General features: G+C 48.9%; 4 protein-coding genes across 4 annotated transcripts; all 4 read right to left on the reverse strand.

Moving 5' to 3' along the window:
• Positions 1 to 36406: 36406 nt before the first annotated feature.
• LOC140394740 (zona pellucida sperm-binding protein 4-like) lies at positions 36407 to 65256 on the reverse strand. Its single transcript, XM_072481958.1, has 9 exons — positions 65031 to 65256; positions 62273 to 62451; positions 62102 to 62199; positions 61887 to 62020; positions 61612 to 61801; positions 60635 to 60782; positions 60484 to 60556; positions 36638 to 36748; positions 36407 to 36551 (listed from the first exon to the last, which is right to left on the reverse strand). Exons 1-9 carry the CDS (start codon positions 65254 to 65256, stop codon positions 36409 to 36411), a joined length of 1302 nt encoding a protein of 433 aa, XP_072338059.1. The 3' UTR covers positions 36407 to 36408.
• Positions 37275 to 41319, reverse strand: LOC140395753 (zona pellucida sperm-binding protein 4-like). The gene is made up of 6 exons (XM_072483908.1): positions 41094 to 41319; positions 39477 to 39655; positions 39305 to 39402; positions 39090 to 39223; positions 38815 to 39004; positions 37275 to 37449 (listed from the first exon to the last, which is right to left on the reverse strand). The coding sequence occupies exons 1-6, from the start codon at positions 41317 to 41319 to the stop codon at positions 37275 to 37277; spliced, it is 1002 nt and encodes a 333-aa protein (XP_072340009.1).
• Positions 65257 to 69380: 4124 nt separating the features above from the next.
• On the reverse strand, positions 69381 to 97456 carry LOC140394741 (zona pellucida sperm-binding protein 1-like). Its single transcript, XM_072481959.1, has 5 exons — positions 97353 to 97456; positions 97138 to 97271; positions 96863 to 97052; positions 84247 to 84538; positions 69381 to 69401 (listed from the first exon to the last, which is right to left on the reverse strand). Exons 1-5 carry the CDS (start codon positions 97454 to 97456, stop codon positions 69381 to 69383), a joined length of 741 nt encoding a protein of 246 aa, XP_072338060.1.
• Positions 97457 to 133509: 36053 nt separating this feature from the next.
• On the reverse strand, positions 133510 to 142665 carry LOC140394821 (zona pellucida sperm-binding protein 4-like). Its single transcript, XM_072482002.1, has 9 exons — positions 142440 to 142665; positions 139730 to 139908; positions 139558 to 139655; positions 139343 to 139476; positions 139068 to 139257; positions 137977 to 138124; positions 134177 to 134249; positions 133763 to 133870; positions 133510 to 133679 (listed from the first exon to the last, which is right to left on the reverse strand). Exons 1-9 carry the CDS (start codon positions 142663 to 142665, stop codon positions 133537 to 133539), a joined length of 1299 nt encoding a protein of 432 aa, XP_072338103.1. The 3' UTR covers positions 133510 to 133536.
• Positions 142666 to 144179: the final 1514 nt, after the last annotated feature.

Consider the following 144179-nt stretch of genomic DNA (forward strand, 5'->3'; position numbering starts at 1 on the left):
AGGATCGTGGGGTTGCCTGAGGAAGTGAAGTGTCTGAGGCCAATTAGATACTTCAAGTTGATGTTTATAAAGTTGATGGGGGAGGAGGATCAGGTCCCCCCCATCGAGCTGGGTTGGGCCCATTGCTCGCTCCGGGTGAAACCATGGGCGAATGAGTCACCTCGAGCAGTGATAGTCTGTTTTCACAGCTATTGGATGAGGAAAGGGTCCTGAAGAGGGCCAAGGAGAATCGGGAGGTGAGAAAGCAGCAAAATTTGGATATACCAGGATACCAAAATTGCCTTCAACAGGGCAAAGTCAGCGCTTTTCAAGAGTGGCGTGCGTTTTAGGTAATAGCTAGAGTAAATGTTGACCCTTTCCCTTCACTAGGGGGAAGGTATTGTAGAAAATAATGGGACTTAAGGCAGATAAGTCTCTGGGACCTGATGGACTGCACCCTAAGGTACAGGCAGCAGAGATAGTGGATGCATTGGTTATGATATTTCAAAATATTCCCTATTTAAAAAGGGAGAGGGGCAAATAGTATGAAACTATAGACCGGTTAGCTTGACCTCTGTGGTGGGGAAGTTGCTGGAATCAATCATTAAGGAGGAGATGACTGGACATTTGGAAAGACAAAACTCAATCCACCATTGTCAGCATATTTTTATGGCGGGTAAGTCATGCTTGACAAACTTTCTTGACTTCTTTGAGGATGTAAACAGCAAGGTGGATAATGGAGAACCTGTGGAGGTGGTATATCTAGATTTTCAGAAGGTGTTTTGACAAGGTGCCGCATAAAAGATTGATCCAAAAGGTGAGATCGCAGGGGGTTGCGGGTAGAATATTAGATTGGACTGAGGATTGGCTGACTGACAGAAGCAGAGGATCGGGTTAAATGGGTCCTTCTCTGGCTGACGAACTAGAACTAGTGGGGTCCGTAGGGTTCAGTCCTTGGATCTCAACCGTTTACAATCTATATAAATGATCTGCAAGCAGAGACAGACTGTAACATAGCAAAATTTGTGGATGATACTAAATAAGGTGGGAAAGCAGGCAGTGAAGGGGAGATACTGATTTTACAGACAGATATAGATAGGCTAGGAGATTGGGTCAAAATTTGGCAGATGGAGTTTAATGTGGATAAGTGAGGTTATCCATTATAGCCGAAAAAATAGTGAGGCAGATTATTATCGAAATGGAAAGCAGATTTAAAGTACGTCTGGGCAGAGGGATCTGGGTGTCTTTGTTCATGAATCGCAGAACGTCTGTCTGCAGGTACAAAATGTAATAAGAAAGGCAAATGGAATATTAGCGTTTATTGCAAAAGGACTGGAGTATAATAGTAGAGAAGTATTGTTGCAATTGTATAGGGTGTTGGTGAGACCACATCTGGAGTATTGTGTCCAGTTTTGGTCTCCGTTTTTCAGGAAGGATGTGATGAAATTGGAGGCAGTTCAGAGGAGATTGATTCCGGGGATGAAGGGGTTGGCGTATGAGGAGAGATTAGACAGTTTGGGCATATACTCGCTGGAATTTAGAAGGATGAGAGGGGATCTGATCGAGTTATTTCTTCGAGATGGCAGAGGAAGCAGAGGCCTTCATTAAAGATCAAGGACTTGGACTGGACTGAGGAGTTTGAATGGGAGTTTGCTGGTGGTTGGGACGGGTTTGCATGGGGACGTTGGTGTAATATTGTGTTTTTCCTTATGTTTGTCTTTTTCCCATCCCCCATTTCTTTTCATTTTTCAGAGTTATGGTTAATTAAAATTTGTGTATTTTGTTGGGAGGGTTTTTTCTTTTTTGTGTTTTCTCTTTTTGGTGGGTGTTTTTGGTTTGGAGTTAGTATTGGGCTTGTGGGAGGGGGAGAGGAGCTGGGTAGTTTCAAGGTTGAAAGTGTCATGTGAGAGTACCTTTAAGAAGTGGATGTGTAAGCAATGTACCTTTAAGAAAACAGTGATATCAGAGAGTAGGTGGAGCTGAGCTCAGTTCAGCCATTTTGTAGTTTCAGTTTTGAAGAAAAGAGCTTGGTGTGTGTCTGTGTTTGCAGTGAGCTGGATCTGCTGTCATCTCTGCCATGAAAGACTATCTCTGGATCATTTGGGTGATTTAAACTCATAAAAGTAATGCCTTTAACCTGATGTGTTTCTGTTTAAAGGTGTTAAGTCTCTGGGACGTTGAAAGGAATAACTGAAGGAGTATTTAGTGTTGTGTTATTTTCGGGGTTATCTTTGAAGTAAGGGGTGTTAATTGATCCAATGTTTATTTAAAAGGTTAAGTTGAGTTCATAGAATAAACGTTTTGTGTTTAAAAACCCACGTGTCCATAATGGTAATCCCACTCCTAGGGAACAAGCCGTGTGCTCGGAAAAGCAACAAATACATTAAAGGGGGAGGTTGGTTGAACTCCATGATACATTTTGGGGTTCTGAAAAGCCTCGCCCATAACAATTGGAGGCTCGAGGGGGATAATAGTCTATCTATTGGATTGGCTTTGTGAACCTAAAGACAGTGAAGGATTGTTGCTTTTCCGGTGTGGTATTTTAGTTTAAGTGGGGAGTGTGTTGTGGACAATGGCTCTTTCAGAGGCTCAGACATTTTTGGGGTGGAGAATGTCATACGTAGTACCTTACGGACAGAGACGAAAAGCAGACTGTTAGATTTGGCAAAAACATTGCAGTTAACATTACCTGACAAAATGCGAAAAGATGAGGTAATTATGGTAGTGGTTAAGCATTTAACGTTGCCTGAGATAGAGTTTGACGCGTGGGAAATGGCAAAAATTCAGTTGCAAATTTAACAAATTGAACATGAGAAAGAATAAAGCGGCTTGAATACGAAAGAGAGAGAGCGGAAAAAGAAAGAGAAAGAGAGAGAGAGGAAAAAGAAAAGGAGAGAGAAGAAAGGAGAAAATAAATAATAGCCCTAGCAGAACAGAAAGAAAAAGAAAGGGAGATACAGATCAGGGAAAAAGATAAAAGAGGGAATTTGAACTTCAGAAAATGGCCAAGAAACATGAAAGTCAGTTGAAATTGGCAGACGTAAAGGGAAATGTACAGTTGGAGGATAGTGATGAGGATAGTGAGAAAGAGCGTCATAGTCGAAGGCTTGGTGGTAATCTATTTAAATATGTCCAAGCATTGCCAAGGTTCGACGAGAAGGAGGTAGAAGCCTTTTTCATTTCATTTGAGAAGGTAGCTAATCAAATGAAATGGCCACAGGACATGTGGGTATTACTGATTCAAACAAAGCTGGTTGGTAGAGCTAGTGAAGTGTTTGCACCACTACCGGAGAAGGTGTCTGGAACATATGAGGAGGTGAAGAAATGCATCTTAAGTGCATATGAGCTAGTGCCTGAAGCTTACCGACAAAGGTTTCGAAATTTACGGAAAGAATTTGGTCAAACATACATGGAGTTTGAAAGGCTCAAACAGAGTAATTTTGATAGGTGGATAAGGGCTTTGAAAATAGACCAAACGTATGAAGCTCTCAGAGAAATTATACTTTTGGAGGAGTTTAAAAATTCAATTCCTGATGTAGCGAGAACTCATGTGGAAGAACAGAGGGTTAAAACTGCGAGATTAGCAGCAGAAATGGCAGATGATTATGAATTAGTTCATAAATCAAAGATTGGTTTCCAACATCAGTTTCAGCCAGTGAGGGATAGAAACTGGGAACATGAGAAATACTCAAGTGGTAAAGGTAAAGGTGATCTGATGGGAGATAATAAAGAGAGTGTACATCAGATTTAAAAAGAAATCCAGGAGGGTGGAAAAGAGATGAAAAGTTTCAAATGTTTTCACTGGAATAAACTAGGCCATGTAAAGTCACAGTGTTGGTGCTTGAAGAAAAGCACTGGGAAGGCTGATGTGGTAAAACAGGATAAGACAGTGGGATTTGTTAGAGTGGTAAAGGAAAGCCCAAGCAAAGCGAGGGAGGGGCAAACAATTGTACAGCCTTTTCAAGAAGTAATTGTTAAGAAGGTGCCAGATGTCTTTAAAGAATTTACTTGTGTGGGTAAAGTTTACTCATGTGTATCAGGAGGAGCAGGTAAAGAAGTCACAATTTTAAGAGATACAGGGGCTAGTCAATCTTTAATGGTAAGAGATGAGGAAATATGTAGTTTGGGAAGAATGTTGCCAGAAAAGGTGGTGATATGTGGAATTCAGTGTGAGAAGAGTAGCGTTCCATTATATAAGGTAAGGATGGAAAGTCCAGTGAAGAGTGGTGAAGTGTGTGGTGAACCACTGAATTAGGGGATGTAAGGTAGGACCTGCACTACAGGTTCGCCGGTAGCCCCTGCCGGCTGGCTCCGCCCACTAAGATCTGTATAAATATGCATGACCTCCATTGCCCTGCCATTTCGCCAGTTTCAGCAGGAGGCCACGCATCTGACTGCAACAAGCCAGAGTTGGACCCAATCTGAGGCTACCTTCTCAATTGCGCATCAATTTATTGCAGTCAGATGTTTCCACAGAATGGATATCAGAATCAAACCCGATCGCCTGCAGCTGGATCCGCACTTGCCCGAAGTCAGAAAAGACTTTACTCACGGGCTAGCATGTTTTGAGGCCTACATCAACTCTGCGGACCCCGCGCCAACGGAGGCTCAGAAGATAAACGTCCTGTACTCCAGACTGAGCTCCAGCGTGTTCCCGTTGATCCAAGACGCCACGAGTTACGCAAAAGCAATGGAACTCCTTAAAGAACACTATGCTCATAAGGTGAACAAGCTCTTCGCCAGGGATGTACTCGCCACCCGCTCGCAACTACCTGGTGAATCCATCGAAGACTTCTGGCGTGCCCTAATTCCACTCATCTGGGACTGTGACTGTCAGGCCGTTATGGCCGCTGAACATGCAAACCTCCTCATGCACGATGCTTTCGTGACGGGGATTGCGCCGGACCGCATCCGAGAACGATTACCGCCATGCTCGAACTGGCGGAGATGAAAACCTTGGCGCTCTCCATGATGGTCGCATCCCGTAATGTACAATCTTACCCCTCCCGCCGCGCTGCCCACCCTTCTACCCCTTCCTACCCCTCCTGGACCCCGCCAATGACCTCCTCAGCTGGGGCCCTGCCTTCCCAATACGCCTGCGCTGCACGCCGATCCCTGCACCCCAGGGGTCCCCGCTGCTACTTCTGCATTCAGCAGAAGCACCCCCACCAACACTGCCCAACCCGCACTGCCATTTGTAAATCCTGCAGTAAGAAGGGCCACTTTGCGGCTGTGTGCCAGGTCCGCGCAGTCGCTGCGATCGCGCCCGCTATCGCCTCCTCCCCCATGCCAAACGCACAATGGGAGCCGCCATCTTCTCCTCCCGGGGCCATGTGCGACCAATGGGCGCTGCCATCTTGTTCCTCTTTGGCCACGTGCGCTCCATGGGCGCCGCCATCTAGTGCTGACACCGCAATGTGTGCACCATGGGCGCCGCCATCTTGGCCCGACCCTGCAATCTGCGCACCATTGGCGCCTCCATCTTGTCCCCCACAGGGTGTCCGGACATCGCGAGATCGGAACCGCACACGCTCGCCACCCAAAGCATCCTCCAACTACCCGCAGCTTGCTTCGATGATGCTGGACCAATCTCGCCCGCACAACCTGCCCACCGCGTCGACGACGGTGAAAATCAACGGCCACGCGATCTCGTGCCTGTTGGACTCTGGGAGCACCGAAAGCTTTGTACACCCAGATACGGTAAGGCGCTACTCCCTCACGGTCCATCCTGCCAATCAAAGGATCTCCCTAGCCTCCGGTTCCCACTCCGTCCTGATCCGAGGCTTCTGTACAGTCACCCTCACTGTCCAGGGCGTAGAATTTAGTAACCTCCGCCTCTATGTCCTTCCTAATCTCTGTGCTGCACTCCTGTTGGGCCTTGACTTCCAGTGCAATCTCCAGAGCCTCACCCTCAAATTCGGCATTCCCTTACACCCACTTACCGTTTGCGGCCTCGTGACCCTCAAGGTCGATCCCCCCTCCCTTTTTGCCAATCTAACTGCGGATTGCAAGCCCGTTGCCACTAGAAGCAGACGGTACAGCACCCAGGACAAGACATTCATCAGGTCCGAAGTCCAGCGGCTGCTTAAGGAGGGTATTATCGAGGCCAGCAACAGCCCCTGGAGAGCCCAAGTGGTAGTGGTTAAATCTGGGGAGAAACACAGGATGGTCGTGGACTACAGCCAGACCATCAACCGGTACACGCAGCTCGACGTGTACCCCCTCCCATGCATATCTGACATGGTCAATCAGATTGCGCAGTACCGGGTCTTCTCAACAATTGACCTGAAATCCGCCTACCACCATCTCCCCGTCCGGAAGTCGGACCGTCCATACACGGCCTTCGAGGCGGACCGTCACCCCTACCCCTTCCTTAGGGTCCCTTTCGGCGTCACAAATGGGGTCTTGGTCTGCCAAAGAGAGATGGACCGAATGGTCGACCAGTACGGTTTGCGGGCCACCTTTCCGTACTTAGATAATGTCACCATCTGCGGCCATGACCAGCAGGACCACGATGCCAACCTCAATAAATTCCTCCGCACTGCCACTCTTCTCAACCTGACCTACAACAAAGAGAAGTGTGTGTTCAACACAACCCGGTTAGCCATTCTCGGCTATGTAGTCCAAAAAAGATTTCTCAGGCCCGACCCCGGCCGCATGCGCCCCCTCATGGAGCTTTCCCTCCCCCACTGCCCCAAGGCCCTCAAACGCTGCCTGGGGTTCTTTTCCTACTACGCCCAGTGGGTCCCAAACTATGCGAACAAGGCCCGCCCACTCATTCAGTCCACCCAATTCCCTCTCGCGGTCGAGGCACAACACGCTTTCGCCCGTATCAGAGCAGACATCGCCAAGGCCGGGATGCGCGCAGTGGACGAGTCACTGCCTTTTCAAGTAGAAAGCAACGCTTCAGACGTCGAACTTGCTGCCACTCTAAACCAGGCAGGCAGACCTGTGGCATTCTTTTCCCGCACCCTTCATGCCTCTGAAATTCAACACTCATCCATCGAAAAGGAGGCCCAAGCTATCGTTGAAGCTGTGCGGCATTAGAGGCATTACCTGGCCGGTAAGAGATTCACTCTCCTCACTGACCAACGGTCGGTAGCCTTCATGTTCAATAACACACAGCGGGGCAAGATCAAAAATGATAAAATCTTGTGGTGGAGAATCGAGCTCTCCACCTATAATTACGAGATTTTGTATCGCCCCAGATGCCCTCTCCCGAGGTACACGTGCCAGCGCACAAGTGGACCAACTCCGGGCCCTACACGACAGCCTTTGTCAACCGGGGGTCACTCGATTGTACCATCTGGTCAACGCTCACAATCTGCCCTACTCCGTCGAGGAGGTAAGGACAGTCACCAGGGACTGCCAGGTCTGTGCGGAGTGCAAGCCGCACTTCTACCGGCCAGACCGTGCGCGCCAGGTGAAGGCTTCCCGCCCCTTTGAACGCCTCAGCATGGATTTCAAAGGGCCCCTCCCCTCCACCAACCGTAACATGTACATTCTCAGTGTGGTCGATGAATACTCCAGATTCCCCTTCGCCATCCCATGCCCCGATATGATGTTTGCCACCGTCATCAAGGCCCTCAGCACCACCTTCGCTCTGTTCGGTTTCCCCGCTTACATCCACAGTGACAGGGGATCCTCATTCATGAGCGATGAGCTGCGTCAGTTCCTGCTCAGCAGGGGTATAGCCTCCAGCAGGACGACCAGCTACAACCCCCGGGGAAATGGGCAAGTAGAACGGGAGACTGGGACGGTTTGGAGGGCCGTCCAGCTGGCTCTACGGTCTAGGAACCTCATTGCCTCTCGCTGGCAGGAGGTCTTCCCTGACCCTCTACACTCCATTCGGTCACTATTGTGCACCGCCACTATTAACACACCCCATGAACGTGTTTTTACCTTCCCCAGGAAGTCCACATCCGTGGTGTCGCTCTCGACTTGGCTCGCTGCTCCAGGACTGGTCCTTCTCTGTAGGCACGTCCGACTCCACAAGGCGGACCCTTTGGTGGATAAGGTTCACCTGCTCCACGCCAACCCTCAATATGCCTACGTTGAGTTCCTCGATGGCCACCAAGATACTGTCTCACTCAGGGACCTGGCACCGTCCGGCTCCACCCCTACACACTCCCCCACCAATGCTCCCCCCCTCCCACCATGCCGCCAACACTGACCCCACCAGACCACACCCCCACCCCCCCTTTCCGCACAAGAGGATGAAGAGGACTTTGTCACGCTCCCGGAGTTCCCCGATGACTGGCCAGCATCAGCAGCACCACCACCGCCATCGATGTCACCTCCACCACCGCCAGCACCAATTTTGTCGCCACCGTTACGCCGCTCCCAATGAAGCACCAAAGCACTGGACCGGCTGAACCTTTGACGGACTCCGGACCGTCAGCATGGACTTTTTTCTTTTTTTCTTCTTAATACTGTACATAATTGCACTATTTGTATATCGTTTCACATCACCCCCGCCGGACTCATTTTTAACAGGGGGTGAATGTGGTGAACTACTGTATTATGGGATGTAAGGTAGGACCTGCACTACAGGTTCGCCGGTAGCCCCTGCCGGCTGGCTCCGCCCACTAAGAACTGTATAAATATGCATGGCCTCCATTGCCCTGCCATTTCACCAGCTGCATCAGGAGGCCACGCATCTGACTGCAATAAAGCCACAGTTGTACCCAATTTGCGTCATTGTGCAATTGATTGCGCATTAAAGTGGTAGTAGGAGTAATAGAGAAACTATCTTGTCCAGGAATACAGTTTATCTTGGGTAATGATATAGCTGGATCACAGGTGGGAGAGATGCCCACTGTGGTTGATAAGCCAGTGGAAAATCAGACAACTGAAGTGTTGAAGGATGAATATCCTGTGGTTTTTCCGGATTGTGTAGTAACAAAGTCGCAAAGTCACAGGTTAAGACAAGAGGAGAAATCAAAGAGTGAAGATGAACTTGAAGTGCAATTATCAGAAACGATTTTTGATCAGATGGTTGAAAAAGAACAAGGACAGGTGGAGGATGAGGCAGATATTTATAGTTCAGGAAAATTGGCGGAGTTACAACAGAAAGATGTAGAAATAAAACGGATGTATCAGAAAGCATATACGGAAGAGGAATCTGAGAGTATACCAGAGTGTTATTACCGTAAGAGTGATTCTTGATGAGAAAATGGAGACCTGTACACATGCAGGCGGATGAAAAGTGGGCAGAAGTTCATCAAGTAGTATTGCCGGTAGGGTATAGAAAGGAGGTGTTGCGGGTTGCACATGAGGTACCAGTGGGAGGTCATTTGGGAATAAGGAAAACTCAAGCTAAAATCCAGAAACATTTTTATTGGCCTGGACTACATAAAGATGTAGTAAAATTTTGTCAATCATGTCACACATGTCAAGTGATAGGGAAATCTCAAGCAGTGATAAAACCAGCGCCTTTAATACCCATTCCAGCATTTGAGGAACCTTTTACAAGGGTCTTAATCGATTGTGTAGGACCGCTTCCTAAAACAAAAAGTGGGAATCAATATCTTTTGACTATAAAGGATTTGTCTACTAAGTTTCCAGAGGCCATTCCAGTATGTAATATTACAGCTAAAAGGATTGTGGAGGAGTTACTTAAATTCTTTACTAGATATGGACTACCCACAGAAATTCAATCGGATCAAGGATCGAATTTTACTTCAAAATTATTCAAAAAAGTTATGGATAGCTTAGGAATAAAACAATTTAAATCAACTGCGTACCATCCAGAATCGCAGGGAGCATTAGAAAAGTGGCATCAGACATTAAAGACAATGTTGAGGGCGTATTGTCAAGATTATCCAGAGGATTGGGATAAAGGAATCCCATTCTTATTGTTTGCAATTAGGGATGCACCTTATGAGTCTACCAAATTTAGTCCTTTTGAACTAATTTTTGGTCATGAGGTAAGAGGACCACTTAAATTGATTAAAGAAAAATTGGTGGGTGAGAAATCGGAGATTACACTATTGGATTACGTGTCAAATTTTAGGGAACGATTAAATAGAGCAGGTGAATTGGCTAGACAACATTTGAAAGTTGCACAACATGTGATGAAACGGACAAGAAATCCAAAGTTCGTAGTTTTGCCAGTGGGGATAAAGTTTTAGTGTTGTTACCAATGGTAGGGGAGCATTTAAAAGCTAGGTTTTGTGGACCGTATCAGATTGAAAGGAAATTGAGTGAGGTGAATTATGTGGTAAAAACACCAGATAGAAGGAAGACTCACCGAGTGTGTCATGTGAATATGCTTAAAAGGTACTTTGAAAGGGAAGAGAGAAAAAGGAGGTTTTAATGATTCTAACTCAAAGTGACGAACCAAATCCAGATGACTGTGAATTTAACATACCTCAAATTAAATTGGAAAATGAGGATGTTCTTAAAATTGGGATGAATTGTTAAGTTACCTTCCAAGGGAAAAACGAACTGACCTGAAAGAGTTATTGATATCACATGGGCAAGTTTGTAGAGATAAATTGGGAATACTAAAATGGCTATACATGATGTAGATGTGTGAAATGCTGTTCCAATCAAACAACATCCATATAGACTTAACCCTTTAAAATTGGCACAGGTTAACAGCGGGATTGAGAGTATGCTTAAAAATGGCATGATTGAAGTGGGTTGCAGCCAATGGAGCTCACCCATAGTGATGGTACCAAAACCAGATGATACCCAACGGTGTGTGTGGACTACCAAAAGGTTACAAGAACGGACTCTTATCCTATCCCGCGTTTGAAGGATTAAATTGAGAAATTGGGACAATCTGCTTTTATTTTCAACTTCCAGACATGGAAAGAACATTTACAACATCATATGGAGTTCTTCGATCGACTTCAGGCGGCGGGTTTGGTGATGAACCTAGCCAAAAGTGAATTTGGAGAAGCCCGAATCACTTTCCTTGCGGAGTTTCCGATACCCTCAAGATGAAGGGAAATAATGCGATTTCTTAGCATGAGTGGATTTGATCGAACAGTTGTGCAAAAGTATTGTGGCGTGATTACTCCACTGATGGAATTGCTGAAGAAACGTAAAAAAATTCAATGGACAGCGGACTTTCAACAGGCATTTGACTGCCTGAAAGCTGTGATCACCAATGCTCCTGTATTGGAGAATTGCAAGAGACTCTGTGAGGGGGCTGAGGGGAGACCTGATAGAGGTCTACAAAATTATGAGAGGCATAGACAGGATCGATAGTCAGAGGCTTTTTCCAAGGGTGGAAGTTTCAATTACAAGAGGGCGCAGGTTCAATGTGACAGTGGGAAAGTTTAATGGAGATGTGCGGGGTAAGTTTTTCACGGAGAGTGGTGGGTGCCTGGAATGTGCTGCCAGAAGATGTGGTGGAAGCAGGCACAGTAGCAACATTTAAGAGGCATCTTGATGGCTTCATGAATAGGGAGGAAATAGAGGGATTCGGACCGAGTAAGGGCAGAGGTTCATTTTTAGATAGGGCATCGCGATCGGTACAGGCTTGGAGGACCGAAGGGCCTGTTCCTGTGATGTAGAATTCATAGAATTTACAGTGCAGAAGGAGACCATTCGGCCCATCGAGTCTGCACCGGCTCTTGGAAAGAGCATCCTACCCAAGATCAACACCTCCACCCTATCCCCATAACCCAGTAACCCCACCCAACACTAAGGGCAATTTTGGACACTAAGGGCAATTTATCATGGCCAATCCACCTAACCTGCACATCTTTGGACTGTGGGAGGAAACCGGAGCACCCGGAGGAAACCTACGCACACACGGGGAGGATGTGCAGACTCCGCACAGACAGTGACCCAAGCCGGAATCGAACCTGGGACCCTGGGGCTGTGAAGCAATTGTGCTATCCACAATGCTACCGTGCTGCCCATTAAAATTCATAAATTTTCTTTGTTTCTTGTTCATTGTCTGGAAGCGGAAGAAATGGTTTAAAGGTACGGGAGATCGAAGACGCAGGAAAAAAACCCTGGGAACAACCATCGCAGAAGATGACCCTGAGTCAGGTAGTCAGAGACCAGTGAGGTACTCCTGAAGAAGAGCCTGGCCAGCTGTTCTGCTAGGGTGATATTGGAGTTCAGTTCACAAATTGATCAACATTTATTAATATAGTGAGTTAAAGGGTATATGTGATATTTATGGAGTTTAAGGTCTGTGTGACATTATTACAAATAAATTAGTACTATTAGGCTTGTGTAGTTTGTGTGATGTGTCAGTTTTGAATACTCAAGGAGAAGTGGGGGGCAACAAGCCTGTTCCCACTTCCCCCCTTATCTTTGATCCCATTAGCCGCAAGAGCTATATCTAACTCCTTCTTGAAAACGTACACTGTTTTTGTCTCAACTGCCCTGTGGTAGAGAACTCCACAGGCTCACCACTCTCTGGGTGAAGAAATGTCTCCACATCTCATCCTAAATGGTCTACTCCATATGCTCAGATTGTAATCCTTGGTTCTGGATTCCCTACCATTAGGAACATCCTTCATACATTTACCCTGCCTAGCCCTGTTAAAATTTTATAGGTTTATATAATATTCCCTCTCATTCTTCTAACTCCAGCAAACATAATCATACTGATTCATCTCTCCTCATACATCAATCCTGTCATCCCAAGAATCTATCTGGTAAACCGTCACTGCACTGCCTCCATAGCAAGAACATTCTTCCTCAGATAAGGAGACTAAGGAGGCACAATATTCCAGATGTTGTCTCACTAAGACCCTGTATAACTGCAGCAAGACATCCCTGCCCCTGTACTCGAATCCTCTCGCTATGAAGGCTAACCTACCACTTTCCTCATCGCCATCGGCAACACCTTTATGATTACCTTCAGCGACACCCAGCTCTTGATGCATGCTCTCTTCTCTCAATCTATGATGTGGAGATGCCGGCGTTGGACTGGGGTGAGCACAGTACGAAGTCTTACAACACCAGGTTAAAGTCCAACAGGTTTGTTTCGATGCCACTAGCTTTCGGAGCGCTGCTCCTTCCTCAGGCGAATGAAGAGGTATGTTCCAGAAACATATATATAGACAGATTCAAAGATGCTAGACAATGCTTGGCTGCTTTCTTGCATCTTTGTAGAAACTTAATGCCAGCATTGTCTGGCATCTTTGAATCTGTCTATATATATGTTTCTGGAACATACCTCTTCATTCACCTGAGGAAGGAGCAGCGCTCCGAAAGCTAGTGACATCGAAACAAACCTGTTGGACTTTAACCTGGTGTTGTAAGACTTCTTACTGTGCTCAATCTATAGCCATTCAGATAATAATCTGCCTTCCTGTTTTTGCCAACAACGTGGATAATATGAGGGTCCTTGCTGTTTATTCCCTTATTTCCCCTTTCTTTTATTTTGCCATGGATATTTTTGATCCATGGAGGATAAATGGAAATGTATCTTTAAGTCAAGCAGCAGAATTTGGTAGTTAAAGAGGGAACACTCAGACTTCCGGTAGCGGCCATGTCCGAATAGGTCGCATACACACAGCAGATCGGGGTTTCGGGTCTTTAAACGGGTTGGCAACGGCACTTGGAAGGTGAATACCGGCGTGGGAAAGCACGCTGGAGAGGTTCCCCCCCCTGCTGTACGGAGGGAACCAGGAGTGGGGCCATTAAACGAGCGATTGCGGGGAAGAGAGCGGAGCGGGTCCGGGAGGACAAAATGGCGGCCGGTGCGGACCAAGACGTGTGGGCCCAGTGGTCGAGAGAGCAGCAAGACTTTCTGAGGAGCAGCTTCGCAGAGCTGAAGACAGAGATGCTGGCCCCTATGAAGGCCTCCATGGAAAAGATGGTGGAGGTTCAGAAGGTACAGGAGAAGGCGATCAAAGAGGTGGAGAGGAGGTTTCTGAGAATGAGGACGAGATCCTGGGCCTGGCGGTCAGGGTGGAGGCGCACGAGGCCCTACACAAGAGATGACAGGAGAGGCTGGATGACCTCGAATATAGGTCTCCCTGAAGGTGCGGAGGGGGCGGACGCAAGCACGTATGTGACTACAATGCTGGGGACGCCGATGGGTGCGGGGGCCTTGGATCTGGACGGGACGCATAGAGTCCTTGTGAGAAAGCCGAGGGTGAACGAACCACCGAGGGCGATGGTGATAAGGTTCCACTGCTTTACAGACAGGGAGCGTGTCCTGCGTTGGGCAAAGAAGGAGCGGAGCAGTAAGTGGGAGAACGGCGAGATTCGCATATATCAGGACTTGGGAGCTGAACTGAAATGAAATGAAAATCGCTTATTATCACAAGTAGGCTTCAAATGAAGTTACTGTGAAAAGCCCCTAGTCGCCACATTCCGGCGCCTGTTCAGGGAGGCTGTTACGGGAATTGAACCGTGCTGCTGGCCTGCCTTGGTCTGCTTTCAAAGCCAGCGATTTAGCCGTGTGCTAAACAGCCCCTGGCAAGCAGGCGTGCAGGTTTCAACCGGGCTAAGGCGGTCCTCCACAGCAAAGGGGTGAAGTTCGGGCTCCTGCATCCGGCGAGACTTTGGGGAACGTACCAGGACAGGCACCATTATTTTGATACGCCGGATGAGGCGTGGACATTCATTAAGCACGAAAAGCTGGACTTGAACTAAGGGGCAGCTGCGCGTGGGTGAAACGCGCTGGCGGAGATGTGTAACCGGGTGTCGGCTGGTGTAAGAGTGTTAGTAGAATTTAAGTTTGTTTGCTTTTCTTTTCGTGTTTTTGTTTCGGGGGCAGGTTAACGCCCGGGTTGCGTTGTCCGGTGCTCGGGAAGGATCCGGATGGCACTTGCCCTCTTACCCTGTGGGGGAGGGGGGGGGTTGGGGGCCCGAAGGAGGAGACAATAGTAAGTTTGGAGATAGAGGTGGGGGTCAGCATGGGTCAGCTGACTTACGGAAGCGCAATGGGGGGGAATTCAGTGCTAAGCGGTGCTTGGCATGGGGGGTTGGGATTGGGGGGGCTGGGGGATGGGGTGCTGCTCTGCTGACTGAAGGGGAGCCAACTGTTGGGGATAGATGGAGAGTCGGGTTGGGGGGCCTCTGGCGGGAGGGCTGGAGCGAGCGGGGGACGCGGGCACGTGGCTGGGCAAAAAAGGGAGATGGCTAGTCGGCAGGGAGGGTGGGCGGGGGTCAACACCCCCGTCCAGGCTGGTCACGTGGAATGTGAGGGGCCTGAACGGGCCGGTCAAGAGATCCCGCGTGTTCTCGCATTTAAAGGGGCTGAAGGCGGACGTGGGCATGCTGCAGGAGACGCACTTAAAACTCGCTGACTGTGGTAATACCAGGTATTGCGGTACCTGAGAGGTGGATGACCATTGGCTAGACCCAGGAGTCTACCATTGGCCGATGTACATAGCTCCGCCCTGAGAGGCGGAGTTTAAGAACCGATGCCGTCCCAGCAGCCTTCACTTTCTGTATCGAAGCTGCTGGGGAAGAGTTCTAGCAGATTAAAGCCTATTAGTTATGACTCACCTTGTCTCGAGAGTAATTGATTGCGCATCAATTAAATCTGCTACAACTTCAATTGAAAGGATGGATCTCCGTATCAAACCGGAGTGCCTTCAGCTCAGCCCCCACGTGGACAACTCTGCTGCTATCTTCAAACATTGGCTGGTGTGCTTTAAGGGCTACCTCGACACGGCCGCCGACACCCCCACGGAAAGACAAAAGATGCACCTTCTACGCTCGCGGGTCAGCCCTGGGATCTACCCTCTGATCGAGGAGGCGGAGAATTATGCTGCAGCGATCGAGCTGCTAGAAGGACATTATATCCGCCCTGTGAACCAGGTCTATGCTCGTCACCTGCTGGCGACTAGGAGGCGAAGCCCCGAAGAAACGCTGGAAGACTTCTACCGGGCGCTGCTGTTGCTGGGCCGAAACTGTGGCTTGCCCGCAGCGGGGCAAGATTAAGAACGACAAGATCTTGCAGTGGAGGATCAAACTCTCCACCTACAATTACGAGATCTTGTACCGTCCGGGGAAGCTGAACGAGCCTCCCGATGCCCTGTCCCACGGCACTTGTGCCACCGCACAAGTGGACCTCTGCCACCCGGGGGTCACTCGTTTCTTTCATTTTATCAAGACCCGCAACCTGCCCTACTCCATCGAGGAGGTCAGGACAGTCACCAGGGACTGTCAAATCTGCGCGGAGTGCAAACCGCACTTCTACCGGACAGAGAGGGCGCACCTGATAAAGGCTTCCCGTACCTTTGAATGCCTCAGCATGGATTTCAAAGGCCCCTCCCCTCCACCGACCGCAACACGTACTTCCTGAACGTGATTGACGAGTACTCCCGGTTCCCATTCGCCATCCCCTGCCCAGACATGACCACAACCACCGTCATCAAGGCCCTCCAGGGTATCTTTACACTGTTCGGTTTCCCCGCATACATTCACAGTGATAGGGGGTCCTCCTTTATGAGTGACGAACTGCGTCAATTCCTGCTCAGCAAGGGCATCGCCTCGAGCAGGACGACCAGTTACAACCCCCGGGGAAACGGGCAGGTTGAGAGGGAGAACGGCACGGTCTGGAAGACCGTCCTGCTGGCCCTACAGTCCAAGAATCTCCCAGTCTCTCGCTGGCAGGAAGTCCTCCCGGTGGCCCTTCACTCCATCTGGTCGCTGATCTGTACTACCACAAATCAGACACCTCATGAAAGTCTCCTTGTTTTCCCCAGGAAGTCCTCCTCCGGGACCTCGCTCCCAACCTGGCTAGCGACACCCGGACCCATCCTGCTTCGGAGACATGTCGGCACAAGTCGGACCCGTTGGTCGAGAGGGTCCACCTGTGCACGTCAACCCCCAGTACGCCTATGTAGCGTTCCCTGACGGCCGCCAAGACACAGTCTCCCTTCGGGACCTGGCGCCCGCCGGAGCCCCACGCGCACCCGCACCAGTGCCCCACCCCCACCCTCCCCGCAGCACCTGACCGGAGGGTCAGTACTCTCACCGGCCCTGCCTAGGCCCGAACAAGCACCAACGCCCCCTACAGGCGCCCCTGCCCATTTTTTGCCCCAAAAGCACCGCCTAGGGGTGAAGAAGCTGCCTGGGAGGACGACACCACGCTCCCGGAGTCGCAACCGCCGGGACCCCCATCAGGATCACCGCCGAAGCCCAGGTGCTCCAGAAGGACGACCAGGCCACCCGATCGACTGATTGCTGCACCATGAACACTTTGCTATTACCCTCGACATCACGCACCTCCATACCTGGTCCTACCATGCGAAAGGCGACAGTAACGCTGGCCATCACCCCGCCAGCTCTTTTTTAACAGGGGATGAATGTGGTAATACCAGGTATTGCGGTACCTGAGAGGTGGATGACCATTGGCTACACCCAGGAGTCTACCATTGGCCGATGTACATAACTCCGCCCTGAGAGGCGGAGTATAAGAACCGATGCCGTCCCAGCAGCCTTCACTTTCTGTATCGAAGCTGCTGGGGAACAGTTCTAGCAGATTAAGGCCTATTAGTTATGACTCACCTTGTCTCGAGAGTAATTGATTGCGCATCACTGACCAAACGAGGTTAAGGAGGGGATGGGTGGGCCAGGTGTTCCACTCGGGGCTAGACTCAAAGACCAGAGGGGTGGCGTTTGAGGCAGGGAGCATCGTGGCGGATAAGGGGGGCAGGTACATAATGGTGAGTGGCAAGCTACAGGGGGCCCGGGTGGTGTTGGTGAACGTGTATGCCCCAAACTGGGATGATGCGGAATTCATGAGGTGCATGTTGGGTAAAATCCCGGACTTGGAGTCAAGTAACTTGATCATGGGGGGGGGACTTTAATACGGTCTTGGATCCGGGAAGAGTGCAGACTGTGAAGATGACGGTTCTTCCCAGATTCCTGTTCGATTTTCAGTGCCTCCCCATTTTCATCCCCAAATCCTTCTTCAAGTGGGTGAACAAGATTATCACGGGATTTGTGCCGGGAAACAAGACCCCGCAAGTCAAAAGACTGTTCTTGGAGCGTAGCCAGGCCCGGGGGAGGGGGGGGGGGTGGCACTGCCGAACTTCTGAAGCTACTATTGGGTGGCTAATGTGGCCATGATTAGGAAATGGGTAATGGAGGAGGGGTCGGCATGGAGGCGACTAGAGGCGGCGTCATGCAAAGGCACCTGCCTAGGGGCACTAGTAATTGCACCGCTGCCGTTCTCGCCGGCACGATATACCACAAGCCCGGTGGTGACGGCGGCACTGAGGGTCTGGGGTCAGTGGAGGAGGCACAGGAAGGAGGAGGGGGCGTCAGTTTGGATCCCAATATGGAACAACCATAGATTTGCTCTGGGCAAGATAGATGGAGGGTTTCAAGGCTGGTATAGGACAGGCATTAGAAGGATGGGAGACCTGTTTATAGAGGGGACTTTCCCTAACTTGAAGGCACTGGAGGAGACATTCGGCCTGCCCCTGGGAAATGCTTTCAGATACCTCCAGGTCCGGGACTTTCTCAAAAAAACAGGTGGGGACATTTCCGCTGCTACCCCCTCAAAGGGTACAGGACAGGGTTGTGTCTGGCATCTGGGTACGAGAGGAAAGGTGTCGGACATATATCAGGAGCTGCAGGAGGTAGAGGAAGCCTCAGTGGAGGAGCTGAAGGGCAAGTGGGAGGAGGAGCTAGGTGAGGTGCTAGATGAGGGCCTGTGGACTGATGCCCTGGGCAGGGTGACTTCGTCTGCATCATGTGCCAGGCTCAGTTTAATTCAGTTTAAGGTGGTGCACCGGGCTCACATGACGACGGTGAGAATGAGTAAGTTCTTTGGGGTGGAGGACAGGTGTGTGAGGTATTCAGGGAGCCCAGCAAACCATGCCCATATGTTCTGGGCATGCACGGCGCTTAAAGAATTCTGGCAGGGCTTTGCGAGCGCTATGTCCAGGATTTTGGACACTCGGGTGAAGCCGAGTCCAACAATAGCGATATTTGGCGTATCGGAGGATCCGGGTGTGCAGGAAGCGAAAGAGACCGAGATGTTGGCCTTTGCCTCCCTGGTAGCCCGGAGGCGGATCTTGTTAATGTGCAGGGACTCAAAACCCCCGAGACCTGGGTTAGTGATATGGCGGGGTTCCTCAGCCTGGAGCGAATAAAGTTCGCCTTGAGAGGGTCCTTGCTGGGGTTCTCCAGGCAGTGGATACCTTTCCTTGACTTTCTAGGGGAGCGGTAAAACGTCAGCAGCAGCAACGGGGGGGGGGGGCGGTTGGGGGGGAGGGGGGCTCAGGTGGGGGGAATTGTCTATTTAATGTATATTTGTGTTTTGTATAATGATAACAGCCACCTAGTTTTGTTAAATATTTTTCGTTTATTTTTCTGTTATGTACAAATTCTGGTTGAAAAAATAATTTAAAATAATGAAGAGGGAACACTCTGCTTGTCTCTGCTGGTTCGATAGCAAGAGCTTCAAACTTGTCTACACCAGAGAGAGAGGGGCGGAGTGGGACGTGGTTTGACTGATTGGCTGGTGGTTAATGAATTTGCCAAAAAGGCCGTACTCTGTCCAGGTGATTGGATCCTATCTAATGGAATGATTTTCAGAGTCCCAAGGAGTTTGCTTGTCTCCTGAAACCACAGGAAGAAAGTTTCTCCTCTCCTCTGTGTTTTCTCCAGAAAGCCTGTATTCCTGGGGTTGCAGAGAATCTGAATGAATGAATGAATCTAGAGGAAAACTATTACAGGCTGCAAACAAAGACATAAACCTTCTCTCTCTCCAAAAAGGCCTGTGAGTGCTGTATTGCTGAAACTACGGAGACCTGAGTGAACATATAGTAAAACCAAGAACTGAAAGCAAAGTTTGAAGAGGGGTAAGGGGCTGGACACAGCCATCTGAAACAGGCTCTTTTTTTCCTTTCACCTATGTTTTTTTTAACCTCTTTCTTCCTCTCTGCGTTTCTTTGACATATGTGTGTATGCGTGTAGAGTGGAGAGGGGGCAAGTCAAAGTGGGGAATTAGGATCATGGTTAACCAGTTGTATTTTCTGCAGATTTCATTATAGTTCTTGCTGTTAAAAACAATAATTGTGTTTACATTTACAAACCAGGTTACTGTAATTATTAGGCGGCCAAAGGCCAAGACTTTGGGTACTTTTCTGAGAATTATTGGTTAATTCACTTGTGTTGTGATTCTGGGTCAAGTACGTCTGGAATTAACCGCGTAGCATCATTTGGGGGCTCGACCGGGATCTTTGGAATGGTAGGTGGCAAAGTTTGGGCTACAGTATCAATTAAACAGAGACACAAAGAAGTTGTAGTTATATAACAGGATGGCTCTGGAAGCTGCTAAGGATTTTCTTCAGGTGGATGAATTGCCTCTGGTTTATTTAAAAGAGTTTCAAAAGGACAAATGAGTCGAATTGACAAGGGAATTAGAAATAAAGGTCCCAGCTAGAGCGAAGAAGGTGGAGATAACTGACATGATTGCTCAACACTTACATTTGAAAGATATGCTAGAAACACAGGAAAGCCCATGAAGTAATGTGGCATCAAGGACATTTTCTGGTGGGGAATTGAGCTGGAGAGAATGGGGTTGCACTTCGAGCATGAGAGGGAATTAAAAAGAATAAAAAAATAAATGGAGATGCAGCAAAATGGAAAAGAAATGGAGATTGAAATGAGGAGGTTGGAATTAGAGAGAGAGGAAAACACATTAGAGAGAGAGGAAAAAGCAAAAGAGTGTTCCAGCTTAACGCATTGGGAATTAGAGGGGATCTGCGAGAAATTAGATGGGAACGCAATCTTCGAACAGAATCCAATGGTGATATTTAAATTTCTATAGATCCTCCCAAAATTCGAAGATAAGGAGGTAGAAAGGTTTTTTTTCAGGGGTTTTGAGAAAATAGCAACGCAAATGGAATGGCCAAGAGCAAAGTGGACATTACCCATGAGAGTAAACTGACAGGGCGGGCACAGGGGGATGCAGCGTAAACTGACAGGGCGGGCACAGGGAGATGCAGAGTAAACTGGCAGGGCGGGCACAGGGGGATGCAGAGTAAACTGACAGGGCGGGCACAGGGGGATACAGAGTAAACTGACAGGGCGGGCACAGGGGGATGCAGCGTAAACTGGCAGGGCGGGCACAGGGAGATGCAGAGTAAACTGACAGGGTGGGCACAGGGGGACGCAGCGTAAACTGGCAGGGCGGGCACAGGGGGATGCAGAGTAAACTGACAGGGCGGGCACAGGGGGATACAGAGTAAACTGACAGGGCGGGCACAGGGGGATGCAGCGTAAACTGACAGGGCGGGCACAGGGAGATGCAGAGTAAACTGACAGGGTGGGCACAGGGAGATGCAGAGTAAACTGACAGGGCGGGCACAGGGGGATGCAGAGTAAACTGACAGGACGGGCACAGGGAGATGCAGAGTAAACTGACAGGGTGGGCACAGGGGGACGCAGAGTAAACTGACAGGGCGGGCACAGGGAGATGCAGAGTAAACTGACAGGGTGGGCACAGGGGGACGCAGAGTAAACTGACAGGGCGGGCACAGGGGGATGCAGAGTAAACTGACAGGGTGGGCACAGGGGGACGCAGAGTAAACTGACAGGGTGGGCACAGGGGGATGCAGAGTAAACTGACAGGGCGGGCACAGGGGGATGCAGAGTAAACTGACAGGGCGGGCACAGGGGGACGCAGAGTAAATTGACAGGGCGGGCACAGGGGGATACAGAGTAAACTGACAGGGCGGGCACGGGGGATGCAGCGTAAACTGACAGGGTGGGCACAGGGGGATACAGAGTAAACTGGCAGGGCGGGCACAGGGGGATGCAGAGTAAACTGACAGGGTGGGCACAGGGAGATGCAGAGTAAACTGACAGGGCGGGCACAGGGGGATGCAGCGTAAACTGACAGGGCGGGCACAGGGGGATGCAGAGTAAACTGACAGGGCGGGCACAGGGGGATGCAGAGTAAACTGACAGGGCGGGCACAGGGGGACGCAGAGTAAACTGACAGGGCGGGCACAGGGAGATGCAGAGTAAACTGACAGGGTGGGCACAGGGAGATGCAGAGTAAACTGACAGGGCGGGCACAGGGAGATGCAGAGTAAACTGACAGGGCGGGCACAGGGGGATGCAGAGTAAACTGACAGGGCGGGCACAGGGGGATGCAGAGTAAACTGACAGGACGGGCACAGGGGGATGCAGAGTAAACTGACAGGGCGGGCACAGGGGGATGCAGAGTAAACTGACAGGATGGGCACAGGGGGATGCAGAGTAAACTGACAGGGTGGGCACAGGGGGACGCAGAGTAAACTGACAGGGTGGGCACAGGGGGATGCAGAGTAAACTGACAGGGCGGGCACAGGGGGATGCAGAGTAAACTGACAGGGCGGGCACAGGGGGATACAGAGTAAACTGACAGGGCGGGCACGGGGGATGCAGCGTAAACTGACAGGGTGGGCACAGGGGGATACAGAGTAAACTGGCAGGGCGGGCACAGGGGGATGCAGAGTAAACTGACAGGGTGGGCACAGGGAGATGCAGAGTAAACTGACAGGGCGGGCACAGGGGGATGCAGCGTAAACTGACAGGGCGGGCACAGGGGGATGCAGAGTAAACTGACAGGGCGGGCACAGGGGGATGCAGAGTAAACTGACAGGGCGGGCACAGGGGGACGCAGAGTAAACTGACAGGGCGGGCACAGGGAGATGCAGAGTAAACTGACAGGGTGGGCACAGGGAGATGCAGAGTAAACTGACAGGGCGGGCACAGGGAGATGCAGAGTAAACTGACAGGGCGGGCACGGGGGACGCAGAGTAAACTGACAGGACGGGCACAGGGAGATGCAGAGTAAACTGACAGGGTGGGCACAGGGGGATGCAGAGTAAACTGACAGGGCGGGCACAGGGGGATGCAGAGTAAACTGGCAGGGCGGGCACAGGGAGATGCAGAGTAAACTGACAGGGCGGGCACAGGGGGATGCAGAGTAAACTGACAGGGCGGGCACAGGGGGATACAGAGTAAACTGACAGGACGGGCACAGGGAGATGCAGAGTAAACTGACAGGGCGGGCACAGGGGGACGCAGAGTAAACTGACAGGGCGGGCACAGGGGGATGCAGAGTAAACTGACAGGGCGGGCACAGGGGGATGCAGAGTAAACTGACAGGGCGGGCACAGGGGGATACAGAGTAAACTGACAGGACGGGCACAGGGAGATGCAGAGTAAACTGACAGGGCGGGCACAGGGGGACGCAGAGTAAACTGACAGGGCGGGCACAGGGAGATGCAGAGTAAACTGACAGGGCGGGCACAGGGGGATGCAGAGTAAACTGGCAGGGCGGGCACAGGGGGATGCAGAGTAAACTGACAGGGCGGGCACAGGGGGACGCAGAGTAAACTGACAGGGCGGGCACAGGGGGATGCAGAGTAAACTGGCAGGGCGGGCACAGGGGGATGCAGAGTAAACTGACAGGGCGGGCACAGGGAGATGCAGAGTAAACTGACAGGGTGGGCACAGGGAGATGCAGAGTAAACTGACAGGGCGGGCACAGGGGGACGCAGAGTAAACTGACAGGGCGGGCACAGGGGGATGCAGAGTAAACTGACAGGGCGGGCACAGGGGGACGCAGAGTAAACTGACAGGGTGGGCACAGGGAGATGCAGAGTAAACTGACAGGGCGGGCACAGGGGGACGCAGAGTAAACTGACAGGGCGGGCACAGGGAGATGCAGAGTAAACTGACAGGGCGGGCACAGGGGGATGCAGCGTAAACTGACAGGGCGGGCACAGGGGGACGCAGAGTAAACTGACAGGGCGGGCACGGGGAGATGCAGAGTAAACTGACAGGGCGGGCACAGGGAGATGCAGAGTAAACTGACAGGGCGGGCACAGGGGGATGCAGAGTAAACTGACAGGGCGGGCACAGGGATGCAGAGTAAACTGACAGGGCGGGCACAGGGGGATGCAGAGTAAACTGACAGGGCGGGCACGGGGAGATGCAGAGTAAACTGACAGGGCGGGCACAGGGGGATGCAGAGTAAACTGACAGGGCGGGCACAGGGGGACGCAGAGTAAACTGACAGGGCGGGCACAGGGGGATGCAGAGTAAACTGACAGGGCGGGCACAGGGGGATACAGAGTAAACTGACAGGGCGGGCACAGGGGGTTAATGCTTCCCTGTCAGAACGGGAGTCTAAAAATTATGACAAGGTAAATGAGGCCATTCTGGCTGCATATGAAACATAGACAGAAGTTTCAAAATTTAAGGAGACTGCTGGGATGGACTTATGCCAAATTTGAAAGGATTAAGCAGAACAATTTTGATAGATTGGTACAGGCATTGGGAGTTGAAACTACCTATGAGACTCTGAGAGAGGTCATTGTTTTAGAAGAATTAAAGAAATCCCAGCTTCTATGATAAGGACCAATGTTGAAGACCAGAGGGTGAATACTGCTGGGCAAGCAGCAATTATGGCTGATGGTTATGAACTAATCCATAAATATAAACCCTTGTTCCATCGTCACCATAATATTGACAGGTTGCCATGGTAAAGAATAGATCGCTGGGAATGTTGCTAATTTTCCTTCTCAGACCAGGAAGGAAGGTACTGATATTGGAGGGGAGACCCGGAAGCCCAACCTTTACCATTGTAATAAGACAGCACACGTTCATTCAACGTGTTGGAAGTTGTAAAGAAAGCCCATGGGACAGATGGGGATTCATAAGGAGAGTCTCAAAAGGGAACAAAAATGGAGAATACGACAGGGCAGACTGTAGCTTTAACTGGACTGAGAAGACCTGAGGTAAATACTGCTGTGGGAGCAGGTGTGAGGAGTGAGGTAGAGGAGAGATATTCAGGGCTTTTGTCAAACGGGAAGATCACCCCATTTTACTCAACTGATGTAGCCAAACCCATAACTGTCTTAAGGGACACAGGGGCTATACTCAAACTCTCATACTGAAGAAGGATTTGGTTTATCCTCCAGAGAGCTCAATGAAAGCTAAAGTATAAGTGAATGGGATAGGTGGAGGTTATATCCCAGTTCCATTGTATAAAGTACAATTGGAGTGTGATTTATTGTCGGGTCCTGAAGCTGTCTGGATGGTTAAGAAATTCCCAATGTACGGACTAGAATTACTTTTGGGGAATGGTTTGGTAGGAGTGAAGATGGTTGCTTCAACCATAATTACAGAGTGTCCGAGGGAAGTACTTAGATAGCATGAGATAGCAACGGTAGTACATGTGGGAATTAGGAAAACTCATTGGGCATTAAATGACTCAAAGAAAGAAATATTGAAAGACATTGATCACATATGAAATGACAATGGTCGTGAATTTGATTCTGATGGTGTTGATGAAATTATCTTCACGAGAATGATTCTTCACAGAGATTTGTCAAAGATAAAATCTACTGAAGAACCAGATTGTGAGAATTCCAAGACTGAAGGTGTCCATAAGAAAGAGGAGTCTGAATTTAATAGCGTTAAGAGTCAGACGAGAATTCTGAATCCGTTTTCGGTTCAAGTAATGATAAACAACTGCGACTCAGTAGACCCGTCACTACCTCATCTTGACAAATGAAAAGTAATTCTTCTAAAGCTCGGAGAAAAGACAGCAAATCACAATAAGAAAGTGAATGTGACTTTTCTAAAAGTAATTTGTTGCAGACTCTTTCAATGAACCCATTGCCATCCACTTCAAGTGCAAATATTTCCCAGAGTATGCCTATTTTGACGGAAAGTCTACATGATAGCATGACATCAGTTGTTCAGAAGGAGGCAGCAATGGCTGTGAAGAGACACCAAGTGAACAGCTGATTAGCCCACATCCTTTCAAAGGCCCACAGTGCCTCTTCAAGGTAAAGGAAGCAAATAGCAAAGGAGATGAAATAATCAGGATCAATTCCTTTTGAAAATTAAGAGGAAGGTGGATGGAGAACCATGTAGTGATTCTGCCACTGTATCTGTTCACAAAAACCAGAAAGTTCATGGAGCCAATAATGTGTCGACTTGTGATCTGAAAGTAAAGAACAGTTCAAATCTGGAAGGTTTCAGTCCGTATGACCAAATGGTCTGTATGGCCAGGGCTGTGATTATGAAGACTCTGAAGAGCAGGAAGAATGATGAAAATACAGCCAACCAAATCTGTGAGGATTGAACCCTTAGTTTTACTTGTCGGTGAAAGTAACCATGTGCAGGAAAAGAGAGAATGTAAAGCTGGAGGGGCTGAAGAGTGTTTATTGTTTAGAAATTAACCAAATATTTCCCTCAGCAATGACAATATTGCTTGTTGTTTAGCTGCAGGAGATCCTCAAAATTTGGATAAACATTCATTGGACAATGAGAAAAGACTGGCTGCATTGCACTAAAGAGACAGAAATGCCGAATAAAGTCAGAGGGCCCTCTCTAATTTGAACAATCAGGAACCTGACAAAGGGAAAAATACTGGGCGGTATTCTTCCCCCCCTCCGCCGGGTGGGAGAATCGCCGGGGGGCCACGCGAATCGCGCCACGCCGCCCGACCCCCGCACGCGATTTTCCCACTTCCCCGAAACCAGCGCCGCGTGAATCACGCTGGGCCGCTCGGAGAATCGCTGCAAACGCCGGGCGCCGATTCTCCGGCCCCGATGGGCCGAGCGGCCGGGAAAAAAGTGACAGTCCCGCTGGCGCCTTTCTAACCTGCTCTCAGGCCGGCGGGACCTGGGGCTTCAAGGGCCGGGAGCGGGGGCGGAGGGGGGCGGGAGGGGCGTTCCAACACCAGGGAGGCCCTCCGGAGTGGCCTGGCCTGCGGTCGGGACCCACCGATCGGCGGGCTGGCCTCTCTGTCGGCCGGCCTCCTTTCTTCCGCAGACAAACCTGTATCGATGGGCCATTTTTGTGCGAGGTGGCCTGGGGGAGGACGACTACCGCGCATGCGCTTGTTGGCGCCAGGCCAACTGCGCATGCGCGGGACACAAGGCGCCGGGCGGTCTCCGAAGCCGCGCCGACGCCCCGCCCACATAAATTGCGCGATGCCCCTGCTAGCCCCACGGAGGGTGGAGAGTAGGGATCTGGGAACAGGCGCCGACACCGGAGTAAAACACTCCGGTTTTTACGACGGCATCGGCACTTAGACTCCCGTTGGGAGAATCCCGCCCACCGTGTTTGATTTTGTCGATGAGATTGTAAACAAGGCATGGTTTGAAGATATCAGAGGGAATTCTAAAACCAAAGATGCAAACCTATCAACAGAAGAAGAGCAGAGAGAAGATATAATAAAGATACTGAAAGAGTACAGTCAGAGTTGTAGGGAAACACCAGGGGCACTCCATTAACTAATCATAGAAATATAGAAAATAGGAGAAGGAGGAGGCCATTCGGCCCTTTGAGCCTGCTCCACATTCATTATGTTCATGGCTGATCATCCAACTCAAGAGCCTAATCCTGCTTTCCCCCCATATCGTTTGATCCCCTTCACCCCAAGTGCAATATCCAACTTCTTCTTGAAAACATACAATGTTTTGGCCTCATCTATTTCCTGTGGTAACAAATTCCACAGGTTCACCACTCACTGGGTGAAGAAAGTTCTACTCATCTCTGTCCTAAATGGTCTACCCTTTATCCTCAAACTGGACACACCCACCATCGGGAACATCCTTCCTCCATCTGCTCGGTGTGGTTCTGTTAGACCTTTATAGGTTTCCATGAGACCCCCGCTCATTCTTCTGAACTCCAGCGAAGCTAATCCTAAGCGATTCAATCTCTCCTCATACGTCAGTACTGCTGTCACAAGAATCAGCTGGTAAACCTTTGCTGCACTCCCTCTGGAGCAAGAACATCCTTCCTCAGATAAGGAGACCAATACTGCACACAGTATTCTAGGTGTGGCCTCACCAAGGCCCTGTAGAAGAGCAAGAAGATATCCCTATCCCTGTACTCGAATCCTCTCGCAATGAAGGCCAACATACCTTCTTTACCAGCTGCTTGTCCATACTGCTTACCTTCAGTGGCTGGTGTACAAAGACCCCCAGGTCTCATTGCACATTTTCCTCTCCTAATTTATGGCCATTCAGATAATAGTCTGCCTTTTCTTTTGCTACCAGTGTGGATGACCTCACATGTATCAAAATCATACTGCATCTTGTAGCCATGTAAAATGGCTGACTCCCGATTAGAATGGCCAAACCCCGATTTAAAATGGCGAACGGAAGAGGCTGATGGGAAAATCAGCCAACAGGACTCAAACAGACAGCTGCAGGTAAAACAGTGTATTCGCCTCTGGAGAAGCCAGACTAAACCGATACCTGCAGCCATCAACATGACAACACCCCAGCCATCTGCATATTAATCAGCAACCCCCGGGAACAATTGATACAGAATAGACACACAAAGCCAGCCCAGACCTTTCGGCGCCAGCAGGGGCTGACACAAAGAAAGGTAAATGACCACCCCCCCGATCAAGGAATCGCTCCAGCATTGGAGACAATCGAACCAAGTGATTGGGACCAAGTCCAATCACTTGGAACCAGGTACAAGGTCCGCGCCGAGAGGCGGGAAGCCCCTGGGGACTGTAAGAATAGGGGCCAAGTTCAAATCGACCCTTCTTCTCCTCTCCGCACCCTTCGAGACCCTTGCTGAAAGAGAACGTAAGTTTTACTCCAACGATCGCTATGAGATAGGCACTCCTGACTATCGACCTGTACCAGCTTTTGAATCCCGCAGGCTCAGAACCCATTCGAAAGACCATTCGTTTCCCTGACCTGGTGGGCCATTTCCAAAGTTAAGTATTGGCCTGTTAGTGGTAGGTAGTAGTTTAGAAGTAGAATTAATGTCTAAGTATTAATTGCTGTATATAATAAATGAGCGTTGATTTAACTCTTACTGAGCGGTGTGTTGGATTATTGATCATTACTCGGACTTGAACCACGTGGCGGTATCAGAAAGATACCTGGCGACTCAAGAGCAAAGGTGACAGAATTAGAGCAAATAAACTAAGGCTAAAACGAGCAACAATCTGCCATTCATTTGCCCACTCACTCAACTTGTTCAAATCACACAGAAGGATCTCTGCCTCCTCCTCACAGCTCACCCTCCCACCCAACTTGGTGTCATCTGCAAATTTAGAATGATTACGTTTTGTTCCCTCATCGAACTCAATTTATATTGTGAATAGCTGGGGTCCTCGTACCTCCCTGTGGTACCCCACTCGTCACTACCTGCCAATTTGAAAAAGACCCGTTAATTCCTACTCTTTGTTCGCTGTCTGCCAACCAGTTTCCATCCAACTCAATACATTACCCCTGATGCTCGATCAATAACTTCTGAGACGGGATTGGAGACAATTGAAGGCTTTATTGCACTAGATGTTTCCCGCAGCAGCGCAGGTACAGAATGCAGCTGCTGGGGAGACTCAGGCTCTTATACTCCGCCTTACTGGGCAGAACCAGCAGGCAGGCTTCACCAATGAAATAGCAGTCTCAGGTACCTCCCACACCAATGGTCTTACTGCATTATTCAGGGTACCGTAATACCCCTAATACCGACTACCACATTCACTCCCTGTTAAAAAAAAAAGAGCCCAGCGAGGGTGGTGGTCTTGCGTTATACAGTGGTAATGGTGTAGGTTATGGTGGTACCCGGTATACATTAGCACAGTGTTTTGCCTCATTACATGTCGCAACTATTTACAATAATTATTTACAGTGAGAGCGAAGCAATTAGTCGATCGGGGGCCCTGGTCGTCCTCTGAGATCATCGTAGCTTCGGTGGTGATGCAGGCGCCGGCTCAGGCATCCGTGGCTCCGGGAGCGTGGCTTCGGCTTCTTCGGCAGCTTCATCACCCCTAGATGGGACCGGTGGGAGGACCGATCCACCTGGGAAGGGGGTGGCTGTGGGGTGCGCCGGTGGGAGGGAGGGTGGGGTCGGTAGTGGAGGTGTGGGTGGGGATCCAGCGGGCGCCAGGTCCCGTAGGGAGACCATATCCTGTCAGCCGTCGGGGTATGCCACGTAGGCGTATTGAGGGTTAGCGTGCAGGAGGTGTACCCTCTCGACCAATGGGTCTCACTTGTGCGCCCGCACATGTTTGCGGAGCAGGATGGGTCCAGGAGCTGCCAGCCAGGTTGGGAGCGAGGTTCCGGAGGAGGACTTCCTAAGGAGGACAAGGAGATGTTTGTGAGGGGTTTGGTTGATCGTGGTACACAGTAGTGATCGGATGGAGTGGAGAGCATCCGGGAGGACTTCCTGCCAGCGGGAGACTGGGAGATTCCTGGACCGTAGGACCAGTAGGATGGTCTTCCAGATCGTTCCGTTCTCCCTCTCCACCTACCCGTTTCCCCGGGGGTTGTAACTGGTCGTCCTGCTCGAGGCAATGCCCTTGCTGTGCAGGAATTGACACAGTTCGTCGCTCATGAAGGAGGACCCCCTATCGTTGTGTATGTAGGCGGGGAAACCGAACAGCGTAAAAATACTGTGGAGGGCTTTTATGACGGTGGCTGCGGTCATGTTGGGGCAGGGGATGGCGAATGGGAACCGGGAGTACTCGTCAATCACGTTCAGAAAGTACGTGTTGCGGTCGGTGGAGGGGAGGGGCCCTTTGAAGTTCATACGGAGACGTTCAAAGGGACGGGAAGCCTTTATCAGGTGCGCTTTTTCTGGCCTGTAGAAGTGCGGCTTGCACTCAGCGCAGATTTGGCAATTCCTGGTGGCGGTCCTGACCTCCTCGATGGAGTAGGGCAGGTTTCGGGTCTTAATGAAATGGAAGAATCGAGTGACCCCCAGGTGGCAGAGGTCCTCGTGGAGGGCCCGGAGGTGGTCCACTTGTGCGTTGGCACATGCGCCGCGGGATACAAGATCTCATAACTATAGGTGGAGAGCTCGATTCTCCACTGTAAGATCTTATCGTTCTTTATCTTGCCCCGCTGTGCATTATCGAACATGAAAGCAACCGACCGTTGGTCAGTGAGGAGAGTGAATCTCCTGCCGGCCAGGTAATGCCTCCAGTGCCGCACAGCTTCTATTATGGCCTGGGCCTCCTTTTCAACTGAGGAATGGCGGATTTCTGAAGCGTGGAGGGTGCGCGAGAAGAAGGCCACGGGTCTGCCCGCTTTTTTGAGGGTAGCCGCCAGAGCTACGTCGGACGCGTCACTCTCGACTTCGAAGGGGAGGGATTTGTCGATTGCGTGCATCGTGTCCTTTGCGATGTCCGCTTTGATGCGGCTGAAGGCCTGACGCGCCTCGCCGACAGGGGGAAAACTGTGGATTGGATTAGTGGGCGGGCCTTGCCTGCATAGTTGAGACCCACTGGGCATAATATGAAAAAAATCCCAGGCAGCGTTTCAGGGCCTTGGAGCAGTGGGGGCGGGGGAACTCCATGAGGGGGCGCATGCGTTCGGGATCTGGGCTTATAACTCCATCATGTACTACGTAGCCGAGGATGGCTAGACGGTCGGTGCTGAACACGCATTTGTCCTTGTTATACGTCAGGTTAAGGATTTTTGCGGTATGGAGGAATTTTCGGAGGTTGGTGTCATGGTCCTGCTGGTCGTGGCCGCAGATGGTGACATTGGGGTACGGAAACGTGGCCCGCAAACCGTACCGGTCAACCATTCGGTCCATCGCCTGTTGGAAACCGAGACTAGATTTGTGAGACCGAAGGGAACCCTTAGGAAGTGGTAGAGCCACCCATCTGCTTCGAATGCAGTGTATTTGCGGTCGTTAGGGCGGAGGGGAGCTGGTGGTAGGCGGATTTTAGATCCACCGTGGAAAAGACCTTGTATTGTGCAATCTGATTGACCAGATCAGATATGCGGGGGAGAGGGTACGCATTGAGCTGCGTATACCTGCTGATGGTCTGACTATAATCGATGACCATCCTATGCTTCTCCCCGGTCATTACAGCCACTACTTGAGCTCTCCAGGGATTGTTGCTAGCCTCAATAACCGCTGGACCTCCGACCTAATGAAGGTCCGGTCCTGGGCACTGTACCGTCTGCTCCTGGTGACGACGGGTTTGCAATCCGGGGTGAGGTTCGCAAACAGGGAAGGAGGATCGACTTTGAGGGTTGCGAGGCTGCTGACAGTGAGGGGGGTTATCGGGCCGCCTAATTTAAAAGTTAAGCTCTGGAGGTTACATTGAAAGTCTAACCCTAGGAGCATAGCAACACAGAGGTGAGGAAGGATGTAGAGCCAGTAATTTTTAAACTCCCTTCCCTGGACCGTGAGGTTCGCTACGCAGAACCCTTTGATCTCTACCGAGTGAGACCCAGAGGCCAGGGAGAATTTTTGTTTGACTGGGTGGATGGGAAGGGAACAGCGCCTTACCGTATTGGGGTGTATGAAGCTCTCTGTGCTCCCGGAGTCGATCAGGCAGCATGTTTTATGCCCGTTGATGAGCACGGTCGTCGTCGCAGTCGTGTTCGGGGCCGAGACTAGTCCAGGGTCACCGAGGCAAGTCGTGGCAAAATTTGGATGTTTTCCTCGGGCGGTGTTTGGTCATCCGAGTCGGGGTCCTGAGAGTCCAGCCAAGATGGCGATGCCCACTGGTCGTACATGGCTAGAGGTGTACAAGATGGCGGCGCACATGGTCCCCGGGGGACAAGATGGCGGTGCCCAGAGGCCGCACATGGCCTTGGAGAAGGAAGATGGCGGCGCCCGCTGGCCGCAAGCAGCTCGTGGAGAGTTGTGGTGGCGGTCCCGGTACCGCGGCGACCGCCCGGGCCTGGCATACTGCCACGAAATGGCCCTTTTTGCCGCACCCTTTGCAGATGGATGATTGGGCCGGGCAGCGCTGCTAGGGGTGCTTGGCTTGCCCGCAGAAATAGCAGCGGGGCCCAACGGGGTTGCCTGGCAGTCTCGCAGTGCAAGCCTGTGGGGGGATGGGGGGGGGGTGTGCATAGGAATCGGCCGCGGGGGGGTTCCACGCTGCCCAAGTGGCCGCCGCACGGTCAGGGACGTAAGCGCGGGCGTTTCGGGAGGCCACATCCAGGGAGCTAGCAAGGGCCTGTGCCTCCTTTGTCTCTTTCTCCAGCAATCGCTGGGGGATTTGGGAGGACAGCATATCTGCAACGAAAGTATCCCGGATCAAAAGTTGTGTGTGGTCGCTGGCCGAAACCTGCGGGCAGTCACAGTTCCTCCATAACACCAGGAGCGCACGGTAGAGCTCCTCCAGCGATTCCCCGGGATTTGTCGCCTCGTCGCTAGCAGATGTGGGGCGTAGACCTGGTTTACAGGGCGAATATAGTGTCCTTTCAGCAGGGTCATTGCGGCCATGATGAGGGTGTAGATTTCTGGGCTCACCCTCGAGTGGAGAACTTGCATCTTCTGGTCATCCGTAGGTTCCGTTGTGGCCGTCCTGTGGTACCCTTTGAAGCACGCCAGCCAGTGTTTGAAGGTTGCCGCTGAGTTTGCCGCGTGGGGCTGTGTTGCAGACACTCCGGCTTGATTCGGAGCTCCATTCTTTAAAATCTAGTGTAATAAATTGATGCTCGATCAATAACTCCCGAGACAAGATTGGAGACAATTGAAGGCTTTATTGCACTAGATGTTTCCCCCAGCAGCGCAGGTACAGAATGCAGCTGCTGGGGAGACACGGTTCTTATACTCCGCCTTACTGGGCAGAACCAGCAGGCAGGCTTCACCAATGAAAATAGCAGTCTCAGGTACCTCCCACACCAATGGTCTTACTGCATTATTCAGGGTACCGTAATATTGACTATCACAACCCCCTAATCCCATGCACTTCAGTTTCACACGCTAACCTCTTACCTGGGACTTTGTCAAAAGCCTTCTGAAAGTCCAAATATACCACATCCACTGGTTCCCCCTCATCAACTCTACTAACTACATCCTCAAAGAATTCCAGTAGATTTGTCAAGCATGATTTCCTTCATAAATCCATGCTGACTCTGTCCGATCCTACAAATGTTTTCTCAGTGCTCAGCTATGAAATCCTTGATAATGGATTCTAGAATTACCGAAGTCAGGCGAGCGGCTGCGGCGGGCTGATGGTATCCATGGCGCAGGATGGCGGATCTCTGAAGAGGTGCAGGTTAGTCTCACAGTCGCTGGTGAGTTTCCACGCCTGGTATCATGTCGTGTTGGGTGTTCTGATACACAAACGAACCAACACGGTTGTAGATGGTACAACTGTGTTTTATTATTCTGTACACTAACAACTGTTAACTTCTGGCTGTGGTTCGTACTTCACCAGTTAACCTGTGGACCCAGCCCTAGCACTATCTTAGAGAGGCACTCAGCACATGGTGTATGTCTGAGTGGCACGCTGTGAGCTCTGTGCTCTGAGCTATCTCCTGGTAGAATGAGCGGGAACTGTGGTGTTCCCTGTTTTATAGTGCATGTGCTCTCACTGGTGATTGGCTGTGATGTGTGTGTGTGTGTGTGTGTGTGTTGATTGGTCCATCTACCTGTCCATCAGTGTGTGTGAGAGATTGCACCATGATACGTTAATATGGATATCATGACAAGGCTTATTGGTCTATAATTCTCTGTTTTTTCCCCACCTCCTTTTTTAATCTACATCATTAATTTAATAATCTTTATTGTCACAAGTAGGCTTGCTTTCACTGCAATTAAGTTTGTGAAAAGTTAGAGACTGAAATGCAGTGCATACTGGACATGTTGCAGGAACAAGCAAAAGTGCTGTGGTCCACAAAACGGCAAGCAGAGTTTGAGAAATTGAAGACCATGTTAATAACCAAGCTGGTGCTAGCCACCCCAGACTTTTCCAGACCATTGAAGACAGCCACAGATGCCAGTGACCTGGGGTGGGACAGTGCTCCTATATGATGCAGGGATAGACAGGCCAATGGGATAGCTTTTGAAAAATTTAATCTGTGCCATAGAAAGTATTCCAGTGTTGAAAAGGAAGCATTAGCCTTGCTACTAGTCCTTCAGCACTTTGAAGTATACATCTGACATGACAATCATCGAAGCTTAGATTATACAGACCATAACCCTATAGAAAAGTTTCTAACACTGATTTATGTCTTGAATAACTCTAAAAGATATAAAGAGGGAGGTATGCAAGAGTTCTTCCAATTTTCCAGTTACTATTTTTGATCCATGGATGGTTAATGGGAATGCACCTTTAAGTCAAGCAACATAAGTGAGAAGTTACAGGAGGGAACACTCTGCTCATCAGGCTGGTCACCACCAGGGAGAGATGGTGTGGGTCTCTGTTTTACTGGTCCAAAAGGCCGTACTCGGCCGGGTTGCAGAGAACCGGAATGAATCTACAAGAAAACCATTACAGGCTGCAAACAAAGACATGAACCTGGTCTCTCCAGAAAGGCCTGTGAGTGCGGTATTGCTGAAACTGCAGAGACCCGAGTGAACCTACAATAAAACCATGAACTGATGAACTGAAAGCAAAGCTTGAAAAGTAGCAAGGTGCTAGAAACGAACACCTTAACAAAGGCAAGTCTAGGACTTTTTTAAACCTCCGTCAGCCAGTGTGGGTCGGTCTTGTGTACACACACCTTATAAATCCTGGTCAACTGTCTGACCCTACCACAGTTTAAGTGTTCTGTCTTTAATACCTTTATAGATATGGGGGGGGGGGGGGGGGAGGAGGAAAGAGTCGGGGGAGTAAATTAAATAGAATATAGTTAAGTGTTTAATTTACAAACCTGGTGCTGTAACTATTGGTCAGCCAAGGGCTAAAGATGTCCCTAACAATTAGAAATACACTCAGTGTTGTGCCTCTGGGGCAGGAAGTAACTACACACTAGCCAGGGTGTCAAGACTGTGTCTGCCCCTTTCACGCACTTGTCTAAATCATACAAACATCTCTGCATCCTCCTCCACTCACCCCCCTGTGTCATACTTGTTGACATGTACATTATAGTATCTCACTAGTCACTGGCTGGGATTTCAAAAGTCCAAGCAAATCACATCCTTGTTCCTGCCTGTTTCTCCAAATGCTCTGTCATTAATTTATTATAATGGAGGAAACAGTGATGTTGGGGAGTCAAGTGGACATAAAGAGAAAATGGAAGTGTGGTCAAGTACAAGAAACTAACAAATTTTTTAAAAAGTGTATTTAAGGCAGTCAGATTGCTGTGCAGTAATATTTACAGCTCAATTCTTTTAGTAAATAGCAAGGGAGTTGCTGACTTCTTGTCCACTACCTACTGCAGTAGGTAGTAAGTGGTACTAATTTGATAGTCCTTTCAAATAGCTGCCATCAGCAAGTGAATGGCCTTGTGCTACAGCCCCTGATATTCTGCACTGTTTGCAGCCAAGGCCGGTTCAACCACTTGCTGATAGCTCCAAGATCCAGGTATCACCTGGATTGTGATGCTGTCAAAACTCACATACAGGATGACCACATGTCATCCCACATCATTACTTGATAACCAGGATGCAGAAGCAGCATCTCAGATTCCCAATTCTTATCCCACTCGCTGCAGAGAATGTTCCTTGTGCATATTGAAGCACCATTGTGCTCCCACTCCCCTCAAGTGCAAGAGGGCTTGACTTTTGCCATTTCATGGTCACAGCAAAACACAAAGCAAGTGTCTCTGGTTGGTTGATTTTTATTGTTTACAGTTCAATTTCATTACATTGAGAAGCAGCAGCTCTTGGTCTCTTCATGAACACTGCAGCCACCACCAGCAGGGACAGGGACAGCATCATTAAGCCAATGGATACTCCTTGCAGAACCCAAGAAGGAGATTCAGCAGCACCTAGTGAGAGATTAGAAGGCATGATATTTGAGAACATGATATTTGAGAAGAGTTGACAGGTGACCTGTTGAAAAGTCTCTACTTACCATTTGCTTCATGCAGTTTCTTTGATTGGCGACTCTCATCTTCCAGGAAAATGGGACCAGGAGCACTCACTAATGTTCCCTCGTAGTCATTGATACTCCTGCGTCGTCTCTCTATTGGGAAGAGATGCTTACAGTTCTGACCCAATTCAAACTAATCTCCCAAGAGGGAGAACTAGCACCACATGTGATCCTCAAGTGAGGATAGCAGAAGATACAGGTGTAATAGCTGAGCAATCTTACCCCAACAATGTTACATTTCAGCTTCTACTTTAATATTGATGATACTCGAACACAAAACATGACATGCAGGGAATAAATTCAGCAAGAAGGATGAAGGCAGGCCTAAAGAAAGGCTAATTTCATTGATAAAAGACTGTTCAGAGGGAGAAACCTGGTTTAGCACAGTGGGCTAAACAGCTGGCTTGGAAGACAGAACAAGGCCAGCAGCGTGGGTTCAATTCCTGTACCGGCATGTGTCAAGAATTCTGACTCCGTAGAGATTGAGAACTCACTTGGGCCACATTTGGGTGAACAGTCATCCCGACCAGAGGGCGAACAGACTTCAGCATTGCAGTGAAGGTAAACCTGAAAAAGGGAAAAAGGGTATTTTAAGGCAAGCTCCATTTAGCTAGATGAACTAAGCAGTTAAAACAGTCTTTGTTACCTTTCTAGAAAGAGGTTGCTCCAACTTTCCATCCAAGAAAACAAATGTCTTCACTTCAAACCGCTGGTGATGTGTTGGGAACTCCAGGCCAGAAAACACACCCACTGGGTGTAGAAGAGTCAGATAATCATCACCCTCATAGGGACACCTGTTACCAACAGAGGGAGGTGAGCCCTTCTTTTCAAAGTATTTTCCAATTAGTTCACTCCATTGTTCTTGGCTGCCACTCAAATTCATGTGGAATAATACTGAAGGACAAGATTGTTCATACCCAACGGAGACAAGGAGGAACTACTTCTCCCAGAGGGTGTTGAATTTGTGGAACTCACTGCCTCAAGTGTGGTGTATTTGGAGTCATTAAATGGCTTCAAGAAAACAGACATATTTATCATTTTAAAATCAGGTTAAAAGGGAAATGGGGAACAGGAAGAGATCTGCCGTGATCTATCAAAGGTCAATTCCCATGTTAGCTGGAGTCAAAAAAAAGTGTTGAATTGTATGAGACTATCACAAAATGGGGTGCTTGAATTTAGCAACCTTTTTGCTGCACTCAATCCTGAGGTGTAGAAGGAGGCCATTCAACAAAGGCTTCTTTGGATATTGGTATACGAGTGAATAGAAGGATACAGACCCTGGAAGTGGAGAAGATTTGCATTTAGATGTACATCAACACCACCTCATGAAGGGCCTGTTCCTGTGCTGCACTGTCGGCCCACTTCCCTGTAATCCCATAACACCGACCTAACATTCTCAACACTAGCATGGCCAATCCACCTAACCAACATGTTGTGCAGACAGACAGTTACTAAAGGTTGATATGGAACCCACGTCCCAAACAGAGGCAGTGCTGACCACTTCCACTGTGCTGCCCTTATTGACCAAAGAGTCATCATTCCTGAAGAACGTTGCCATGGGTGATCATGGACCACATGTTTCCATCTTGCCCAATAGCAGAGCTTCTGGAAGACATTGTTGGCTTGTGCAATGCTGTGAACTCAGACAGTTGTATTGGTTCCTGAAGGGAAACGATGGTCAAAAGAAACAGAATAGTGTGGCTCATGTGACTGAAAGGCTGAACTGGATTCAGTTGCCAGAGACCCTAATATGTCTAGAGTTAGAGTTCATGGCCACTGATGCAACAGGAAGAGATCAGAATCAAGTCTCATTATATTGTTCTTTGAAGTGGGCAGCATGGTAGCACAGAGGCTTCACAGCTCCAGGGTACCAGGTTCGATTCCCACCTGGGTCAGTGTGCAGAGTCTGCACGTTCTCCCAGTGTCTGCGTGGGTTTCCTCCAGGTGCTCCGCTTTCCTCCCACAAGTCCCAAAAGACGTGCCGCTAGGTAATTTGGACATTCGGAATTCTCCCAAGGTGCACAAGAACAGGTGCCGGAATGTGGCGACTAGGGGCTTTTCACAGTAACTTCATTGCAGTGTAAATGCAAGCCTACTGGTGACAAGATAATCATCATCATCAATGGTCTAAAACTGGTAGCCTTCCCATTCATACTCACCCATCCACCAGGAGACTCCATTGCACCTCATGGTCAGGGGCAGGTACAGGAGTTGCCCAGCAGTCATGCAACCTCAGGACAATCATTGAGTCAGTGCGATCCAGGACACGAACCTCCACAAACACTGGTTCCTGAAGGATTCTCTGAATGGGGTAGTCACTATCCACATACCAGGATCTGTAGTCACCATCTGAGGGTCAGACACAAGAACCAGTCACTCCCCGTATGGATACATCCCCACTGCTTCCATAAACCATTACCCAGGCCAGCTCTACCTTTTGCTATTCGCAATTCCAGTTCCAGAATCCCATCTTCAGAAGCAGGAGGTGGAGGAGATACAGTGTAAACTGTGACATTGATCTGTAAGCCAGTCTCTTGACTCCCCGTGTACTTGCACTGGACATGCAGGCTGCAGAGAGACAGAAGTAGGTGGAGCTTCATTCAGTAACACATCCCCTCCCAATACAAACATCTCCCACCATCCCCCTACCTGAAGGTGCTGTCCCGGGTTATTGAACCCAGCTTCCCAGTCTGAATCATCCTCTTCCCCAAGACATCTGTTTCATATACCAAGGATCCATCTTCCTCCTGCAATGAGGAGGCTGTTTTAATAAGAAGCCGATTCCTTTACTGGGAAAATGCTTTGACCCTTCAATACTCACCCGCTTGCTGGAGCCACAAGAGGTAATTGGAAAGTGGAAAGTCACAAATTGGGCAGTGGTTAGTTTAGGCTTGCACTCAGCCTCTTGTCCATCCTTCACATACAGAGATGACAGGTTGAGGGCAGGACGGGTCAGGTTGTTGGAGATCACGATGAGGAACTGACCATCAGCTGTGCACACTGCAAAGAGAGAAAATCATTTCCATTGCTCCTGTTGGTGGTCAGGGACCTCAGATCATTGACAAAAGAGATCTTAGAAAGCTACAAACAGCTTTGATTGTAGGAGCACACACAGGACTGTCAGGCATTAAGAGTTGATTTATTGTCACATGTACCAAAGTACAGTGAAAAGTACTTTTCTGCAGCCAAGGGAATGTACACAGTAGACAAAAGAATAATCAGAGAACATTGACAAAAGGTACATTGACTAACAGTGATTGGTTACAGTGCAGAACAAGAGGCCAAAACAAATACATGAGCAAGAGGGCAGAGAAATAAACACCTTGCCCCAATTAGTGAATTAGAAGAGATCAAAACCTATATTCTGAAACTATCCATTCTAATGATGCAGTAACTCAACTGAACCATCAACAGTGCGGTGATGTATCACGGACCAATCATGTACACCTGAAAATCGCCTCCTTCCCCAGCTTCTCACTCAACCCCAATCTTTGGAAGCCAAAGATGCCATAAGCTTTGCCCAATTGCACATGCACTCCTCCACCAAACAGAGAGAGTTCCTGTAATCTTTAGAATCTAATTCTGCCACCCACCCAAAAACTAAAAAATGCACCACCTCACTTATCGTAAATGTAATTTCCCGTCTAGTTTGTTACAGGGCTGTTCTGTTTCCCATTATCCAGCACAGTCTACATAGATCGCATCCACCACATTCCCTTCAACAACCAGCTGTCTAACAGTCCAGCACATTTGCTTTCAAAAAAATAAACCACTCTCCTTAACACCAGCCAAAGCTTGATGCAGGATTTCAAAAATCTTTACCTCCCACTTAACACCAGTCAACCCGCCATGTCACGAGTACTGTTAAACCCTGAAGGGGGTTATATTCTAAGCTGCCACCTCCATAACTAGGGATGGAAGGATAATGTCCAAGCCCTTTCACCATCTGCATCCCTACTTCCAACCTGGGCTGCAAGCTATCAACACCAGGTAACCTATCCATCCCAAGCAGAACCAACATTTCGATTATTCATCCATTGCATCAGATTCCTCTCAATGAGACGATTCGAGCCTAACCCTGCATCTTGTCCCCCAAAAGACCCAGCACATTCTGGTCAAGCCAAGAACATTCTGGTCAAGAAAGTTCTCCCGCACACAGTTCAGAAAACCCTCCCCCTCCTTACATTCAATTCACTCCCCACTTCTAATTTGCTTATCTCAACTAGAGATTCTCGAACAGCAGTAACTCAGCCTCAGCCGCCTTCAAACCCATCCCCACAACCCAGTTAGTTCACTCACTCCAGCTGAGGGATTCCCCCCATTCCTATTCTTCATTACACAGTGAGACAGCAACAAATCCCGGGATTAGTTCCTGATTTGCCAAGTTGGATGTCCTCTTCACTCGTCTGCCCCCTAGACTGGGGAGAGGGTTTGTTACCTGGGCTTTTTCTCAGATTGTAGAAACAGGGATGGGGACTGGAGCTCTGCGGGTCAAAGCAGCAACCCTGGCGGCTGCACTCGGTACTGCTGACCCCGGAGTGACCGCACTCAAATCTCCAGCCTGGCTCTGGGACACAAACATCATTCCCGAGGAGTGGCGGCTGGGCTGAGAGTAACGAGCCGGCCAGGAGGCAGAGCGAACAAAAACCCAACCAACGTCCCATCCTGGCTACTGAATCAGGATAATAACTCCCCCAAACACCAGCCCGCTTTATAGCCGGGAAACCGCCTCCAATCCCATTCCCACAGGTTACTCGGGAATGTATTCAGCATCTTTAATGAGCTCTAACTGTCAGCCTGTCTCCATTCCTGCTCCAAATGACACTTTCACAAACTTGCACACTCAAGTCTGTTCCAGGAGAGAAAGTTTACCTGGATTGGAAAGTAAGATATCGGTAATTATATACTGCCATCACCATCTCCCTGTGGTACAGGGTAGGGTTCCCAACCCCCAGGATTGGCCTGGAATCTCCAGGAATTCAGCATTAATCTCCAGGGCAATGAGGTTGGCAACCCTGGAGGAAAATCATTGGGATATTGTTTATTTTGCCATTTCCTTTAAACATTTTGCTTACAAATGTTATTGATGTACAAAATATTGAAAAATAGACTGGGGTGGGGGGGGCGGGACCGGGGCGGGGAAGCGAGGACTGTTTCCCACGCTGAGAACGGAGGGGGAGAGCCTGTGAATGGGGAGCGGGAGAGGAGGGTGTGCCACACAATGGGAGGAGTCGAAGGGGAGTCGGGAGTGGGCGGGGTCAGCAGGAGTCCGCTGACTTGCGGAAGTGCAATGGGGGGAGTAAACCAGCTAGGATGGGTCCTAGCCAGGGGGCGGGGGGGGAATCGAGTTGCTGCTGCTAAGATCAAGGAGGAGCTGGAGCGAGTGGAGTGGGTCGAGACGGGGTTATGCCGCTGTGGGGAACGGGCCGGGTGTGGGATGCGGGCGCGTGGCTGGCCGAGGAGGGGTCATGGCTAGTCGGCGGGGGAGGGGGGGCGGGTAGCCCCCTGATCCGGCTGATAACCTGGAATGTAAGGGGACTGAATGGGCCGGTTAAGCGGGCCCACGTGTTCGCGCACCTGAAGGGGCTCAAGGCGAATGTGGTTATGCTCCAGGAGACACACCTGAAGCTGGCAGACCAGGTAAGACTGAGGAAAGGGTGGGTAGGTCAGGTGTTTCACTCGGGGCTAGATGCCAAAAACCGAGGGGTGGCGATCTTGGTGGGAAAGAAGGTGTTATTCGAGGCGTCGAGCATTGTGGCAGATAATGGCGGTAGGTACATTATGGTAAATGGTAAGTTGCAGGGAGAGAGGGTGGTACTGGTCAATGTGTATGCTCCGAACTGGGATGATGCGGGTTTTATGTGGCGTATGTTGGGTCGGATCCCAGACTTGGAAGTGGGGGGCCTGATAATGGGGGGAGACTTTAACACGGTGTTGGATCTTGCACTGGATCGCTCCAGGTCTAGGATGGGTAGGAAGCCGGCGGCGGCTAGAGTGTTGAGGGGATTTATGGACCAAATGGGAGGGGTGGACCCTTGGAGATTTGCAAGGCCGGGGCTAGAGAATTTTCATTCTTCTCACATGTCCATAAGGCTTATTCTCGAATCGACTTTTTCATTTTGAGTAGGGCGCTGATAGCGAGAGTAGAGGATACCAAGTATTCGGCAATAGGCATTTCGGACCACGCCCCGCATTGGGTGGACTTGGAGATGGGGGAGGAGAGGGACCAGCGCCCGCTGTGGCGCTTGGAGGTGGGGCTGTTGGCGGACGAGGAGGTGAGCGAGCGGGTCCGAGGAAGTATAGAGAGGTACCTGGAGACCAACGACAACGGGGAGGTCCGAGTGGGGATGGTATGGGAGGCACTGAAGGCGGTGGTGAGGGGAGAGCTGATCTCCATCAGGGCCCACAAGGAGCGGAGAGAGCGGGGGGGGAGAGGGAGAGGCTGGTGGTGGAGATGGTAAGGGTAGACAGGAGGTATGCGGAAGAACCTGAGGAAGGATTGTTGAGGAAGAGGCGCAGCCTCCAGGCCGAATTCGACCTGGTGACCACCAGGAAGGCGGAGGTGCAGTGGAGGAAGGCCCAGGGGGCGGTCTATGAGTATGGGGAAAAGGCAAGCCGGATGCTGGCGCATCAGGTTCGGAAGCGGGACGCAGCTAGGGAGATCGGGGGAGTTAAGGACAGGGGAGGGAGCGTGGTGCGGAGTGGGATTGGCATCAATGGGGTCTTCAGGGACTTCTATGAGGAATTGTACCGATCCAAGCCCCCACGGGAGGAGGGAGCGATGGGCCGTTTCCTGGACCAATTGAGGTTTCCAAAGGTGGAAGAGGGACTGGTGGCGGGACTGGGGGCCCCGATTGGGCTGGAGGAGCTGGTCAAAGGGATAGGAAGCATGCAGGCGGGGACGGCACTGGGGCCGGATGGTTTCCCGGTCGAATTCTATCGAAAATATCTGGACCTGTTGGGCTCGCTGTTAGTTAGGACCTTCAATGAGGCAAGGAGGAGGGGGCTTTACCCCCGACGATGTCCCGGGCACTGATCTCCTTGATCCTGAAGCGGGACAAGGATCCCCTGCAGTGTGGGTCTTACAGACCGATTTTGTTGCTAAATGTAGATGCCAAGGTGCTGGCGAAGGTCTTAGCCACGAGGATTGAGGATTGTGTGCCGCAGATCATCCATGAAGACCAGACGGGGTTTGTGAAGGGGAGACAGTTGAACGCGAATGTGCGGAGGCTTTTGAACGTTATCATGATGCCGGCGAGGGAGGGGGAGGCGGAGATAGTGGTGGCGATGGATGCTGAGAAAGCCTTCGATAGGGTAGAGTGGGGGTACCTGTGGGAGGTGTTGAAGAGGTTCGGGTTTGGGGAGGGGTTTGTCAGGTGGGTTAGGCTGTTGTATGAGGTCCCGATGGCGAGTGTGGCCACAAATAGGAGGAGGTCCGAGTACTTTCGGTTGCACCGAGGGACGAGACAGGGGTGTCCCCTGTCCCCACTGCTCTTCGCACTTGCGATTGAACCCCTGGCTATGGCACTGAGAGAGTCGAGGAACTGGAGGGGGTTGGTGCGGGGTGGGGAGGAGCATAGGGTGTCGCTTTATGCGGACGACCTGCTGCTGTATGTGGCGGACACGGTGGGAGGAATGCCAGAGGTAATGAGGATCCTTAGGGAATTCGGGGACTTTTCGGGGTACAAGCTCAATATGGGGAAGAGCGAGCTGTTCGTAGTTCAGCTAGGGGACCAGGAGAGGGGGATTGGCGAGCTCCCACTAAAAAGGGCAGAGAGGAGTTTCAGATATTTGGGGGTCCAGGTGGCCAGGAGCTGGGGGCCCCTGCATAGGCTTAACTTTACAAGGCTGGTGGAGCAAATGGAGGAGGAGTTCAAGAGGTGGGACGCGTTGCCGCTGTCCCTGGCGGGTAGGGTGCAGTCAATCAAAATGACGGTGCTGCCAAGGTTTTTGTTCCTGTTCCAGTGCCTCCCCGTGTTTACCCCGAAGGCTTTTTTTAGGCGGGTTAACAGGAGTATAATGGGGTTTGTGTGGGCGCGAGGGACTCCGAGGGTGAGAAGGGTGTTCCTGGAGCGGAGTAGAGATAGGGGGGGGCTGGCGCTGCCCAACCTCTGTGGGTACTACTGGGCCGCCAATGCAACAATGGTGCGCAAGTGGGTGATGGAGGGGGAGGGGGCTGCATGGAAGAGGCTGGAGACGGTGTCCTGTGTGGGTACAAGTCTGGGGGCGCTGGCAACGGCGCCGCTGCCACTCCCTCAAAGGAGGTATACCACGAGCCCGGTGGTGGTGGTGGCCCTCAAATTTGGGGGCAGTGGAGGCGGCATAGGGGGGATGTTAGGGCCTCGGCGTGGACCCCATTACGGAGGAACCACCGGTTCATCCCAGGAAGAACAGGTGGAGGGTTTTCGGGGTGGCACAGGGCAGGCATACGAAAGTTGGGGGACCTGTTTGTGGACGGGAAGTTCGCGAGCTTGGGTGAGCTGGAGGAGAACTACGGGCTCCCCCCGGGGATCACTTCAGGTACTTACAGGTAAGGGCGTTTGCCAGACGGCAGGTGGTGGAATTCCCACGGCTACTGCCACACACAGTACAGGACAGGGTGCCCTCGGGGGGGTGGGTGGGAGTGGGGAAGATCTCGGAAACTTACCAGGTGATGCAGGAGGAGGAGGTGGCCTCGGTGGTGGAGTTGAAAGGTAAGTGGGAGGAGGAGTTGGGAGAGGAGATCGAAGAGGGGACGTGGGCAGATGCCCTAGGGAGGGTGAATTCTTCCTCTTCATGCGCGAGGCTCAGCCTCATACAGTTTAAGGTGCTGCACAGGGCACACATGTCCGGGACAAGGATGAGCCGGTTCTTTGGGGGTGAGGACAGGTGTGTTAGGTGCTCAGGGAGCCCAGCAAATCACACCCATATGTTCTGGACATGCCCAGCGCTGGAGAAATTTTGGAAGGGCGTAGCAAGGACGGTGTCGAGGGTGGTAGGATCCAAGGTCAAACCGGGCTGGGGGCTCGCAATATTTGGGGTGGCAGAGGAGCCGGGAGTGCAGGAGGCGAAAGAGGCCGGAATTCTGGCCTTTGCGTCCCTGGTAGCCCGGCGAAGGATTCTCCTTCAGTGGAAAGATACGAGGCCCCCAAGCGTGGAATCCTGGATCAGCGATATGGCAGGGTTCATTAAATTGGAGAGGGTGAAATTCGCCTTGAGAGGGTCGGTACAAGGGTTCTTCAGGCGGTGGCAACCGTTCTTAGACTTTCTGGCAGAACGACAGACATTGGTCAATGGCAGCAGTAGCTCGGAGGGTGGGGGTGGGGGGGGTGCTGAGGTTTACTTTATTTTTGTTTATGTTATTTACACTGGAAGGGTCTGAGGGGGTGTATACACCTGTTGTCTCAAGTCGGGGTGTTAATGTTAATTTATTATTTAGGTACGGGGGGGAGGGGTTTGGGGGGTTGCTTTTTTAGATTGTGATTTGTACTTAACCCTGTTGGGTTCTTTTTTCTTGCTCATTTTGTTATTGATATTTTATGAAAACCTTTAATAAAAATTATTTAATTAAAAAAAAATATTGAAAAATATTTTGGGGGGTTGGGGGGAGTGGCTGTTTGGCTGATCGTCACAATGGTGTAATGAATCTTTCTGTTTTCCAATTGGTGTAGGAAGGCCGTAGGTCACAAGGATGGATATGTTGGCTAATGAGCAGCTGGAGCCTGGGGGAATGTCATGTAGCAACTCCAGGAATATATTTAAGCACAGTTGGCAACACTGTAAGTGAATCAAAGAATTTCTACAGTGCAGAAAGACACCATTCGGCCCATCAAGTCCGCATTGACACCCTGAAAGAGCACCCAACTTATGCCCAACTCCCGCCCTATACCTGTATCCTAACATGTCCATCCCTGGACACTAACGGGAAATTTAATATGGCCAATCTGCCTAGCCTGCACATCTTTTGACTGTGGGAAGAAACCGGAGCACCCTGAGGAAACCCACGCAAACACAGGGAGAACTTGCAAACTCCACACAGATTGATTAAATTTCTTCTCAGCCTTCTTTTTTCCAAAGAAAACAGTTCCAAACTTTCAGATCTATCCTCATAGCTACAGTTTTTTTATCCCTGGAATCATTCAGGTATGGCACCCAGAACTGGATGGGGAACTCCAGATGGGGCCTAACTAGTGTCTTATACAAGTTCAACATGACCTCTTTACTCTTAGACTCAATGTCCGATTAATAAAGCCTCAAATGCTACATGCTTCATGAACTGCTGTCTCAACCTGCCCTGCATCTTCAATGCCTTATGTACATATACACCGAGGGTCCTCTGTTCTTGCATTGTGAGTGACTTATGGGGCTGGGAATATTATTTTAAGATCCCAGAAGCAACAAATGTCTTTATTAAAGAGCACAAACTGGGGGAGAAGTGAACTTTACTGGGAGACGGAGGTGCTGGCACTTCAGAGTAACAGGTAGAGTGGGGGTTTCAGGGTAAGACGGGGTTTTCTGTTCCTCCCAGGTGGAGGGTTTTTCTTTTCTTGTTGGGTCAACAATGGATGAAAAGTTTGTCATCGTCCCCCTCCCCCTCTGCTGCCTGTTGCTGCGTTTTTCTATTTTCTTGATGTTTGTCTTTGGAGGAGATGACCTATGGTTTGGAATGTGTCTTCATTGGGTGTGGCAGGGTGAAGGTGGGGGAGGAGTGGGGGGTCAGTAGGAGGAGCCTTTGGGCAGGAGTTGCCACGCTGGCAGGTAATGGTGGTGAATGGAAGTGAGGCGGGGGAGAAGGCCGGGGAGGGGCGGGGGAGTAATACGACAAGCCAGGGCTGGAGGAAAAGCCTGGTCTGGGCTAGAGTAGGAGGCCTTCTTGGATGGGCCGGTACAAGGCCAAATTAGAGGGGGTAGAGCCGAGAAGAGAGGATGGTAGAGCGGAATGGAGGCGTAAGCCCCCGTTAGGCTTATAACGTGGAACGAGCGAGGGCACAATGGACCGGTGACGAGATCGCAGGATTTTGCGCACCTCAGGAGTTTGAAAGCGGGGATGGTATTTCTGCAGGAGATGCACCTCTGTGTGATGGGCCAGGTTAGGTTGAGAAAGGGGTGGGTGGGTCAGGTATTTCACTCAGGGTTTGACTCAAAGTCGCGAGGGGTGGCCATCTTGATGAGCAAGAAGACAGAGTTTGTTATAAGTGTGAAGAAAGTGAGGGGGGGGGAGATATGTGATGGGGTGGGGAGGGGGTATTGGAGGGGACGCCGGTGGTGTTGGTGAATGCATATCCACTGAATTGGGACGATGTAGGGTTTATGAGGGTGTTGCTGGCAGCGATCCCGGACTTAGCCCCGCACCGGTTGATCATGGGAGGAGACTTTAATTGTGTTTTGAAGCCAAAGGTGGACAGGCCGAGCCCCGGGTCAATGAGAAGGATACGGATGGCAAAGAGGCTGCAAGGGTTCATGGAAAAGGTGGATCCATGGGGCTTTAGGATTTCAGAGGGAAGGGAGTACTCCTTTTTCTCACATGTTTATAGGGTATACTCCTGTGGTAGTCACCACTAGTGGTATATTGTGTGTATTACGGCACTGCCCGTATATTACTGGTACGACGGTAAATCCCTGCCTTCTGGCTCCGCCCAGCAGGCGGCGTATAAAAGTGTCTGCTCTCCTGCGCTGCAGTCATTCTGGTTCCAGCTACAGGAGGCACAATATCTTGTTCAATAAACCTCGATTGTTTCACCATTCTCGTCTCGTGGTAATTGATGGTACATCAATTTATTGAACAAGATTTTAAACGATGGATCTCCTCATCAAGCCTGATCACCTGCAGCTGAGCCCTCAAGCAGCCAATGCCACGTCCAACTTCGACCACTGGCTAGCCTGCTTCGAAGGCTACCTCAGAGCAGCCGCTGAATAACCCTCGGACTCGCAGAAGCTCCAAATCCGCTACTCACGGGTGAGCCCTGACATTTTACCCCTCATCCGGGATGCGCCCACTTACTCCGAAGCGATGACGCTCCTGAAGGGACATTACGTGAAACCGGTGAATCAAGTGTACGCCAGGCACCTCCTGGCCACGAGACAGCAACTCCCCGGGGAGACTCTGGATGATTTCTTGCGGGCCCTGCAGATCCTAGGTAGGAACTGTGACTGCCAGGCAGTTTCGGCAGCCCAACACACCGAACTTTTAATTATAGACGCTTACGTCACGGGCATGAAGGCTATGTACGTCCGCCAGCGGCTACTGGAAGGGGGTACGCTCGATCTTGCGGGGACTAGGCAGCTCGCTAATTCATTAGATGTGGCCTCCCGTAACATGCAGTCCTCCACCCCCGACCGCGCGGCACCCTCGTGGGCCCCACCAGCTGCCGACTCCAGCTCACCAGAAGCCTGTGCCGCGCGGCAGCCAGCCAACTCTGGGGGGCCCAAGTGTTATTTTTGCGGACAAAACAAACACCCCAGGCAGCGCTGCCCGGTGCGGAGCGCGACCTGCAACGGGAGTGGGAAGAAAGGGCACTTTGTTTCCATTTGCCAGGCCCGGTCGGTCACCGCAGTTTCCATGCCCGGCATTTCTACACCCCCCCATATGCGACCCTGGGGCACCACCATCTTCCCCTCCGCAAGCCACGTGCGGCCCGTGGGCGCCGCCATCTTTGATGCTGCCCGCCATGTGCGCCCCATGGGCGCAACCATCTTCGGCGCCATTTTGGACTGTGCCTCAGGACCTCTGCTTGTCTGACCGTTCGCCGCCTTCCACCACCGCTGAGCAGCCCGGGACCTCCCAGCCCCTTCCACAGCTCGCCTCCATCACCCTGGATCAGTCTCGGCCCCGCAACCTCACGACCGCTACAACGACGGTGAAGATCAATGGGCATGAGACGACCTGCCTCTTTGACTCCAGGAGCACAGAGTTTCATCCACCCCACTACGGTAAGGCGCTGCTCCCACCCGGTACATCCCGTCACCCAGAAAATCTCCCTGGCTTCCGGATCCCATTCTGTTGAAATCTGGGGGTACTGTATCGCGACCCTCACCGTCCAGGGCGTAGAGTTCAGCAACGTCCGGCTCCACGTCCTCCCCCACCTCTGCGCTGCCCTGTTGCTCGGCTGGATTTTCAGTGCCATCTCCATGGCCTGACTTTAAAATTCGGTGGACCCCTACACCTCCTCACCGTCTGCGGCCTCATGACCCTTAAGGTCGATCCGCCTTCCCTGTTTGCGAACCTCACCCAGGATTGCAAACCCGTCGCCACTAGGAGCAGACGGTACAGTGCCCAGGACAGGACCTTCATCAGGTCAGAGGTCCAACGGCTTCTGCGGGAGGGGGTCATTGAGGCCAGCCCCTGGAGAGCTCAAGTAGTGGTAGTGAAGACTGGGGAGAAGCACAGGATGGTCATTGACTACAGTCAGACCATCAACCGGTACACGCAGCTCGACGAGTCCCCCCTCCCACGCATATCTGACATGGTCAATCAGATTGCGCAATATTGAGTCTTTTCCACAGTAGACTTAAAGTCCGCCTACCACCAGTTCCCCATCCGCCCGGAGGACCGCCAATACACTGCGTTCGAAGCAGATGGCCGCCTCTATCACTTCCTTAGGGTTCCCTTCGGCGTCACTAATGGGGTCTCGGTCTTCCAGCGAGAGATGGACCGAATGGTTGACCAGTACGGACTGTGGGCCACCTTCCCATACCTAGATAACGTTACAATCTGCGGCCACGATCAGCAGGACCACAACGCAAACCTCCAAAAATTCCTCCAAACCGCTAAACTCCTTAACCTCACCTACAATAAGGAGATATGCGTGTTCTGCACCAACCATTTAGCCATCCTTGGCTACGTAGTGGAAAATGGAGTCCTAGGGCCCGGCTCAGACCGCATGCGCCCCCTCCTGGAACTCCCTCTCCCCCACTGCCCCAAGGCCCTGAAACGATGCCTGGGGTTTTTCTCCTACTATGCCCAGTGGGTCTCTAATTATGCGGACAAGGCCCGCCCACTCATTAAGTCCACAGTATTTCCACTGATGGCTGAGGCCCGCCAGGCCTTCATGCACATCAAGGTAGACATCACCAAGGCCACAATGCACGCGGTCGACGAGTCCCTCCCCTTTCAGGTGGAGAGCGATGCATCGGACGAAGCTCTGGCCGCCGCCCTCAACCAGGCGGGCACACCCGTGGCCTTCTTTTCCCGCACTCTCCATGCCTCCAAAATTCGGCACTCCTCTGTCGAAAAGGAGGCCCAAGCCATTGTAGAGGCTATGCGACATTGGAGGTATTACCTGACCGGCAGGAGATTCACTCTCCTCACTGACCAACGGTCGGTTGCCTTCATGTTTAATAATACACAGCGGGGCAAGATCAAAAATGACAAGATCTTGAGGTGGAGGATCGAGCTCTCCACCTATAATTATGAGATCTTGTACCGCCCGGGGAAGCTCAATGAGCCCCTTATGACCCATCCCACGATACATGTGCCAACGCACAAGCGGACCGACTCCGGGCTCTCCACTATGACCTCTGCCACCCGGGGGTCACCCGGTTCTTTCATTTTGTCAAGGCCCGCAACCTGCCCTACTCCATTGAGGAGGTCAGGACCGTCACCAGAGACTGCCAGGTCTGCGCAGAGTGTAAGCCGCACTTCTACCAGCCAGATAGAGCACACCTGGTGAAGGCCTCCCGCCCCTTTGAACGTCTCAGCGTGGACTTCAAAGGGCCCCTCCGCTCCACCGACCGCAACGTCTATTTCCTCAACGTGATTGATGAGTACTCCCGGTTCCCTTTCGCCATCCCATGCCCCGACATGACTTCTGCCACGGTAATCAAATCCCTGCACAGCATCTTCACTCTGTTCGGTTTCCCCACCTACGTCCACAGCGATCGGGGATCCTCGTTCATCAGCGATGAGCTGCGTCAGTTCCTGCTCAGCAAGGGCATCACATCGAGCAGGACGACCAGCTACAACCCCCGGGGAAACGGGCAGGTGGAGAGAGAGAACGGGACGGCCTGGAAGGCCGTCCTGCTGGCCCTGCGGTCTAAATATCTCCCTGTCTCCCGCTGGCAGGAGGTCCTCCCCGACGCTCTCCACTCCATCCGGTCGCTCCTCTGCACCGCGACTAACGAGACCCCTCACGAACGTGTGTTTGCCTTCCCCAGGAAGTCCACCTCCGGGGTCTCGTTCCCAACATGGGGGCTGACAGTTCCTGGACCCGTCCTCCTCCGGAAGCATGTGCGGACCCATAAGTCGGACCCCATGGTCGAAAGAGTCCACCTCCTACATGCAGACCCGCAGTACGCGTACATGGCGCACCCCGACGGGTGCCAAGACACAGTCTCCCTCCGGGACCTGGACCTGGCACCCACTGGGTCCCCACCCACGACCCCGAACCTGACACCACTCCCCCCCACCCCCCCCCCCCCCCCATCCCGGTTGCCTCATTCACTCCGGCGCCACTCACCCTCCCTCCAGTGAACCACACCGCAGCCCCCACCCCAGCAGGGTCCGTCCTCCCACTGGATCCACTTAGGGGTGACGAAGACGAGGACAACACGCTCCCGGAGTCGCAGGTGACCAAGGCAGCGCCCACATCACCACCAGGACTGAGGCGATCGCGGCGGAGGGTCAAAGGCCCCGACAGACTTGATTTGTAATGTTCCCTTCATCCCCGCTGGACTCTTTTTTTTTAACATTGGGTGAATGTGGTAGTCACCACTAGTGGTCTCTTGTGTGTATTACGGCACTGCCCGTATATTACTGGTATGATGGTAAATCCCTGTCTGCTGGCTCCGCCCAGCAGGTGGGGTATAAAAGTATGTGCTCTCCTGCGCTGCAGCCATTCTGGTTCCAGCTACAGGAGGCACAACATCTTGTTCAATAAACCTCGATTGTTCCACCATTCTTGTCTCGTGGTAATTGACGGTACATCAACTCCAGAATCAACTTTTTTGTGGTGAGCCGCGAGGTGATGGTCGGGGTGGAGGCGGCGGATTACACTGGGATAGCAATTTTATATAAGTTTGTGGATCGATTGGTGCCATTACTGGTGGAGATGCTTGAGGATTCGGTAGTGAGGGGACCCTTCCGGAGACAACGATGCAAACATCGATTTGGCTCTTGTTAAAGAAGGATAATGTCCTGGTAGAGTGTGGGTCGTATCGCCCGATTACCTTATTGAATGTAGAAGCTTAGATCTTGGCTAAGGTTCTTGCACTACGGTTGGAGGAATATCTCCCTGGGTTATTGGCGAGGATTGGACGAGGTTTGTGAAGGGTCAGTGTTTGTCACCTAATGTGAGGCGGCTTTTGAACGTGGTACTGTCCCCAGCGGAAGGGCGAGAGTAGGAGGTTATTGTGAAATTGGATGCAAGAAGGCTTTTGATAGGGGGTAGAATGGGGGTATTTGTTTGCGGTATTCGAATGGTTTGGGATAGGGCCTATCTTTGTGTCGTGGGTCCGGTTGCTATGTGAGGTGCCTAAGGCTAGTTTCCGTACAAATAATATGTATTCTGGATACTTTCAGCTGTATGGGGTAACAAGGCAGGGGTGTCTTATGTCCCCCCTCTTATTTGCATTGGCAATTGAGCCATTGACCATTGCCCTAGGGGACTCAGATAAGTGGGGGGGGGGGATAATGGGTGGGGAGGGGATGATCTTCTAATTTGGGGGGGTGGGGTACCATTACATTTAACAGGCTTTCATTTTCGGTACTTGTGATGTGTAAGTCGCTCAGGATTGGGTACGGCTGCGTAAGCTAAATTTTGCGAGTTTGGTGAGTAGGGTCAAGGCCAATTTACAGAGGTGGGATTGTTCCCCTCTGCATTGGCAGGCAGAATACAACTGCTGAAGGAGAATATTTTATCCTGGTTTTTATTTCTGTTTCAGTGTTTACAGATTTTTCTGCCAAAATCTCTCTTTGGGAGAGTGGAGAGATTGATTTTGACCTTCATATGGGCGGGTAAGGTGGCTAGAATTCAGAGGACGGTCCTTCAGAGGGATCGGCTGTCAGGGGCTTGACTTTGCCGACCTTGATATATTATTACTGGGCGGTGAATACGGAGAAGGTATTTGGATGGTATGAGGATCCTGAGTCTGTAGGTTGTGGATGGAGTCAGGGTTGTGTCGGGTGTCGGGGTTAACGGCATTTATGACGTCTACACTGCTATTTTCTCCGGGGAAGTAGTTGGTGGTCTCCACACTGAAGATATGGAGTTTTGGCAGCACTTTAAATTGGCGGCAGTATCGAAGCTGCCGCCGATTTGTGTGAATCACATGATTGAGCCGGTGAGGTTGGATGCCAAGCTTAGGGGACGGAAGGAGAATGGGGTGGGAGACTTGAGGGATTTGTTTTTGGAGGGGCGATTTGCGAGCCTGGAGGAGCTGTTGGAAACATTTGGGCTTTTGCAGAGGGAAACATTTAGGTATCTACAGGTGCACAATTTCACAAGAAAAATCTTTCCGACATTCCCTGTGGTGCCGCCATCCTCGTTGTTGGAGAGGGTTCTGTCTCTGGCAGGGATGGAGGAGGGGAGTGCCTCAGGGATTTATGGTAGGATCATGTCAGAGGGCACAGTGTTGGTGGAGGGGGTTAACACCATGTGGGGGGACGAGTTTGGGTTGGAATAGATGGTTGTGGTGCGAAGCCTTATGGAGGGTGAATGCAACAACTTCATGTGCAAGATTAGGACTGATACAGTTGAAGGTAGCGCCTAGGGCCCACTTGACAAAGTCTAGGATGAGCAGGTTGTTTGCAGGAGTGGAGGATGATTGTGAGCATTGTGGGAGGGGGCCAGCGAATTATGTGCAAATGTTTTGATCGTGTCCTAAGCTGGTGGGGTTCTGGGTCTCCATCTTTAGCACCATGTCGGCTAGTCTACAAATTGGGGACATATTTGGGGTGTCGGACCTGCCCGAGCTGCAGACAGGGGTGGGGACGGATGTCTTGGCCTTCGCCTCACTGATTGGTCGATGACGGGTGCTGAAGGGGTGGAGGTCAGCTTCTCCACCCAGTGCCTCAGTATGGCTGGGGCATCTTATGGAGTTTTTATATCGTGAGAAATCTAAGTACACCATGAGGAGTAAAATTGAGGAGTTCTACCGGAGATGGCAGCCGTTTATTCTTTTAAGGAGGTGTCACCGTCCGTTGTTCGGGAGGGGGAGGAAGAGGGATGAGTTGTGCACGGGGGGGTTTCTGTTTCTTGTTTTATTCAGAGGTACTGTGGGTGGGGGGGTTCCAGGTGGCTTGCTGTTGTTTTGCTGTTATGTATAAACTGGAGAAAGCTGAATAAAAATACTTTTTTAAAAATTCATTTTGCAACAGTTTAAATATGCAATTCCCACCTATTAAAAACAAAAATTACAGAGTTCAAAGTTATGGAACAAAACTGGGTAAATAGATTTAAGATCAGGTCGGCCATAATGGCAGCACAAGCTCAAGGGGCTGTGTTATGGGCCAGGGCTCAGAAACTCCAAAGTGTATTATGAAGCTCACCTGACCTATAACTTTTATGTTGAAGTTTGGCTAGGATGACCACAAGAGCCTTCACTTCAGGTGTGATTCATCAGACTTCCCAGGCGTTTTATTAAAACAACGTTTATTATAAGAATGTAATTAACATATATAAAACGCTTAGCAAGACTTTGTTATCATTACAAACATGAAAACACCACAACAGCTGCAGTAATCTACGTATCTCTTAATAAATCCCCCTTAACGGTTCCAATTCAATGCAAAATCCAATAAAACCAAAACCCCTTTCAAGGGCCTGGCCCAGCATACTGTAATCTCACTTGAATGGGACTGGTCCGTTCCCTGAGTTTCTGGTCCAGTTTCCAAGCAGGAAATTCAAAACTCCTTCAGGAAAGAAACTCTAGCTTTAATGTTACCAAGGCCATTTGCCACACCCAATGTCCTTTCAGTTCACTGGGACTGCTTTAAAATATAACCGAGAAAACAGGGAAACGTCCTGCAGTTTAACACAGTGCTTTCCAACACTGCTTCGTCTTCTGCAGTCCAAAATGAACAAACCGAAAATGGAATCAAAACCCTAAGCCCCTTCTCACCTGACAGCCACAGCCCAGCTCCACCCACAAATGACATCACTAAAGCCGCGCTGCAAGCCGTGTGGTAAAACAAAACCTTTCTTAAAGGGACACTCACATGACAGCTGAATGGTCTATTCTTGCTCCTATCTCAATAGTAATGAATGGAGTTTGGTACATGTGTGTAAAGTATCAATGTATCAAGCTCTTTCTCCCATCAATTTGAACCACTCCAGGTCTTAAAGAACTATTAGTCAGCTACAGTAATGCTTGCACATTACCTCACTGATTTTCTATTGTATTTGGGCAGCAGCAATCTGATTAATCTTAAACCAAGCAAAGACCATTTACATTCAAGAAGTCAATATCTAAAGCATATGTACTGACTGCTATATCACCTTCAGTAGTGAAACTGAATACAAAGCATATATATTTACATTTAAGTCATATCCTACTCCTCAATGCTAACAACCATGTTAAATTTATCAAAGGACTTGGATGTTTTCTCTGGCCACGAACAGAACTAATAAAACTTCACCATGGGAATGCCACCTGATGGGGTTTTTTTCTCCAATATATTTTCAATTGTGGCTTTAGTTAATTTCAGCTGTACCTGATACCTATATGTGTAATCTTGCCAATGTTTTATACTTTAAAAATAATTATTTTTCACCCCACCATCTCCATTTTTGAAACCTTTCTTTATGTCTAAAAATTAAACCCATTCTTCCAGCATGCCCAACATGTTGTCTATAATTTGCTCAAACAAATAAAATGGAATGATACAATAACTATTGACACAAATTGGGGGGTTGTTAGGATATGGAATGTTCCTACCAGAAACAGTGAAAGGAATATACTCCATTGTATGTTTTATGTCTGAAACCTTTTTTTAAAAAGCAGTATGTGAAATAGGGTCACCTGATCGGCCAAATGGCTTCCTTATGCTCTGTGAAATTCCATAGTATTCACATGGAAATCGTACATCATCTGAGGAGTAACATTGAAAATAGGAGCAGGAGGAGGCCATTCAGCCCTTCGAGCCTGCTCTGCCATTCATTATGATCATGGCTGACCATCCAACTCAGTAACCTGTTACCGAACCAAAATGCATGAAAGGAAATTTGGTCAAGTAAAGAAATATTCGGACTCAAGCTTAAAAAAAGAAAGAAGACACAAAGATGGAAACCATAGGTGTCCAGACACAAAGACCCACCCTGGTGAACCACAAGAAAGGACATAAACAAAAGATAGAAACATTGGAGCGTAAAGGAGGAAGGAACATTGGAACCAGACAACCGCACATATTTGCAGACCCTGAGCAAGAGGATCTTCTGACCTTTGAGGTTGCAATGGGCTGTTGAGATTGGAAACTGCTCAGGCGACAATGAAATAGATGCGCCCTATTTACCAGACACCTGGAAGAATGGCCTCAGCCACAAGAAGGTCTTACACAGACGACATTGATCAGTCTAGAAGGGAAATAAATAGTTTAAAGGTTTAAAGATTCTAAACGCAGGAATGAAAACCGTGGGAACAACCATTGCAGAAGATGACCATGAGTCAGATGCCCGGAGACCAGTGAAGTACCCCTGGAGAAGAGCCTGGCCAGCTGTTCCGCTTGAATGATACTGGAGTTCGATACATGAATTGATCAACATTTATTGGTGTAGTGAGTAAAAGAGTGTATGTGATATTTATTGCATTTACAGTCTGTGAGATATTAGTACAAATAAATGAATACTATTAGTCTTGTGTAGTTTGTGTGATGTGTCATAGAACATAGAATTTACCATGCAGAAGGAGGCCTTTCGGCCCATCGAGTCTGCACCGGTCCATAGAAAGATCACCCTACCCAAGCATATGCCTCCACCCTATCCCCGTAACCCAGTAACCCCATGTAACCTTTTTGGACACCGAGAGCAATTTAGCATGGCCAATCCACCTAACCTGCACATCTTTGGACTGTTGTGTACCAGTTGTTAATCCTCAAGAAGGGGACAAAAGCCTGTTCCCGCTTTCCCCGCTTATCCTTGATCCCTTTTGCCGCATGAGCTATATAGAACTCCTTCTTGAAAACGTACAATGCTTTGGTCTCAACTGAACTCCACAGGCTCCCCACTCTGGCTAAGAAATTTCTCCTCATCTCAGTCATAAATGGTCTACTCCATATGCTCAGATTGTAATCCCTGGTTCTGGAATCCCCAGCTTCTATTTACCAATGTTAAAGACAGTGAGGGTGAAGAGTGCTAGATAAGCAGCAATTATGGCTGATGATTATTGTCTCGTCCATAAATATAAACCTTTGTTCCATCACCCCCATAATTTTGAAAAGGATAGGAAGTGGAACAGTGAAAGGAAGGCAGGTTACCACAGAAAATAATAGATAACTGGGAATGTTCAGAGATCTCCTCCCCAGACCAGGAACAAAGATACTGAGGGTGGAGGTGAACAGGAGGATCTTCAGACTTGTTGGCACCAGAGAGAGATGGCGGTGGATCCCTGGTTTATTGGTCCAAAAGGCAGTACATGGCCCAGTAACACATGGTGATTGGATCCCATCCTACAGGGGTGCTTTTCACAGTACCAAGGAGTGTGTTTGTCACCTGAAACCACAGGGAAGAAGGTCTCTTGCTTCTGCATATATTCTCCCGATAGGCTGCAACGAACCCGAATGAATCTACAGGAGAACTATTACAGACTGCAAACAAAGACATGTACCGTCTCGCTCCAGAAAGGCCTGTGAGTGCTTTATTGTTTAAACTGCAGAGACCCAAGTGAACCTACAATAAAACCATGAACTGGAAGCAAAGTTTGAAAAGTAGTAAGGTGCTGGAAGCTACCTTCGGAAATAAAAATCCTGCCGATTTTTTTTTTTAGGATTTTTTTTAAAAATGCCTTTCTTGGTCAGTTGTGTGTATATATACCTTTTATAAAGCCATGTCAGCTATCTGACCCTGCCATAGTCATCAAGTGTTCAGTCATTAACATTACAGATAGTGGTGAGAGAGGAGAAAATGAGGGGGATGGGGAAAAAAGTGGAATTTGGAATTAGATAGTTAACCAGTTGTATTTTCTACATGGGCTCTTTAGTAAGTGTTAAGTTACAAAACTGGTGATGTAATTATTGGGCAACTAAGGGCCAAGGACATCCAAATTTTTAAAGAACTATTGGTTAATTCACTTGTGTAGTGACTCCACTAGCCAGGAGGTCATAGATTGCATCTGTCCACACTAAACTTGTCCAAATCATACAAGCATCTTTGCATCCTTCTCACAGCTCACCATCCTGACATCTTTTGAAATTTACCTTTTCCTCATCTAATATCATGAACATGTTATGAATAGCTGGAGTTCAAGCACTGATCCTTATAGTACCCCACTTGTCATTGCTGACACTCCCCCTTTACTCCAGTTTCCTTTGCTGCCTGCCAACCAGTTTTCTATCCATCTTAATAGACGAGTCCCTGTGCTTAATTTAGACACTAATCCTGTGCTTATTTTAGACATTAACCTCCTTCGGGATCTCAAACGCCTTCCGAAAGTCCAAGCACACCACAACCGTGATGCATGCCAACTGTTCGATCCGGTTTCCCCAAGTGTTCTGTCATCAAATGTTTTATAATGGAGGAAATGGTGACATTGGGGAGTTGTGGATGTAAGGTGTGGTTAAATGGATGCAAGTGTGGACAAATAAAAGTAACTGTTCTTTGTACAAGCTGAGTATACAAGGCAATGTAGTATGAATATTCTTGGATTGCTGTGGTAAAATTTATGGCCTCAATCTTTGGAGGCTTTCTGACCTGGTTGACTGAGATTGGACATGTTTTTGTCCATGACATATTGGATAGTCCTTTCCAAATAGCTGGAATCAGCAAGTCAATGACCTTTGTGCTACAGCCTCAAATAGTTTGCTGTCTAAACAGGAGACCACCTGCATATCATCCCACATCTTTAGTTGATAACCAGGATGTAAAGGCAACTACAGTATCTCAGATTCATACTGAAGCACCATTGCTGCCACTTTCCCTCAAGTGCAAGAAGTGTAAAATACAAGTACTTCTGCAGATTGTGGCTTTGAGTAAGTTGGACTAAATTTAAAGAAACCTGAACAAAACAGGTAGATTAGTTGATATGTCAGATACTGATTTCCTCAAATTCACACATTTACCTGACCTTTGCTATTTCATGGTTACAACAAAACAAAGCAAATCTTCTCTGGTTGGTTGATTTTTATTCAGAATCTACAGTTCAATTTCATTACATTGAGAAGCAGCAGGTCTTGGTCTTCATGAACACTGCAGCCACCACCAGCAGGGACAGAGACAGCATCATTAAGCCAATGGATACTCCTTGCAGAGCCCAAGAAGGAGATTCAGCAGCACCTAGTGGGCGATTAGAAGACATGATATTTGAGGCATGATATTTGAGAAGAGTTGACAGGTGACCTGTTGAAAAGTCTCTACTTACCATTTGCTTCATGCAGTTTCTTTGATTGGCGACTCTCATCTTCCAGGAAAATGGGACCAGGAGCACTCACTAATGTTCCCTCGTAGTCATTGATACTCCTGCTTCGTCTCTCTATTGGGAGGAGATGCTTAGAGAATTGGTGCTACTTGAACACGAAACATCTTTACATGCAGGCAATAAAATTCAGCAAGAGGGATGAAGGCAGGTGTACAGAAAGGCTCCTATGATCGATAAAAGGCTCCCATCATCAATAAAAGACTGTTCAGAGGAGAAACCTAGCCACATATCCCTTTCACAATACATTGATAAAAGCAGAATCCGGACTAGAGATTAAATTAACTCACTTGGGCGACATTTGGGTGAACAGTCATCCTGACCAGAAGGTGAACAGACTTCAGCACTGCAGTGTAAGTAAACCTGAAAAAGGGAAAAGGGTATTTTAAGGTGAGCTCCATTTAGCTAGATGAACTAAGCAGTTAAAACAGTCTTTGTTACCTTTCTAGAAAGAGGTTGCTCCAACTTTCCATCCAAGAAAACAAACGTCTTCACTTCAAACCGCTTGTGATGTGTTGGGAACGTCAGGCCAGAAAACACACCCACTGGGTGTAGAAGAGTCAGATAATCATCACCCTCATAGGGACACCTGTTACCAACAAAGGGAGGTGAGGAGGAACTACTTCTCAGTGGGTGGTGAATGTAGAACTCACTGCCCTATAGTGTAACAGAATTAGTCATTAAATGGCTTAAAGGAGATTTGAGCAAAAAGATCAGTCATTGTCTATCAAGAGGGTTGAATTGACCATCTCTGCTCCTAAGCGAGAGTCAAAAAGTATTGAATTGTATGAAACGGTCACAAAATGGGGTACCTTTTAGCTGCACTCAATCCAGAGTGTAATAGGAGGCCATTCAACAAGGGTGTCTTGGAATACAATAATATGATGTGATTAGGATACAGACCCTGGAATTGCAGAAGATTAGTGTAGACATCCATCATGATTACCTCATGAGGGTTGAAGGGCTTGTTCCCATGCTGCACTGTAGGTCCATTCCCCTGTAATCCCACAACACCCACCTAACTTTTGGACACTAGAATGGCCAATCCACCCAACGGACAGCTGTACAAACACAGTCAGTTACTAAAGGTTGAAATTCAACCCAGGTCCCGGATACCGAGGCAGTGCCGCCCTCATTGACGAGAGTTATCGTTGCTGAAGAATGAGGCATGGATGAAATGTTCATCTTGCTCAAGAGCAGAGCTTCTGGAATATATTGCTGGCTTGTGCATCAACTCATTGACAGGTATATTGGTTCCTGAAGGGAGCAAATGATCAAAAGGCAGGCTAGTGTGGGTCATGTGACTGAAAGGCTGAACTGGATTCAATTGCCTGTGACCCTAATATGGCTATTGAGGCAAGGGGAACAGAAATCAGAATCAGAAGTCGTTCCTTGACCCGTGTCTAAAAAACACTCACCCATCCACCAGTAGATTCCATTGCACCTCATAGTCAGGGGCAGGAACAGGAGTTGCCCAGCAGTCATGCAGCCTCAGGACAATCATTGGGTCAGTGCGATCCAGGACATGAACCTCCACAAACACTGGTTCCTGAAGGATTCTCTGAATGGGGTAGTCACTATCCACATACCAGGATCTGTAGTCACCACCTGAGGGGCAGACACAAGAACCAGTCACTCCCCGTATGGATAAATCCCCACTGCTTCCATAAACCATTACCCAGGCCAGCTCTACCTTTTGCTATTCGCAATTCCAGTTCCAGAATCCCATCTTCAGAAGCAGGAGGTGGAGGAGAAACAGTGTAAACGGTGACATTGATCTGCAAGCCAGTCTCTTGACTTCCTGTGTACTTGCACTGGACATGAAGGCTGCAGAGAGACAGAAGTAGGTGGAGCTTCATTCAGTAACACGTCCCCTCCCAATACCAACATCTCCCACTATCCCCCTACCTGAAGGTGCTGTCCCGGGTTATTGAACCCAGCTTCCCCATCTGAATCATCCTCTTCCCCAAGACATCCGTTTCATATACCAAGGATCCATCTTCCTCCTGCAATGAAGAGGCTGTTTTAATAAGAAGCCGACTCATTTGTGGGAAAATGCTTTGACCCTTCAATACTCACCCGCTTGCTGGAGCCACAAGAGGTAATTGAAAAGTGGAAAATCACAAATTCGGTAGTGGTTATTTTAGGCTTGCACTCAGCCTCTTGTCCATCCTTCACATACAGAGATGACAGGTTGAGGGCAGGATGGGTCAGGTTCCTGGAGATCACGATGAGGAACTGACCATCAGCTGTGCACACTGCAAAGAGAGAAAATCATTTCCACTGCTCCTTTTGGTGATTAGGAGTCTCCTATCATTGATAAAATATATATTAGAAAGCCACAAACATCTGTGAATGGAAGAGCATGCAACACAGGAAAGTATAGCATTAGTTGAGCGTCAGGCATTGGTCGAGTGATGCGGAGAACTAAACACCCCACCTCAATATTGAATTGGAAGAGCTCCAAACCTTCCATTCCAATGCAGTAACTTAACTGTACCATCTACAGTGCGGTGATGTACCATTGGCTACTACCAGTTCCACAAACCACCTCACCAAATTAGTCATTATTGATGATATTTGCTGCTTCCACCACCCTTGGGACAGTGTTCCAGATCTCACACACCTGAAGAATTTAGGAACGTGCATGAAAAAAGCACTCAAGTGAAAAACAATCTACTTCCTCATGGTTAACTCATTACAGTCAAACCAAACAGCCAGTTGTCACATGTGACATGTCACCATGTCATTGTCACCATTTGATCACACTGCATGAAAGATGGCAGCAAGGAGATTGCTTTCACCTCCAATATACTGGCCACAGTTGAGCACTACTATGCATAAGGGTATGGTAGTTGCCTTTCCCATAAAGAAATTCCACCAATATGGAGCATGGTGGCAGTGGTTAGCACTGTGCCTCACAGCACCATGAACCCAGGTTCACATCCAACATCAGCTGACTGTCAAGTTTGCACATTCTCCCAATGTGCGCATGAGTTTACTCCTGGTGCTCTGGCTTCCTCCCACAGTCCAAAGAACTGATTGGCCATGCTAAATCACCCCTTTGTGTCCAAAAGCATAGGCAGGGTTACAGGATTGGGGTATGGGCCTAGGTAGAGTGTTCCTTCAGAGGGTGATGCAGACTCTGTTCAAATGGCCTTCTTCTGCACTGTAGGGATTCTATGATTACAACCACCTGCTGCACAAGTGCAATCCCTTGCCCCTAGATCTGAAATCGGAGTCCTCAGTCCTTATCAGTTAGTGGGACCAGTTGGCTCTTTACCTCATCTGGGACCAATCATGTATACCTGAAATCTCCTCCTTCCCCCAGCTTCTTTGCTCAACCCAATCTTTGAGAAGCCAAAGATGCCATAAGCTTTGCCAATTGCTCTCAATCTTCACATCCACCAACTCTGACCGAGTTCTTGTAATCTTCAGAATCTAGCTCTGTTGCCCACCCCTGATGCTCCCCCCCACCCCCCAAAAAATAACCTGAAATGCATTACCTCACACCACAAATTCAATTTCCCATCTAGTTTGTTACAGGGCTGTTCTGTTCCCATTATCCAGCACAATCTACATAGACAGCATTCACAAAATTCCCTTCAACAACCACCTGTCTAACAGTCCAGCACATTTACTTTTTAAAAAAAAATAAACAGCTCTTTCACTGCAACCAAAGCTTGATGCAGGATTTTAAAAATCCTTACCTCCCACATGACAAAAGTCAAACTGACATGAAGGGCGTATTATTCCAATTTGACACCTTCATATCTAGGGATGGAAGAATCATGTCCAAGCCCTTTCACCATCCCGGCTTCCAACCGAGGCTGCAAGCCATCTATCAACACCAGATGACAGGGCAGCACGGTAGCATTGTGGATAGCACAATTGCTTCACAGCTCCAGGGTCCCAGGTTCGATTCCGGCTTGGGTCACTGTCTGTGCAGAGTCTGCTCATCCTCCCTGTGTGTGCGTGGGTTTCCTCCAGGTGCTCCGGTTTCCTCCCACAGTCCAAAGATGTGCAGGTTAGGTAGATAGGACAATTTATCATGGCCAGTGTCCAAAATTGCCCTTAGTGGGGTTGCTGGGTTATGGGGATAGGGTGGAGGTGTTGACCTAAGGTGGGGTGCTCTTTCCAAGAGCCGGTGCAGACCCGATGGGCCGAATGGCCTCCTTCTGCATTGTAAATTCTATGAAATGACCTACTTTCCCAAGCAAGGCCAACTTTTCAATTGGCACACCATCCATTACATTAGATTCCTCAATGAAAGTATTCAAGCCATCCCCTGCGCCTAGTCCCCAAAAGACCCAGTACACCGCCATAGACAGTTCAGAAATCCCACCCCCTCCTTGCATTCAGTCCCCACTCCGTTTTTGCACCGGTGATCTCCTTGCAGATTTGTTCCTCTATCGCTCACTGAAAGCCGACAGGAAACTGCAAATAGCATGACTGAGCAAACTAAAAATTCCAGGTTTGACTAAACTGTCCCATTAGGATTTATCTAAATAAAGGATCAACACTTCGGGTCAAACATTTAAAGCTTTTGAAAATAATTCCCAAAATTAACCTAATGTCCTTCTCTACCCGAGATTCTCTAACACCGGTAACAGCCTCAGCCGCCTGCAATATGATAGCGGAATTACTGGTGTTGGGAAGGTTAAACCCATCCCCACAACTCAGCTAGTTCACTCACTCCAGCTGAGGAATTCCCCCCATTCCTATTCTCCATTACACAGTGAGACAGCAACAAATCCCGGGATTAGTTCCAGATTTGCCAAGTTGGATTTTCTCTCTCCACTAGTCTGCCCCCTAGACTGGGGAGAGGGTTTGTTACCTGGGCTCTGTCTCAGATTGTAGAAACAGGGATGGTGACTGGAGCTCTGCGGATCAAAGCAGCAACCCTGGCGGCTGCACTCGGTACTGCTGACCCCGGAGTGACCGCACTCAAATCTCCAGCCTGGCTCTGGGACACAAACATCATTCCCGAGGAGTGGCGGCTGGGCTGAGAGTAACGAGCCGGCCAGGAGGCAGAGAGAGCAAAAACCCAACCAACGTCCCATCCTGGTTACTGAATCAGGATAATCACCTTCACCAACACCAGCCCGTTTTATAGCCGGGAAACCGCCTCCAATCCCATTCCCACGGATTACTCGGGAATGTATTCAGCATCTTTAATGAGCTCTAACTGTCAGCCTGTCTCCATTCCTGCTCCAAATGACACTTTCACAAACTTGCACACTCAAGTCTGTTCCAGGAGAGAAAATTTACCTGGATTTGAAAGTGAGATATCGGTAATTATATACTGCCATCACCATTATATACTGCAATCCCTGTAGTAGAATTGGCCTGGAATCTCCAGGAATTCAGGATCAATCTCCAGGACAATGTGCGGTGTGCAACCCTGGAGAAAAATCATTGGGATATTGTTTTTTTTGCCATTTTCTTTAAACATTTCGCTTACAAAAGATATTGATGCCAAAAATATTGAAATATTTGGAGGAATATTTTGTTCATTAAACAGTAAACCTTACAATAATAATAATTATTATCTTTATTAGTGTCACAAGTAGGCTTACATTTACAGTGCAAGAAGTTACTGTGAAACTCCCCTAGTCGCCACATTCCGACGCCTGTTCAGGAGAATTCAGAATGTCCAATTCATACAACAGCACGTCTGTCGGGACTTGTGGGAGAAAACCGGAGCGCCCGGAGGAAACCCACCCAGACACAGGGAGAACATGCAGAGTCCGCACAGACAGTGACCCAAGCTGGGAATTGAAGCCGGGACCCTGACGCTGTGAAGCAACAGTGCTAACCACTATGCTACCAAGCCAAACGGTAAAGCACTAAACCACAGCAGTGCAGTTACACAAAGAAACCCAAATAGGTGTTGAACAGTAAACAGGCAGCAACAACACAAGGTCAGCAGCAGGCCGCAGCAACATGCCTGCAATAACCTCATCAAGGTGTCCATTCGGCCCATTCAGCCATGTTCTCCCCCCTCCCTTGCAGTTCCCAGCAATAGAGTCACACGATGCAGGGTGCGCTGGGGAGATCGGATACCCTCGCATCTGTACCAACGTCAGTGACAAGACGTCACACAGCCTCGCTTCCAGAGCAGGCGGCAACAAACGAACGAATCCTTGACCTCCCGGCCAAGGACATTGGACAAGCAACAATATAATGACAGCAGCACTCGGCAGAAACACTCCTCCCACTCCCCGCAGTCGGGTCAGTCCAACCCATCACCGACATCAGGTCAGTCCAGCCCGACACAACCCTCACGCCAGACCCCGGCAACAGAACAGGTGACAATAAACACACAACCGGCCTGCAGGCACTGCTGGCCACCAACGGGTATGGGCAGCAGTCACCACTCACAGTTATCTCCAAACGTACGGGAAGATCACCAAGCAAACAAAAGGAAAGGAAATGGGGGACAAAGCAAAGGAAGGGGTTGGGGGGGGGGGGGGGGAAGGAAGTTTGGCTGACAGTCACAATTGTGTAATGAATCTTTTTGCTTTTTCCAATTAGTGGCCAATAGTCACAAGGATAGGTGTGTTGTCCAATGAGCAGCTGGAGCCTGGGGGAAGGTCATGTGAGAAATCTCCAGTAATATATTTAATCACAGTTGGCAACCCTATAGGTGAATCATAGAATTCCTACAGTGCAGAAAGAGGCCATTTGGCCCATCTAGACTGCACTGACAGCCTGTTAAAGCACCCAACTTCGGCCCACTCCCCACTCTTTACCCATAACCTAACCTGTACATCCTTGAACACTAAGGGGAAATTTAGTATGGCCAATCCCCCTAACCTTTGGATTGTGGGAAGAAACAAGAGCACCCGGGGAAAACCCACACAGACACGGGGAGAACTTGCAAACTCCACACAGATCTATCATATCTCATCTCAACCTTCTTTTCTCCAAGGAAATCAATCTCAAACTTTCAGATCTATCCTCATAGCTACAGTTTTTTCTATCCGAGGAAGCATCCTTATGAATCTCCTCTGTCCAACGCCTTCCCATCCTTCCCAAGGTATTGCACCCAGAGCTGGATGGGGAACTGCAGATGGGGCCTAACTAGTATCTTATACAAGTTCATCATGACAGCCTTATTCTTGGACTCAATGGCCCATTAATAAAGCCTCAAATGCTATATGTTTCATGAAATGCTTCTCAACCTGCCCTGCATCTTCACTGCCTTATGTATATTTACACTGAGGTCCCTCTGTTCCTGCACCCCCTTTAGCATATCACCTTTATTTATATTCTCTCTCCATATTCTTCCTGCCAAAATGCATCACCTCTGACTTCTCTATATTGAACATCATCTACCACTTGTCTGCCCAGTCCACCAACATGTCCATGTCCTTTTGATATTCAAGACTATGCTCATCACAGTTGATAGTGTTTCAAATCTTTAGATCAGCTGCAAATTTTGAAATCATGCTTTGAACACCACAGTCTAGGAGGGCCATTAATATATATCAGGAAAAATAAGGGTCCCAACATTGACCACTGGGGAACTCCACTACAAATCTTCATCAAATCTGAAAAACAATCATTTGTCACTACTCTCTGTTTCCTGTCACTCAGCCAATTTCTTATCCAAGTGTCTACTTTCCCTTTGGCTAGAATGTCATTAACAAGTCTGTTTTGTGGCACTGTATGAAAGGCTTTGGAAAATCTACATACATCACACCAACATCATTAACCTTATCAACCTTCTCTGATGCCTCCTCAAAAAACTCCAGCAAGTTAGTTAAACATGCTTTTCCCTGAATGAATCCATGCTATCTTTCCTTAATTATCCTGCCCTTGTCTCAGTGACCATTGACTTTATTCCGAGCTGTAGTTTCCAGACCTACCATTGAAGTCAAACTGACTGGTTTGTCGTTGCCAGTTTTATCCTTGCATCTCTTTTTAAACAAGGCTGTAACATTCACAACTCTCCGGACCTCTGGCACCATCCCTGTGCCTAATGAAGACTGGCAGATATCATTTAGTGCCCCTGCAATTTCCACTCTCACTTCCCTCAGTATCCTTGGCTGCATCTTATCTATGTTAAGTAAATATAGCTTTTAATACATATATTTCTTTCGATTTTTATTCATTTTACATGTAACGCAACAAACCTTCAAATACAAACTAATACAGTACAGAACAATTACTTCTACTGTAAGTGTCCTTCCTGTTTATTCCCTTATTTCACCTTTCTTTTATTTTGCCATTATTATTTTTGATCCATGGATGATTAATTGACATGTATCCTTAAGTCAAGCAGCAGAATGCAGAAGTTACAGGTGATACCACTCTGTTAGTTTGAACAGGAGGAGCTTCAGACTGGTTGGTACAGAGAGAGATGGGGTGGAACTGGATTGATTAATAGCTGGCGACCAATTAATTGATCCAAAGGTTGTACACTGCACAGTAACAGGTAGTGATTGGATCCTATCTCAGTGACATGATTTTCAAAGTCTCAAGGAGTTTCAGTTTGATCCTGGCAGCACAGAGACAAAGACTTGCTATTCTCTCCCTCCTCCGTGTTTTCTCCAGAATGCCAATGAGTGTTGTATTTCTGAAACTATAGAGGCCTGAAAGAATCCATAATAACAAACTGAAATCAGTCTGAAGATGAGTGAGGTGCTGCAGACAACCTGCTGAATCAAAGAGTCTTTTTCCTTTTACTTATGATTTTTACCCTTTCCACTCCTCTGTGTTTGTCTATCGTGTATGTGTGTATGTGTGTGTGTGTGTGTGTGTGTAGAGGGTGGGGGGGGCAAGCTAAAATGGGGATTAGGATTTAGATAATAGTTTTTTTTGAGTACCCAATTACGTTTTACCAATAAGGGGCAATTTAGGATGGCCAATCCACCTAACCTGCCCATCTTTGGTTTGTCGGTTTGAAACCCCCACTGAAAGCAGAGAATCTGCAAGGAGTTATATAATAGTTATATAATAGTTATATAATAGTTATATAATAGTTAACCTGTTGTATTTGCTGCATATTACATTTCAATTCTTGTTATCAATAAACAATAATTGTGTTTACATTTATAAATAGGTGACTGTAATTATTGGGCAGCCAAGGGTCAAAGACTTCAGATACTTTTCTAAGAATTATTGGTTAATTCACTTGTGTTGTGACTCCGGGTCAAGTGGAGCTGAAATTAACTGCACATTAGCCCAGGTTGTGACAACACTGCATACATAAAAACAGAAAAAGGCAAGAGAATGCCAAAACATTGGTTCATAAACATTGTACCTCTAACTATATAACAGGGAAGCTAGAGAATAGGATGGAAAAGGATAAAACAATGTAGGTGAAGTAATAAGATGCACACCTTTACATAGAGAAAATTCACAATGGTGCTACATGACTTATGGAAAACCTTATAGGAGCAGGTCACACATAACCAAGCCTATAAATTTGAGATGGGGATCCTACACTTTTCAGAATGTATCTGATTTGAAACAGAGTACAGAAGTCAGGAACTCCATAGGAATACACTCCATAATTATTTCATGCCAATTTTTAATCGAAGGATACTTGTCACCAATCCAGGAATAAATGATACTTTTCCATCCTGCAAAAGTTAGGGTGTTATATAGCCTTTTTTCATTTACGTCAATCATTATCCTAACTGAGATACCCAGAATTAAGGGTAAAGGATCAAATTCTAGGGCTGACCTGAACATCTTCTCAAGCTCTTTGACTACACCGGACCAAGAGGATTGAATTTTGACACAGGACAACATTAACATAACATAGAATTTACAGTGCAGGAGGAGGCCATTCGGCCCATCGAGACTGCACCGGCTCTTGGAAAGAGCACCCTACCCAAGGTCAACACCTCCACCCGATCCCCATAACCCAGTAACCCCACCCAACACTAAGGGCAATTTTGAACACTAAGGGCAATTTATCATGGCCAATCCACCTAACCTGCACATCTTTGGACTGTGGGAGGAAACCGGAGCACCCGGAGGAAACCCACACACACACGGGGAGGATGTGCAAACTCCACACAGACAGTGACCCAAGCCGGAATCGAACCTGGGACCCTGGAGCTGTGAAGCAATTGTGCTATCCACAATGCTACCGTGTTGCCCATAGAGTATAAACATAGAGTGTATGCAGTCTCCCTCGGCTACCTGGCACTTTAGGCACATCGAGAATATGGCAGGATCGAATCTGTGTCTCAAACTCACTGTGATGTGCAGACAAGGCCACATTTTGAATTGAGTCTCCTTCATTCTATTACATACCAAAGTTTTATTGATATATTCCCATATACTACCACAGTTCTCCTCATCAGAATTGACTGTGATGTCTTTCTCCCAAGACCACAGGGTTTCCCAATATACTCACACAGGATCTAGAGCACAAAGTGTCTCAAAACCTGCTAATTAACTGTTTATGTTCTTCAAAAATCAGAATTTTTTCAACTGGGGGTATTGAAGCTTCAAAAAGCATAACTGTTAGCAAAGAGGCAGGCGTTGGAGGAGCCCCTGGGGCTGAGGGAGGTGTTGGATAGTATCAGGGGTATGAAGTCGGGGAAGGCCCCTGGGCCGGATGGATACCCGGCAGAATTTTATGAGGAATCTACAGCGGACCTGGCACCACATCTGTTGGGGGCGTTTAATGAAGCACTGGAGAAGGGGGAGTTGCCGGAGACGATGAAGCAGGCAGTATTCACACTAATCCCAAAAAAGGAGAAGGACCCGCTGGAATGTGGGTCATATAGGCCCACATCACTATTGAACACGGATGTGAAAGTATTGGCTAAGTTGTTGGCGGGGAGGATGGAGGATTGTGTCCCGGGGGTGGTTACAGAAGATCAAACAGGCTTTGTGAAGGGCAGGCAGCTCCGGAGTAATATAAGGCGGCTGTTGAATGTGGTGATGAATCCGTCGAGAGCTCTGGTGCCGGCGGTGGTGGTGTCCATGGACGTGGAGAAAGCATTTAATCAGGTGGAGTGGCGGTACTTGTTCAAAGTTTAGGAAGTTTAGGGTTTGGGCCGAGATCTGTGGCATGGGTGCGGTTGCTGTATGTGGTGCCAAGAGCGAGGGTGAGGATGAATGATATGAACTCACGAAGCTTACACAGGGGTGTGAGGCAGGGATGCCCACTGTTGCCGCTGCTGTTTGCGCTGGCCATAGAACCATTAGCGATGGCTCTCAGGGGGTCGGCAGAGTGGCAAGGGATAATGAGGGGACAGAGGGAGCATCGGGTGTCACTCTATGCTGATGACCTCTTGCTGTATGTTTTGGATCCATTGGAGAGTATGGGAAGGATTATGGGCCTGTTGGGGAGGTTTGGAGGGTTCTCGGGATACAAGCTGAATGTAGGGAAAAGCGAGGTATTCCTGGTGAATGAGCTGGCACAGTGGGCTAATTTAGGGGGTGTGCCATTTACGGCAGCGAGGGATAGGTTTAGGTACTTGGGATTCAGGTAGCGAGGGAATGAACGGGACTCCACAAGTGGAACTTAACTAAGCTGGTGGAGGAGACCAGGGAGGATCTTAAGAGGTGGGATACACTGCACTTAACGTTGGCGGGGAGGGTCCAAGTGGTGAAAATGCATATTCTGCCGAGGTTCTTGTTTATCTTTCAGGCTCTCCCGATCTTTATACCAAAGGCCTTGATGCACCATCAATTACGACGAAACCAGAATAGAGAGTAATCGAGGCTTTATTAAGCTGAGGTCTGTTGCCTCCTGCAGCTGCTGCCGAAATGGCTGCAGCTCGATGAGCACACACATTTATACTCCGCCTACTGGGCGGAGCCAGCAGGCAGGGATCTACCCTCGTACCTGTAGCACAGGAGCCTTAGCGTATTACCTCTCATATACGTATTATACAAACTACCACAGGCCTTTTTTCGGAAAGTGGACACAATCATCTCTGACTTTGTATGGACGGGGAAGGTGCCGAGGGTGGGGAGGACCCTACTGCAGAGGCAGCAGGGGGGTTTGGCGTTGCCAAACTTGCTTCATTATTATTGGGCGGCGAATGTGGACAAGGTGCAGCGATAGAACATAGAACATAGAACATTACAGCGCAGTACAGGCCCTTCGGCCCTCGATGTTGCGCCGACCTGTGAAACCACGCTAAAGCCCATCTACACTATTCCCTTATCGTCCATATGTCTATCCAATGAACATTTAAATGCCCTTGGTGTTGGCGAGTCCACTACTGTTGCAGGCAGGGCATTCCACGCCCTTACTACTCTGAGTAAAGAACCTACCTCTGACATCTGTCCTATATCTATCTCAACTCAACAGCTCGGTGAGCACACACATTTATACTCCGCCTACTGGGCAGAGCCAGCAGGCCAGGATCTACCCCCGTACCTGGAGTATAGGAGCCTTACCGTATTACCTCTCATATACATATTATATAAACAGTGGTGACTACCACATTCACCCCTGTTAAAAAAGAGTCCAGCGGCAGGGGGGGAGGGGGAACTATTTACATGGTATGTGGCATTTTTAAAAACTATTTACATGGTATGTAAGCATTTTTAAAGAGTACAGTTTGGCTAAAGTTCACAAATTCAGTTGGTCGGATGCCTTGATCCTCCGCTGTGAGTGCCGCAGTCCCGGTGGTGATGCAGGCGCCGGCTTGGTCGCCTGTGACTCCAGGAGCCTCTAGTCCTCATCCTCATCCCCGGGTGGAACCAATGGGAGGACGGATCATCCTGGAGCGGGGGCTGTGGTGAGGTGCGCTGGGGTGAGGGTGGGTGGCGTCGGGGCAATTGGACGAGGGGGTGGGGAACCAGCTAGTGCCAGGTCCCTGAGGGAGACTGTGTCCTGGCGGCCGTCGGGATACGCCACGTAGGCATACTGCGGGTTCGCATGTAGCAGTTGTACACTTTCGATCAACGGGTCTGCCTTGTGGAGCCGCACGTGCTTGCGGAGGAGGACGGGTCCTGGGGCTGCCAGCCACATTGGGAGCGAAACCCCGGAGGTGGACTTCCTAGGGAAGGCAAGGAGACGTTTATGGGGGGTTTTATTAGTCGCCGTGCAAAGTAGCGATCGGATAGAGTGGAGGACGTCGGGGACGACTTCCTGCCAGACCGTCCTGTTCTCCCTCTCCACCTGCCCATTTCCCCGGGGGTTGTAGCTGGGCGTCCTGCTCGAGGCAATGCCCTTACTGAGCAGGAACTGACGCAGCTCATCACTCATAAAGGAGGATCCCCGGTCGCTGTGGACGTAAGCAGGGAAACCGAACAGAGTGAAGGTGCTATTGGGGGCTTTGATGACTGTGGCAGACGTCGTTTCGGGGCATGGGATGGCGAAGGGGAATTCATCAACCATGTTCAGGAAGTACGTGTTTCGGTCAGAGGAGGGGTGGAGCCCTTTGAAGTCCATGCTGAGGCGTTCAAAGGGGCGGGAGGCCTTCACCAGGTGCGCTCGGTCTGGCCGGTAGAAGTGCGGTTTGCACTCCGCACAGACCTGGCAGTCTTTGGTGACCATCCTGACTTCCGCAATGGAGTAGGGTAGGTTGCAGGCCTTTATGAAGTGAAATGACCGGGTGACCCCTGGGTGACAGAGACTATCGTGTAGGGTCTGGAGCCGGTCCACTTGTGCGCTGGCACATGTACCTCGGGATAGGGCATCGGGGGGCTCGTTGAGCTTACCGGGGCGATACAAAATCTCGTAATTGTAGGTGGAGAGCTCGATTATCCACCTCAAGATTTTATCATTTTTCATCTTACCCCGCTGTGTGTTATTGAACATGAAGGCAACCGACCATTGGTCAGTGAGGAGAGTGAATCTCCTGCCGACCAGGTAATGCCTCCAATGCCGCACAGCCTCAACGATGGCTTGGGCCTCCTTTTCGACAGAGGAGTGCCGAATTCCGGAGACATGGAGGGTGCTGGAAAAGAATGCCACGGGTCTGCTTGCCTGGTTGAGTGTGGCGGCCAGAGCGACGTCTGATGCATCACTCTCGACTTGAAAGGGGAGGGTCTCGTCGACCGCGTGCATCGCGGCCTTGGCGATGTCGGCCTTGATATGGTTGAAGGCCTGGTGGACCTCAGCCATCAGGGGGAAAACTGTGGATGAGTGGGCGGGCCTTGTCCGCATAGTTAGGGACCCACTGGGCATAGTATGAGAAGAACCCCAGGCATCGTTTGGGGGCCTTGGGGCAGTGGGGGAGGGGGAGTTCCATGAGGGGGTGCATGCGTTCGGGGTCGGGCCCTAGAACTCCATTTTGCACCACATAGCCGAGGATGGCTAAGCGGTTGGTGCTGAACACGCACTTCTCCTTGTTATACGTTAGGCTCAGGAGTTTGGCGGTGTGGAGAAATTGGAAAAGGTTAGCGTCGTGGTCCTGCTGTTCGTGGCCGCAGATGGTGAAGTTATCGAGGTACGGGAAGGTGGCCCGCAGTCCGTACCGGTCCAACTCACGTTGGAAGACCGAGACCCCCATCAGTGACGCCGAAGGGAACCCTAAGGAAGTGGTAAGTGCAGCCGTCTGCTTCGAACACAGTGTATTGGCGGTCTGCCTTGCGGATGAGGAGCTGGTGGTAGGCAAATTTCAGGTCCACTGTAGAGAAGACCCAGTACTGTGCACTCTGATTGACCATATGAGATATGCGTGGGAGGGGGTACGCGTCGAGCTGCTTGTACCGATTGATGGGCTGACTGTAGTCATGACCGTCCTGTGTTTCTCCCCAGTCTTTACAATACCACGTGGGCTCCCCAGGGGCTGTTGCTGGCCTCAATGACGCCTTCCCGCAGTAGCCGCAGTACGTCCGACCTGATGAAGGTCCTGTATTGGGCACTGTACCGTCTGCTCCTGGTGGCAACGGGCTTGCAATCCGGGGTAAGGTTTGCAAACAGAGAGGGTGGGTCGACCTAATTGAAGAGCATAAGTTGGGAACATAGGTTGGCAGGGAAGGACACAAGTGAAATGTGGAACTTGTTCAAGGAACAGGTGCTACGTGTCCTTGATATGTATGTCTCTGTCAGGCAGGGAAGAGATGGTCGAGTGAGGGAACCATGGTTGACAAGAGAGGTTGAATGTCTTGTTAAGAGGAAAAAGGTGACTTATGTAAGGCTGAGGAAACAAGGTTCAGACAGGGCATTGGAGGGATACAAGATACCCAGGAGGGAACTGAAGAAAGGGATTAGGAGAGCTAAGAGAGGGCATGAACAATCTTTGGCGGGTAGGATCAAGGAAAACCCCAAGGCCTTTTACACATATGTGAGAAATATGAGAATGACTAGAGCGAGGGTAGATCCGATCAAGGACAGTAGCGGGAGGTTGTGTATTGAGTCTGAAGAGATAGGAGAGGTCTTGAACGAGTACTTTTCTTCTGTATTTACAAATGAGAAGGGCGATATTGTTGGAGAGGACAGTGTGAAACAGATTGGTAAGTTCGAGGAAATACTTGTTAGGAAGGAAGATGTGTTGGGCATTTTGAAAAACTTGAGGATAGACAAGTCCCCCGGGCCTGACGGGATATATCCAAGGATTCTATGGGAAGCAAGAGATGAAATTGCAGAGCCGTTGGCAATTATCTTTTCGTCCTCACTGTCAACAGGGGTGGTACCAGGGGATTGGAGAGTGGCGAATGTCGTGCCCCTGTTCAAAAAAGGGACTAGGGATAACCCTGGGAATTACAGGCCAGTTAGTCTTACTTCGGTGGTAGGCAAAGTAATGGAAAGGGTTCTGAAGGATAGGATTTCTGAGCATCTGGAAAGACACTGCTTGATTAGGGATAGTCAGCACGGATTTGTGAGGGGTAGGTCTTGCCTTACAAGTCTTATTGAATTCTTTGAGGAGGTGACCAAGCATGTGGATGAAGGTAAAGCAGTGGATGTAGTGTACATGGATTTTAGTAAGGCATTTGATAAACTTCCCCATGGTAGGCTTATGCAGAAAGTAAGGAGGCATGGGATAGTGGGAAATTTGGCCAGTTGGATAACGAACTGGCTAACCGATAGAAGTCAGAGAGTGGTGGTGGATGGCAAATATTCAGCCTGGATCCCAGTTACCAGTGGCGTACCGCAGGGATCAGTTCTGGGTCCTCTGCTGTTTGTGATTTTCATTAATGACTTGGATGAGGGAGTTGAAGGGTGGGTCAGTAAATTTGCAGACGATACGAAGATTGGTGGAGTTGTGGATAGTAAGGAGGGCTGTTGTCGGCTACAAAGAGACATAGATAGGATGCAGAGCTGGGCTGAGAAGTGGCAGATGGAGTTTAACCCTGAAAAGTGTGAGGTTGTCCATTTTGGAAGGACAAATATGAATGCGGAATACAGGGTTAACGGTAGAGTTCTTGGCAATGTGGAGGAGCAGAGAGATCTTGGGGTCTATGTTCATACATCTTTGAAAGTTGCCACTCAAGTGGATAGAGCTGTGAAGAAGGTCTATGGTGTGCTCGCGTTCATTAACAGAGGGATTGAATTTAAGAGCCGTGAGGTGATGATGCAGCTGTACAAAACTTTGGTAAGGCCACATTTGGAGTACTGTGTACAGTTCTGGTCGCCTCATTTTAGGAAGGATGTGGAAGCTCTGGAAAAGGTGCAAAGAAGATTTACCAGGATGTTGCCTGGAATGGAGAGGGGGTCTTACGAGGAAAGGTTGAGGGTGCTAGGCCTTTTCTCATTAGAGCGGAGAAGGATGAGGGGCGACTTGATAGAGGTTTATAAGATGATCAGGGGAATAGATAGAGTAGACTGTCAGAGACTTTTTCCCCGGGTGGAACAAACCATTACAAGGGGACATAAATTTAAGGTGAAAGGTGGAAGATATAGGAGGGATATCAGAGGTAGGTTCTTTACCCAGAGAGTAGTGGGGGCATGGAATGCACTGCCTGTGGAAGTAGTTGAGTCGGAAACATTAGGGACCTTCAAGCAGCTATTGGATAGGTACATGGATTACGGTAAAATGATATAGTGTAGATTTATTTGTTCTTAAGGGCAGCACGGTAGCATTGTGGATAGCACAATTGCTTCACAGCTCCATGGTCCCAGGTTCGATTCCGGCTTGGGTCATTGTCTGTGCGGAGTCTGCACGTCCTCCCCATGTCTGCGTGGGTTTCCTCCGGGTGCTCCGGTTTCCTCCCACAGTCCAAAGATGTGCGGGTTAGGTGAATTGGCCAATGATAAATTGCCCTTAATGTCCAAATTGCCCTTGGTGTTGGGTGGAGGTGTTGAGTTTGGGTAGGGTGCTCTTTCCAAGAGCCGGTGCAGACTCAAAGGGCCGAATGGCCTCCTTCTGCACTGTAAATTCAATGATAATCTCTGATTAATCTAGGACAAAGGTTCGGCACAACATCGTGGGCCGAAGGGCCTGTTCTGTGCTGTATTTTCTATGTTCTATGTTCTATTAAGGGCCGTGAGGACGCATACAGTGAGGGGTTGTAGGGGTCCGCCGAATTTTAGAGTTAGACTTTGGAGGTTGCACTGGAAGTCCAGGCCGAGTAGCAAGGCTGCGCAGAGGTTGGGAAGGACGTAGAGCCGGAAGCAGCTGAACTCTACGCCCTGGACGGTGAGGGTGGCGGTGCAGTACCCCCGGATCTCCACGGAGTGGGATCCAGAGGCCAGGGAGATTCTTTGGGTAACGGGGTGTACCGCGAGGGAGCAGCTCCTTACCGTAGCGGGGTGGATGAAGCTCTCCGTGCTCCAGGAGTCGAGAAGACAAAATGTCTTGTGGCCATCGACTTTCACCGTCGTCGTCGCGGTTGTGAGGTTGTGTGGCCGGGACTGGTCGAGTGTGATGGAGGCAAGCTGCGGCTGCTGTTGGTGGACCCCGGGCTGATCGGTGGTGGTTGCGGGCGATGAGCGGCCAGATGAGGTGCCCGACGAGCAGGGGTCTTGAGGCGCCGTCCAAAATGGCGCCGAATGTGGCGGCGCCCATGAGGCGCACATGGCGGACAGCGTTAAAGATGGCGGCGCCCACGGCTGCACAAGGTCTGATGGGGGGAAGATGGCAGCGCCCACGGCCGCACGTGTTCTGCTGAGAGGAAGATGGCAGCGCCCACGGGTCGCACGTGGGGAGTGCAGGAACAATGGGCCTGGATACAAGGGCGATCGACCGGGCCTGGCACACCGCAGCGAAATGCCCCTTCTTCCCGCAGGTCTTGCAGATTGCACTCCGTGCCGGGCAACGCTGCCGGGGCTGCTTTGTCTGCCCGCAGAAATAGCACTTGGGCCCCCCGAGGTTTGCTGGCTGCCGCTCGGCGCAGGCTTGGGGTTGGCTGGGGGCGGCCGCTGGTGGGGCCCACGATGTCCATGAGTGGGGCGCCGTGCGGTCGGGGGCGTACACTTGTACATTACGGAAGGCTACCATTAGTGAGGTTGCGCGTTTCTTGGTTGCTGCGAGGTCGAGCGTACCCCCTTCTAAGAGGCGCTGGCGGATGTACGCCGACCCTATGCCCGTAACGAAAGTGTCCCTGATTAGGAGTTCAGTATGTTCATCGGCCGGAACTGCCTGGCAATCACAGTTCCTCGCCAGGGCGTGCAGGACACGCCAGAAATCGTCCAATGACTCACCGGGGAGTTGTTGCCGCGTGGACAGGAGGTGCCTGGCGTAGAGTTTGTTGATTAGCCGTGTGTAGTTCTCTTTCAGAAGCGCCATGGCCTCAGTGTAATTGGGCGCATCCTGGATAAGGGGAGCAATATCGGAGCTCAACCGTGTGTACAGGATCTGTAGTTTCTGTGTTGTTCTGTCGCTGCTCCGATGTAGGCTTCAAAGCAAGCTAGCCAGTGGTCGAAGGCCGACGTGACTTTGTCTGCTTGAGGGTGCAGCTGCAGGCGACCTGGCTTGATGCGTAGGTCCATCGCTGTAAAATCTCTGCGTACTAAATTGATGCACAATCAATTACGACAAGACGAGAATAGAGAGTAATCGAGGCTTTATTAAGCAGAGACCTGTTGCCTCCTGCAGCTGCTGCCGAAATGGCTGCAGCTTGGTGAGCACACACATTTATACTCCGCCTACTGGGCGGAGCCAGCAGGCAGGGATCTACCTCCGTACCTGTAGTACAGGAGCCTTAGCGTATTACCACTCATATACGTATTATACAAACTACCACAGGCCTTTTTTCGGAAAGTGGACACAATCATCTCTGACTTTGTATGGACGGGGAAGGTGCCGAAGGTGGGGAGGACCCTGCTACAGAGGCAGAGGCAGCAGGGGGGTTTGGCGTTGCCAAACTTGCTTCATTATTATTGGGCGGCGAATGTGGACAAGGTGCAGCGATAGAACATAGAACATAGAACATTACAGCGCAGTACAGGCCCTTCGGCCCTCGATGTTGTGCCGACCTGTGAAACCACTCTAAAGCCCATCTACACTATTGCCTTATCATCCATATGTCTATCCAATGACCATTTGAATGCCCTTGGTGTTGGCGAGTCCACTACTGTTGCAGGCAGGGCGTTCCACGCCCTTACTACTCTCTGAGTAAAGAACCTACCTCTGACATCTGTCCTATATCTATCTCCCCTCAATTTAAAGCTATGTCCCCTCGTGCTAGACATCACCATCCGAGGAAAAAGACTCTCGCTGTCCACCCTATCCAATCCTCTGATCATCCTGTATGCCTCAATTAAGTCACCTCTTAACCTTCTTCTCTCTAACGAAAACAGCCTCATATACCAGGCAACATTCTGGTAAATCTCCTCTGCACCCTTTCCAATGCTTCCACATCCTTCCTATAATGCGGCGACCAGAATTGGACGCAATACTCCAAATACGGCCGCACCAGAGTTTTGTACAGCTGCAACATGACCTCATGTCTCCGAAACTTAATCCCTCTGCCAATAAAAGCTAACATGCCATACGCCTTCTTAACAACCCTCTCAACCTGGGTGGCAACTTTCAGGGATCTATGTACATGGACACCGAGATCTCTCTGCTCATCCACACTGCCAAGAATCTTACCATTAGCCCAGTACTCTGTCTTCCTGTTATTCCTTCCAAAATGAATCACCTCACACTTTTCTGCATTAAACTCCATTTGCCACCTCTCAGCCCAGCGCTGCAGCTTATCTATGTCCCTCTGCAACATGTAACATCCTTCCGCACTGTCCACAACTCCACCGACTTTAGTGTCATCCGCAAATTTACTCACCTATCCTTCTATGCCCTCCTCCAGGTCATTTATAAAAATGACAAACAGCAGTGGCCCCAAAACAGATCCTTGTGGTACACCACTAGTAACTGGACTCCAGTCTGAACATTTCCCATCAACCACCACCCTTTGTCTTCTTCCAGCTAGCCAATTTCTGATCCAAACTGCTAAATCACCCTGAATCCCATGCCTCCGTATTTTCTGCAGTAGCCTACCATGGGGAACCTTATCAAACGCTTTACTGAAATCCATATACACCACATCAACTGCTTTACCCTCATCCACCTGTTTGGTCACCTTCTCAAAGAACTCAATAAGGTTTGTGAGGCACGACCTACCCTTCACAAAACCGTGTTGACTATCTCTAATCAAATTATTCCTTTCCAGATGATTATACATCGTATCTCTTATAAACCTTTCCAAGATTTTGCCCACAACAGAAGTAAGGCTCACTGGTCTATAGTTACCGGGGTTGTCTCTACTTCCCTTTTTGAACAAGGGGACAACATTTGCTGTCCTCCAGTCTTCTGGCACTATTCCTGTAGACAAAGATGACTTAAAGATCAAAGCCAAAGGCTCAGCAATCTCCTCCCTAGCTTCCCAGAGAATCCTAGGATAAATCCCATCCGGCCCAGGGGACTTATCTATTTTCACACTTTCCAGAATTGCTAACATCTCCTCCTTATGAACCTCAAGCCCTTCTAGTCTAGTAGCCTGAATCTCAGTATTCTCCTCGACAACATTATCTTTTTCCTGTGTGAATACTGACGAAAATATTAATTTAGCACCTCTCCTATCTCTTCGGACTCCACGCACAACTTCCCGCTACTGTCCTTGACTGGCCCTACTCTTACCCTAGTCATTCTTTTATTCCTAACATATCTACAGAAAGCTTTAGTGTTATCCTTGATCCTACCTGCCAAAGACTTCTCATGTCCCCTCCTGGCTCTTCTTAGCTCTCTCTTTAGGTCCTTCCTAGCTGATGGTGGGAAGGAGAAGGAGTAGAGTGGGTTAGGATGGAGGAGTAATCTTGTAAGGGTTCTAGTTTGAGGGCTATGGTGACGGCAGCGTTGCCAATGGCTCTGAGTAGGTATTCAGGGAGCCCAGTGGTGCAGTCCACGGTGAAGATATGGAATCAGCTGAGGAGGCATTTTAGGGTGGAAGGTCGGTGCTAACACCGCTTTGCGAGAATCATGAATTTGAGCCGGGGGGGGGGGGGGGGGGATGATGGATAGTGTATACAGGAGGTGGAGGGAAGTGGGGCTGGTCAAGGTGAGGGATTTGTATTTGGAGGAAGGGTTCGCCAGTCTGGAGGAGCTAAGGGAGAGGGTAGAGCTGCCGAGGGGTAGTGAGTTCAGGTATCTACAAGTTAGGGAAGGTCTGGAAGGGTTCCCTAGATTGCTGGGATACACCCTGCTAAAGCGACTGCTGCTTCCGGATGTGGAAGGGGAGGGAAGAATTGGGGATATATATCAGTGGCTGGGGAGCAGGGAGGCAAGCGGGTGGTGAAGATCAAGGAAAAATCGGAAGCGGAGTTGGGAATGGAGATCAATTGGGGAGTATGGAGTGAGGCACTGCGAAGGGTAAACGGGACCTCCTCTTGGATGAGCCTGATACAGTTCAAGGTGATGCACAGGGTACATATGAGTAGGGCGAGAATGAGTGGGTTCTTTCAGGGGGTAGCAGATGAGTGTGAGAGGTGTGGGCGGAGGCACATGTTTTGGGGTTGTGAAAAATTGGGAAGATTCAGGGCGGGACTGTTCGTGGTCTTAGCCAGGATAGTGGAGGAAGGAGTGGACCCGGACCCTTTTGTGGTGATATTTGGGGTTTCAGAGAAGCCAGAGTTCATGGATAGGAGGAAGACCGATGTCATGGTCTTCGCCTCTCTGATTGCACGGCGCCAAATTTTGCTGGAGTGGCGGTCGGCATCGCCACCGGGGGTAGCAGCATGGCTGGGTGACCTGTATGACTTCCTGCAGTTAGAGAAGATAAAGTATGAGTTAAGGGGTTCAGCAGGGGAGTTCGAGAAAAGGTGGGGGATGTTTGTGACTGTGTTTGAGGAGCTATTCGTCGCAAGGGTGGGGGGGGTGAAATCGGAGAAAAATCTGTACAAACTGCATAGTTGATTGTTGGGAAGAATGTTTCCCGGGGTGTTTATTTGCTGTAACCTACTTTGGTACAAGTTTGAATAAAATGCGTTTAAAAGAAAATATAATTGTCTTATAAAGTCAACACTACAACACCCAGGTAAGTAAACCCCGAGGGGGACCACCTAAAGAGGAAGTTAGCAAAGAGGGGAGGCCTTTCTCTGAGAAAATTCATTTGTAACCCGAGAAAATACTATATCTATCCACCACATCAATAATAACAGGAACTGAAACGTCCGGTTTGGATGCAAACAGCAGCACATCATCCACATAAAGTGTGACCTTATGCTGCTTCCCTCCACTGTGTAACCCAGAAATCGACGCCTCCAGTCTGATAGCCTCCGCCAAAGGCTCCATAGTTACTGTGAATAATAATGGGGATAAAGGCCCTGTTGCTAATTGTGTTTCTTTTAATTTGGCTCTGAAGATGGCGGCCAATATGGTCGCCTGCCTTAATTCTAATTACGCTTTGCTCTAGAGTCGCCAGGTATCTTTCGATACCGCCACAAGGTTCAAAACCGAATACTGATCAAAGACTCGATACACCAGTTAGTAAGTTCAAACTCAATGCTCATTTATTTACACACCGTCAAATATACTCATGCATAAAACTCTACAAACTAAACTATCACTACTGCTAAAGCCTATACTTAGCTTCGGGCGCCCACTCAGTCAGAGGAACAATGGCCGTTGTTCGGTTCTGAGGCTGCTGGGGTTGAACTGGTATGGAATAACAGCTAGGAGCATCTGTCTCGGAGTGTGCATTGACCTTGGACTTACTTGTTCTGATGTTGCTGTTGGGCAGGTCTCTCCTCGGTGAGAGCCGGAGCCACAAGAGAGCGATTCTCTCTTGGGGGATTCTTCTTATACCCAAAAGGGGCTTTGTGCACTTTTCGGCGGGCCTTGAACTTGGCCCCAATTATTTGGGCCATTTCCCAATAGTTCCTATCGATTTCCTCCAATAGAGGTGTGGGTGCCCTGATGGCTGGGCGTGTCCTAGGTGGCCGTTGGCCTGCTTTGTTCTGGTCTCCTCTGGCGCCGGGGTGTCTGCCTTGGTATCGTTTCCTTAAATGTTACTGTTTTGTCCCCGGGGATGGCTCATTAGTATGGTAATGGTTTGCAGTATCGGTCTTGTCTGGGAGCTACGGCTCCAATCAACAGACAAACCCGGCACCTGCTTGCTTTCTCAGTATTGTCCATTTTCCCTGCAATCTTTGCAAAGTGTCCATTTTGTAATCGGGAAGTGGCCATCCCAGATGGCTACACTCTCTCCTTGTGATCCTCAACGCAAAGCGTGAAGGATCACATTACTACGTCGTCTTCGTTCTCTGATCAAGCGGGGCACCCATAAGCAGTTCATGGTCTCTACACTGCCCTATCCTATGAAACGCAATTCTTTACCTAAAATCATTTTACTTACATACATCAGTATAAAACTCTACGGGGCGCTATGACATTCAGGCATGCATTACAAAATAAAAAAACTGGATCCTCTAACTATCATCAATAAACTATCCTCACTCAAACAATCAAAAATAATCTACAACACTTTAAATGGACAAAATTGCAACAACACAAGTTTCTCTGGCCTGGCAGTCAGGCACAGAGGTTTACATTTCTTTATTGAACAAAACACACATAAAGAGAAATGGATGCACTTTAATTCATGTCAAGGGGTTCGGGGGTTTGGTGAAGTCCGAAAATAGGGGACCTAAACGTGTATACCGGGGTACGCGAGCGGTAGGATCTCCTTCGCCATTTTCTGACTCTAAGTGTCTGCACGACACTGCAGAGTATCGGCAGTACTAAGAGTGATTCTACTATGTACGATAGTGAATACCAGGTGATAAACTTATCACACCAGGTCGGGGTATCGTTAACTGTCTTAGGACTAACTATCTCGGGGTGCAGTGTATGGCAGGGGTGGGAATCATTCACGCCCTGTGTGGTAGGGGTCAGGGGGTAGTGTCCGCGCGTAACTGAAGGGATCCCGCTGAGATCCAGGTGAAAAAGATGGAGGTCGTCTTCATCTTTCCTTTTGTCGGTCTTCTCTGTCTTCTTCTTGTTCTTCCTCTGGGGTTCCTGAGGTTCCGGAATTCTATGGACACAAGCATAATATCTGTAATTATCTTGCTTAAGATCTCGTATGTCTGTCTGTCCTTTGTTGCCAATTACCCATTATGATTGGTCACCATCTGTGACTCACTCATTTAAAAAAAAAAAATTTTTTTAAACCAAATATTTGGGACAAGACATCCGAGAAAAATACTGACATAGTACGAGCTGTCTCGCAGCCTGTGCGATCTACCATCCTAGTGTTTGAGGATGTAAATAGCATGCGGAAGCAACCTAAGGGTCGCCAAAAACAAACAAAAGAATTTCGAACTGAAAGTGCCAAAATGGGGTGCTTATGGGCCGCGGCGGGTAAGAAATGTGTGGAATCCCCGGGTAGGATGGTGATCAGTGCCTTTTGTGCTCTACCTGAGCGTAGCTGACCAGAGGGGGGTCCTCAGGCAGGGCGGGGACCAGTGCCGTTTCTCCACTGCCTGAGCGACCAGCAAGAACGGATAAGAATGTGGTCGTCGTGGGGGGTTGCCTCTCGTGATCAAATCAGGAGAGTAGCTATAAGTGGTGTCTGTCGACAAACTAGTTCCTCTGAACGGTTGACTGTCGACAAATAGTTCCTCTGAACGGTTGTCTGGGGACAAACTCGTTCCATTAACAGTCATTGGGCGTCAAAAGGGTGGTGGCGTGGGGCCATGACAAACTTTCAAATTTCCAAACAACAAACATATACATTAAACAAACAAACATACAACAAACATGGTGCAGGTTCCATCAAAACGGACACCGTATCTCTCCATCGGTTCCTTTTTTTTTTTCATCATGTGGACACCTCATTGCTCAGTAGCGAACAGGGTCACAAAGGGATTTGTTTGATGGGAGTCAGACTCTATGTCATCATCTTCTCCCGGCTGCCAAACTCTTGTCTGGAGTAATTTGGCTAAAGATGCTTGGGGTGAATTGGGGTCCATCTCATCATTCCGAATGAGCCTGAACGAATTGTCTCAGTGCCAGAATCGTGTGTCGAGGTTGTAGCTATTAGGTTGTAATCAGTAATCGTCGGGCGGTTGGTCTGGGGCTTTGATGTATGTGACTTCAAAGGGGTCACTGGAATCATGCTCGGATTCACTGGGAGTGGGGCCTGGTGCAGGGGTATAATCATAACGTGGTGTGCTGTGGCTGTCGTCATTGCTGTCGCTATCACTGTCGCAGTCGCTGCTGGTCGAAGGAAGGGAGATGTGGAGTCGTGTCTCTGGGGGTGGAGTTGAACTTGTGTCTGAGAACGGGCTGGACTGGCTGGGGGAGGGTAGGAATAAGTCATCTGTGGGCAGGGCGTGCTCGTCTGCTGCTGCGAGCAAGGTGTGGTGTGCATGGTTGTTCTGCAAGCCACTTTTTCCTGAAAAATCTGGGCCTTCTTGGGGTTGACTTCACATCCGATTTCTTTTAGGAGTACTAGGAGTTCGGCGAGAAGTGAAATGTGTTCTCCCTTTGTGTCTGTTTGTAGTAGCAAGTCATCTACATACTGGACCAGACAATCGGGTTGGGAAAATTTTGCTAGCTGTTGGTGGAAAATGGAGGGGGAGTTGTGGAAGCCTTGTGGAAGGCACGTCCACGTATACTGCTGTCCCTGGAATGTAAAGGCGAATTTGTACTGGCACACTTTATCCAATGGAATGGACCAAAAGCTGTTGCTAACCAAAATTTTTTTTGACTGGAGCCCCTGTTTGAGCATGGTCTCGGGACTCGTGGCTACGGTGGGGGCTGCTACTGGGGTTACTTTGTTCAGTTCCCGGTAATCAATGGTCAGTTGCCATGATCCATCGGGTTTCCTGACGGGCCAAATTAGTGCGTTGTTTGTGGAGGCTACTGATCTGAGTATGCATTGATCCAGCAAACTCTCTATAACCTTGGAGATTTCTCTTGGGGAAAACCATACTGCTTTTGGGGTCTGGGGTCGGGACCTGTAATATTTACCAAGCCAGCTATTTTGCCACAATCATGCTTGTGCTGTGCAAATGCTGCATTGTGTTGCTGCAGGACTTCCCTAACCTGTTTGTCCTGACTAATGGCTCGAGGGTCAAACCAGAAGTCTCTTACTGAGCTAATCTTGTTTTCATAGTCTCCAACTGTGAGCATGGCGGGGGCTCGTGTTGCCTTTGTCATTTTCTCTATCTGGGTTCTCTCGTGATCGAATCAGGAGAGTAGCTATAAGTGGTGTCTGTCGACAAACTAGTTCCTCTGAACGGTTGACTGAAATGAATTTGGAACAGGGGGTGATAAAGTGGTGATGTAAACACGGGTAAGGCTTACGCTAATTTCCGGCCTACAAAACCCCCGACAGTTTTAAGCAATAAAATCTCTCAGGTTTACCTTATATCGCTGTTTTTTTTTTTTTTTATAAAGTATATTTATTAAAGTTTTTTAACACAATTTTTCTCCCTTACAAACAATAACCCCCCCCCCCCCGTAACAAAAAAAAAAACGAGAAATCGCGCAGAGCAAGATATATACATGGCAAAATGATATATTTACACAGCTTTGTACACTGGCCCTCACCTGTACGTGCCAGTTTCCCCAACCCTTCATGTTATCTCTTGCTCATCCACCCTCCCAGGCAGTCCCCCCTTTCCCCGCCCCCTCCCCCCCCCTCCCAGGACGTCCCCTCCACCCCCACAAGGTTGCTGCTGCTGCTGACCGACTTTCCTCTAACGCTCCGCGAGATAGTCTAGGAACGGTTGCCACCGCCTGTAGAACCCCTGCGCAGACCCTCTGAAGGCGAACTTAATCCTCTCCAACTTTATGAACCCAGCCATCTTATATCGCTGTTAGCACGCATGCATTAACACACTTCCGAATCTCGGAGGTTTGATCAGTATTGTTCTTACACTTGTGGTTTTTCTGTTTCCAATTGGATTCCAATTCAAATTTTGGGTTCTCTCGGAGTGGTTAGGCCACTTCTAGGTCGCGTCCCAGCGGAGTTGCCAGTAAATGTTGCTAATTGTGTTTCCCTTAATTTGGCTCTGAAGATGGCGGCCAATATGGTGTCGCCTTCCTTAATTCTAATTACGTTTTGCTCTAGAGTCGCCAGGTATCTTTCGATACCGCCACAAGGTTCAAACCCGAATACTGATCAAAGACTCAATGCACCAGTTATTAAGTTCAAACTCAATGCTCATTTATTTCCACACAGTCAAATATATTCATGCATAAAACTCTACAAACTAAACTATCACGACTGCTGAAGCCTATACTTAGCTTTGGGCGCCCACTCAGTCAGAGGAACAATGGCCATTGTTCGGTTCGGAGGCTGCTGGGGTCAATTGCTATGGAATAACAGCTAGGAGCGTCTGTCTCGGAGCGTGCGTTGGCCTTGGACTTACTTGTTCTGATGTTGCTGTTGGGCAGGTCTCTCCTCGGTGAGAGCCGGAGCCACAAGAGAGCAATTCGCTCTTGGGGGATTCTTCTTATACCCAAAAGGGGCTTTGTACGCTTTTGGGCGGGCCTTGAACTTACCAGGCTGGAGCTCCCTAATGCCCAAAGTCATTCCCCTTTAGAGACTGGAGCATTTAGGACCAACCTTTGGTCCTCGGAGACAGTTGGAAGCTGAAGGGAAGAAAAGAAGCGCTCCCTAAGTGTCAATACATCCCCAGATTGGCCTCGCTTACATAACTCAGCATAAAAACCCCTTTGTTAATGTCCTTTGTTTTAATCATTCTATTCCCTTTAGAATCTAGCACTGAGCGGATGGCCCTAGAGCTAGTCCTCTTCCTAGTCAAACTCCAAGTATCCACTCGGTTTGTTCCCAAACTGATCCAATTTTTGTTTTGCAAACTTTAAACTCTCAGCCTGCTGAGTCAGCAAGGAATCAAGTGCCGCACAAACTGCGCCAATTACCCTCAACAACAAGCGGTCAGGGTTCTGACCTCACTCCCTCTCTGCCTCAGCCAAGTTAATTTCCAACCGCCGCTGTTGTTTCAGCATTCTATGCCTTTTGTTGGCTGTGTAAGAAATAACTAGCCCCCTATTATAAACCTTACATGTGTCCCACAAGGTGGAGTGGGTTACATCAGAAAGGGAAGGATTACCTTTATATAACTCTACATGGGTCCATTAACTCGAAAGTGCTTCCTCTTTCGAGCAGCTGTTTTTCTAACCGCAGTTAGGTGAGGGGGCAGCACTTAGACAGAGCACCTGGTCTTTCCAGGAAGCTCTTCAGAACAAAGAGACAACCTCTTTAAAAAAAACTGTGGTTAGAAAACAGCTGCTCAAAAGAGGAAGTACTTCAGAATTAATGTTCTCCTGTCGAGCTCTCAATACACGACAGTAACCCTTCCCTTGAAACTGCCTGGACTTGTCAATCAAGAGGCTTTAAAAGTCAGTGGTCCATGAACTTGAATGTAAACCATGCAGTTCAAAGATTTTAAGCTTCTGAGCTTGCAGAGAGGCTTCAATTAGTTGAAATAAGGGCAATTAAATTAATCGTACAAAAAACACTTCAAAGGTTTCCACCGCTTTTACCTTCCCCGCACAGATCTTTCATTTTGACATGCTGACAGGCACTTCAAAGGGTTAAAGGCTGTAGATGGGAAGACCAGCCAAACGACGTCCAACCCAGGAAAGACCCTCGACCTGAGCTCCTCCAGCCGAGCCCAAGCCCCCAGACCCACACCTCTCATGAAGGGCCCCTCCTTGACACCCTGGAGTCAAGTGTGGGGAGGGTACTCAGCCCATTGCTCCGCATCCTTCAGAGTGCAAGCCACCAGGCCCTAATTTCTCAGGGTTTGCACCAATTCATGCCAGCTGGCAGGGGGTGGGGGGGGTGGGGGGAGATGGGAGGGGGGTAATGATAATGATAAATTTGAAATTTGCATGTTCCGGCTGTGTCTGGGTGGGAACCTCGTCAGGGACAGTGGGGTGGAACAGGAGACTCACCATACCTTTCACACCCTGTGTGAAACCCAATGTTTGCCTCACGCCTGACTCTCTGGGCCATTATGATTCCCGCTGCTGGCTAACGGCCCTGGAGAATACCCCCTCCCCCAAAAAAAATCTTTATCTCAGATAGGAGACCCGTCAGTACCATTGCAGGATCCATTCAACAATTCTGTAGCCTCAAAATGAAAGCCATGATGTGGAGATGCCGGCGTTGGACTGGAGAGAGCACAGTAAGAAGTCTTACAACACCAGGTTAAAGTCCAACAGGTTTGTTTCGATGTCACTAGCTTTCGGAGCACTGCTCCTTCCTCACCTGAGGTGAATGAGCTCTCTAATGTTGTTTGAACGCATTCACCTGAGGAAGGAGCAGTGCTCCGAAAGCTAGTGATTTGAAACAAACCTGTTGGACTTTAACCTGGTGTTGTAAGACTTCTCGCTGTGCTCAAAATGAAAAGGATACAAAAACATCACGGCAACAGTTGTTCTAAGGGGACATTCCTCAACACATGTGAAGACCCGTAAGGCTGACCTTACGGCCATGCCGTCATCACCATCAGGAGGTATATTCCTCAGAAAAGAGGAGGAAAGATAAGCCTAAAAGAAAATGGGAGCCAAATGCCTCTCCCACATGAAGAACTAAACCTCTTACCCACCTCCTGACAAGGGTACCACTTATATCTATCAAGATTAAAGTAAGGAGCGAAGGAGACGAGAGAATGTCCTGGGAAGGAAACGTGGCACGTATTTACCAGAACTTGGGTGCGGAGTTGACCAAGCAGCAGGGTTGGGTTCAATAGGGTCAAGACGACATGCTACAGGAAAGGAGTGAAGTTCGGGGTGTTACATCCTGCTCGTCTGTGGGTCATGCACCAGAATCAGGAATTTTATTTCAATAGGGAGAGGAGGTGAATAATTTTATGAGAGATCATGGACTGGGAGGCTCGTGAGGACGCTGATCTTTGAAGATACCAGTATGGGGAAAGCGGGTGTGTAAGTCGAGTGTATTCTTGTCGTTACTATGTGTGCGTATGGATTGGGTAAATGTGTTCAACTGTTTTGGGGGATTGCGGGTGGGAGGTGGTAGAGGGGAAGGGGGGTAGGCGGTTGCCTCGAGTGGGGGCAGCCATACTAGTAGGAAGGCTAGTTAACGGCAGTGCAGTGGCAGAACGTTTCATGGAGGATGTGGGGGAGGGAGGGTGGGGTGGGGTTTTTTTTTGCTTCTTTGTTTATGGGGTGAGGGGATTGGGGGAGAGGGATGCTGATCTGTGCAGAGTTGATGTGGCGCAGTTGGTTAATGGGAGATGGCGGGGGACATCATGGGGAGGCCCAGTGGGTGAGCAAGGATTGGACCTGGGGGAGCTGGTTAAAGAGGGGCCATGGCTGACTGGGGAGGGTGGAGTGGGTGGCGAGCCCCCCCAGTTGATGACGTGGAACGTTTGAGGGTTGAATGGGCCGATTAAGAGATCTCACATGTTCGCTTATTTGAAGGCAGACATGGAGTTTCTTCAGGAAATGTATTTGAAGGTGGGGGACCAGACGAGGTTGAGGAAGGACTGTGTGGGGCAGGTGTTCCATTCAGGGTTGGATATGAAGATGAGGGGAGTGGCAGTGTTGCTCAAGAAGAGGGTGGCTTTTGAGGTACGGAATATAGTGACAGACTCTGGGGGTAGATTTGTGATGGTGAATGGAAGGTTGGAGGGGACGCCCGCGTTGCTGGTGAATGTGTACGTCCCAAATTGGGACGAGGTGGAGTTTTTGACGCGGGTGTTATTCCGGACCTGGACACACACCAGCTGATTATGGAGGGGCACATTTGTCCGGATTAAACTCCATCTGCCATCTCTCCGCCCAAGTCTCCAAACGATCTAAATCCTGTTGTATCCTCTGACAGTCCTCATCGCTATCCGCAATTCCACCAACCTTTGTCATAGAATTTACAGACCAGAAGGAGGCCATTCAGCCCATCGAGTCTGCACCGGCTCTTGGAAAGAGCACCCTCCCCAAGGTCAACACCTCCACCCTATCCCCATAACCCAGTAACCCCACCCAACACGAAGGGCAATTTTGGACACGAAGGGAAATCCACCTAACCTGCACATCTTTGGACTGTGGGAGGAAACCGGAGCACACGGAGGAAACCCACGCACACACGTGGAGGATGTGCAGACAGTGACCCAAGCCGGAATCGAACCTGGGACCCTGAAGCTGTGAAGCAATTGTGCTAACCACTGTGCTACCATGCTGCCCTAATGAAGTTACTGTGAAAAGCCCCTAGTCGCCACATTCCAGCGCCTGTTTGGGGAGGATGGTGCGGGAATTGAACCCACGCTGCAGGCATTGTTCTGCATTACAAGCCAGCTATTTAGCCCGCTGTGCTAAACCAGCCCCGGTTTGTGTCGTCTGCAAACTTACTAATCAAACCAGTTACATTTTCCTCCAAATCATTTATATAGACTACGAACAGCAAAGGTCCCAGCACTGATCCCTGCGAAACACCACTAATCACAGCCCACCAATTAGAAAAGCACCCTTCCATTGCTACTCTCTGCCTTCTATGACCAAGCCAGTTCTGTATCCACCTTGCCAGCTCACCCCTGATCCCTTGTGACTTCACCTTTTGTATCAGTCTACCATGAGGGACCTTGTCAAAGGCCTTACTGAAGTCCATATAGACAACATCCACTGCCCTACCTGCATCAATCATCTTTGTGACCTCTTCGAAAAACTCGATCAAGTTAGTGAGACACGACCTCCCCTTCACAAAACCATGCTGCCTCACTAATACGTCTATTTGCTTCCAAATGGGAGTAGATCCTGTCTCGAAGAATTCTCTCCAGTAATTTTCCTACCACTGACGTAAGGCTCACCGGCCTGTAGTTCCCTGGATTATCCTTGCTACCCTTCTTAAACAAAGGAACAACATTGGCTATTCTGAAGTCCTCCGGGACATCACCTGAAGACAGGGAGGATCCAAAGATTTCTGTCAAGGCCTCAGCAATTTCTCTCTTGCCTCCTTCAGTATTCTGGGGTAGATCCCATCAGGCCCTGGGGACTTATCTACCTTAATATTTTTCAAGACGCCCAACACCTTGTCTTTTTGGATCTCAATGTGACCCAGGCTATCTACACACCCTTCTCCAGACTCAACATCCACCAATTCCTTCTCTTTGGTGAATACTGATGCAAAGTATTCATTTAGTACCTCACCCATTTCCTCTGGCTCCACACATAAATTCCCTTGCCTATCCTTCAGTGGACCAAACCTTTCCCTGGCTACCCTCTTGCTTTTTATGTACGTGTAAAAAGCCTTGGGATTTTCATTTAGTACCTAGCCCATTTCCTCTGGTTCCACATAGATTCACTTGCCTATCTTCAGTGGGCCAACCCTTTCCCTGGCTACCCTCTTGCTTTTTATGTATGTGTAAAAAGCCTTGGGATTTTCCGTAACCCTATTTGCCAATGACTTTGCGTGACCCACTTCTAGCCCTCCTTACTCCTTGCTTAAGTTTCCTTATATTCCACACAGGCTTCGTATGTCCCCAGCCTTCTAGCCCTGACAAATGCCTCCTTTTTCTTTTTGACGAGGCTTACAGCATCTCTCGTTATCCAAGGTTCCCGAAATTTGCGGTATTGATCCTTCTTCCGCACAGGAACCTGCCGGTCCTGAATGTCTTTCACCTGACAGTTGAAAGCCTCCCACATGTCAGATGTTGATGTACCCTCAAACATCCGCCCCCCAATCTAGGTTCTTCAGTTCCCGCCTAATATTGTTATAATTAGCCTTCCCCTAAATTTAGCACATTCACCCTAGGACCACTCTTATCCTTGTCCAGCAGCACTTTAAAACTTACTGAATTATGGTCACTGTTCCCGAAATGCTCCCCAACTGAAATTTCTACCATCTGGCCGGGCTCATTCCCCAATACCAGGTCCAGTACAGCCCCTTCCTTGTATATGTTGTGCTGCCCTATTATGTATTTTCTTTTATTTCCTTTTCATGTATTTAATGATCTGTTGAGCTGCTCGCAGAAAAATACTTTTCACTGTACCTCAGTACACGTGACAATAAACAAATCCAATCCAATCCTTCCCTAGTTGGACTGTCTACATATTGTTTTAAGAAGTCCTCCTGGATGCTCCTTACAAACTCTGCCCCGTCTAAGCCCCTAGCACTAAGTAAGTCCCAGTCAATATTGGGGAAGTTGAAGTCTCCCATCACAACAACCTTGTTGTTTTTACTCGTTTCCAAAATCAGTCTACCAATCTTCTCCTCTATCTCCCGCTGGCTGTTGGGAGGCCTGTAGTAAACCCCAACATTGTGACTGCACCCTTCTTATTCCTGATCTCTACCCATATAGCCTCGCTGCCCTCTGAGGTGTTGTCCCGTAGTACAGCTGTGATATTCTCCCTAACCAGTAGCGCAACTCCTCCACCCCTTTTACATCCCCCTCTATCCCGCCTGAAACATCTAAATCCTGGAACGTTTAGCTGCCAATCCTGTCCTTCCCTCAACCAGGTCTCTGTAATGGCAACAACAATCTCCCCGCCTACTCTTCCTCAGAGCCATACTGGCCCTATTTCCTAGTTCTCCCTCAATGCTTTCACCTTCTGACCTATTGCTCCCGTGCCCACCCCCCTGCCATACTAGTTTAAACCCTCCCGTGTGACACTAGCAAACCTTGTGGCCAGGATATTTATGCAACCCGTCCTTCTTATACAGGTCACACCTGCCCCGGAGAGCTCCCAGTGGTCCAGATAACGGAAACCCTTCCTCTCACACCAGCTGTTTAGCCACGTGTTTAGCTGCTCTATCTTCCTATTTCTAGCCTCACTGGCACGTGGCACAGGGAGTAATTCCGAGATTACAACCCCAGAAGTCCTGTCTTTTAACATTCTGCCTAGCTCCCTGAACTCCTGCTGCAGGACCTCATGCCCCTTCCTGCCTATGTCGTTAGTACCAATATGTACAATGACCTCTGCCTGTTTGCCCTCCCCCTTCAAGATGCCCTTACCCGTTCAGAGACATCCTGGACCCTGGCACCAGGGAGGCAACATACCATCCTGGAGTCTCTTTCACGTCCACAGAAGCGCCTATCTGTGCCCCTGACTATAGAGTCCCCAATGACTATTACTCTTCTGCGCTTTGACCCTCCCTGCTAAACATCAGAGCCAGCCGTGGTGCCATTGCTCTGGCTGCTGCTGTTTTCCCCCGATAGGCTATCGCCCCCGACCGCATCCAAAGGGGTATACCTGTTCGAGAGGGGGACAACTACAGGGGATTCCTGCACTGACTGCCGGCCCCTTCTGGTGGTCACCCATTTCTCTGCCTGCACCTTGGGTGTGACGACATTTATATAACTGCTATCAATGATGCTTTCCGCCACCTGCATGCTCCTAAGTGCATCCAACTGCTGCTCCAACCGAACCATGCGGTCTGTGAGGAGCTCTAGTTGGGTCCATTGAAGTGTGCGGGTTTTCTGGCATTTAAAAGATTTGAGGGCCGATGTTGTGCTTTTGCAGAGATCCACTTGCGGTGGAAGGACCAGATTAGGCTTCGTAAGGGTTGGGTGAGCCAGGTGTTCCACTCGGGCTTTGACAGCAGAGGCTGAGGGATGGAGATACTAATTAATAAAAGAACCCGGTTTCAGGTGGGAAAGGTAGTAGCGGACCAGGGCAGTCGATATGTCATACTCACGGGAACGCTGGAAGGTAAGTCAGTGGTTTTAGCGAGTGTGTACGCTCCAAATTGGGACCATGTGGAGTTTATGAAGAGTGTTGATGGCCATACCAGACATGGACATGCACCAATTGTTTTTGGGGGGAGATTTGGTTGCATTCTGAATCCCAAGCTGATCGATCTAAGTCAAAGTCGTTGGCTCCTTCGGGAGTAGCGAAGGTACTGGTGGCATTTATGAAGGAGATGGGTGGAGTAGATCCGTGGCAATCGTTGCACCCTGGGGACAGGGAATTCTCCTTTTCTCCGGTGTATAATGTGTATTCATGCATTGATTTTTTTGTGATGGGGAGATCTCTGCTGCCATAGGCGAGAAATACAGAATATTCCACGAGAGTTATTTCGGATCATTCTCCAAACTGGTGGATGTGGTCTTGGAGATGGAGACGGTTCAGTGGCCGGCGTGGAGTTTGGATGTGGGGCTGTTGGCGGATTTGGGATGTTGTGTGAAGATGTCTGGGTGTAGAAGAGTCTGATAATCATCACCCTCATAGGGACACCTGTTACCAACAAAGGAAGTCGAGCCCTTCTTTTCAAATGAAGTATTTTCCCAAGTAGTTCACTCCATTTTCCAGGCTGGCTCAAATCCATCTGGAATAATATTAAAGGTCAAGCATATTCATGACTAACTGAGACGAAGAGAAAGCACTTCTTGCAGAGAGTGGTGAATTTGTGGAGCTCGCTGCTGGATTGGGAGTCATTAAATGTCTTCCAAGAAGGCGATATTTGATTTTAGAAAACAGGTTCAGGGTATATGGGGCACAGGTAGGGGTGGATTTGAGAATAGGAAGATATCAGCCATGATGTATCAAAAGGGCTGAATTATCTACTTTTGCTCCCAATTCCTGTGTAAGCTAGAGTCAAAGTATTGAATTATATGAAAGTATCACAAAATGGGGTACTTGGATTTAAAGACCTTTTAGCTGCACTCAACCCGGAGTGCAATAGGAGGTCATTCTTGGCTACATGAATAGGATGTGAATAGAAGAATACGGACCCTGGAATTGCAGAAGATGTGAGCAGCAAGTGTGGGCTTAAGTGGGTCGGTGCAGACTCGATGGGCCGGGTGGCCTCTTTCTGCACTGTGTGTTCTATGTTCTAAGATTTTACTTTAGACGTGTATCATGATCACCTCATGAGGGTTGAAGGGCCTGTTCCCATGCTGCAATGTAGGCCCAGTCTCCTGTAACTCCATAACACCCACCTAATCTTTGTACACTACATGGCCAATCCTCCTAACTGACACCTTGTGCAAAGACAGACAGTTGCCCAGGGTTGAAATTGAACCCAGGTCCCTGACACCGAGGCAGTGCTAACCACTACCACTGCACTGCCCTCATTGACCAGAGAGTTATCATTCCAGAAGAATGTAGCCATGGATGTCATGTTTCCACCTTGCCCAAGAGCAGAACTTCTGGAATATATTGTTCGCTTGTGCAATTGGCGGGAGCTCAATCAGTAATTCAATTGGTCAAAAGAAACAGAGGCTAGTGTGGCTCATGCGTCTGAAAGGCCGAACTGGATTCAGTTGCCCCCGGAAACCCGAAATGTCTGGAGTTCACTCTCTTGAGAGTTCATGGCTGAGGTGGGTGGGCTGGGTAGGGAAAAGAGAGATCGGAATCAGTCCCCAGTCTCATAATATTGTTCCTTGACCTCGGTTTAAAAACTGTCCTTCCCATTCATACTTACCCATCCACCAGGAGACTCCATTGCACCTCATGGTCTGGGGCAGGAACAGGAGTTGCCCAGCAGTCATGCAGTCTCAGGACAATCATTGGGTCAGTGCGATCCAGGACACGAATCTCCATAAACATTGGTTCCTGAAGGATTCTCTGAATGGGGTAGTCACTATCCACATACCAGGATCTGTAGTCACCACCTGAGGGGCAGACACAAGAGCCAGTCACTCCCTGTTTGGATACATCCCCACTGCTTCCATAAACCATTACCCAGGCCAGCTCTACCTTTTGCTATTCGCAATTCCAGTTCCAGAATCCCATCTTCAGAAGCAGGAGGTGGAGGAGAAACATTGTAAACAGTGACATTGATCTGTAAGCCAGTCTCTTGACTCCCTGTGTACTTGCACTGGACATGCAGGCTGCAGAGAGACAGAAGTAGTTGGAGCTTCATTCAGTAACACGTCCCCTCCCAATACCAACATTTCCCACTATCCCCCTACCTGAAGGTGCTGTCCCGGGTCAGGGATCCCAGCTTCCCAGTCTGAATCATCCTCGTCCCAAAGACATCCGTTTCATATACCAAGGATCCATCTTCCTCCCGCATTGAGACAGTTTTAATAAGAAGCTGACTAATTTACTGGGAAAATGCTTTGACCCTTCAATACTCACCCACTTGCTGGAGCCACAAGAGGTAATTGGAAAGTGGAAAGTCACAAATTGGGCAGTGGATAGTTGAGGCTTGCACTCAGCCTCTTGTCCATCCTTCACATACAGAGATGACAGGTTGAGGGCAGGACGGGTCAAGTTCCTGGAGATCACGATGAGGAACTGACCATCAGCTGTGCACACTGCAAAGAGAGAAAATCCACAAACAGTTCTTTGAATGGAGGAGCACACAACACAGGAAAGTTACACATTGGTTGAGCGATGCAGAGAACTAAACATCCCACCTCAATATTGAATTGGAAGAAGTCAAAACCTTCCATTTATATTATGAAACCTTGCATTCGAATGCAGTAACTCAAACTGAGCCATCTACAGTACGGTGATGTACCATAGGCCAATACCAACTCCACAAGCCACCTGTTCAGATCATAATCATTATCAATGCCATTTGCTGCTTCCATCACCCTTGGGGCAGAGGGTTCCAGACCACACACCTGAAGAATTCAGAATGTGCATGGAAATAGCATTCAAACAAGTGAAAAACAATCTACTTCATGGTTGTTTACGCATTGCAGGTTGTCACACATGACATGTCATCATTTGATCACAATGCATGGAAGATGGCAGCAAGAGACAGATTGCTTGTGCCTCCAAAGCACTGGCCACAGCCAACTGCTACTATGCACAAGGGTCTGGTAGTTCCACCAATATGGTGCACAATGGTTAGCACCATGAACAGATTCAATTCCAACCTCAGGTGACTGTGGCATTTGTACATTCTCCCCATGTGTGCATGGGGTTACTCCAGGTGCTCTGGTTTTCTCCCACAGTCCAAAGATGTGCAGCTTAGGCGAATTCGCCATGCTAAATTGCACCAGTGCTCAAAAGGATAGACAGGGATACAGGATGGCAGGCATGGGCCTAGGTAGGGTGTTCTTTCAGAGGGTGGTGCAGGCTCAATGGGTCGAATGGCTTCCTTTTGCACTGTAGGGAGTCCATGACCCCAACCACTTGCTCCACAAAACTCAAATCCCTCGTACGTAGATCTGAAAATCGGTGTCCTCAGTCCCCATTGTGGGCCCAGTTTACCCATCATCATATCTGGGACCAATCACTTATCACAAATTTAATCTGCCAACTTGGTTACAGGGCTGGTCTGTTCCCCAATATCCAGCACAGTTCCCCAATATCCTGCACAAATCTACATAGACAGCATCCACCACATTCCCTTCAACAACCAGCTGTTTGTAACAGTCCAGCACATTTGATTTTTAAAAAGCAGCTTTCCTTAACTCCATCCAAAGCTTGATGCAGGATTTCAAAAATCCTTACCTCTCACATAACAAGTCAAACTGACAGGTATTCACCAACAGTGTTAGAATCTAATTGGAAACCTCCTCCATATCTAGGGATGAAGGATAATGTCCAAGCTCTTTCACCATCTGCATCCCTATTTCCAACCTGGGCTGCAAGCTATCAATACCAGATGACCTACCTACCCCAAGCACAGTGGGCAACACAGTGGTTAGCACAGTTGCTTCACTGCTCCAGGGTCCCAGGTTAGATACCCGGCTTGTGTCACTGTCTGTACAGTCTCCCAGTATCTGCGTGGGTTTCCTTCAGGTGCTCCGGTTTCCTCCCAGTCCAAAGATGTGTAGATTAGGCGTGGCTAAATGGATTGACCATGATAAATTGCCCTTAGTGTTCAAAAAGATTGGGTAGGATTACTGGGTTACAGGGAGGGTAGGAGGTGTGGGGTTACAGTGCTCTTTCCAGGGGCCAGTGCAGACTAGATGGGCTGAACAGCCTCCTTCTGCATTGTAAATTCTATGACAGCCAACCTTTCAATTGTCACACCATCCATTGCATCAGATTCCTCTCAATGACAGCATCCTAGCCTTACCCTGCACCTCGTCATACCCAGTACTCCCCCATAGACACTTCATCTAATTGACCCACATCATTTCCCTGCAAGGCCTCCTTTCTGCTTGGGTTAAGAACATTCTGGTCAAGAAAGTTCCCGGAACACAGTTCAGAAATCCCTCCCCCCTCCTTACGTTCAATTCAGTCCCCACTCAGTTTTTACACCCGTGATCTTCTTGCAGATTTATTCCCATCTCTCACTGAAAGCCTACAGGAAACTGCAAACAGCATTGATGCGACCATCGATTCACTGAGAGACACGTTGAGGAGTAAACCTTGGTTTTAATCAGCTTACAACTGAGCCTGCCTGTGACCATGTACAGCAATGAATGCGACCCCACAGGTCAGCTGCCTTTATACTTCCTGTAAGGGTGGAGCCATGGGCAAGCCCATACATGCCCCGACATATCCCCCAATGGGTGAAGCCATACAATGGCTCATAGGTGGAGCCCACAGGGTTAAACACATAACATAACACGATACAGCAGTAACATGATATCACAGTGCACTGGTGAATTAACAGTAGTTCCATTCACCACAAGCATGACTGAGCTTTTTACACCCGTGATCTTCTTGCAGATTTATTCCTATCTCTCACTGAAAGCCTACAGGAAACTGCAAATAGCATGACTGAGCAAACTAAAAATCCCAGGTTTGACTTAACTGTCCCATTATGATTTCTCTAAATAAATGATCAACACTTCATTATGGGGTCAATGCAAGAACTTTTGAAAAATCCCCCTAATTAACCCCATTTGCTTATCTGTGCCGGAGATTCTCGAACACCATTAACACAGCCTCAGCCGCCTGCAATATGATAGCGGAATTACTGGTGTTGGGAGGGTTAACCCCATCCCCACAACCCAGTTAGTTCACTCACTCCAGCTGAGGAATTCCCTCCATTCCTAGTCTCCATTACACAGTGAGACAGCAACAAATCCGGGATGAGTTCCTGATTTGCCAAGTTGGATGTTCTCTCTCCACTAATCTGCCCCCTAGACTGGGGAGAGGGTTTGTTACCTGGGATCTTTCTCAGATTGTAGAAACAGGGATGGTGACTGGAGCTCTGCGGGTCAAAGCAGCAACCCTGGCGGCTGCACTCGGTACTGCTGACCCCGGAGTGACCGCACTCAAATCTCCAGCCTGGCTCTGGGACACAAACATCCTTCCCGAGGAGTGGCGGCTGGGCTGAGAGTAACGAGCCGGCCAGGAGGCAGAGAGAACAATAAGCCAGCCAACGTCCCATCCTGGTTACTGAATCAGGATAATGACTTCCCCAAACACCAGCCCGTTTTATAGCCGGGAAACCGCCTCCAATCCCATTCCCACAGGTTACTCGGGAATGTATTCAGCATCTTTAATGAGCTCTAACTGTCAGCCTGTCTCCATTCCTGCTCCAAATGACACTTTCACAAACTTGCACACTCAAGTCTGTTCCAGGAGAGAAAGTTTACCTGGATTTGAAAGTAAGATATAGGTAATTATATACTGCCATCACCATCTCCCTGTGGTACAGGGTAGGGTTCCCAACCTTCCAGGATTGGCTGGAATCTCCAGGAATTCAGGATCAATCTCCAGGACAATGTGCGGTGTGCAACCCTGGAGGAAAATCATTGGGATATTGTTTTTTTGATGCCATTTTCTTGGAACATTTCCCTTGCAAAAGATATTGATACCAAAAATATTGAAATATTTCAAGGAATATTTTGTTTATTAAACAGTAAACTTTTCAATAATATAATAATCTTTATTAGTGTCACAAGTAGGCTTACATTAACACTGCAATGAAGTTTCTGTGAAAATCCCCGCGACACCACATACCGGCGCCTGTTTGGGTACACAGAGGGATAATTCAGAATGTCCAATTCATCTAACAGCACGTCTCTCGGGACTTATGGGAGAAAAAACGACCTGTCCGCTTGTCTCCATTCCTGCTGCAATTGACACTTTCACAAACTTGCACACTCAAGTCTGTTCCAGGATAGAGAGTTAACCTGGATTTGGAAGTAAGATATGGGTAATTATATACTGCCATCTCCCTGTAGTACAGGGTAGGATTCCCAACCCTCAAGGATTGGCCTGGAATCTCCAGGAATTCAGGATCAATCTCCAGGACAATGCGCTGTGCGACCCTGGAGAAAAATCATTGCGACATTTTTGTTACTTTGCGATTTTCTTTGTGTGGTAGTACCAGGTATTGTGGTACCTGAGAGGCTGATGACCATTGGTTAGACCCAGGAGTCTATCATTGGCTATATTACGTAGCTCCGCCCTGAAGGCGGGGTATAAGAGATGGTGCCGTCCCAGCAGCCTTCACTTTCTGTATCGAAGCTGCTGGGGAAAAGGTTCTAGCAGATTAAAGCCTTCAGTTATGGAATCACTTCGTCTTGAGTGTAATTGATTGCGCATCAATTTGAACATTTTTCTTGAAGATATTGATGTAAAAAATATCGAACAATTTGGGGGAATATTTTGTTTATTTAAAAGTAAATGTTACAAATGAACAAGGCAAACTAAAGCACTAAACCACAGCAGTGCAGTTACATAATGAAAGCCACATAAGTATTGAACAATAATCAAAGAGAAAATGCTGGAAAATCTCAGCAGGTCTGGCAGCATCTGTAGGGAAAGAAAAGAGCTAACGCTTCAAGTACAGATGACCCTTTGTCAAAGCAGTCGACCAGTGCGTTCAACGGTGTTGAACAGTAAACATGATGTGGAGATGCCGGTGTTTGACGGGAGGGTACAATCAGGTGACTCACCTGATGAAGGAGCTATGCTCCGAAAGCTCGTGATTCCAAATAAACCTGTTGTACGTTAACCTGGTATTGTAAGATTTCTTACTGAACAGTGAACAGGCAGCAAGAACACAAGATCAGCAGCAGGCCGCAGCAACATGCCTGCAATATCCTCATCAAGGTGTCCATTCGGGCCATTCCGCCTCGTTCTCCCCCCTCCTTTGCAGTTCCCAGCAATAGAGTCACACAATGCAGGGTGCGCTGGGGAGATCGGATACCCTCGCATCTGTACCAACATCAGTGAAAAGACGTCACACAGCCTCCCTTCCAGAGCAGGCGGCAACAAACAAACAACCCCTTGACCTCCTGGCCAAGGACATTGGACAGGCAACAATATAATAAGGTTTAGAAGCACTCGACAAAAACACTCCTCTCACACCCCGCGGTCGGGTCAGACCAACCCATCACCGACATCAGGTCAGTCCACCCCGACCCGACCCTCACGCCAGACCCCGGCAACAGAACAGGTGACAATAAACACACAACCGGCCTGCAGGTGCTGGTGGCCACCAACGGGTGTGGACAGCAGTCACCACTCACAGTTACCTCCAAACGTACGGGAAGATCACCAAGCAAACAAAAGGAAAGGAAATGGGGGACAAAGAAAAGGAAGGGGCTGGGGGGGGGGGGAGGCAGTTTGGCTGACAGTCACAATTGTGTAATGAATCTTTTTGCTTTCCAATTAGTGGCCAATAGTCACAAGGATGTGTTGGCCAATGAGCAGCTGGAGCCTGGGGGAAGGTCATGTGAGAAACCTCCAGGAATATATTTAATCACAGTTGGCAACCCTACAAGTGAATCATAGAATTCCTACAGTGCAGAAAGACACCATTCGACACATCAAGTCTCAATTGCCCTATATCCGTAACCTAACCTGTACATCCCTGGACACCAATGTTGCTCTTTCTAGCTTTAGTCTATTTGCTCTGTTATAGGTCACCTTTGCTCATGAGTCACCAGGTATCTTTATGATACCGCCACGTGGTTCAAGTTTAGGTTATGATTAATAACACAGCACACCGCTTAGTAAGGATTAAAACAACGGTCCTTTATTATATACAACAAGCAATATTAATACCCTAATACTACTTTCTATACAATAAACCTATCACTACTGGCCAATACTTAACTTAGGAAGAGCCCACCAGGTCAGGGAAACGAATGGCTTGTCCAATCAAATCTGGCCCGCGGGATTCAAAAGGCTGCTACAGGTCGGTGGCTAGGTGTCTCGACCGGATAGAACATAGAACATAGAAAATACAGCACAGAACGGATAGCGATCGTTGGATTCACACTTACAGTGGCCGGTGGCTGGTCTTGTGAAGGTCTCGAGCAGGCGAAGATGAGAGAGAGAGAGATCTGAACTTGGACCTTTACTTTTATAGGGCCCAGGGGCTTCCCGCCTCCCGGGGCGGCCCTTGACCTTGAGTCCCAAGTGATTGGATTCTGTCCCCAGTCTCTGAGTCGATGTGTCCAATGGTGAGGTGATTCCTCGATCGGGGGGTGGTCGCTCACCTGTCTTTGTTTCGGCCACTGCAGGCGCCGACAGGTCTGGCCCGGTATTCAATTGCTAATATGTTGCAATTGTTCCCGGGGATAGCCGATTTAACTGTGGATGTCTGAGTTGATTAAGTGTAAACAGTCCTGAATGAAACTGCGGATACCTGGGTTGAAGGGCTGTTGATAGCCCTGAGTATCGATCTGGGCTACGTTCCCAGAGCTGAATATGCAAACTTGTCTGCAGCTGCCTGCTTGTGTCTTCTTGGCTGCTTTTCCCAGCAGTCTTTCGGGTTAGCCATTTAAAACTGGGTTTTGGCCAGATTAATCGGAACGCAGCCATTTTACATGGCTACACCAAGCAAAAATTTATCATGGCCAATCCCCCCAATCTTTGGACTGCAGGAAGAAACCGGAACACCCAGGGGAAACCCACGCAGACATGGGGAGAACTTGCAAACTCCACACAGATCAATCAAATCTCATCTCAACCTTCTTTTCTCCAAGGAAATCAATCTCAAACTTTCAGATCTATCCTCATAGCTACAATTGTTTTATCCCTGAAATGAGTCTTATGAATCTCCTCTGTCCAATGCCTTCCCATCCTTCCTCACCCAGAACTGGATGGGGAACTCCAGATGGGGCCTAACTAGTGTCTTATACAAGTTGAACATGACCTCCATATTCTTGGACTCAATGCCATATTAATAAAACCTCAAATGCTTCATGAAGTGCTCTCTCAACCTGCCCTGCATCTTCAATGCCTCATGTATATTTACACTTCTGTTCCTGCATCCGCTTTAGCATATCACCCTTTATTTATACTCTCTCTCCATATTCTTCCTGCCAAAATGCATCACCTCTGACTTCTCAACATTAAACGTCATCTGCCAGTTGTTTGCCCAATTCACCAACATGTCCACTGTCCACGTCCTTTTGATATTCAGACTATCCTCATCAGTTGACAACCTTTCCAATCGTTGTCTCATCAGCAAATTTTGAAATCATGCCTTGAACACACCAGTATAGGAGAGTCAGTAATATATAATCAGGAAAAACAAGGGTCCCAACATTGATCCCCGAGGAACTCCACCACAAACCTTCCACAGATCTGAAAAACAATCATTTATCACTACTCTCTGTTTCCAGTCACTCGGCCAATTTCTTATCCAAGTGTCTACTTTCCCTTTGGTTAGAATTTTGCTCACAAGTCTGTTTTTTGGCACTGTATCAAAGCCTTTTGAAAATCTATATACATCACGTCAAAAACATTACTCTTATCAATCTTCTCAACAAACTCCAGCAAGTTAGTTAAACATGAGTTTCCTTAAATTAATCCATGCTGTTTTTCTTTAATTATCCTAACCTTGTCTCAGTGACCATTGATTTTACTTTGAGTTGCAGTATCCAGATGTTTCCCTACCACTGAAGTCAAACTGACTGGTTTGTCATTGCTGGCTTTATCCTTGCACCTATTTTTAAACAAGGCTGTAACATTCACAACTCTCCGGATCTCTGGCACCATCCCTGTGTCTAAGGAAGACTGCAAGATATCATTAGTGCCCCTGCAATTTCCACTCTCACTTCCCTCAGTATCCTTGGCTGCATCCCATGCACTTCTGGGACCATATCTACTTTAATTAAAGAAAGCTTTTTATACATATATTTTATTAGAGTTTTATTCATTTTACAAATAATGCAACAAACTTTCAAACACAAACTGGTACAATACAGAACAACTACTGCGACTCTAAGCGTCCTTCCTGTTTATTTCCTGATTTCCCCTTTTATTTTGCCATTATTATTTTTGATCCATGGATGATTAATGGACATGCAACTTTAAGTCAAGCAGCAGAATGCAGAAGTTACAGGTGAGAGCACTCTGCTAGATTGATCAGGAAGAGCTTCAGACCTGTCGGTGAAGAGAGAGAGATGGGGTGGGACTCGGTTTGATTGATTGCTGGTAGCCAATGAATTGACCCAAAAGTCCGTACTCTGCACAGTAACAGGTGGTGATTGGATCCTATCCCAGTGAAACGGTTTTCAGAGTCCCAAGAGGTTTCAGTTTGATCCTGGCAGTACGAGACAAGGTCTTGCTCACTCTCTCTCCTCCATGTTTTCCGTGAGTGCTGTATTTCTGAATCTACAGAGGCCTGAATGAATCCACAATAAAAACAACAAACTGAAAGCAAAGTTTGAAGATGAGTGAGGTGCTGCAGACAACCAGCTGACTCAAAGACTCTTTTTCCTTTTACTTATGATTTTTATCCCTTTCCACTCCTCTGTGTTTGTCTGTCGTGTGTGTGTGTGTGTGTGTCTAGAGGGTGGGGGGGGGGAAGCTAAAATGGCGAATTAGAAGTTAGCTAATCATTTCTTCTTATATAAATTCAGAGTACCCAATTATTTTTTTCCAATTAAGGAGCAATTTAGGATGGCCAATCCACCTAATCTGCACAGCTTTAGGTTGTGGGGGTGAAACCCATGCAGACAAGGGGAGAATGTGCAAGGAGTTAGATAACAGTTAACCTATTGTATTTGCTGAATATTTCATTCCAGTTCTTGTTATAAATACACAGTAATTGTGTTAACATTTACAAACCCGGTGACTATAATTTTTGGGCAGCCAAGGGTCAAAGACTTCAGATATTTCTCGAAGAACTATTGGTTAATTCACTTGTGTTGTGACTCCGGGTCAAGTGGGGCTGGAATTTACCACGTACTAGCCCAGCTTGGCATCACACTGCATGCATAAAACAGGAAATGACAGGAGAATGCCAGAACATTGGTTCATAAAATTTGTGCCTCTAACTATATAACAGACCAGCAGAGCAGCACGGTGGCACAGTGGTTAGCATTGCTGCCTACGGCGCTGAGGACACGGGTTCTATTCCCGGACCTGGAATTTGATAAGGTTCCCCATGGAAGGCTTATGCAGAAAGTAAGGAGGCATGGGATAGTGGGAAATTTGGCCAGTTGGATAACGAACTGGCTAACCGATAGAAGTCAGAGAGTGATGGTGGATGGCAAATATTCAGCCTGGATCCCAGTTACCAGTGGCGTACCGCAGGGATCAGTTCTGGGTCCTCTGCTGTTTGTGATTTTCATTAATGACTTGGATGAGGGAGTTGAAGGGTGGGTCAGTAAATTTGCAGACGATACGAAGATTGGTGGAGTTGTGGATAGTAAGGAGGGCTGTTGTTGGCTGCAAAGAGACTGTCTGTGTGGAGTTTGCACATTCTCCCCGTGTTTGCGTGGGTTTCACCTCCACAACCCAAAAGATGTGCAGGATAGGTGGATTAGCCATGCGAAATTGCCCCTTAATTGGAACAAATAATTGGGTACACTAAATTTATTTTTTAAAATAAAATATATAACAGACCAGCGAATAGGGGGAAAGAGATTAAACAATGTAGATGAAGTAACAAGATGCACACCTTTACATAGAGCAAATTCACAATGGTACTGCATTACTTATGGAAAATCTTGTAGGAGCAGGTCACACATAGCCGAGCCTATAGATTTGAGATGGGGGTCTTACACTTTTCAGAATGTATCAGGTTTGGAACAGAGTACGGAAGTGAGCAACTCCCTAGGAATACACTCCATAATTATTTCATGCCAATTTTTAATCAAAGGATACTTGTCACCAATCCAGGAATAAAAGATATTTTTCCATCCTGAAAAAGTTAGGATGCTATAAAGTCTTTTTTTCATTAACGTTAATCAATACCCGAACTGTGATGTGGAGATGCTGCCGTTGGACTGGGGTGAGCACAGTAAGAAGTCTTATAACACCAGGTTAAAGTCCAACAGGTTTGTTTCAAATCAATATTTTGGAAAACGTGAGGATAGACAAGTCCCCCGGGCCTGACGGGATATATCCAAGGATTCTATGGGAAGCAAGAGATGAAATTGCAGAGCCGTTGGCAATGATCTTTTCGTCCTCACTGTCAACAGGGGTGGTACCAGAGGATTGGAGAGTGGCGAATGTCGTGCCCCTGTTCAAAAAAGGGACTAGGGATAACCCTGGGAATTACAGGCCAGTTAGTCTTACTTCGGTGGTAGGCAAAGTAATGGAAAGGGTACTGAAGGATAGGATTTCTGAGCATCTGGAAAGACACTGCTTGATTAGGGATAGTCAGCACGGATTTGTGAGGGGTAGGTCTTGCCTTACAAGTCTTATTGAATTCTTTGAGGAGGTGACCAAGCATGTGGATGAAGGTAAAGCAGTGGATGTAGTGTACATGGATTTTAGTAAGGCATTTGATAAGGTTCCCCATGGTAGGCTTATGCAGAAAGTAAGGAGGCATGGGATAGTGGGAAATTTGGCCAGTTGGATAACGAAATGGCTAACCGATAGAAGTCAGAGAGTGATGGTGGATGGCAAATATTCAGCCTGGATCCCAGTTACCAGTGGCGTACCGCAGGGATCAGTTCTGGGTCCTCTGCTGTTTGTGATTTTCATTAATGACTTGGATGAGGGAGTTGAAGGGTGGGTCAGTAAATTTGCAGACGATACGAAGATTGGTGGAGTTGTGGATAGTAAGGAGGGCTGTTGTTGGCTGCAAAGAGACATAGATAGGATGCAGAGCTGGGCTGAGAAGTGGCAGATGGAGTTTAACCCTGAAAAGTGTGAGGTTGTCCATTTTGGAAGGACAAATATGAATGCGGAATACAGGGTTAACGGTAGAATTCTTGGCAATGTGGAGGAGCAGAGAGATCTTGGGGTCTATGTTCATACATCTTTGAAAGTTGCCACTCAAGTGGATAGAGCTGTGAAGAAGGCCTATGGTGTGCTCGCGTTCATTAACAGAGGGATTGAATTTAAGAGCCATGAGGTGATGATGCAGCTGTACAAAACTTTGGTAAGGCCACATTTGGAGTACTGTGTACAGTTATGGTCGCCTCATTTTAGGAAAGATGTGGAAGCTTTGGAAAAGGTGCAAAGAAGATTTACCAGTTGCCTGGAATGGAGAGTAGGTCTTACGAGGAAAGGTTGAGGGTGCTAGGCCTTTTCTCATTAGAACGGAGAAGGATGAGGGGCAACTTGATAGATGTTTATAAGATGATCAGGGGAATAGATAGAGTAGACAGTCAGAGACTTTTTCCCCGGGTGGAACAAACCATTACAAGGGGACATAAATTTAAGGTGAAAGGTGGAAGATATAGGAGGGATATCAGAGGTAGGTTCTTTACCCAGAGAGTAGTGGGGGCATGGAATGCACTGCCTGTGGAAGTAGTTGAGTCGGAAACATTAGGGACCTTCAAGCAGCTATTGGATAGGTACATGGATTACGGTAAAATGATATAGTGTAGATTTATTTGTTCTTAAGGGCAGCACGGTAGCATTGTGGATAGCACAATTGCTTCACAGCTCCAGGGTCCCAGGTTCGATTCCGGCTTGGGTCACTGTCTGTGCGGAGTCTGCACGTCCTCCCCGTGTCTGCGTGGGTTTCCTCCGGGTGCTCCGGTTTCCTCCCACAGTCCAAAGATGTGCAGGTTAGGTGAATTGGCCAATGATAAATTGCCCTTAATGTCCAAAATTGCCCTTGGTGTTGGGTGGAGGTGTTGAGTTTGGGTGGGGTGCTCTTTCCAGGGGCCGGTGCAGACCCGAGGGGCCGAATGGCCTCCTTCTGCACTGTAAATTCAATGATAATCTATGATTAATCTAGGACAAAGGTTCGGCACAACATCGTGGGCCGAAGGGCCTGTTCTGTGCTGTATTTTCTATGTTCTATGTTCTATGTTAATAGCTTTCGGAGCGAAGCTCCTTCATCGAGCTGCGCTCTGAAAGCTAGTGATTTGAAACAAATCTGTTGGACCTTAACCTGGTGTTGTAAGACTTCTTCCATTATCCTAACCGGAAGTCTGAGAATTAAGAATAAAGGATCAAATTCTAGAGCTGTGCCAAATGTCCTCTCAGGCTCTTTGACTGCACCGGACCAATAGGATTGATCACAGCACCAAACACAGTGTATGTAGTCACCCTCAACTTTAGGCACATCAAGGACACACCAAACCCGTGTCTCAGGCTCACTGTGATGTCCAAACACTGCAATATTTTGAATGGAGTCTCCTTCATTCTATTACATACTAAAGTTTTATTGGCATATTTCCGGATACTGCCCCAGATCTGCACATCAGTATTGACTGTGATGTCTTTCTCCCAAGACCACAGGATTTGCAATATACTCACAAGGAACTAGAGCACAAAGTGTCTCAAGACCTGCTAATTAACTGTTTATGTTCATTAAAAATCAGGATTTTTTCAATTGGGGAGATCGAATATCAGAAAACATAGTTGTCTTATTAAGGATAAAGTCTCTAAATTTCACATATTTAAAAAAGGAGTGCATTGGGATATCAAATTGCTGCAATAGCTGCTCAAAAGATAACAACTGGCATAGCCTCAGATTTCATAAAATTCATTTTGCAACCGGAGAAAATACTAAATCTATCCACCACATCAATAATAACAGGAACTGAAATGGTTTGGATACAAACAGCAGCACATCATCCACATAAAGTGTGATCTTATGCTGCTTCCCTCCACTGTGTAGCCAATACTTAGAACATACAGTGCAGAAGGCGGCCATTCGGCCTATCGAGTCTGCACCAACCCACTTAAGCCCTTCCTTCCACCCTATCCCCGTAACCAAATAACCCCTCCTAATCCTTTTTGGTCACTAAGGGAAATTTCTCATGTCCAATCCACCTAACCTGCACATCTTTGGACTGTGGGAGGAAACCGGAGCACCCAGAGGAAACCCACGCAGACATGGGGAGAACGTGCAGACTCCGCACAGACAGTGACCCAGCAGGGAATCGAACCTGGGACCCTGGCGCTGTGAAGCCACAGTGCTAATCACTTGTGCCACTGTGCTGCCAAACGGAAGGATCCTGTCTGATAGCCTCTACCGAAGGCTCTATAGTTACTGCGAACAAGAATGGGGATAAAGGGATCCCATCCCCCCTCAGCACATGTGAGGACCGGTAAGGCTGACCCTACGGCGATACCATCATCACCATCAGGAGGTTTACTCTTTAGAAAAGAGGAGAAAAGATATGCCTAAAAGAGATTGGGAGGCAAATGCACCTCCCACATTTTGACCCTACCCATGAAGAACTAAACCTCTCACCCACCTCCTGGAAAGGGCCCGACTCGTGTTTATCATGATTCAAGTAAGGATACCAATTAACCAGTATTACCGTCATAAACATACAGATAAGCAGAAGAAAAGACGGATATCTTTTTTTAAAACATTTTTTATTAAGGTTTTCATAAAATATCAATAACAAAAATGAAAAAAGAACCCAACAGGTTTAAGTACAAAACACAGTCTAGAAAAGCAACCCTCCATACCCCCCTCCCCCTGTACATAAATAATAAATTAACATTAACACCCCGATTTACACAACAGGTGTATACACCCCCTCAGACACTTCAGTGTAAATAACAAAAACAAAAATAATGTGAAACCCCGCCCCCGAGTTGCTGCTGCCATTGACCAATGTCTACCGTTCTGCCAGGAAGTCTAAGAACTGTTGCCACTGCCTAAAGAACCCTTGTACCAGCCCTCTTAAGGCAAATTTCACCCTCCCCAATTTAATAAACCCCGCCATATCGCTGATCCAGGATTCCACGCTTGGAGGCCTCGCATCTTTCCACTGAAGAAGAATCCTTCGCCGGGCTTCCAGGAACGCAAAGGCCAGAATTCCGGCCTCTTTCGCCTCCTGCACTCCCGGCTCCTCTGCCACCCCAAATATTGCGAGCCCCCAGCCCGGTTTGACCCTGGATCCTACCACCCTCGACACCATCCTCGCTACGCCCTTCCAAAATTCCTCCAGTGCTGGGCATGCCCAGAACATATGGGTGTGATTTGCTGGGCTCATAATGCACCTAACACACCTGTCCTCACCACCCAAAAAACGGCTCATCCTTGTCCTGGTCATGTGTGCCCTGTGCAGCACCTTAAACTGTATGAGGCTGAGCCTCGCGCACAATGAGGAAGAGTTCACCCTCGCGAGGGCATCTGCCCATGTCCCTTCCTCAATCTCCTCTCCCAACTCCTCCTCCCACTTACCTTTCACCTCCACCACCGAGGCCTCCTACTCCTCCTCCTGCATCACCTGGTAAGTTTTCAAGATCTTCCACACTCCCAACCACCCCTCCGAGAGCACCCTGCCCTCTACTGTGTGTGGCAGTACCGCGGGAATTCCACCACCTGCCGTCTGGCAAACGCCCTTACCTGTAAGTACTTGAAGGTGTTCCCCGGGGGGAACCTGTACTTCTCCTCCAGCTCACCAAAGCTGGTGAACTTCCCGTCCACAAACAGGTCCCCAAACCTTCGTATCCCTGCCCTGTGCCACCCCGAAAACCCTCCACCTGTTCTCCCTGGGGCGAACCGGTGGTTCCCCCACATTGGGGTCCACGCCGAGACCCCAACTTCTCCCCTATGCCGCCTCCACTGCCCCCAAATTTTGAGGGCAGCCGCCACCACCGGGCCCGTGGTATACCTCCTTGGAGGGAGTTGGAGCAGCACCGCTGCCCGCGCCCCCAGATTCGTACCCACACAAGACGCCGTCTCCAGCCTCTTCCATGCAGCCCCCTCCCCCTCCATCACCCACTTGCGCACCATCGACGTATTGGCGGCCCAGTAGTACCCACAGAGGTTGGCCAGTCCCCCCCTATCTCTACTCCGCTCCAGGAACACCCTTCTCACCCTCGGAGTCCCTCGCGCCCACACAAACCCCATTATACTCCTGTTAACCCACCTAAAAAAAGCCTTCGGGATAAACACGGGGAGGCACTGGAACAGGAACAAAAACCTTGGGAGCACCGTCATTTTGATTGACTGCACCCTACCCGCCAAGGACAGCGGCAGCGCGTCCCACCTCTTGAACTCCTCCTCCATTTGCTCCACCAGCCTTGTAAAGTTAAGCCTATGCAGGGCCCCCCAGCTCCTGGCCACCTGGACCCCCAAATATCTGAAACTCCTCTCCGCCCTTTTTAGTGGGAGCTCGCCAATCCCCCTCTCCTGGTCCCCTGGGCAAACCACAAACAGCTCGCTCTTCCCCATGTTGAGCTTGTACCCCAAAAAGTCCCCGAATTCCCTAAGAATCCTCATTACCTCCGGCATTCCCCCCACCGGTTCCGCCACACACAGCAGCAGGTCATCTGCATAGAGCGACACCCTATGCTCCTCCCCACCCCACACCAACTCCCTCCAGGTCCTTGACTCCCTCAGTGCCATAGCCAGGGGTTCAATCGCCAGTGCGAATAGCAGGGGGGACAGAGGACACCCCTGCCTCGTCCCTCTGTGCAACCAAAAGTATTCGGACAACCTCCTGTTTGTGGCCACACTCGCCCTCGGGACCTCATACAACAGCCTAACCCACCTGACAAACCTCTCCCCAAACCCGAACCTCTTCAGCACCTCCCACAGGTACCCCCACTCTACCCTATCAAAGGCTTTCTCAGCATCCATCGCCACCACTATCTCCGCCTCCCGGTCCCTCGCCGGCATCATGATAACGTTCAAAAGCCTCCGCACATTCGCGTTCAACTGCCTCCCCTTCACAAACCCCGTCTGGTCTTCATGGATGATCTGCAGCACACAATCCTAAATCCTCGTGGCTAAGACCTTCGCCAGCACCTTGGCATCTACATTTAGCAAGGAAATCGGTCTGTAAGACCCACACTGCAGGGGATCCTTGTCCCGCTTCAGGATCAAGGAGATCAGTGCCCAGGACATCGTCGGGGGCAAGGACCCCCCCCCTCCCTTGCCTCATTGAAGGTCCTGACTAGCAACGGGCCCAACAGGTCCATATATTTTTTATAGAATTCGACCGGCCGGCCCTGATGCCTTCCCCGCCTGTATGCTTCCTATCCCTTTGGTCAGCTCCTCCAGCCCAATCGGGGCCCCCAATCCCGCCACCAGTCCCTCCTCCACCTTTGGAAACCTCAATTGGTCCAGGAAGCGGCCCATCTCTCCCTCCTCCCGTGGGGGCTCGGATCGGTACAATTCCTCGTAAAAGTCCCTGAAGATCCCATTGATGCCAGCCCCACTCCGCACCACACTCCCTCCCCTGTCCTTAACTCCCCCGATCTCCCTAGCTGCGTCCCGCTTCCGAAGCTGAAGCGCCAGCATCCGGCTTGCCTTTTCCCTATACTCGTAAATCGCCCCCTGGGCCTTCCTCCACTGCACGTCCGCCTTCCTGGTGGTCACCAGGTCGAATTCGGTCTGGAGGCTGAGCCTCTTCCTCAACAATCCTTCCTCAGGCACCTCCGCATACCTCCTGTCTACCCTCACCATCTCCACCACCAGCCTCTCCCTCTCCCCCCCCGCTCTCTCCGCTCCTTGTGGGCCCTGATGGAGATCAGCTCTCCCCTCACCACCGCCTTCAGTGCCTCCCATACCATCACCACTCGGACCTCCCCATTGTCGTTGGTCTCCAAGTACCTCTCTATACTTCCTTGGACCCGCTCGCTCACCTCCTCGTCCGCCAACAGCCCCACCTCCAAGCGCCACAGCGGGCGCTGGTCCCTCTCCTCCCCCCTCTCCAAGTCTACCCATTGCAGGGCGTGGTCCGAAATGGCTATTGCCGAATACTCAGTATCCGCTACTCTCGCTATCAGCGCCCTACTCAAAATGAAAAAGTCGATTCGAGAATAAGCCTTATGGACATGTGAGAAGAATGAAAATTCCCTTGCCCCCGGCTGTGCAAATCTCCAAGGGTCCACCCCTCCCATTTGGTCCATAAACCCCCTCCTCACTCTAGCCGCCACCGGCTTCCTACCCGTCCTAGACCTGGAGCGATCCTGTGCCAGATCCAACACCGTTTATCAGGCCCCCCACTTCCAAGTTTGGGATCCGACCCAACATACGCCACATAAAACCCGCATCGTCCCAATTCGGGGCACACACATTGACCAGTACCACCCTCTCTCCCTGCAACTTACCACTTACCAATATGTACCTACCGCCATTATCTGCCACAATGCTCGACGCCTCGAATGACACCTTCTTTCCCACCAAGATCGCCACCCCTCAATTTTTGGCATCCAGCCCCAAGTGAAACACCTGACCTACCCACCCTTTCCTCAATCTTACCTGGTCTGCCAGCTTCAGGTGTGTCTCCTGGAGCATAACCACATCCGCCTTGAGCCCCTTCAGGTGTGCAAACACGCGGGCCCACTGAACCGGCCCATTCAGTCCCCTTACATTCCAGGTTATCAGCCGGATCAGGGGGCTACCCGCACCCCTCCCCGCCGACTAGCCATGACCCCTCCTCGGCCAGCCACGCGCCCGCACCCCACACCCGGCCCGTTCCCCACAGCGGCATATCCCCATCTCAAACCCCCCCCCCCCACTGCTAGGACCCATCCTAGCTGATTTACTCCCCCCATTGCACTTCCGCAAGTCAGCTGACTCCTGCTGACCCCGGCCACTCACGCCTCTCCTTCGACTCCTCCCATTGTGTGACACACCCTCCTCTCCCGTTCCCCATCCATAGGCTCTCCCCCTCCCCTTTCCATTCTAAGCGCAGGAAACAACCCTCACTTCCCCGCCCCCTCCAGTCTTCAGCGCGGGAAAAAGCCCGCGCTTTCCAGCTACCAGGCCCCGCCACCTCTGACGCAGCTCCTTTTACAGGCCCAGTTCCCTCCCCCCCGACTCGGGCCTCCCCCTCCCCCACGGGGCCCCATCTCACCGCCGTCCACCACCCCTGTTCCGTTTACCTACCCCACTCCAAGAGCCCCCCCGACCAACCCAACCAAATCAGTGCCCAACCCGCCCCAACCACCCTCACCTGCCCGAAAGAGAAAAACACAGAGAAAAAGAAACCAGGAGCAAAGTAAAGGCCCCCCCGTCAAAAAAAATAAATAAATAACATATCAACCGCAGTCCCCAATCGCCCATCCCTACCCTCACTCTGTGTCCAACTTCTCGGCCTGAACAAAGGCCCATGCCTCCTCCGGAGACTCAAAATAATGGTGCCGGTCCTTGTAGGTAACCCACAGTCGCGCCGGCTGCAACATGCCGAACTTCACCCCCTTCCTGTGCAGCACCGCCTTCGCTCGATTGTACCCGGCCCTCCTCTTCGCCACCTCCGCACTCCAGTCCTGGTATATTCGAACCTCCGCATTCTCCCACCTGCCGCTCCTCTCCTTCTTGACCCACCTGAGCACACACTCCCGATCGACGAACCGATGGAACCTCACCAGCACCACCCGTGGAGGCTCGTTAGCCTTTGGCCTCCTCGCCAGCACTCTATGGGCCCCTTCCAGCTCCAGGGGCCCCTCCAGCCCCTCCGGGAGGCCCAGAATCCAGAGATTTTTCCACCTCGACCGATTCTCCATCTCCTCGAACCGCTCCTGCCATTTCTTGCGGAGCGCCTCGTGCGCCTCCACCTTTACCGCCAGGCCTAAGATCTCGCCCTCGTTGTCGGAGATCTTTTGTCGAGCCTCGCGGATCGCCATCCCCTGGGCCGTCTGTGTCTCCAGCAGCTTATCACTAGAAGCCTTCATTGGCTCTAGCAGGTCCGCTTTAATCTCTCTGAAGCAGCGCTGGATACCCTCCTGCTGCTCCTCCGCCCACTGCATCCACGCTGCCTGGTCTCCGCCCGCCGCCATTTTGTTCTTCTTCCCTCGCACCTTCTTCGGGTCCACCACCACCTTTTTAGTCGCCCCGCTCCTAGTAGAAGCCATAAACTATCGGGGAGCTGTTATAATCTCCTTCCACACCGGGAACCGTCGAAAAAGTACCGTTGGGGGCCCTGAAATGAGCCCAAAAGTCCGTTTTTGCAGGAGCCGTCGAATGTGCAACTTAGCTCCGCATAGCCGCAACCGGAAGTGAAAAGACGGATATCTAACACGCAGCCCAACTCCCCCCATTTACACAGCGGTACGAGGAGAATGCTGAAAGGTGTCTTCCATTCAAATAAATGGGGGTTCATGAGATTCTTAAGGATAAAATATTAAATTTAGTGCTCAATTATTAACACCTCCCAACAGATATGATAAGTAGCAAGATACGATCAGGCAAGAGGCATTATCACAGGGAGAGAGTCCGGATATTTCAATGAGCTACAGATTGTTACTCCAAATTATTGCCTTCCATGGACTTCACAAATCCAAGGCCTTAGGCAGATTATCGAATATCTTTGCAAAGTTATCAGATATAATCCTCAATGTCGCAGGATAAAGCAGGGCATAATTTACTCCAGCCACCTTAAGTTGTTTTCTAACTTCGGCGAAGTCTCCATGCTTCTGTTGCCTCGCCACCAAGAAATCCTGGATAAACAAGACCATTGCCCCCTCGTGCTGCCACGTCCCACCACAAACTTGTCACCTCTAGCACTCTCTGCCAATCCATGAAGTTGTTGTGGTGATATGCATCACTGTAAATGCACCAGGGGTTAATGTAAATAAACTACGACTAAGTAAACACCAGAGGGAGCACCAGAGACGTCATGACATGCAGACATACAGCTAATGAACACCTAGAATAGGAGACGCCCAATGGGCAGTCAAGACACCCAGAGGTGACACTACCACAAGGGGGCATTACACAACCCACATATAAGGACAGGGCACCCATGCTCTGTCTCTTTCCACAGGCAACACTCAGAGAGTAGGACAGGGGCAGATCAGAAGCATCACACCCACCATGTGGCTTAGAGCAGACTGGTTAATTAGACTGAGTTACTACAGCAAGATTAGTAGGATAGTCGAACTCATAGAGAACTGTGCTAATGGTTCAATAAATCACATTGAACTTACTTCAAAGTCTGGAGCATCTTTGGGTCAAAGCTGCATCGAGTTGCAGCCTGTGTTGTCCCAGAGTACATAACACAACAGTTGTGAAAGTGAATAATTACAGGCCAGGGGCATTGACTGGCAGAGATAAGGGTCAGATCTACATACACATTGTGCATCTCAAAGAATCCAAGATTTATGTAACAGAGATACTGCCAGGCCTGTGAAGTGTGTCCAGCAGTTTTTGTTTTTATTTCAGTGTCTGCAGTGTTTTGGATTCAGCCTTACCCATGATATCTGCTACTCCCATCCCTCCTCATCTCACTCCATCAATATATCCTTCAATTCCTTCCTCCTTCATCTTTTTAAAGGAATATGTTTACTGAGGTTTTACATTTGAACAAACAGCACAAAAAAACACAAGAATGAGACAGTACAGTAAGCAAAAAAAAGGCACCACGTACATGAATACAGAGGGGGACAGGGGAACAGCAATATAACCAGCTCAATACAATCATTAGACATAATTAGATACCGCTCCAGCCCCACCAAAGATCAGGGGAAAAACAGGATACGGCCTTGAAAACATGGTGAAATGGTGCACACCTTCCCACGTAGTGATTGCTCGCAATTGCCATGAGAGTTCAGGATAAACCTCTTGTTCCATGGTCCGGCGAGCACCAATATACATCTCCCCCAGAGACACCATTGACACACTGCAACCTCCTCCGCTCAGATACCAGGCCCACCTGTACACCTACATGAACCAATCATGGATTCTTTATACCAACCCAAAAAAAAAGAAAAATATAATGAAAATACTTGAGAATCCCAGTTTTAAAAGGATTTTGCACATATAACACACACCGCAACATAACCCCAGCCTCAGACCCAGAACAGGCAAACATCGTTCCACATATTTATACAGAGGGCCAGTAGCTATATATTTGGATCATGATCAATGCCTCCCAACAACCCATCGAGACGTGCTAGAAAAGAGAGAGAAAAAAAGAGGGAGAACTACCAGGAGTGGATCACAGGATAAAAGAGGATCAGTACCCACAGTAGGATATCGACCACAGTGCTGGACTTGGCTCAAACCCAGGCCATTGTGCATAGAAGAGTCCATAAATCAAGGATAATCAAACACCTCCAAAACAATCCCAGTTTCCCAGGACGTCCTAATAGGAGCTTTCGAGAAAGGACATCGCAAGTTGCAGGGGGCAACTGGATACCAATCACAGCACCGGACCTGATCTAGCCCAACGTACAGGAGTCAATACAACCAGGACCTTCAGCACACAGCAAAACCTACACCCAGTCAACCCTGCACCTCACCAACCACACCCAACCACACCATGCCAACCTCTAAGCGAGGAACGTCCAAAGTGACCTAGGAATATTAACCACCTCTCCTCACTGCTCACCATCACAAAAATGGAAATTAAGGGAAGCGACAGCACAGCCTCAACAGAGACACAAACGCTGCTTCCACATGGAAAACCCACCCACAACAAGGATATTCAGGAAAGCACCAGATAAGACCACTTGGAAGAGGGTGCCTAACTCCACCATCAAACCTACCCTCACACGAGGGAAGGGCTCCAACAATGTAGAGACATAGCAAACAGTCTCTCTCTTCAACAAATCTGACAAGGATTTACCAAACCCACCAGGGCGTGCGCCACCACTGAATTCCTCCTCTTCTAATAGACCTAAGAAAGGACAATTTTTTAAAAACCTCAAGAAAGAACCAGAAGGAACCCAGTCCACCCAGGATACAGAAGGTGCGACTTTATAGCCACACTGCACCTGAAAAGCAGCGCACCAAGTCACAGCGTAGCCGATAGAAGCCGGAGACCCCGTTCCTGGGAGGGTGGGGGGTGGGGGGAGGCGTTAAGCCCCGGCGAGCCCCGGGACCGTCCCATAGTGTGTTGGGGCTTGGAGGATAGAGCGTCGCGTCAGGGGCCTCAGAGATCGTGACGTGATTTGAAAATGGTGCCCCGACTTCCCGCTGTGGTGATATACATCACTGTAAGTACACAAAGGGTTAATGTACATACACTGCACCTAGCTAGACACTAGAGGGAACACCAGAGACATGGCACACAGGCAGTCAATCAATACGTCAGTAAGATAGGACACGACCAATGGGCAGTCACGATACACACAGAGGTGACACTACCACAGGAGGGCATTACCCCAACCCATATAAAAGGACACATCACACATGCTCAGTCTCTATCCAGTGGAGACACTCAGTGAGTACAGACACAGGGTTGATTGAACATCACACCCACCACGTGGATTGTAGCAGACTGGTTCATCAGTCTGAGTAGCTATAGCAGGATTAACAGTAGCGTCGAATCCAGGTAGGAGAATTGTTAATAGTTTAATAAACATGTTAAAGCTATCTCCAAGTCTGAACCTTCCTTTGTCAGAGTGCACATCAAGGAAGCAGCTTATGCTACGTCAAGAGCATAACAAAACACCCACTACATTGAGGAGTTCCGCGAAGCAGAGCTCCTCATTGCACAAAACGGGGCAAAGTGCGACCTCAGCCACGCATTCCCTGCTGAGGCCCCAGGAAACGTGTGGCTAAATGTGCTCGCGACGGGACTTTGTTCCCTTTTAGTAAAATCTCTCCCATAAACTGCCTGGGACATCGAAAGAGATAGGCAAAGTAATAAAAAAACAACATAAAAACCTGATATGATTTGCTCTAACTAACTTGGGTAGGACAGTGGCTATCACTGTGGCTTCACAGTGCCAGGGTCCCAGGTTCAATTCCCTGCTGGGTCACTGGCTGTGCAGAGTCTGCACGTTCTCCCCGTGTCTGCGTGGGTTTCCTCCGGGTGCTCCGGTTTCCTCCCACAGTCCAAAGACGTGCAGGTTAGGTGGATTGGCCATGATAAATTGCCCTTAGTGTCCAAAAAGGTTAGGAGGGGATATTGGGTTCCTGGGATAGGCTGGAAGTTAGGGCTTAAGTGGGTTGGTGCAGACTCGATGGGCCGAATGGCCTCCTTCTGCATTGTATGTTCAATGTTCTATGTTCTAACTAGGGAGCTATCCTCAAACTCAGTGAGGATTTAATTAACCCGACCACCTAACTCCACAACAACCAACCGCCCATCACCCTGCCGTGGCTCCATTCATCTTCATTATAAATGAGATAAGGCTTGTCCAAAATGCACTCTCTTCCCACAAGTACAAGGATTTCAGCACTTAATTTGTAAAAGAAGTAAAACTGAGCACAGGCCACATTTCACATAATCAACTTAACATGGATTTTGCTGGAACAGGATAACAGGCGACTCTCAACCTCGTGCTCACACCTCGCACGTCCTTGCAGAAGAAAAAACAACAACAAATAATCAACAACATAATCACAAGGGTGTAACATCCAGCATTATTGAAGAATTGCAGGATAATAACACCATCTATGTTGCTCAAAAAAGCCCAAAACATGACAGGATCATCAAACCCTCCTCGGATCTCGAGAAAATTCTGACAAATGAAGCCCCTTCAATTCCACCATGCTGTCACCCTGACGCCCAAGGACCCAGAACGTAGGCCCCAGCCAGGGGGAAATGGCTCGACATGATCAGCCACCTCCAACCCCTCACGACAAGCATTGAGAATAGGATAATATAAGGCCAGTGGTCAGAGTGCCCAACTGACCCAGGCCTCGATATGTAGTTCTCCGTCAAACCTGACATTCCCAGCCTCCAGATCAGGATTACTAAAGTATGGCAGTGTAGCCACGTAAAATGGCTGCGTTCCGATTAATCTGGCCAAAACCCAGTTTGAAACGGCTAACCCGAAAGACTGCTGGGAAAAGCAGCTAACAAGACACAAGCAGGCAGCTGCAGACAGTATTGCATATTCGGCTCTGGGGGAGTTGGCCCAGATCGATACTCAGGGCTATCAACAGCCCATCAACCCAGGTATTTGCAGTTACATTCAGGACTGTTTGCAGCCCATCTATTCAGACATCTGCTGTTGCATTGGCTATCCCCGGGCACAATTGCAACATATTAGCAATTGAATACCGGGCCAGACCTGTCGGCGCCTGCAGTGGCCGAAACAAAGAGAAGTGAACGACCACCCTCCGATCGAGGAATCGCCTCACCATTGGACACATCGACCCCAGGGATTGGGAGCAAATCCAATCACTTGGGACTCAGGGTCAAGGGCCGCCCCGGGAGGCGGGAAGCCCTTGGGCCCTATAAAAGTGAGGGGCCAAGTTCAGATCTCTCTCTCTCTCCTCTTCGTCTGCTCGAGACCTTCGCATGAACAGCAACCGGCAACTGTAAGTTTGAATCCAGCGATCGCTATCCGGTAGAGACACCTAGCCACCTTTTGAATCCCACGGGCCAGATCTGATTGGACAAGCCATTCGTTTCCCTGACCTGATGGGTTCTTCCTAAGTTAAGTATTGGCCAGTAGTGATAGGTTTATTATATAGAAAGTAGTATTAATAGTAGTATTAATATTGCTTGTTGTATATAATAGATGACCGTTGTTTTAATCCTTACTAAGCGGTGTGCTATGTTATTAATCATAACCTGAACTTGAACCACGTGGCGGTATCATAAAGATACCTGGTGACTTGTGAGCAAAGGTACGTAATCAGAACCAATAGACTAAGGCTAAAAAGAGCAACAGCAGCCAATTTTCAAACTCAATCAGGAACTCACCTCTCACTTCTTGCAGGGGACTTTGCTCACAGGCATTTCTTGTCTGGCCCCTACTTGCCGGGTCCATCAGGATAGATGACATACCATGCAGCAGGAGCTCAACGAACCAATGGCTTACCAAGGAAAGTGCTGTGTCGAATACAAAGATTTCCCCCTGCTCCTCTACCATTCTTCCAAGGATACCTCGCTGTTCCTCAGTAAGCTACGGATCAAGTGCTGGAAAATGGGATTTGATGGTCGGGTTAGATGTGATGGGCCGAAAGGCCTCTTTCCATGGGGTAAAACTCTACAACGCTATAAGCAGAGCCAGATGTCGCAAAAATGGAACTGCTCCCACGCTCACGATAAGCATGATAGCAGAAGTGGATAGCACTGTCGCTTCAAATCGCCAGGGTCCCAGGTTCGATTCCCCGCTGGGTCACTGTCTGTGCAGAGTCTGCACGTTCTCCGCGTGTCTGCGTGGTTTTCCTCCGGGTGCTCCGGTTTCCTCCCACAGTCCAAAGACGTGCAGCTTAGGTGAATTGGACATTCTGAATTCTCCCTCTGTACCCGAACAGGCACCAGAATGTGGCGATTTTCACAGTAACTTCATTGCAGTATTAATGTAAGCCTACTTCTGACAATAAAGATTATTATTAAATGAAGCTCTCTGAGTTTTGTCAGCAAGAACTCCTTCAATGATGTAAGTCACTGATTGGGGTACACCACTGCTGTTGTTGTGTTGAGTTGGGTGGTAAATGTGTTACGTTCCCGAAAGACTGACAACAAGGACATGTAACAAACAATAGTTTATTTACTGAGCAGCTACTCCACGCTTGTGCTCTGCCCCGCGTTCTTGGGGAGAACTCCCGCACTCGCAACACGTGACCATTTTTGAAGCTGCCACAGCACGTCATCACGTGACGACTCAATCGCAAAATTTGTTTAGTTGGGACAATTAGTTCCATGAGATGTAACAGTGTGCGTAAATGGAAACTTGTGTACAGACCATTTTGTAATGTACAAATTAAAAGGCTGTCATGAATCTGCCTAGTAACAGCAGTAACATAAATTTGACAAGACAACAGGTACAAATCTGCCGAGCAATAGCAGTAGCTACTATTCAAATGGCAGGATGAGATGTGACATTCTCAGTCAAGAGATTATTAGGCATCTAGAAAGAATCAGGTGTAAATCACTTGGGGGGTGGCACAGTAGCTCAGTGGCTAGCACTGTTGCGTCACAGCGTCAGGGTCCCAGGTGCGGTCCGCAGCTTGGGTCACTGTTTGAGCGGAATCTGCAACTTCTCCCCATGTTTGAGTGGGTTTCCTCCAAGTGCTCCGGTTTCCTCCCACAAGTCCCGAAAAACGTGCTGGTTATGTAAATTGGACATTCTGAATTCTCCCTCAGTGTACCTGAACAGGTGACGGAGTGTGGCAACTAGGGGATTTTCACTGTAATGTCATTGCAGTGTTCATGTAAGCCTACTTGTGGCACTAATAAAGATTGTTATTGTTCGTAGAAACAGCTTAACTAGATGATGGAGTGATCAGTGGAGGTATACACATGCTAATTTCTAGAGTCAAGGAATTTGAGAGAGATAGGCAGCCAAACACAGAATGCAGAATCAAGGGGGAAAAATGGATAATTGCCATCACCCTCAGAAGCAGACAGGCCAGTTTACACCTCACAGCCGAGAAGCCAGTTTACATCTAACTGCCAGGAGACTAGTCGCATTAACGTCTCACAGCCAAGGCAGTGCAGAAACCTTTGTAAAAGCTGTTTAAGCATCTTCATTGGACCAGGAAAAGACATTTCCCAGACTTCATTATCAGTCTGTATTGTGTGGTAACTATAAACTGGATTTGATTTATAAATCTATTTAATGTGGATGTTGTTTGGGGAAAGGTGAAGTGTCAAGGAGTTCAGGGATTATAGATTTATTTTGGAACAAACGTTCGACATAAACTATTTGCGCGTTCAGTGATTCATATACTTGTCTTAGTCGTGGAATCCTGTTCATGTGTATTTGCCTTTTCTTTAATTTAATAAATAGTATTTAACAATTGTTACATAATGACCTGGCTATTTATTCTCACTAGATTTCCACCTGACTCCTCACATCATTCCAGAAACACAATTATACACACCCAAGATCTGGTGTTTCAAGATGAGATAACCTCCCAGATACCATCAGTGTGGTTCATGACAAGGCTAACAATACATAACCATTTACATATGGGACGCGATTTAACGGAAACATTTCAAAGTGTCATTTTGGGTGCATTTGCCGGGTGTTTCCTGATGGACACAAACATGGCAGCGTGCAGACCTGCTCCTCGCTTTGGCGACGCCGAACTGGCCAGGCTTTCAATGCTGTGAATGAGATGCAGACATCCTGTTCCCCTGAGGGGGACTTTGGGCAGCATGACCAGGAGGACTGCCGTCCAATGCCAGAAGACCAATGACCACCAAGCTGCAAGAGTAAGTTACCACCTTTCTTCTGCATCAGTTCCGCCTGCCATCCCCAAATCCCCCACAAATCACTGGCTGACACCTCGCACCCTCCTCACATCCGATCTTCGTGCTTGTTCTTCAGTAACCTCTGGCACCCACCCGTACAACCTTCATGTACAGGTGCGGTGCTCACAGATGCTGCTCTAGACCCACGACACACAAGAAGCATGTGGCTCACAATGCCCTCTTTCTTCCCGCAGGAGAAGATTGCCAATATTAAGCGGGTAAGGGCCACGATGGGGAGTGGGATGCCAGGATTTGGGTCCTCATTCACTATGAGGAACAGGCTGTGGAAACCACACTGTTGTTTGAGATGAGAGCAGTCACCGTCAGCGAAATTGGCCTGTGCCACAGCGGTGAGGATCCATTTCCGCTTCACCCAGATGTCCCGTCTCAAGTGAGTCATTCATGTCAGGCAAAATAATCCTTCCCTCTCACTGACCACATCTGTTCCTCACAGTATATGCATCTGATGAGGCAAGGCCCTCCGGAGTCATTCCACTCTCTAACCCCCCTCTTATTACCACACCCCAAGAGACCATCTTGAGGTGACCACCATCAACCCCACCTTCCACCAGTGCAGAGACACACCTCGGTGAGCAACATTAGTAAACCGGCTCCTGGGGCACAATCTTGTGAGGACCCCACAGTTGCTGATGGACATCAGGTGGAGGCAGGAACATCCAAGGGAGACGGCAGTCAGAGGGCTGCTCAATCCCAGGACTCAGCTGGGTCCCAGCCAGATGTCAACCCTCTGGACAAGGTTCTCCCAGAGCTGGTGCAGATGAGAGGACACAGCCGTGACCTTCAGGAGAGGATGTCAGTGACCAACAACTGCAAAGCCGATTGCAGGAATCCTAAAGGGATCATGTGCAGGAGACAGGGCCGGCAATTTGTGGCACCCAGGACAACAACTGCTCGGGTGGCAACCAGTGGAAAACCTGGAGCACGACAAGCATGTCTTGAGTGATGGTGCCCAAGGCAGGGCTCTGGGATAATCATGGCTGAGGGCCACAGCTTCATGTCCCAGTCACTGAGAGACTGCCCCAGATGCTGTTTGCTGTTGAATATTGCCAAGGCACTCCAGAGCATGGTGCAGTCACTGAGGGCATCAACACCACAGTGCAGACAATGGGAGTCTCCAGGCCTGGCAGTGTTAAATGACTCAAGACACAGCTGCTCCTACATCTGAAGCCCCCAGGACCCTATGGGCACCATCAGAGAGGAGGAATCACTCTGCAAGCCAGGCCTGCCAATTAGAAGATGGCATTCTACAGTTCTTCTGCATCACCCCCTCCTGATACTGGCACATCAAGGACAGTGGGCATCAGAAGTTGGAGTATTGATCCTTACAGTACCCCACTAGTCACTGGCTGAAACTACCTCTTTAGTCCAGTTTCGTTTGCTGCCTGCCAACCAGTTTCCTATGCATCGCAATAGATTAGCCCCAATCCTGATGCTCAATTTAGACAGCAAAAAGTCTGCCAAAACTCCAAGCAAACCACACCCTTGTCCCCATCATCAATGCAAGTCAACAATTTGATCTTGCCTCTTGTTTCCCCTGGAGGAATCAGTGAGGCAAGCATGGTTAAGCACAAGTAACTAAAATGGATGGCTTAATCAGTAAATTGCTGGGGGCTCTCGGAACCGGTCAACTGAGATGCACATAAAGAACAAAGAACAGTACAGCACAGGAACAGGCCCTTCAACCCAGTGCCGACCATGCTGCCCGACTAAACTACAATCTTCTACACTTCCTGGGTCCATATCCCTCTATTCCCATCCTATTCATGTATTTGTCAAGATGCCCCTTAAATGTCACTATCGTCCCTGCTTCCACCATCTCCTCCGGCAGCGAGTTCCAAGCACCCACTACCCTCTGTAAAAAAAAAACTTGCCTCGTACATCTACTCTAAACCTTGCCCCTCACACCTTAAACCTATGCCCCTAGCAATTGACCCCTCTACACTGGGGAAAAGCCTCAGACTATCCACTCTGTCTGTGCCCCTCAATTTTGTAGACCTCTATCAGGTCACCCCTCAACCTCTTGTCGTTCTAGTGAGAACAAACCGAGTTTATTCAACCGCTCCTCATAGCTAATGCCCTCCATACCAGGCAACATTGTTAAATCTCTTCTGCACCGTCTCTAAAGACATCCTTCTGGTAGTGTGACGACCAGAATTGAACACTATACTCTATAGTGTGGCCTAACTAAGGTTCACAGCTGCAACATGACTTGCCAATGCTTACACTCCATGCCCTGGACAATGAAGGCAAGCATGCCATATGCCTTCTTGACTACCTTCTCCACCTGTGTTGCCCCTTTCAGTGACCTGTACACCTAGATCTGACTTTCAATACTCTTGAGGGTTCTACCATTCACTGTATATTCCCTACCTGCATTAGACCTTCCAAAATACATTCCCTCACATTTGTCCAGATTAAACTCCATCTGCCATCTCTCCGCCCAAGTCTCCAAACAATCCAAATCCTGCTGTATCCTCTGACCAGCTCGCTACCTGCAATTCCGCCAACCTTGGTGTCATCTGCAAACTTACTAATCAGACCAGTTACATTTTCCTCCAAATCATATATAGACTACGAACAGCAAAGGTCCCAGCACTGATCCCTGCGGACCACCACTAGTCACAGTCCTCCAATTAGAAAAGCATCCTTCCATTGCTACTCTCCACCTTCTATGACCTAGCCAGTTCTGTATCCACCTTGCCAGCTCACCCCTGACGTGGGACTTCACCTTTTGTACTAGTCTACCATGAGGGACCTTGTCAAAGGCCTCACTGAAGTCCATATAGACAACATCCACTGCCCTATCTGCATCAATCATCTTTGTGACCTCTTCAAAAAACTCGATCAAGTTAGTGAGACACGACCTCCCCTTCACAAAACCATGCTGCCTCACTAATACGTCCATTTGCTTCCAAATGAGAGTAGATCCGGTCTCGAAGAATTCTCTCCAGTAATTTCCCTGCTACTGACGCAAGGCTCACCGGCCTGTAGTTCCCTGGATTATCCTTGCTACCCTTCTTAAACAAAGGAACAACATTGGCTATTCTCCAGTCCTCTGGGACATCACCTGAAGACAGTGAGGATCCAAAGCTTTCTGTCAAGGCCTCAGCAATTTCCTCTCCAGCCTCCTCCAGTATTCTGGGGGGTAGATCCCATCAAGTCCTGGGGACTTATCTACCTTAATATTTTTCAAGACGCCCAACATCTCGTCTTTTTGGATCTCAATGTGACCCAGGCTATCTACACACCCTTCTCCAGACTCAACATCTACCAATTCCTTCTCTTTGGTGAATACTGATGCAAAGTATTCATTTAGTTCCTCACCCATTTCCTCTGGCTCCACACAGATTCCCTTGCCTATCCTTCAGTGGACCAAACCTTTCCCTGGCTACCCTCTTGCTTTTTATGTACGTGTAAAAAGCCTTGGGATTTTCCTTAACCCTATTTACCAATGACTTTGTGACCCCTTCTAGCCCTCCAGACTCCTTGCTTAAGTTCCTTCCTACTTTCCTTATATTCCACACAGGCTTAGTCGGTTCCCAGCCTTAGCCCTGACAAATGCCTCCTTTGTTTTTGACGAGACCTAAAAAATCTCTCGTTATCAAAGTTTCCTGAAAATTGCCGTATTTATCCATCCTCACAGGAACATGCCGGCCTAGAATTCCTTTCACCTGACATTTGAAAGCCTCCCACATGTCAGATGTTGATTTACCCTCAAATATCCACCCCCAATCTAGGTTCTTCAGTTCCCACCCAATAGTTATAATTAGCCTTCCCCCAATTTAGCACATTCACCCTAGGACCACCAGCACTTAAAACTTACTGAATTATGGTCACTGTTCCCGAAATTCTCCCCCTACTGAAAAACTTCTACCACCTGGCCAGGCTCATTCCCCAATACCAGGTCCAGTACAGCCCCTTCCCTAGTTGGACTGTCTACATATGGTTTTAAGATGCCCTCCTGGATGCTCCTTACAAACTCTGCCCTAAGTCCCTGGCACTAAGTGAGTCCCAGTTAATACTGGGGAAGTTGAAATCTCCCATTACAACAACCCTGTTGTTTTTACTCTTTTCCAAAATCTGTCTATCTGCTCCATCTCCCGCTGGCTGTTCGGAGGCCTATAGTAATCCCCCAACATTGTGACTGCACCCTTCTTATTCCTGATCTCTACACATGTAGCCTCACTGCCCTCCGAGGTGTCCTCCCGTAGTACAGCTGTGATATTCTCCCTAATCAGTAGCGCAACTCCGCCACCCCTTTTACATCCCCCTCTATCCCGCCTGAAACATCTAAATCCTGGAATGTTTAGCTGCCAATCCTGCCCTTCCCTCAACCAGGTCTCCGTAATGGCAACAACATCATATTTCCAAGTACTAATCCAAGCTCTACATTCATCTGCCTTACGGGTAATACTTCTTGCATTGAAACATATGCACTTCAGGCCACCAGACATACTGTGTTCAGCAACTTCACCTGGTTTGCTCTGCCACAGTGCCATATTGGCCCCATTCCCTAGTTCTCCCTCAATGCTCTCACCTTCTGACCTATTGCTCCCGTGCCCACCCCCCCTGCCATACTAGTTTAAACCCTCCCGTGTGACACTAGCAAACCTCGCGGCCAGGCTATTTATGCCTCCAGTTTAGATGCAACCAGTCCTTATATAGGTCACACCTGCCCCGGAAGAGCGCCCAGTGATCCAGATAATGGAAACCCTCCCTCCTACACCAGCTGTTTAGCTAAGTGATCTTCCTATTTCTAGCCTCACTGGCACGTGGCACAGGGAGTAATCCCGAGATTACAACCCCAGAAGTCCTGTCTTTTAACATTCTGCCTAGCTCCCTGAACTCCTGCTGCAGGACCTCATGCCCCTTCCTGCCTATGTCGTTAGTACCAATATGTACAATGACCTCTGCCCGTTTGCCCTCTCCCTTCAAGATGCCCTTACCCGTTCAGAGACATCCTGGACCCTGGCACCAGGGAGGCAACATACCATCCTGGAGTCTCTTTCACGTCCACAGAAGCGCCTATCTGTTCCCCTGACTATAGAGTCCCCAATGACTATTACTCTTCTGCGCTTTGACCCTCCCTTCTAAACATCAGAGCCAGCCGCGGTGCCATTGCTCTGGCTGCTGCCGTTTTCTCCTGATTGGATACTGTAGAGGGGGATAGCCTAAGGGGTATACCTGTTCAAGAGGGGGACAACCACAGGGGATTCCTGCATTGACTGCCTGCCCTTTCTGGTGGTCACCCATTTCTCTGCCTGCACCTTGGGTGTGACCACATTTATACAACTATCTATTCCACCACCTGCATGCTCCCAAGTGCACCCAACTGCTGCTCCAACCGAACCATGCGGTCTGTGAGGAGCTCTAGTTGGGTGCACTTTCTGCAGATGAAGCCATCCGGGATGCTGGAAGCCTCCTGGACTGGCCACATCTCAGTCAGAGCACTGTACCCCTCTAATTGACATTGCGTCAATTAATAAGTAAAATTTAAAAAAATGTTTTAATGTTATTTTTAAAAATAAGTTATTGTTAACTATATGTTTCCCACTGGGGAGCATGCAGGCAGGGAAGGCCCCAGGGCTGGATGGGTTCCCAGTGAAGTTTTGTAGGAAGTATGTAGACCTGTTAGCCCCATTGCTGGTAAGGACCTTCAATGAAGCAAGGGGGGGGGGGGGGGGGGGGGGGGGGAACTCTGCCCCCGACAATGTCGGAGGCGACGATCTCTTTGATCTTGAAGCTGGATAAAGACCCACTGCAATGCGGGTCATACAGACCGATCTCGCTCCTCAACGTAGATGCTAAGTTGCTGGCAAAAATGTTGGCTACGAGGATTGAGGACTGTGCCCCGGGGGTGATTCACAAGGACCAGACGGGGTTTGTAAAGGGCAGGCAGCTAAATATCAATGTGCGAAGGCTCCTAAACGTGATAATGACGCCATCGGTGGAGGGAGAGGCAGAGATTGTGGCAGCTATGGACACGGAGAAGGCCTTTGACCGAGTAGAGTGGGAGTATCTCTGGGAAGTGTTGAGGAGGTTTGGGTTCGCGGGAGGGTTTATTAGTTGGGTTAAGCGCTCCTGTACAGAGCCCCGGTGGAGTGTGGTCACGAATCAGCGGAGGTCAGAGTATTTCCGGCTGTACCGAGGGACGAGGCAGGGGTGCCCCCTGTCCCCTCGGCAGTTTGCATTAGCAATTGAACCTTTGGCCATGGCGTTAAGGGAGTCGGGGAAATGGAAGGGGGTGGTCCGAGGGGGAAGGGCAAGGAGGGGGTTCCTGGAGCTAAGATAGAGGGTTGGCGTTGCCAAATCTGGGTGGCTACTACTGGGCAGCCAATGTGGTGATGATCCTTAAGTGGGTGATGGAGGGAGGGGGAGGGGCGTGGAAGAGGTTGGAGATGGCGTCCTGCAAAAGGAACGAGACTGGGGGTGCTGGTGACGGCACCGCTGCCGCTCTCGCTGACAAGGTACACCACGAGCCTGGTAGTGGCAGCAATGTTAAGATCTGGGGCAGTGGAGACGACATGGGGAGCGATGAGCCTCGGTGTGGTCCCCGATCAGGGATAACCATCGGTTTGTCCCAGGAAGAATGGACAGGGGTTTCAGAGCTGGCATCGGGCAGGGATTAGAAGAATGGGGGACCTGTTCATCGACGGGACGTTTGCGAGCTTAGGGGTGCTGGAGGAGAAATTGGGACTACCCCCGGGAAATGCTCTCAGGTATATGCAAGTGAGGGCGTTTGTGAGGCGGCAGGTGAGGGAATTCCCACTGCTCGCGGCACAGGGGATTCATTCATTCAAGACAGGGTGATGTCGGACATATGGGTCGGAGAGGGCAAGGTGTCAGCGATATACCAGGAGATTAAAGAATAGGGGGAGGCTTTGGTAGAGGAGCTAAAAGGTAAATGGGAAGAGGAGTGGGGGGTGGGGGGAAAAGAGGAGGAGAGGAGATTGAGGAGGGGCTTTGGGCTGATGCCCCAAGTAGGATTAATTCCTCCTCATGTGCCAGGCTTAGCCTGATACAGTTTAAGGTAGTTCACAGAGCGCATATGACGGGGGCGAGGCTGAGTAGGTTCTTCGGGGTGGAGGACAGATGTGGGAGGTGCTCAGGAAGTCCGGCGAACCATGTCCATACGTTTTGGTCATGCCCGGTACTGGAGGGGAGTTGCAGGAACAGCATCTAAGGTGGTGAAAGTCCTGGTCAAGCCAAGCTGGAGGATAGCACTATTGGAGTAGTGGACGAGCCGGGAGTGCAGGAGGCGAAAGAGGCCGGCATTCTGGCCTTTGCGTCCCTAGTAGCCCGGCGAAGGATCTTGTTAATGTGGAAAGAGGTGAAGCCCCCCAGCATGGAGGCCTGGATAAATGATATGGCTGAGTTTACCAAGTTGGAAAGGATAAAGTTTGCCTGGAGGGGGTCTGCGCAGGGATTCTACAGGCAGTGGCAACCGTTCCTAGACTATCTCGCGGCACGTTAGAGGAAGGTTGGACAGCAGCAACCTGGGGGGGGGGGGGGGGGGGGGCCATTTGAGCAAGAAAATACATGAACGATCCGGGAAACTGATATGTACGGGAGGAATCCAATGTACAAAGCTCTGTATCATATTGACTTGCCATGTTCATGTCTTGCTATGCGACCTTTGTGTTACGGGGGGGGGGGGGTTTGTTTTATATGGTTGAAAATTCTTAATAAACGTTTTTTTTTTAATATAAAAAGAAAGTGTTTCCTAGCACTAGATGTCTACTATAAATGTGAAAGCTAAATACAGTACTCTCCGATCTCTGGCTTAGTTAGATACCCCTCTAAGTTATAATTAAGTAATTATGTTTAATTAGTTTAATTTAGTGTAGATTCCCAACAAGCCAATCAGGTCACAGCTTTTCTGAGATGTCCCCCACACAATTTGAAAAGGAAAGGAGTAAAAATCACTTACCTTCGGAGGGTCTCAGATGCTCGCAGGTTCTCTCCCTGCTGATTAAAAAAGTTACAGGCCAGAAGAAAGGGAGAACAAAACAGTAGGGACAAAACACCTTCTCCCACTCTGCACCGAATTACCTCACAGCACCAAATTACCAAGTTCCAAATTCCCACTCTGGATGAGTCTTTGACCTGCGCAACGTTTACTGAGTGCGCTGTCTTTTATACAGACTTTAGCTGACCAGGATGACTCCCACTACTTAAACTTCAAAGAGAAGAATACAATGTGTACCTTTGTGCCCCTAAACAGGCCTCAGGTGACAGCCAGATAACAACCTCACAAATTAGGGGCGCAGCTTTAGCCAATCAGACACTAATCTACACACTGCACTTTTGACTGAAAAACAGCATAATTAGACTTACCACTTACCTTTCCTGATTACCTCACTGCACCAAATTACCAAGTTCCAAATTCCCACTCTGGATGTGTCTCACTCAGGCTGTGTCTCTTTGACCTGTGCAACGCTGACATGTTTTTGTCACTAGCGACTGCAGGGTAGAAGTGGTACTAATTGAAACCATCCTACATCTATGAAAAATCAGGATGCAAAGTAGAAGCAACCACAGCATCTCCGATTCATTGTTCAGAGAATGTGCCCCATTCAAACTGAAGGACCATTGCTGCAGCAAAGAGGAAGACAGCCTCAAATACAGTCTGTATATCTGGCTTTGAATAAGTTGGAATAAATTTAAGGAAATCTGAAAAAAATCAATCAAGGTAGATTAGTTGATATGTCTGATACTGACGTTGTTTATTCAATTCTACTCATTTAGCTGAACTTTGCTATTTCATGGTCACAGCAAAACACAAGGCAAGTTCATCTCAGGTTGGTTTATTTTTTGTCTACAGTCCAATTTCACTACATTGAGAAGCAGCAGGTCTTGGTCTCTTCATGAACACTGCAGTCACCACCAGCAGGGACAGGGACAGCATCATTAAGCCAATGGATACTCCTTGCAGAGCCCAAGAAGGAGATTCAGCAGCACCTAGTGGGCAATTAGAAGACATGATATTTGAGACATGATATTTGAGAAGGGTTGACAGGTGACCTATTGAAAAGTCTACTTACCATTTGCTTCATGCAGTTTCTTTGATTGGTGACTCTCATCTTCCAGGAAAATGGGACCAGGAGCACTCACTAATGTTCCCTCGTAGATGGAACTCCTGCGTTGTCTCTCTATTGGGAAGAGAGGACGACAGTTTTGATCCAATTCAGACTATTCGCCCAAAAAGGCGAACTAGCAAGCAGCACGTGATCAAGTGAGGAGAGCAGCAGATACAGGTCTAATAGCTGAGCTATGAACAAATCACTTCAGCTTCTCCTTTTAATGTTTATGCATTGATGATACTCAAATACAAAACATCTCGACATGCAGGGAATAAAATTCATCAAGAGGGAGAAAGGCAGGCCTATAGAAAGGCTTCTTCAGAGGGAGATAAAAAGGTAACCAGATATCCCTTTCACAAGATTAAAATAACTCACTTTGGCCACATTTGGGTGAACAGTCATCCTGACTAGAGGGTGAACAGACTTCAGCACTGCAGTGCAGGTAAACCTGAAACGGAAAAGGTCATGATGAACGAAACGGTTTAAAAGTAAATAAATATTTGAATTTTATAAATAAAAGTCTTTGTTGACTTCCAGTGGCAGCTATGAAGGACAAGGTCACACATTGATGGTTCCCGCTTGGGTCGGAACTTGGGATCTTTTTTCCCTGAGATTGTGTGTTGGCTCAGAAGTGGAAAATTGATCTTGGTACAATTTGTGACGAGGAATCCTACATCAGTGCAAAGGAAGAAATAGACAAAGGCTCGGGCTGAGGCTGGGAGAAATCATGGCAGAGGACTAGAGTTCTGGCTTGCTGACCCAGCGGTCAACAGAGCAGTTGGTGCAGTAGGGCTTCGCCAAGCAGCAACAGGGCTGCTCGGATCCGATTAAGAGACTGGATGCTCAAGATCAGGTGATCCAGAAAGTGGGCAGACTGAGCACCAAGCTGTAGTGGAGTTGGGAATGTTGAGACCAACCCCTGCACTGAGCACAATGGTGGCGAGATTCCAGGCAATTTGGTTGCGATTGTTTAGGTTTGCAAATGTGTGTCTGAGTGGAGGAGAGGGAACAATAAGTGGGAAAATGTCTGGCACCATGGGCAGGGGCCACCAAGCTAGCTGGGCAGGCTAGCTCACAGAAGCACAGTGGGGGAGTAAATGTTCTGCTGACAGGTGGGACTTGTGCTGTGGGACAATTGGGGGGGGGGGGGGTCTGCAGATGCATGGGGTGCAGGCTGGAGACTGGCCCAAGAAAGGTGATGGCTGATTGGTGGAAAAAGGGGGGGGGCGCAAGAAGTCCCCCAACCAGGCTGAGCACGAATGTAAGAGCGCTAAATGGGCTGGTCGAGAGGGCACGCATGTTCACACATTTGAGGGTACTGAAGGCAGATGTGGCAATGTTGCAGGAAACACACCTTAGAGTAACACCAGGTCAGACTAAGGAAGGGACAAGTTTGCCCACTCGGGGTCGCGATTCTGATCAATAAGAGGGTCATTTGAAGCTGGAAGAATAGTTGCAGACACGGGGGAGTTGGTACATTATGGTCAGTGGAAAGCTGGAGGGGCTGCCGGTGGTACTCATGAACATGGACGCGCCAAATTGGGATAATGTGGAGTTCATAAGGAGCATGTAGAGGAACATCCCAGACTCGCACAAGCTGGTTATTGGGGGCAGGAGGAGGAAAGACTTCAACACAGTCATTAACCCAGGGCTAGACCGATTTAGCAGGGGGGGGGGGCAAGACTCATTGAGATTTGGGCAGCCAAGAGTGAAGGAGTTTTCCTTCTACTCGCATGTGCATAAAGTGTACTCCCGGATTTACTTTTTTTTTTTAATCCTGAATACAGCTTCACTGACAGGGTAGTGGACAGGAGTACTCAGCGATCACCACCTCAGATCATGCCCCACACTGGCTGGATGTGGGACTTTTAGCTGATGAGGAGGTTTGGGCAAGTGACGAAACGTATCCAGAACTATCAGAAAGTCAACAACACGGGACAGACAGAGCAGTGACGGACCGACTGATAAGGAAATACTACAGGTCGACAGGAGGTATGCAGAGACCCCAGAGGCAGGGCTTCTAAGGGAACGACAGAGGCTATAGGTGGAGTTTGGCTTGTTAACTACAGGGAAGACAGTAGAGCAGCTGAATGAGGAGAGGAGGGCAATTTATGAAAATGGAGAGAAGGCCAGCAGAATGCTTGTGCAGCAGGAGGCAGCCAGGGAGATTGGGAAAGTAAGGGACAGGGATGGGAACCTGGTTGGAGATTCAGCTGGGGTCAATAAGGCGGTTGAGGAATTCTACAGCAGGCTGTACGAGTCAGAACCCCCAGCTGGGCCAGAGGGGGGTGAGGCAATTCTGAGGGGGGCTTAAGTACCCGAAGGTTGATGAAGACTTGGTAGAAGGGCTGGGGGCCCCGATTGGGATGGGAGAGATAGCAGATGGGCTGAAGGCCATGCAGTCGGGTAAAGCCCCGGGACCGGATGGGTACCCCATGGAGTTTTACAAAAAGTTCTGGGATGCTGGGGCCACTGCTGAGGAGGACATTTAATCAGGCAAGGGAGAGAGGGGTGCTTCCCACAATGATGTCACAGGCCATTATCTCACTGTTCCTGAAATGGGATAAGGACCTGGAGTTATGCGGGTCCTACAGACAGATCTCCCTACTAAATGTAGATGCCAAACTGTTGGCCAAGATCTTGTCCTCAAGGATTGAGGACTGTGTTCTGGATGTGATTGGGGAGGATCAGATGGGATTTGTTAAGGGAAGGCAGTTGGCAGCCAACGCAAGAATGTTATGATGCTCCCAGAAGGTAGGGACGTAGCGGTAGTGGTTGCAATGGATGCAGAGAAGGTATTTGACTGGGTGGAATGGGATTATCCGTGGGAGGCACTGGGGCAGTTTGGATTTGGACAGGGTTTCATTGACTGGGTCAGGTTGCTGTGGCAAGTGTTTGGACGAACAGGCTGGCATCGGGCTATTTTAGGCTGCACCGGGAGACAAGGCAAGGATGCCCCCTCTCCCTGCTGTTGTTCACACTGGCCATAGAACTGCTGGCAATTGCGTTGAAAGCTTCAAAGGGCTGGAAGGGACTAGCGGGGGGGGGGGGGGGGGGGAAGAAAGAGAAATGGAACAGAAAAGTCTTCCTCTGTGGACAATCGGCTCTTATTATGTGCGTCGGACCCATTGGAAGGGATGAAAGAAATTATGGGGTTTCTGGGCTACAAATTGAACATGGGGAAGGAAAGAGATGTTTGTGATCCAGGCATGGGGGCAGGAGAGGCGATAGAGGGAGAAATAGAGTAGAAGTGGCATCTTGTAAGGGCACTAGTTTCGGGGCATTGGTAACAGCACCTCTACCATTCCCGCCAGCACACTACTCCACCAGCCCTGTGGTGGTTGCGGCACAGAGTCTGTGCAAGACATGTGGGAGCATCAGTCTGGTCCCCAATGTGCAGTAATCACCGGTTTGCCCCGGGGAGGTTAGACGGAGGGTTCCAGGGGTGGCAGAGAGCAGGGATCGAGAGGATGGGAGATATGTTTATAGAAGGCTCTGTAGGTGAAATTTGAACTGACGAGAGGGAATTAATTTAGGCGCCTACAGGCATAGGATTTTGTATGCAGGCAGGTGTCAACTTTCCCGCTCCTACCACCAAGGGGGATAAAGGATAGGGTAGTTTCCAGAGTGTGGGTGGGAGAAGGGAGGGTTTCGGATATTTATAAGAAATTTATGGGGTCAGAGGAAACGCAGACCAAGGAGCTGAAACACAAATGGGAAGAGCAGTTAGGAGGAGATAGAGGATGGTCTCTGGGCAGATGCACTAAGTAGAGTCAATGCATCCACAACATGTGCCAGGCTCAGCCGGATACAACTTGGTCGTTCACCGAGCTGACAGTGGCCCAGATGAGCCCCCGAAGTCAGAGACCTGGCGAACTGGATCTGGAGAAGATCAAGTTCACCCTGAGGGGGTCAATGTTAGGATTCGCCCAGAGGCAGCAGCAGTTTGCAGACTGGTTTAGGGAAAATTAATAGTCAGCAGAAGGGTGGGCAGGGGCTGTGGGAGCAGTTGTGTCGAATAGGAGACTAGAAAAGATGGGACCAGAGAGAGGAAGACGGATTTTGCACTATGTTTATAATTGTATGTACATCGTTTCTTCTGTTACCGATATAAAATCATAAATACCTCAATAAAATGTTGTTGTTTTTTTTTTTTTATAAAGTGTCTTTGTTACCTTTCTAGAGAGAGGTTGCTCAAACTTTCCATCCAAGAAAACAAACGTCTTCACTTCAAACCGCTTGTGATGTGTTGGGAACTCCAGGCCAGAAAACACACCCACTGGGTGTAGAAGAGTCAGATAATCATCACCCTCATAGGGACACCTGTTACCAACAAAGTGAGTTGAGCCCTTTTCAATTAAATATTTCACAAACATTCCATTGTTCTAGTCTGGCCCCAATCCATGTGGAATAATACTGAAGGTCAAGAAAGTTAATGACAAACTGAGACGAAGAGGAACTACTTCTCAAGAGGGTGGTGAATGTGAAACTTGCTGCCTCAGTGTGTAGAATCAGAGTCTTAAATAGCTTCAAGAAGGAGTTATATATTTATGATGTTAAATACAGGATAAAGGGAAAAGGGGAACAAGTAGATAAATTGATTTGAAAACAGGAAGATATCTGCCATGATCTATCAAAGGGCTGAATTGCCTACAACTGCTCCTAATTCCCCAAGTTCCTATGCAAATTGGAGACAAATGTTTGAATTCTATGAAACTAGCACATATCACAGATACTAGATTTAACAACATTTAGCTACACTGAATCCTGAGTGCAGGAGGCCATTAAGCTACTTTGAAAGGGCATCTTTGAATACATGAATGAGAACAGAATGGACCACAGAAGTGCAGAAGATTTGAATTTAGATGTGCATTATGATCACCTCATGAGACCTGAAGGCCTGTTCCTGTGCTGCACTTCAACCCCACATCAACCACCGAACTTTGGCACTAGCATGGCCAATCAACTTAACTGACATCTTGCGCAAACACAGAATTACACAAGGTTGAAATTGAGAAAGTTATCATTCCTGAAGAATGTAGCCATGGGTGATCATGGACCACGTGTTTCCAAATATTGCTGGCTGTTGTATTGGTTCCTGAAGGGAGTAGATGGTCAAAATAAACAGGCTAGTGACCTGAAAGACTGGATTCAGTTGCCGAAAACCCCAATATGTCCAGAGTTTAATCCTGGTGAGTTTCTGGCTACTTAATCATATTGTTCCTGGGATTGTCTAAAATCTGTTAGCCTTCCCATTCATACTCACCCATCCACCAATAGACTCCATTGCACCTCATGGTCAGGGGCAGGAACAGGAGTTGCCCAGCAGTCATGCAGCCTCAGGACAATCATTGGGTCATTACGATCCAGGACACGAACCTCCACAAACACTGGTTCCTGAAGGATTCTCTGAATGGGATAGTCACTATCCACATACCAGGATCTGTAGTCACCATCTGAGGGTCAGACACAAGAGCCAGTCACTCCCTGTATGGATACATCCCCACTGCTTCCATAAACCATTACCCAGGCCAGCTCTACCTTTTGCTATTCGCAATTCCAGTTCCAGAATCCCATCTTCAGAAGCAGGAGGTGGAGGAGAAACAGTGTAAACGGTGACATTGATCTGTAAGCCAGTCTCTTGACTTCCTGTGTACTTGCACTGGACATGAAGGCTGCAGAGAGACAGAAGTAGGTGGAGCTTCATTCAGTAACACGTCCCCTGCCAATATCAACATCTCCCACTATCCCCCTACCTGAAGGTGCTGTCCCGGGTCAGGGATCCCAGCTTCCCAGTCTGAATCATCCTCTTCCCCAAGACATCTGTTTCATATATCAAGGATCCATCTTCCTCCTGCAATGAGGAGGCTGTTTTAATAAGAAGCCGACTCCTTCACTTGGAAAATGCTTTGACCCTTCAATACTCACCCGCTTGCTGGAGCCACAAGAGGTAATTGGAAAGTGGAAAGTCACAAATTGGGCAGTGGTTAGTTTAGGCTTGCACTCAGCCTCTTGTCCATCCTTCACATACAGAGATGACAGGTTGAGGGCAGGACGGGTCAGGTTCCTGGAGATCACGATGAGGAACTGACCATCAGCTGTGCACACTACAAAGAGAGAAAATCATTTTCACTGCTCCTATTGGTGGTTAGGGGTCTCGGTTCAAAAAGATACAAAAAGCTCTTCAATTGATGGAGCAAGGATGCATTTTTGACAAACCACAGGAAAGTCAGTCAATGGAGTGGAGAACGAAACACTCCACCCCAAAGACAGGCAGGAGGATTTACAATGCCAATTATTGAACTGGAAGAGCTCAAACCCTTCCATTTAGATTCTGAAACCATCCATTCCAATGCAGTAACCTGAATGACCTATAGTGCGGTGATGTACCATAGGCCAATACCACCACCACAAGCCATGTGCTCAGATCATAGTCATTATTGTTAATATTTGCCACTTCCACCTCCCTTGTGGACAGAGTGCTCCAGATCTCACACACCTTGTCAGAACTTGTATAAATTTAGATCACCCAATTCATTTTTCCAATTAAGGGACAATTTAACGTAGCCAATTCACCTACCCTGCACATCTTTGGGTTGTGGGGTGAAACCCACAAAGGGGTGAATGTGCAAACCACACAGGAATGACCCAGGTCTGGGATCGAACCTGGGACCTCAGCACCACGAGTCAACAGTGCAAACCACTGTGCCACCATGCTGCCTGAGCTCTTCAGACATGGAACATGTAGAAAAAAGGAACATGTGGAAAAAGCATTCACACGGTGGAAAAACAATTTACTTGCTCAGGATGGAGTGGCATGGTAGCAGTGGTTAGCACTGTCGGTCCACAGGCCACTGTGTAGAGTCCACATGGTCTACTCGGGTCTGCGCGAGTTTCCTCCGGTTTCCTCCCATGTCCAAAGACTTGTAGGTTAGGTGGATTGGCCATGCTAAATTGCCCTTAGTGTCCGAAGGGGTTCCGGAGTTACAGGGATAGAGTGGAGCGGTGGGCTCAAGTAGGGGGCTCTTTCCAAGGGCCAGTGCAGACTGGGCTGAATGGCCTCCAACTGCACTAAATTCTAGGATTACAGTCCTGCCAAACAGCTAGTTATTACTTCTGACATGTCACCATTTGATGACACTGCATGGAAAATATCAGCAAGGGACTGGTCATTTCACCTCCCAGATACTGGTCACAGCTGAGAACTACAACATGCAAATTGAGAAAGATGATCTGGTAGTGGTCTTTGCCAAAGACATTCCAACAACATGGTGCAAGGTAGCACTGGTGCCTCACATCACTAGGTACATGGGTTCAGTTCCAGCCTCAGGTGGCACTGCAGGTGCTGTGCAGCTTATGCAGATCCAAAAAGATAGGCAAGGTAATGGGGATAAGGGCAGGATAATGGGGATAAGGGAACATGGGCTTAGGTAGGGTGCACTTTCAGAGGGTCAGTGCAGACTCAATGGGCCAAATGGCCTCCTTCTGCACTGTAGGGATTCTGATTACAACCACTTACTGCACAAAAAACACAATCCCTTGCTCCAGATCTTAATCTGTGTTCCCAGTCCTTGCCAGCTAGTGGGACAAGTTTGCTCTTCTCCACCTTATCAGGGACCATCAATCATGTACACCTGAAATCCCCATCAATGATTCCCATTATCCACCACAACAGCATCCACCACATGCCTTTCACCTACCGGCATAACAGGCAAGCACATTTGCTTTTTAAAAATCATCAGCTCTCCTCAACTCCAACCAAAAAGATTTTATGTAGGATTTCAAAATCATTATCGCCCACTTAACACATGTCAAAGAACAAAGAACAAAGAAATGTACAGCACAGGAACAGGCCCTTCGGCCCTCCAAGCCCGTGCCGACCATACTGCCCGACTAAACTACAATCTTCTACACTTCCTGGGTCCGTATCCTTCTATTCCCATCCTATTCATATATTTGTCAAGATGCCCCTTAAATGTCCCTATAGTCCCTGCTTCCACTACCTCCTCCGGTAGCGAGTTTCAGGCACCCACTACCACCTTGTCCCCAAAACACCCCTTTAGACACCTGGCCTAATTGACCCACATTTCCCAGCAAGGCCTCCTGTCTAGTTGGGCTAAGAACATTCTGGTCAAGAAAGGTCCCCTGAACAGTTCAGAAATCCCTCCCCATCCTTACATTCTATTCAGTCCTCACTCCCATTTTTGCACCATTGATCTTCTTGCAGATGTGTTCCGGAGTCTCACAGAAAACTCAAATAGCACCACTGAGCAAACTAAAAATCTCAGGTTTGACTGAACTGTCCCATTAGGATTTCTCTCAATTAGGGATCAATCACTTAGAACTTGAAAAACAAAATCCCAAAATTAACTCAATTTGCTCATCTGGACCCGAGATTCTCTAACACCGGTAACACAGCCTCAGCCGCCTGCAATATGATAGCGGAATTACTGGTGTTGGGAAGGTTAAACCCATCCCCACAACCCAGCTAGTTCACACACTCCAGCGGAGGTATTCCCCCCTTTCCTATTCTCCATTACAGTGAGACAGCAACAAATCCCGGGATTAGTTCCTGATTTGCCAAATTGGATTTTCTCAACACTAGTCTGCCCCCTAGAGTGGGGAGAGAGTTTGTTACCTGGGCTTTTTCTCAGATTGTAGAAACAGGGATGGTGACTGGAGCTCTGCGGATCAAAGCAGCAACCCTGTCGGCTGCACTCGGTACTGCTGACCCCGGAGTGACCGCACTCAAATCTCCAGCCTGGCTCTGGGACACAAACATCATTCCCGAGGAGTGGCGGCTGGGCTGAGAGTAACGAGCCGGCCAGGAGGCAGAGCGAACAATAACCCAACCAACGTCCCATCCTGGTTACTGAATCAGGATAATGACTTCCCCAAACATCAGCCCGTTTTATAGCCGGGAAACCGCCTCCAATCCCATTCCCACGGGTTACTCGGGAATGTATTCAGCATCTTTAATGAGCTCTAACTGTCAGCCTGTCTCCATTCCTGCTCCAAATGACACTTTCACAAACTTGCACACTCAAGTCTGTTCCAGGAGAGAAAGTTTACCTGGATTTGAAAGTAAGATATCGGTAATTATATACTGCCATCACCATCTATCTCCCTGTGGTACAGGGTAGGATTCCCAACCTTCCAGGATTGGCCTGGAATCTCCAGGAATTCAGGATCAATCTCCAGGACAATGCGCTGTGTAGGACCCTGTAGGAAAATCATTGGGATATTGTTTTTTTGATGCCATTTTCTTGGAACATTTCCCTTGCAAAAGATATTGATACCAAAAATATTGAAATATTTCAAGGAATATTTTGTTTATTAAACAGTAAACTTTACAATAATAATAATCTTTATTAGTGTCACAATTAGGCTTACTGCAATTAACACTGCAATGAAGTTACTGTGAAAATCCCCATGACACCACATACCGGCGCCTGTTCGGGTACACAGAGGGATGATTCAGAATGTCCTATTCATCTAACAGCACGTCTCTCGGGACTTATGGGAGAAAAAAACGTCCTGTCCGCTTGTCTCCATTCCTGCTGCAATTGACACTTTCACAAACTTGCACACTCAAGTCTGTTCCAGGATAGAGAGTTAACCTGGATTTGAAAGTAAGATATGGGTAATTATATACTGCCATCTCCCTGTAGTACAGGGTAGGATTCCCAACCCTCAAGGATTGGCCTGGAATCTCCAGGAATTCAGGATCAATCTCCAGGACAATGCGCTGTGCGACCCTGGAGAAAAATCATTGCGACATTTTTGTTACTTTGCGATTTTCTTTGAACATTTTTCTTAAAGATATTGATGTAAAAAATATCGAACAATTTGGGGGAATATTTTGTTTATTTAAAAGTAAATGTTACAAATGGACAAGGCAAACTAAAGCACTGAACCACAGCAGTGCAGTTACATAATGAAAGCCACATAGGTATTGAACAACAATCAAAGAGAAAATGCTGGAAAATCTCAGCAGGTCTGGCAGCATCTGTAGGGAAAGAAAAGAGCTAACGTTTCGAGTACAGATGACCCTTTGTCAAAGCAGTCGAACAGTGTTCAATGGTGTTGAACAGTAAACATGATGTGGAGATGCCGGTGTTTGACTGGGGAGGGCAGTCAGGTGACTCACCTGTGCTCCGAAAGCTATTGATTCCAAATAAACCTGTTGTACGTTAACCTGGTTTTGTAAGACTTCTTACTGAACAGTAAACAGGCAGCAAGAACACAAGGTCAGCAGCAGGCCGCAGCAACATGCCTGCAATATCCTCATCAAGGTGTCCATTCGGGCCATTCAGCCATGTTCTTTCCCCTCCCTTGCAGTTCCCAGCAAAAGGGTCACACGGTGCAGGGTGCGCTG

This window comes from Scyliorhinus torazame, chromosome 18 (genome assembly GCF_047496885.1).
Source record: "Scyliorhinus torazame isolate Kashiwa2021f chromosome 18, sScyTor2.1, whole genome shotgun sequence".
NCBI classification, from domain to species: domain Eukaryota; kingdom Metazoa; phylum Chordata; class Chondrichthyes; order Carcharhiniformes; family Scyliorhinidae; genus Scyliorhinus; species Scyliorhinus torazame.

Coding starts and splice junctions, on each gene's coding strand:
- LOC140394741 (XM_072481959.1), bottom strand. CDS start 97,456: ATGCGGGAGGAAGATGGATCCTTGGTATATGAAACGGATGTCTTTGGG. Junction 97,053..97,137: donor GGAATTGCGAATAGCAAAAG/GTAGAGCTGGCC, acceptor TCTGCCCCTCAG/GTGGTGACTACAGATCCTGG. Junction 84,539..96,862: donor TGGAGTCTCCTGGTGGATGG/GTAAGTATGAAT, acceptor TTGTGTCCATAG/AATTCCGGAACCTCAGGAAC.
- LOC140394821 (XM_072482002.1), bottom strand. CDS start 142,665: ATGGGACGTTGGTTGGGTTATTGTTCGCTCTGCCTCCTGGCCGGCTCG. Junction 139,258..139,342: donor GGAATTGCGAATAGCAAAAG/GTAGAGCTGGCC, acceptor TCTGACCCTCAG/ATGGTGACTACAGATCCTGG. Junction 133,680..133,762: donor GAAACTGCATGAAGCAAATG/GTAAGTAGACTT, acceptor ATTGCCCACTAG/GTGCTGCTGAATCTCCTTCT.
- LOC140394740 (XM_072481958.1), bottom strand. CDS start 65,256: ATGGGACGTTGGTTGGGTTTTTGCTCTCTCTGCCTCCTGGCCGGCTCG. Junction 62,452..65,030: donor CAATCTGAGACAGAGCCCAG/GTAACAAACCCT, acceptor CTCTCTTTGCAG/TGTGCACAGCTGATGGTCAG. Junction 62,021..62,101: donor ACCCGGGACAGCACCTTCAG/GTAGGGGGATAG, acceptor GTCTCTCTGCAG/CCTTCATGTCCAGTGCAAGT.
- LOC140395753 (XM_072483908.1), bottom strand. CDS start 41,319: ATGGGACGTTGGTTGGGTTTTTGTTCGCTCTGCCTCCTGGCCGGCTCG. Junction 39,403..39,476: donor CTTGTGGCTCCAGCAAGCGG/GTGAGTATTGAA, acceptor TCCTCATTGCAG/GAGGAAGATGGATCCTTGGT. Junction 37,450..38,814: donor TGGAGTCTCCTGGTGGATGG/GTGAGTATGAAT, acceptor TGTTGGTAACAG/GTGTCCCTATGAGGGTGATG.